Source organism: Raphanus sativus, chromosome 4 (assembly GCF_000801105.2).
Source record: "Raphanus sativus cultivar WK10039 chromosome 4, ASM80110v3, whole genome shotgun sequence".
Lineage (NCBI taxonomy): Eukaryota > Viridiplantae > Streptophyta > Magnoliopsida > Brassicales > Brassicaceae > Raphanus > Raphanus sativus.
In genome coordinates this window covers 48,427,281-48,567,697 of record NC_079514.1, presented here as the reverse complement: position 1 = coordinate 48,567,697, position 140,417 = coordinate 48,427,281, and the positions used below count along the sequence as shown (strand labels likewise).

Genomic DNA, 140,417 nt, shown 5'->3' with positions numbered 1-140,417 from the left:
AAACTATTTGATAAAAAAGAAAATAATTTAATAATGATAATTAATATCCATAATTAACCATTATAAAATTAACGTGAATACGAAACATAAGAAATTAACTTCTCAAATAATATATATTACTGATTAATCGTATGATTAGCGAAATATTATCTGAACAGAGGAATTAGAAGTTTTCATCTTCGTGGTCAAGGCTATTTCAATTTCTGCAACTTCTCGTTAAATGTTATTGTTGCCGGGCTTGTTGTAGAAATTTGGAGATTGGTCTTATGTGGCAAACTGAAGAGGATATTCCTCGAATACTTGGTAAGAAGACAACCACTGATGTTTGGGTTGTCTTAAGTAAAGATAGTAATAAAGAAAAAAAATTGTATGTGTCACATGAGAAACATTACAACACTAGATTGTTGCCCCACTACGCTTACTAGTCTTACGTAACCCTTTTGACATTATTTGCAAAATGATTTTAACATATGTTTTCTTTACATTCATTTTTATTGAATAAATATAACATGTCATACTAAAAAGATGACATGGTGTATAACTAAATGTGAAATGGTATATTTAATGCTAATTTATATTTTTAATAATTTTTTAGAATATGGTAATAAATTATACATCATCATTAAAATAAAATAATAATATAAATAAGATAATGTTTTACAAATTTTTAATTAGTATTTATTTCTATTTTTATAATTATACAATTTATTACCAAAAAATATTTTCAAACTTTTCTATGATTTTTTTATAAAATATATAATTTTTAATCGTAATATTCTTAGTTTCTTTTATATATTTATAAATTTTAGAAATACTGCTTAGTTTTAATTTTTGATAATTATACAACTTTTATATGAAATTTTTTTATTAATTTTATACAATTTGATTTAATATATTTATCTAAAATAAATAGATAAAAATATATGGAAGATTATAATTGTCAATATATATACATATCTATTTTAAAATATAATTAAAAGTAACAAAAAATGGTTTATCTTAATTTTATGGTTAACTAAATAAAAATTATTTTAAAATAGTGGTAAGAAATTTTAAAAAATAATAATAATAAAGTTTTGTACGAGGTGCTCAAAGTTCAACCTTGTCAATTTGTCTTTACAGATGCAGAGTGTCATGTTTGATTAGAAGAGTCTTATTGATTATGTTTATGCTTTTGTGTCAAAAAAATATATTTTAAATATAATTTATTTTAAAAAAAATTATCGATGCACATGAATCAGGAAAACACATCGTTTATTTATATATATATGCATGTATATATCATTAACTTTATATTTGATACAAGTATACATATATATCTAAGGTTTCTATATATTCTCTATATAGTAAGTTCAATTCAGTAAATTATCTTATGTTTTAACAAACAACAAATACGATGATTGGCTTGAAAGAGGCTTTGATTCGAGGACAAAAGCACATGACAGAGGTCTCACGAGTTACAAAAATATTATAGCAACAAAAAAGCAAAGAACATGTTCTGACACATGACATGGTTCCCTTCTTCACTTCTCCCTTTCAACAACTCATCTCTCTCTATCCCCCACTCTCTCCACTCTCCATTACTTTCAGCCTCTCACTTAATTCATTCTCTCTATTTCCTTTGTGTTTCATTATGCTTCTCTTATATTTAGCAGTGCACTGACATAAATTTATGTTGTGTGATTACTTTGTTGTTTGATGACTTTTATACTTTATAAGAAGAGGGAGCTATCCAGAACACTCAGCTTCCTCAAGGCCTTCCAATCAACGAGTGCTTACTGATATACCAGTTGAGGCTCTAAGTGAAGCGATGACGGAAGTAAGAGAGGCCATGACAAGATACACGAACTGCCCTGACCCTACTGAAAGCGCTGCAAGACGTGAAAGATTCCGTCAGGCAGAAGAAGCAGGAGAAGTAGAAGAGACAGTTACGCTAATGCTAATAGGAGCATCTACGAATAACATACCTGAAGGTGATCAGGAATTGACGCACCAAAGTCTATCTCCAACCTCACCTCGAGTTCCTGCACTACTTCGCTTGGGTCCAATTATGGAAGATGAAGAACACCCATCAACTCCTCTGGCGATGTCGACTGCTAACGTCACAAAGCGTAGACCAGGGAGACCACCAGGCAGAAGAAACATTACCCCATCTCCTCGGAGCTTCTTGGGAATAGCACTACGACGCAGAACCATATCAAAAACTCAACCCTCCCCTCACAAAAGGAAATCGTCTAGTGCAATCCCTCGAAGAAGTGCAAACTCCAACATTCAGAAAAGCACTATGGCTCCAAACTCCAGCACCTTGCCACGAAGATCAAAAACTGTGAATGTTGCAAGACTCCCCTCTTCGTCAACCCAAAGAGACAGTGGGATGGATTTTCGGGATCCGTCCTCTCCTCTTCCTTAAAAGTAGTGTGCTGTAACTGCCAAGGGGTGGGGAACCCTTGGACAGTTCGTCGCCTCCGAGAGATCTGCAAAAAGATAAATCCAGATGTCATCTTTCTCTCAGAGACAAAAAACCCCCACAGTGTGGTATTAAGGAAGTTGGAGTGCTTACGTCTTGGAAACATCCACACAGTACCCCCCATGGAAGAGCAGGAGGTGGCTTGGCCCTCCTCTGGAAAGATGGCATTGACCTCACTGTTATCTCCTCCTGCAAAAATTATTTCGACACTCAGCTTATGTTTGAAGGGAAACTAAGCTATGCGACATTCATATATGGAGATCCAGATAAGAAAAAACGCAAACAAACCTGGGATTACCTAACGGCACTTGCACTTATAAGAGACGCCCCCTGGTTTATCTCTGGAGACTTCAATGATCTCACTGGAAACACTGAAAAGGAAGGAGGGCCAGAGAGGGCTGAAGGCTCATTCGATGATTTCAGAACCTTCCTCATTGAAGGAGATCTGTATGACATCCAACACTCCGGTAACTGTCTGTCTTGGCGAGGCATCAGATGGAAGCACTCAGTAAAATGCCGTCTAGACAGAGCCCTTTCCAATGGATCTTGGGCGGAGCTTTATCCTTCAGGCCGTTGTGAATATCTTCGATTTGAAAGTTCCGATCACCGGCCGCTTGTTACATACTTTGAGCCCCTGAAAAAGAAGAAGAAAGGAATTTTTAGATATGATCGATCTCTGAGCAAAGTCCCTGAAGTCCTAATGCTAATCAAAGATACTTGGACAGAGGAAACCCAACTCAAGGTTAAACAGAAGGTGGACAAATGCAGAAACGCTATTATTCAATGGTGTAAAGCACAACAAGCAGAGCTCAAAGCCACCCTGGAGAACCTAAAGAGACAAATTGACCAGCTCATGTCGGGCTCTAACCCCAATGAGATACTACTCAACGAGCTCAATGACAAACTGAAGAAAACCTATATGCTGGAAGAGGAGCATTGGAAACAAAGAAGCAGACAGTTATGGCTCAACCTGGGTGATAAGAATACAGGTTTTTTTCATGCATCAACTAAGAAGCGCAAGGCTCTAAACAGATTCTCTGTTATTGAGGGCCCTGATGGGAATCATGTCTACACAGAAGAGGATATTACTGCTACTGTGGAAAACTACTTCCATGATATCTTCAAGTCTATGAACAGAGAACCAGATACTATGGAGACAACTCTTAATGAAGCAATATTACCTGTCATCTCAGAGGAAACTAACCGGAGACTGATCTGTATACCCGACTCCACAGAGATCAAAGAAGCATTGTTCTCCATCCACCAGGGAAAGGCTCCTGGCCCTGATGGATTCTCAGCCTGCTTCTTCCAATCCAACTGGAATGTTGTAGGGAAGGACATAGTTGAAGAAGTCCAAGAGTTCTTCCTCTCCAGCTGCATGCCAAAAACAGTCAATGAGACACATATTAGGCTCATACCCAAGATAATAAGCCCAAAAAAAGTGTCCGACTACAGACTTATAGCTCTCTGTAATGTGAGTTATAAGATCATCTCGAAGCTGCTAGCAAGACGCCTCCAACCGCTACTAGGAGCCCTGATCACTGAAACACAGTCTGCATTTGTCCCAAAGAGAGCTATATCAGATAATGTATTAATCACTCACGAGATGCTACTCTACCTCAAAACATCAAAGGCAAAAAAACACTTCTATATGGCAGTCAAGACCGACATGAGTAAAGCCTATGATAGACTAGAGTGGGATTTCATTCGACTAGCTATCCTAAGGTTTGGTTTTCATCCTATCTGGACGGAGTGGATTATGCAATGTATTATGACAGTGAGCTACTCTTTCATCATCAACAATGCAACAAGAGGATATGTTGAACCGGCAAGGGGAATCAGGCAGGGTGACCCCCTTTCCCCTTACATATTCATCATCTGCAGTGAGATCCTATCAAGCCTATGTAACAAGGAGCAGAGAAATGGAGCGCTAAAAGGCATCAGTATTGCATCAAGTTCTCCTTGCATCAACCACCTATTATTCGCTGACGATACTATGTTCTTTTGCAAGGCTAACAGTCAGAATGCTCAAACTCTAAAGAGGATCCTAGCTAACTATGAGGCAGTCTCGGGCCAGCTTATTAACCTACAGAAATCAGCTATCTCTTTCTCTAAGAGCACTACCCAAAGCAGGAAGGATCAGATCAGCCAGATCCTAGGAATTGAAAGCAAAGGAGGCTTTGGCATTTACCTTGGGCTCCCAGAGCAATTTGGAAGACGGAAGAGAGATCAGTTTGCCACAATCCTGGATCGTATCATGCTTAAATCTGTTAGCTGGTCCTCAAAGTTCCTCTCTCGAGCTGGCAAGATGGTTATGTTGCGCACAGTGCTTGCGGCAATGCCTTCCCACGCAATGTCTTGTTTTAAACTCCCTGCAACCCTATGTGCTCAGATCCAATCCCTCCTCACGAGATTCTGGTGGGATAGCTCGCCTGAAAAAAGAAAAATGTCACGGATTTCCTGGAAAAAGATGGCCAAAGAAAAAAAACATGGAGGGCTAGGATTTAAAGACATCTCTACCTTTAATGACTCGCTGCTAGCAAAAATCAGTTGGAGAATCCTCAAAAATCCCTCTTGCCTCCTTGCTCGCGTCCTCCTTGGAAAATACTGCAAAGTTGAAAGCTTTCTATCAGTCAGAGCATCGAAGACATCCTCTTATGGATGGAAAGGAGCGCTAATCGGCAGAGACTTACTAGTTTAACATCTTGGATGGATAGTTGGTACAGGGGAGGCTATCAATGTGTGGACTGATGCGTGGCTCTCCTCTACAGAGCAGCTACGACCTTATGGTCCTGCACCCGAAGCGCTTAGAAACCTCAAGGTTTCGGACCTGATGCTTGACAACTCAGCGGAGTGGGATCCTCAAAAAATTGATGCTATTCTTCCCTTCCACAAACAGGTGATCCTTCAGATCAAGCCCTCCATCTGCAGCTCACCAGATGAATTGGTTTGGCTCCATACAGCATCATGCTCTTATACTGCAAAATCTGGATACAAGTCTCAAGCTGAAGTGCTAGACACGGAAGAAGAACCTACCCCTGCAATAACCCATGACTGGTTAGCAAACGTGTGGAAAGTCAAAACCTCAGAGAAAATAAAGCTATTCCTATGGAACTCCTTACACAATGCCTTACCAGTTGGAGAGCAGTTTGCTATCAGAAACATCCATCTATCAAGTGCTTGTCCCCGATGTAATGAGCTTGAATCGGTCGCCCATTTGCTCTTCACTTGTGGCTATGCTAGGGAAGTTTGGAACTTGGCCCCTCTGGCTTCAGGTTTCGACCCATCTACTTGCATCACCACGGGACTCGGCTTTGAAGCCCTCCGACGAATCCCATCTCTTCCTCCTACAAGACTGGGTCCAGGAACTCTATCTGCCTCAATCTGTTGGAATCTTCGGGTCTCAAGAAACCAATTAATCTTCCAGCAGCGAACCTTTACCCCGGAGGAGACTCTGTTGAAATCAATACGAGAAGCAAGAGAATGGCTAGTCTCCCAAGATAACCCCATCAAACCGCTACCAAACCCAACCTGTATCGCCCAGGATCCTCCTCTAGACCTGAATCAAATATGCATGTTCACGGATGCCGCCTGGAATCCATTGACGAAGTGCGCTGGTCTTGCCTGGATCATCGATGATGCTGGATCATCTTCATCATACTCTGCGACTGATAACTTTATAATGTTGCCCCTAATGGCGGAAACCTTGGCTTTGCGAATCGCCATGACCTCCGCTCTAGATCGTGGGATAACTTCGCTCCTGATCCTCTCCGATTCACAAACCCTCATCAAACTTGTGACCTCAAACGGAAGGCATCTCGAGATCGCCAGTCTCCTCAACGATATCTCTATCTTATCCAATCGCTTTATTTCTGTTAAGTTTAAATTTATTCCTAGGTTGGATAACTCTAGAGCTGACTCTGTTGCCAAACAGGCTCTCTCCTTGTACCAAACCTAAGCTTTATGGTTTAATTGAATGTGGTTCTACAAAAAAAAAAAGAAGAGGGAGCTAATTTAAGTATGTATACATTCTTCTCTGTATAAACTAGATTGTAAATGTGAAGGGTATAAAGAAAAGTGTGGTAAATTTTATTGAACTATTTTTCTTTGTCATTTTCACAAAGTCGCCACTCTTATGATATCAACTTATTAATGTATGATGATCAGGATCGGATCTGGAATTTTAGGAGCTTGAGAATTTTTTTATAAAAATTTCATAATTTAGGAACTACTATGTCTATATAAAAAACTCAAAAATTTTGGAATTTTTTGAAGTTAAGGTCAATGTTTTACTGGACTCTGCCTATATCTGGCCATGATGGTGATCATTGCAGTAGGTGTGTGTCATTGTGAGTTAAACTAAACAACAATAAATTTGTGTTAACTATTTGTGAGTTTATGGATTATATATGACTTTGGTAACATTCAAATCATACATAACATGCACTCAAGTGCCAAACTGAAACCATATGTTAGGACGACATAGGGTTAAGGATTAAGTTTTTTAAGATTCAACGTTCGATTTGACTTATGTAAATTCTTTGAATGAACCACTTACTGCTCGGGTAATCTGTTCATGACATCCTAGTATCGGATTCTGAATTTTGGAAGTTTGAAATTAGGGTATACAAATAACATTTATATCTCTCATCTCATTTTCCATCCAATTAAAGTGAGTAACACGAGCATCAGGTACCATTTGTCCAAGTGTCAGCTCAGCAAACGGCAAGAAATCAAGGCCGAAGAAATGATTAAACGGCGGGATGAAAGAGAAACATAGGAATGTTTTTTTCTTGTAAACTGAGAAACATCGCAATGTTTCCAAAGGATAAACTATTATACATTTCTTTATAGAAGAAGATTAAGCAAACACAGAAGAGGGGTTCATTAAGAGCACGTACTGCCTGGTTCTCCATTTTCACTGAGCCTTTTTCTTCCCAGAGAGCTATTTCATAGCTGTCTGATCTCTCTCTCTCTCTCTCTCTCTCTCTCTCTCTCTCTCTCTCTCTCTCTCTCTCTCTCTCTCTCTCTCTCTCTCTCTCTCTCTCTCTCTCTCTCTGTCTCTCTCTCCCCCCATGTGAGCCCATTTAGAGCCTGTGATATCGAATCCATATATGATACATATAATTTTTTTTTTACTTTTTTTCTATTATATATATAATTGTCTTATCTCATGCATCTCTTCTGTCTCTATTATATCTATTACTTCTGTTTTGTATAACTACTCTTTGTTATACATAACCATTTTAGTTACTCTGGTTTGTTTTTTGTTCCTTCCCTCTCTCTCTCTCTCTCTCTAATGGTTCTTCCTATGTTTTAGGACTTTGAATGATCCAAATTCCAAATCCATCTTGATAGCCTCACCATCTTGATGGCCTCACTCAAATCTTGAAGCTTTCCTTTGGGTTTTTCATTTTCTTAATTGGGTTATTCTCAAAATTTTATTGGTTTTTTTTGTTTTTGTGTGTGCCATTAAATCTCATTAATGGCACAACTCCCTCCAAAAGTCCCAACCATGACGACTACAACCACGCCGCATTGGCCTGAATTTTCCTCTCAGAAACTCCCTTCCATCGCCGCAACGGCAGCGGCAACCGCGGGACAACAAAACCCTTCGTGGATGGATGAGTTTCTCGACTTCTCATCGACTCGTCGCGGGACAGACCGGCGTTCAATCAGCGACTCCATCGCTTTCCTAGATCAACCTTCCTCCGGTGTAGGAAGCCACCACTTTGACAGGTTTGACGACGAGCAATTCATGTCCATGTTCAACGACGACTTACACCAAAACCACCACCACAACAATAGCGTCAACGGCAATGTTGGTCACACCCGTTCTTCTTCCAACACATCTACACCGTCCGATCAAAACAGCCTCCTCAGCGGCGAAGACAATAAAGAACAACCACCGTCTGATAATGATCACATGGACACCACCACAGCCAATGACAACAACGTCGCCGGTAACAATTACAACGAATCAGACGAGGTTCAAAGCCATTGCTGCAAGACGGAGCCACAGGACGGTCCCTCATCAACGAATCAAGACTCCGGTAAAAGCTCTGGCAATCGGATTCACGATCCAAAGAGGGTAAAAAGGTAACTAGTAATTTATTTCTAAAATCACTATTTCCAAAAACAGAAAGTCATGCATGCACGTATGGTCTGAAATTTCCATATATAAAATATTCTGAAAATTCGATATATATATACATATAGTCACCTCGATGACAATAATTTTAGTTTTGTTTTTTTTTTTGCTGAAATTTTCTACAGAATTTTAGCAAATAGACAATCAGCACAGAGATCAAGGGTGAGGAAATTGCAATACATATCAGAGCTCGAATGCAGCGTTACTTCATTGCAGGTAGTTAATCTATACAAACATTAGCAAAAAAAAGAAAAAATCTATACAAACATGCATGCAGCATTACGTAGAAAATTGTTTGTTAATGAATATAAAAGATCGATATCTAATCAAATATGCTAACTTGTAATTAAAATTTGTGGAATGAAGACGGAAGTGTCAGTGTTGTCGCCAAGAATTGCGTTTTTGGATCACCAGCGATTGCTTCTCAACGTCGACAATAGCGCTATCAAACAACAAATCGCCGCTTTAGCCCAAGACAAGATTTTCAAAGACGGTAATTTTCACATTTTTTTAACTTAACATTTCAATCATTACCTTGATTTTTAAGAGAACCAGTTATCAAATTATGAAAAGTGTGTTTTAATTACTGTTTTCCATTATTTTCACTCCATGTATTTAATCATCACTGACAATATGTAGGCTGTCGGAGTGTATATGCATTATTCTTGTAGTGTCGACGAATCATTATTCTAGCAATACGAATGTACAAGAATTTATACTTGATAATTCATATAATTATTAACTTACTTGAAATATAGTATAATATTAATATGCAGGGCGGGCCCTGAGATTTCAGAAACTATAGCCGGTTTAAAAAGAAATTTAAAAATTTGATCCAATTTTTTTAATATAAATTTAGGGATTTATTTATATATAATATTTTTTAAAAAATTTGAGTCTTTAGGCGAATGTTTTATCCGGCTTTAGCTCAGGGCCGGTCCTCTTCAAACCGTTGATAAATTTATCTTATATGTTGTTTTCTTAATTTTAAGAATTTATACTCTCTGCTAATTTATTTTATATACGGACTGGGTCTACATTTATAAACAATAGCCTGACTAATAAGCCAGAACAACTGTCCATGTGTGCACATATGACGCCATAAATATTTGACGACATAAATAACAATGTTCTGAATATAATATTTTCAGCTCACCAAGAAGCATTGAAGAGAGAAATAGAGAGACTTCAACAAGTTTATCATCAACAGAGCCTCAAGAAGATGGTGGATAATATCTCCGACCAATCTCTGGCCGATATCAAACCCTCCGTTGAGAAAGAGCAGCTTCTCAGTGCCTAAAGCTATGTTCCATTCATTAATATTCTCTTCACGGCTAAAAGATTATTGACTATTAAACCTCTTCGATTTGTGTAAAGAGATTAGTTTATGATCAAAGAAGAGGGCATTTTTATCTAATCTTATCACATTTCACTACAAAAAAAGTTTACATTGATAGCATATTGTCATAGTTCGTTTTACTGAACTGCTATCGTAGATGATTTAAAAAAATTGTATTATATAATAGCATTAGATAAATGCTATAATAGAGTTTTGGTAAACGGGAACCCAAAATTAGATTTTCTGCGAAACACTTAGTAAAAACGCTTCAATAATCATTTTTCCTCGCTCAACTCCAATTTTTCCCTATCTCAAAAAGTAACCAATAAGATGCAAGTGCTAAGATCAATTTTCTTTTAACCACAGCCATTGATTAAAATAATCTAATGGCTAAGAATAAACAAAGTGAAAATGTATTTTTTCTCTATCTCTTCTTATCGTTCTTTCATATTCTCCATCTCTATCTTTTTTTTTCTTTTTTTTTGGTAATCTCATCTTCTTCTTCATCCTGAAACAAAAGTTATCACCAAATCTGTCACAACCACCACCATCATCATCATCTATATCTCCTCGTTCTCTACCTCCTCCAATGAAGCTGTTTCAACAACCATCACCAACCTCCGCCGCTCCACCATCATATTCATCTCCCCCTCCTTATTCTCTACCTCCGCCATCAAACTCTGTTTCAACCATAATCACCACGAAATCTGTCTCTAACACTCTTTTTATCTATCCTTTTATCAAAGCTTCTTCTTTTAAAGATGCAGATTGATGAAAAAGATGAAGACAAATTGGGAAGAAGAGAGCACGAAGATGGAGTACATGACTGATGGCGTGGCTGAACATTACGACCACCACCATCGCAATCTCTCCCATCCGCTCGTCACCGCCACGTACGACCAACATCGGTCTCTATCGTCTTCCATCTTCCATGTGTTGGTTTCTCATCAGTTCTATTTTCTAATTGTTTTTGTATTTTGATTCCTCTGTAGAGAAAGGAAGAAAGGAAGAGGACGGATCTGAAGAAGCTGTGGTGTGGAGATGGCAAAGGAAGGTCGCGGTGGTGGTGGAGATGGAGCCTTGGAGGACGGGGATGGAGGAGGAAGCGACGGAGGCGTAGATTAGTTTAGGTTTTGTTTATTAGATTTGGTTTAGTTAGATTTTGGTTTAATCTGTTTTAATTAGCTTTTGGTTTAATGTATGTTGGTTTACTTAATTTTTTTAATTTTGGTTTAGTAGTACATTTATTTGTAAATTTATTCTAATTAATAATAAATTCAATTATAAAGATTAATCTTTGAGCAAAAGTTACAAATTTTTTTTTGATTTAATTATTTAGTTTAATTATAAATATTATATATATATATATATATATATATATATGTATATATATTATGAAGTGCTATCGTATCCGCATATTTAATAGCATCCACAAAAAAATGCTATCGTAGAAGGAGTACCTGTGATGGCTGCCGATTACATGGCAGATGATAAAATGCTATGAAAGACCTAACATAGCGTTAATCGTGAGCTAAGAATGTTGATATTTCTTGTAGTGTTTATAACCTGTGATGAATTTGCCTGATTTTTTTTCTTTTCCGTATGGAGTGGTATATACGTAAACATAGCTTAGCTGATTTGTTGTTTATTCAAATTTGTTTGTTGGAGTGTCTTAAGCATTAATTTTGTACTAATTGACATGTTCGGAAGAATTGTTTTTTTTTGTAACACGAAGAATAGTTTTCTTTTTCGTCAATTTCTTGCCAAATGTAGGTTAATCGAATAGTTAAAGATTCATTTTGTCACATGGATCAAGTTTTGATGTGTGTCATGCGTCCTTATGATAAAAGACAATAATTTATACTATTTCTGTTGACATAAAGAACAATATTTCAAAAAAGGAAGAGAACAAAGTAGTGAGAGAAAGTAGATCGAGATTCCGGTGGTCGGACGGCGCGTGAGCGTCCGTGCCGCCGCCGGAATCTAGGTTATTTTGAGATAAAATCATCAGGCTCTTGTCTCCTCTCCGTCTCTCTTGGAACCCGCCTTGTTTGAGCTCTGGAACGGCACCGCCAGTGGTGGTTGTGTCTCGTGGAGTGATGACGCGGTTGCAAGATTGATGTGAGAGGAAGATGTTCGTCGATCGGGCTCTTATTCCGGGCGACGGAGGCTCACATAGCTCCGTCGACGCCGGTTCTTTTGTCGCCGGGGTGGGGAAGCTTTCTCAGTTCTGCCGCCGTCGGCTCTTGCTCCAGGGGATGAAGGCTCTTTCAGCTTCAGGCCGCCTCGGTTTAGCCCCTAGTCTTTTAGGGTTCAGTTTCTCCTTTTCTTTATTTTCTTTTCGCTTTTAAGTGTTAGATCGGTGTGGTGTTGAGGTCTCGTCGGAGGACGGAGATGCTCTCAGGTGGGAAGTGTTCGGTGCTTGCGATGATCTCTCTCTTTTGGGTTGTTGTGGTGAATGATGGCGGAGGAAATCTCGCTGCGGCGTGTGATTCTCTTTGGAAACGTCCGCCCTTAAGATCGAAGAGGCTCGCGGTTGTTGAGGTTTGGAGAGTCGGAGATCTGGTTTGTCCGGTGAACCGAGGTTAGAGTCTCCGGTGAAAGCTAGTAGCGGTGGAGATGTGATGCCTGTTTGACGCGTGCCCCTCGTGGACGAGGATGCGTACACGTGTCCGGTCTATCACCTTGTTCCGATCTGTGTGGCGGCAGCATTGTCCAGTCTCGTCTAGCTAGGGTTTCACGTTTGGGCTGTAAGCCCATATGGGTGGTGTGAGGTGTGGCCCAGATTGAATGCGGGCTTTGTAATTTGGTCTTGGGCTTCGGCCTTTTATTATATATAACTTTGAGGGAAAAAAAAAAAAAATGGATAAATTTAAATGGCAAATTTTGAATTCGGAAGTTAAAAAAAGAACAATATTTTGAAGCATGAAATGTTACACGAAGTTTTAAGATTTATACTTGAAGCGACTGAGAGCAATTTCACATCCCTTAAAAACTCATTCCAAATTATTTCATTATTGTTAAAGAAAACAATTAATTAATTATTACGATTTTGAACAACATAAACTAAGTAAAAACGAAAAATGTTACTATTTCCTACGTAGGGCTTGGAGATGTAGATGATGTAATCTAGAATCTATATGGTCACATATTAAAGGGTGAACGTGGATACATCCGAAGGCTAAACTGAAAGTTCACATGCCATGTTCCCTGTGCTGGACCACTACGGTCTCGCTACATGATTGGCTTTGTTTCCCCGGCCCTTTTTCTTAATTTGTTTCATTTGCTTAACAAATTTTAAGCCACAGAATTAAATTTATTTTAATTGTTATCCAAAAGGATAGGAGACGGTCAAAGTTAGGACTGGGGAAATGATAATGTTTTCTGGTCGAAGGGACATGATAATGTTACAGAAGAAAGCTCCAAAAGATATAAAAGTTAGTTTTAAGTTTATCATCAATAAAATTGAAGAGGATGATAACTTAATAAGTTTTTTTTTTTTAAAGACAGAGGTTAGTGGTATTAAATATCGATATAATGTAGAGCTAATTAAAACTGGAACTGACCACAACCGTTGATTACATTTCCTAGAAAGCGAGATTAAAGAAGGAATTCGACTCGATCAAATGAGCTTCAAAAGCTTCACCGATTTGAAGAACGAACCATACAGGAAAAAAACCATCGAGACAAATGTTACAAATCAGATATACAACTAAAAAGAACACTAAGCCATAGTGGATAAACAAGAAGAAAACGAAGTATTGGTGAATATATTATAAGAGATGACATCAAGATAAACAATGGATATGTATTGACATATAGTTGAACATACTATGCATTTGCTTAAAAAATATCTGAGCCGTAAGAAAATAAAAATTAACTACTAAAATAACAAGAACTGTTTCAATTACACAATTCCACTCTCAGTATTCTTATCACCATACATATAGTATTTTGGAAAATGGAAATGAGAATAGATTCAAGATTCCAACATGATGAATATAGGGAGGGAATATAAAGTTCTATCACCAATCAAAGAACGAGAGCATAGTTTTTTTTTTTTTTTGAACACCGACGAGAGCAAAGTCATATTGAGTTTTGAGTAAAATAGAGTAGTAAAGTACTTCAAAAGCATCTCAAGTTTCTTCTGTAGCAACAGCAACTTGATAAGTCTCATCATCCTTGCTTACAGAAATTAAGTGTTTCTCTATATATTTTCAACCTCGACCAATCTCTCGTTTAGCAAACTCTACTGCTTCCATGGTTTCAAATACTCTAACACACTCACTTCCAAACTTGTCAACTTGTCTCTTTATTCGAGCTAGTGTCATCTTGTCTTCCACTTTCTTACTTCAATCTCAGCTTTTCAGTTTCAGTTGTACTAATTAATTAACATCCTTGTAGACCGGTTTTTCATCACGCAAAGGACAACGTTTCATGTGCTAGTTTGATGCCTAGCTCTATGTTTTCTTTTCAAAGCCTTCTTATTATCCTTCTAGTACACTTGTCATCATCCGAAGCTCACTTTCCAGATCCTAATTGGGATTTATATACACATTGAGATAAGGAGGAAGAAGAAGAGAAAGAACATGTGTAGTTCCTACACCTAGCCTCCAAGTTCTACATACAAAGGCTAATTCAAAATAAACTCTGGCTTTTGCTTTGTTACTGTAACCCAATCATAATGATTTGCATCATTTCTTTTCCATTTTCTTAAAAATATGGCGTAAATTGTACATAAAAATGGTAATTTATTATATATAATTTTATATACAGATTTATTTATATGTGAAACTATAGTTTCTGTCTATTTTACAAATTAAAGAGAATTAAAAATGATTAATTTGAAATTAAAAAAAAAAAGAATCATAATTATTTGACCAAAAAAAGAAAACCGAGATTAGCCGGTGGTTGGAATAACCAAAAATGTAGCTAACCGAACTAAATTACTCACCAATCCCGATTTAGAGCTATCCGCGCTGCCAAACAAAGCGTCTGCCTTCATCTCCTTCAAACCTCCGACTCCCGTCAACACGCGACGGACCACGAACGCCGGTGACCTAATCTCCTCGCTATTCTCCACCGAGCGAATATCTCCTGCTGACACTTGGTTAGCCTCTTCTCTTCACCATTATCGTATAGTTTCTAGGGTTTCGAATCGCGTATCGTTCCTCTCCTATCCGCTATCATTGGTCGATGATTGATGAATGAACAATAGAAATCGTGAATCTCATAGTATTGTAAGTGATTGAAGTTATACCGAATCAACATTCGATCACTCTGGTTTAAGATGTCTGTGAATCTATTCAGTTCATTATCTTTTCTGAATCTTTTGTTAACTCTGTTACAGTTTTCTATACGTTAACTCAGAATCTTGACACTTGTGGCTGTTAACTCTGTGATTATGTTCTATTTTTAATCTTGCAGAAGATAACTTAGAAGTAGCTTCACTTCCGCAAGTGTTACTGTATGTTCTTGTATAACATAACACAGACTCTTCACTCCTGCTGTTAACTCTTTTGTAGAAGATAACTGATAAATGGACAACAACACTGTGAGCATTAAGCAAGAATCACCACCGCCTCTTCCTCCAGGGATCTATGAGATACCGGGAGAGCCTGCGGTTGTTATCAACGGTGTCCCTGATGAGCCTCAAACACATTCCATGATTGCCAAAGACGAACCTGCAAAACCATCGAGTGCCGCCACTGTAGGATGCGGCGAATGGCTTCAAGGCAGAGAAGTTCGCAAGTTTTTCTTGGGTCAGTACTATTCAGGCACGGTGACGAAGTTCGACAAAGGTACTGGTTGGTACATGGTCGAGTATGAAGATGGGGATTCCGAAGAGCTTGACTGGTCTGAGCTAGAGGAAGTGCTTCTACCTATGGATGTTACTGTACCACTGAGATCAATCTCCTTATGGGTCATCAAGAATCGCCAGACGCAGGCCCAAGCTTATGGAAGCATGGTGAAACACTAATGGGCCTTGCTGATTGTGCAGAGTGAATATGGTGAAGCGCACGATGAGAAGAGGTTACAAACACTTTAACAGTCTTTTGAACATTTCCTTATCAGTTGAATATTTTTATGCCTTTTGTAAACACTTTAACAATCTTTTGAACATTTCCTCATCAGTTGAATCTTTATATATAAAAGAAGCTTTCTATCTCTCCCGCTATGTCCACGTCAGATTCCACGTTGGAAATACCCACTTTCAGAGCGTGACACGCGTCCGTGTAAATGAAACTCCGCGTATTGGTGTATTGGGCTCTGGCTCCAGATTGTATTTGAGGCCCGTGTTATTCTCCGGTCCAGCGAAACCCTAATCATTGTAGACTTGGTCATTCGTCGTCTTCGCGTCTTCGCTCACTTCGATCGCGACGAGACGATACAATTTCCGTAACAGTATGCGTTGTGATTCTTTGTTTCCTCTTCTCCAATCGTAAATTTTATTCCATTCTTCCTTCTTCCTTATTTTAAGATTTCTTTTGTTTTCTCAAACTCGCGACCCTTCGCTTCCTTTCTATCAACTCTCTCATCTTCCGCCGTCGTCGATTTTCATCATCAAAGGAGAGACTGCTCCGCCGCCGTCGATTTCATCAAAGGAGTTTCTAGGGTTTTGGGGGTTGGTGTCGTGGACATCCGAAGCCGTGGTTTCAGTACTATATCATGTGAGATCAACGAAGCTCGGAAGTTAAGAAGAAGAGGTAAAGTAGGTTTGTAGTGTTATGTGTAATAGATATTGCAGTGCTTATGGAATTAATGGTTTTGTTTTATTTTTAATTTGTGTTGCAGCTAAATCTCATGATTTCCTACAAAGATCGAGGGTTACTACATAGGATTGGAGAGGCTCTGTCGGGAGAGACTATCAAAAAGCAACACAATCATTTCCGTCGCTGGCGAATTACTCTCACTGGAAAATAAATGTAAACTTCTTAATCGCTTTGCTTGAGAGAGTCTACGCGAAGTCTTCGTCGGAGGGATTTAGATTTTTATTTTTTTTTACAAATAAAAAAATTAAGGCTTTTTTTTGTTGTTCCTCTTAACAAATTTTGAAGAATGAAGAGTAACTTAGACGACAGCAACGATGAAAAGCAGCCTGAGCGAAAGCGCCCTGCTCTTGCTAGGTTTGTTAGTATTCATTCATTCATCTTCTTTGATTTTTTTTAGATAGAAAAAATTATGTTCTATCAGATTACCTCTTTTTCTGTTGGTGCAGTGTGATTGTTGAGGCGATGAAAGTTGACAGCTTGCAGAAGCTCTGCTCCTCTCTGGAACCTATCCTCCGCAGAGTTGTATGTTCTGTTTTTTTTTTTGCTTTTCTCTTAATTGCTTTGTTTTACCAAGTATTCTTGGTTTTCTTTGTTCTTTTAAGCTATTTTTAGGTATGAATCAGTTTTGTTTTGTTAAGGCCTTTGGTATGTCTATTTGTTTGGTGTAGGTGAGTGAGGAAGTGGAACGTGCTTTGGCTAAGTTCATCACGTCTAGGCTATGGTCAAAATATATAGTGCCTCTTCAGAGAAAATAATACGGAAGTCTGAAAAACTCTTAAGAGAGAAAAGAAGTGAAGGTACACATCCAATTTGGATCTTGAAGAAGAATTCTAGCTCTCTCCGGTAATGTTACCTCTTAAGTTAATCAAAGCTTTCGGATTAACTGCGTATGTGAAACGATTCTCTGTTTCCGTTTGATATGCTTCAAAAAGATTCAAGAGCATAACATTGATGCCTTATGTGTTTATATGATTAGGTGATATGTGTGGGGGTACAGGAAAATGTAAACTGTTACGGTTTGTCACTCCCTCTTTCCCAACATTTATTTGTAATGTAGTTTGGTTTTGGTAAACACTGTTTTATTTGGTGCCTCCTGTTTGCAAACAGGTGGAAGGTTTGCTTGGTCAGTTTAGGTACAGGTTTACCAAACAACAAAGGACTCATTAGAAGGCCTGGTGCAGTGAGCTACTCGACACAATGTACAATGGTCGTCTTCTTCCCAATTCTTGAGCCAGTATATAGTACATGTCCTCATTTCATCTCCACATAAGATAATTGGTCTGTTTTGACTGGGAAAATGAACTACTTATTCTCTCAGCACAGTGGCAATAGTTATGATTATAGAAGAGGAAGAAAAGTAATACGTCATCGATGCATGGGAAGCTATAGGATAATGAAATGCTAGAACATGTTTTTGTAATGGTTCTAGCTCTGTGTTGTTAATTCTTTATAAACCTAATAGCTTTCTTCTTCTTTAGAGTCTTGACAACGATACAAACATCAGGCGTATGTTGGTCTCTTGAACGTTCTCAATTCTATATTTTTCACTTTTGATATGGGTGACTGAAACTTTTCTTTCGATGTTTATACAATGAGAGATACTCAGACACACCAAGTATATGACAAACTACTAAGAGTAAAAGTATATTCATAATCATAAAAGTATATTCATAATCACAATAGATATTATAATATGTGAATATGTGAATGTGGGTTAACCCTTTTTACTGATGTTAACCTCATCAAAATAAGTTGTCTAAAAATTTGACACTATAATTTTAAAAAATTTATTAAATACTCTTATATTCCTTAACATCTTATTCTATTAACTAAAATTATTTATAAAATATTTAGTAACCCAAAAGTTCGTTTTAATCAATAGTTTAATTACAATCTACAAAAAAAAACCAACAATGTAAATTTATTTTAGCACACAATACATAATATCATTTAAAATACATATACTTCAGAAAATGATAAAAACGATTTTTAGTGATTTTGTGTCTACGCGGTTTATCAAATGCAAATAAAAGCGTAAAGCTTATGAAATAATTACAAAATTTTATCAGAAGCTCAAATTTAGAAAATTAAAATAATAAAGGAAAATATAATCAAATAGTAATACATAATAGATTATTTTTTTACGAAAATAATATTACAATAAAATTTAATAGATAATAAGAAATCAAAATAATTGTTACGAAAAATAGAATAAAATACAGAAAAGTACAAAAATAAAAATGTATTTTTTATATAAAAGAGATATGTTAAGTTATTGTAACTAAATAGATGTAGAATGTATTTTAAATATTTATGTCAAGAATTCTAAGAAACTATAAACATAGATCCACAACTGTGTAAAACATAAAAAATATAGTTATATAATCGAATACGAGACATACGGTATCAAATAATATAAGAGAATGAATAAAACTAGATAAATTTCAATTAAACAAACAAATCAAAAATTCTATACCATTAAAATAGAAACAGAATAAAACTTCAAATAAACAATCTTATTCATTGTAAGGAGAAATTTAGTTAATTGTAATGAGAATGAGATTGAATCAAGAATAAAAATCAATTTAAATAATAATTCATACTAATATAAAAAAACTTTTTAAAATAAAAAACCAATATTAAACAAAAATCAAAAATATTTATTCTAACTATTTAAATTATTATTCCGCCCGTAGGTCGGGCCGACCCTAGTATTTTTATATTCAATCAAACTGTGAATAATATTAGGCAATTAAAGAATCATTCCAAGATGTTGACTAACATCAATGGAGTTTTGCTTGTAAGCACGTCTCCTTGTTGGTTTCGCTGTAATTATCAGACATATGTTAGTTATTTAGGTGTCGCCTTCAAGTACTTATGTTTTGTGTATAAATTATGCAAAATCAATACTTGCACAAACACATCTCACACAAAGCCTTTAAAAATAAGAAACATCTTGGCCATGGCTAGACTCGTTCTTCTCCCCTTGTTCTCAGCTCTTCTTCTTGCAACCGCAATCACAACATCGGAAGCTTTCTCAAAAACAGTGAAGGCACCATATCAAGCACATGAGCCGAAGAAGCTAACCCACCTCCACTTCTACTTCCACGACATTGTCTCGGGAGCCAAACCAACCACTGCCATGGTCGCCTCGGGTCCAAATACAAACACATCTGCATCAGCTTTCGGTATGGTTGTAGTCATTGACGATCCATTGACCGTTGGACCCGAGATCACCTCAGAGGAAGTAGGCAGAGCCCAAGGGATGTACGCATCGGCTGACCAGAAGAGTTTTGGTTTGTTAATGGCTATTAACTTGGTCTTCACAAAGGGTGAGTTTGCCGGCAGCACGGCGTCGTTATACGGTCGAAACCCGATCATGTCTAAGGTGAGAGAGATGCCGATCATCGCAGGAACTGGTGCTTTCAGGTTCGGAAGAGGATATGCACAGGCCAGGACTTTTACGTTCAATACTACGAGTGGAGATGCTGTGGTTGAGTACAATGTCTATATTTGGCATTAACATGGAAAACGCGGTTAAATACAATAAGACTGGAATAAAATGTTTTCTCTAATTTATATTGTGATTTGATGTATTTTTTTTTGTAATAAGTTGTGGTTAACTTATGTATTTTATGTTGTCAATTTTGTTGTGAAGATAATCCATTTATTATAATATTTTTGCTTTGTTATTATTATTATTTTTTGCTTTGTTATAAAAAAAAAATTCTTTTTTTTCACCTTATCAAATTTACAACTAACAAGATAAATAAATATTTGAGAAAATATGAAACTGGTTGCTCAAAAAAGAAACATATGAAACTGACTACAGGTGGATAGCCATATATGACATGATCATGTATTCATGTGAAAGCTCCCACGCACATTTTTACCATGGAATGTTACTGTCCTACTGAGATCAATCTGTGCATGTGTTTATAATCAATTGACAAACACAGTCCCAGATTATGGACACACGCCTAAACGCGAGCCCAAGAAGTCTAACACGAAATAGTACTGCTAATCGCGAAACTGAACATGGTTAAGCAGGCAAAAAACTTGAAAACTAAAAAAAAAAAAAAAAAAAAAAAAAAAACTTGAAAACTATTTTGAAAACTCCTCACTTTAATATTTTAGAAGACTATTAGAACATTGTACAAGTTGAAGGAATGAAGTTTTGTTTATCGTTGAAGGTGCGCTTAAACATTTTTGATACATACTGACATACATGATACATGTCTCCAACTTTTTTTTTTTTTAATAAAACATATCGCTGCCTTCAATCTTTTCAACTCTTTTTATATATTTACAGGTTTTTTTTTTTTTTTGCTAAAAGCTTTTCTATTTAAGGCAAGAGAAATAAAAGAGTACAAACCAAAGCTTAGTAGGCTAAGAAGCCTTACAAATAAAGAGACCCAATTTAAACATAATACTGCCCAGAAAATAAGTAGGTGGTAGAGGAAGCCCAGCAAGGAGATTTTGCTTGTTAGCACGAACTGCTTGTTTTTGCTGGCAAACAGATAAAATTGTAACTACGTCTTGTGTATAAATTATGCAAGCACTTGTTGGCACACTATAGTAAGCTTCCCTCAGATACATCTAACAACGTTAATACAAATCTGAAAATATTTTCTCTCCATTTATAATTAAATAGATGGTAGTCCACACTTAGAAAACTTCACATAAATCAAACTCATTATCATTTTCTATAAGTATAGAACATTGTGATAAAGTATGTTTATGCATTATATTTAGGGCCTATATCTAATTTTTTCGAAAATGGTCTCTAACAAAACTAAGATTTTTGGATTTGACTTTGATTGTGTATGTCCTTTAGAGTTAAAATTTAGAGTGTCCAACTTTGAAAGTGACCTGTGGGCTCATGCTCTTTAACTTATCTTGGATATGTTGTACAAGAATTTTATTATCTGTTTCTAATCTATTAACAGAATTTTTTTCATTACCATAAAATAAGGTTGATCATATATAGCTTATGTGAATGATCCATACCCGATATATTAAAGGAGAAATATTTAAAAATTTATAATATGTAGTTTGTACAAACTAAAAAATACCCTGATGAGTTGTTACATAATTGGAATACTAATTTTGCTTAAGTGACGGTTTGAGAATTGTGTTGATCCAAAATTAAATTGCTAAAGAATGTTATATTATATAGTACGTCCATTATAGACCATTAATTTATCAGATTTAAATTTGTTATATATTCTTTTTTTAAATAAAACCTACGAAATTATCTAATGTGATTAATATATATATATATATATATACGGTAACTAATGATTTTAAATAATAAAGATTGCTAACAATCTGTATACTTTCTATCATTTTGTTTAATTATTTATTATTAAAATAAATTATACAATTACATTAATCATATAGTAAAAATTTAGATTTTTTGTATATGTTGTATTTTGAATTTTTCAAAACGAGTATAAATTACTAAAACTGTAAAAAATCTCACATAAACTTTTGTGATCAATGTTTAAATTTTTTGTGTAATAAAATATAATGATTATTAAACCATATGAATAAATAATTTTATTTAATAGGTGTTTATGTTAATATATATATATATTTCATATTGTTTAAATTAAACTATACATCATATGAAAATAGATACTTATATTTTGATATTTGCTTTTAACATATATCACAAAATTAATATTTTAATTTTGAAATATTTATTCTCGTATAAGTTCTAGGTTCCCAATCGCGTACCAATAGAAATCCTTCTTCTCCTATGTATAGCTATCATTGGTTGATGATTGATTATGAATGGACAATAGAAATCGTGAAAATCTATTGAATTTTGTTAGCTTGATGATCTTATAGTATTGTAAGTTATTGAAGTTAAGTTCAATGTGAATCTATTGAAGTTATATGAATCTACCGAATCAACATTCATCATGATCACTGCTTCTTGAATCTATGTTAACTATGAAAGATGCACAAGTTGGTGAATCTATTCAGTTCGTTACCTTTCTGAATCTTGACACTTGTGGCTGTTAACTCTGTGATTATGTTTTATTTAATCTTGCAGAAGATAACTCAGAAGCTTCACTTCTGCTGATAACTCTGTTAGTGTTTTCTAACATTCTTGTATAAGATAACTCAAGACTCTTCACTCCTGCTGTTAACTCTTTTGTATACGTTCTTGCAGAAGATAACTGATAAATGGACAACAACACTGTGAGCATTAAGCAAGAAGCACCACCGCCTCTTCCTCCACGGATCTACGAGATACCGGGAGAGCCTGCGGTTGTTATCAACGGTGTCCCTGATGAGCCTCAAACAGATTCCATGATTGCCAAAGACGAACCAAAACCATCTAGTGCCGCTGCTGTAGGATGCGGCGAATGGCTTGAAGGCAGAGAAGTTCGCAAGTTTTTCTTGGGTCAGTACTATTCAGGTACGGTGACAAAGTTCGACAAAGGTACTGGTTGGTACATGGTCGAGTATGAAGATGGGGATTCTGAAGAGCTTGGCTGGTCTGAGCTAGAAGAAGTGCTTCTACCTATGGATGTTACTGTACCACTGAGATCAATCTCCTTATGGGTCATCAAGAATCGTCAGACTCAGGCCCAAGCTTATGGATGCATGGTGAAACACTAATGGGTCTTGCTTACTGTGCAGAGTGAATATGGTGAAGCACGACGAGAAGAGGTTACAAACAAAACACCTTTATGCCTTTTGTAAACACTTTAACAGTCTTTTGAACATTTCCTCAATTTAATATTTTTATATTCAATCAAACTGTGAATAATATCAGGCAATTAAAGCATCAATTCAAGATGTAATTATCAGACATCTGTTAGTTATTTAGGTGTCGCTTTCAAACACTTATATTTTCTGTATAAATTATGCAAAACCAATACTTTGCACAAACACATTTCACACAAATGCTTTAAAATAAGAACCATCTTGGCCGTGGCTAGACTCGTTCTTCTTCCCTTGTTCTCAGCTCTTCTTCTTGCAACCGCAGTCACAACATCGGAAGCTTTCTCAAAAACAGTGAAGGCACCATATCACGCACATAAGCCAAAGAAGCTAACCCACCTCCACTTCTACTTCCACGATATTGTCCCGGGAGCCAAACCAACCGCCGCCATGGTCGCCGCGGGTCCAAATACAAAAACATCTGCATCAGGCCGTTTCGGTATGGTTGTAGTCATTGACGACCCATTGACCGTTGGACCCGAGATCACCTCAGAGGAAGTAGGGAGAGCCCAAGGGATGTACGCATCGGCGGACCAGAAGAGTTTGGGTTTGTTAATGGCTATTAACTTGGTGTTCACAAAGGATGAATTTGCCGGCAGCACGGCGTCGTTATACGGTCGAAACCCGATCATGTCGAAGGTGAGAGAGATGCCGATCATCGCAGGAACTGGTGCTTTCAGGTTCGGAAGAGGATATGCACAGTCTAGGACTTTTACGTTCAATAGTTCAATGTTTGAATTTGGCATTAACATGGAAAACGCGGTTAAATACAATAAGAGTGGAATAAAATGTTTTCTCTAATTTTTTTTTGTCAGATGTTTTCTCTAATTTATATTGTGATTTGATGTGTGTTTATTGTAATAAGTTGTGGTTAACTTATGTATTTTATGTTGTGAATTTTGTTGTGATGATAATCCATTTATTATAATATTTTTGCTTTGTTATTAAATTTTTTTTTTTGCTTTGTTATTAAAAAGAAATTCTTTTTTTTCACCTTATCAAATTTACAATTAACAAGATAAATAAATATTTGAAAAATATGAAACTGGTTGCTCAAAAATGAAACATATGAAACTGACTAGAGGTGGATAACCATATATGACATGATCATGTATTCATGTGAAAGCTCCCACGCAAATATGAAGAGGAACATTTTTACCATGGAATGTTACTGTCCTACTGAGATCAATCTGTGTGTTTATAATCAATGGACAAACACAGTCCCAAGATTATGGACACACGCCTAAACGCGAGCCCAAGAAGTCTAACACGAAATAGTACTGCTAATCGCCAAACTGAACATGGTTAAGCAGGCAAAAAACATGAAAACTACTTTGAAAACTCCTCACTTTAATATTTTAGACGACTATTAGAATATTGTACAAGTGGAAGGAATGAAGTTTTGTTTACCGTTCAAGGTGCGCTTAAACAGTTTTAGAACACTGTACAAGGTGCGCTTAAACAAGGTGCGCTTCAAAGTGTTTCAAGAAAAAAAAACGACTATTAGAACATTGTACAAGTGGAAGGAATAATGAAGTTTTGTTTATCGTTCGCTTAAACAGTTTTGATACATACATGACATGTCTCCAACTTTCCTTTTTTTAATAAAACATATCTCTGTCTTCAATCTTTTCAACTCCTTTTGAGTATGACTGAATGATACTTTTGGCTTTAATATTTTGGAGTAACTTTATTTTACTCCACATTCTGCTTAATTATTACCAATCAGGATAAACACAGCAGAAATATATTTCAGCCACTTTCAGCTTATTACCGCTGGAAAAACTACAATATTTCCCGCTTGTCTTAACAAGAGAAAAAGTTACGTCCTCTCTCCTGTTTTTCTCTGTTCATTTTCTTTATTTATTTATTTTTGTTTCACCATTTTACACCACAACTTTTCCTGTCATTTCATGCAATTTATTTACTTCAAGTTATTCTTAACCAATCACATTCTTAATGTTCATTACCAATTTACCACACACTTATATCACTCACTATTCAACACATTTCACAGTTTGAGTGTGACTGAATGTCACAGTTAGCGAGATAATACCGAGTGGAAAACTTTTTTACTCTTGTTTCAGCTTTTATTATGTCAATCAAGTGGAAAACTTTTTAAAATTTTTTCAGCTCGTTACTGTTCTAAGGCAAAGTCCAACGGGACTGCATAACACCATTATAGTGCAACATTTGGTGATTTCTCTCTTCAATTTTACGGCAAAAGCAACATCATTTTGGTGTGATTCTTTTCCTTACTACAATATCACACCATATTTGGTGTTACACTGTAGCACTACGGCAAAATCTTTTTTTTTTCAAAACTGTTTTACTTCAATATTGTTTGACCAAAAATATTGTATAATTATATTTGACTGTATTTCACTTATAGTATCATTTATAATTAGATCTAATATTCTAATAAAAATAAATTCATATTTCATTTGTTATTTTAACATTTATTTAATATAAAATATTAATTTATAATAGTTTAAAAATACATAACAAAGTTTAATTCGAACACATGAAAATTAAATTTAGTATAATGTAATTTAACATTTTTTAGATTTTTTAATTTTTTAATGTAAGAGTTTGTTTCCATAATATTATTTTAATATATTTTTCATATAATATATTTATATTTGAATCAGAAATATTTTTTAACAAACTGAATTAGAAATATTATTTTTAGTTACAATTTTAATATTAGTAATATCTTGTAGTTATAAAATAATAAATATTTTACTTAACTATTAAAAAGTAAGAAAATATTGTTTAATAATATAATAATAAAAAGTATTTTTTACTGTAATATTTGGTATTGTGGTTAGAGACAATAAAATATTTAGTGCTAAAATTACACTAGAATAATGTAATTTTGACACTAAAATAGTGTTATGGGTCGGAGATGCTTTATTAGTAAAATAACTCGTTCTTTTCCCTTATGGTTATGATGAAAGAAAAAGTTGCACTGGTTTACTTTTTGATTTGACATTTATTTTTCCTCTAATTTTCACCTTTTTTATTTTCTCCATTTTACTCTTATAAAAACCAGTCGCACCTTTTATATATTTACAGGTTACTTTAGTATTCCAAACATTTAAGGAGATTTTGCTTGTTAGCACGAACTGCTTGTTTTTGCTGGCAAACAGATAAAATTGTAATTACGTCTTGTGTATAAATTATGCAAGAACTTGTTCGCACACTATAGTAAGCTCATCTAACAACGCTAATACAAATCTGAAAAGATTTTCTCTCTATTTATAATTAAATAGATGGTAGCCCACACTTAAAAAACTTCACATAAATTCTCTGTTCGGAATTACGCTAGGCGCTAGTCGGGCGACAACACCGGACCTATCGAGTTACAAAAAAATCGGAGATTAATTGAGGTATACGCAGCTAATTATTATATTATCTATTATAATATTTAAATTAAATATAAAATATAAATATATTAGAATACAATAATTTTTTTATGTTGTCATTGAGATTTATAGTTATTGGTTTGACAAAATTAATTTTTAGCATATGTGAATACCATACAATTGAAAAACAAACTAATCTAGACAAGTTTTTGAACTTTTTATTATATGTGTACGTGGGTATATATTAACGTCTGCGTTCAACTTCGTTCGAATAGATATTGATTGTTAACGCCTTTTTATTATATGTTAAAGCCTTGCATAGAGCTGATCGCATCACGAGAGCCTCTGCAATCAGGAGAAGGTTGATGAAGACTTGAATTGCCAATCTCTGGGATGGTGCTGCCATCACCGTATCGGAGAAGACCCAGCCTAATCCCACCGTCTTCCTGTCTTTACTCCAAGCATTGTCTATTTTATAAATGATCGAACTGATGTCTTCTGTTTTTCTGGAAGCTTGACCGTAGAGATGTCGAGGCGTCTGTAGCCAACTACGGAATGTCAATATATGAAAAAGGGAGCAATTGTAGCCGGCTCTCGATAACCAGATTATGGACGGTGAGACACATATTGGTTGCATGCTGAGGTAGGGAGATGCTAGATACGGTATTCGACGAAGAAACAGAGGCTGTGTTTAGATTGATACTTCTTACCTGGATATTACTGTATCGGGTCCAGAAGCTCATGCTGAAACCAGAACTGATCCATTTTCATGGAACACGTCTTCGTAAGATTCAAAACAGAGATGGATACTGGGAGCTCAACAAGGCTCATCAAATCCATCAAAACAAATTGAAAACATATCTTACGATACCAAACAGCTCGAGTTGGCGAAGGGAGACATGAAGCTTGTCGTTCGGAGAGACAGAGCCCAGATCCATAACAGCTGTTTGAAATGAGTACCCTTGAAACGTCGACTCTCGATCTTATGACCTTACAATTCGTCGGAGTAACGCTCTGTACCGCCGGAGCTATTAACGGAGGAAATGACCAGTTTGTAAATAGAGCCTTGGAGAGGTGGTTGAGGAGGTGCTGCTGCAGAGGTTGAAGGCTTGTGGGATCTCCAGAATCGAACTCGAGATGAGTGGAATGCGGCTAAAAATCAGTGGAGACTTTCCACAAGATGATGGAGAAATCATGATTTGAAGGAAGCACTAGTGGCTCCAGCGGATCTGGTGGATCCGGAGGAGATTGTGCTGTCAGATCTGTAATAAGGAGAGGTCGACAAGGAGGAAGAGCAGGCTTGAGATGCACCTGTTGAGTCGGTGTTAGGAAAGGGAACGGAAGGACGGCTATCGGGTTAGGCAGCGTTGAAGAGGAGGAGATGGCCAACATCAGAGAACTAGACTGTCGCCGGGGAGTACGCCGGAAAGGATACTCATTCTGGAGATGACGGCTATCTCGAGCTTGGGAGAGAGTCTCCTAGGGCAAACTCTTACATAAAGAAAGATAGTAAAATCTTACTCTATATATAGAGTTTACATGCTTAAGAATGGGTAAGGTAGTTGGGCTTCGAGATTTCTGTAGAGCCCAATATATACTTCCATAGTTTATAATTTGAGCCTTTATAATTGGGCCGATTAATCGGTAAATGGACCGATTAATCGGTTTAATAGGCCGAGTAATCGAAGTCTGATTTTGTTAGCCGATTATAGCAAAATCGCTACGGTGCTAGGAGTCTGCGTTTTTGAACGGAGCATAAATCGAACTCATTTATCATTTTCTATAATAATAGAACATTGTGATAAAGTATGTTTATGCATTATATTTAGGGCCTATATCAAGTTATCAACATATGCATTATATTTAGGGCTTATATCTAATTTTTCGAAAATGGTCTCTAACAAAACTAAGATTTTTGGATTTGACTTTGATTGTGTGTGTCCTTTAGAGTTAAAATTTAGAGTTTCCAACTCTGAAAGTGACCTGTGGGCTCATGCTCTTTAACTTTGCTTGGATATGTTGTACAAGAATTTTATTGTCTGTTTCTAATCTACTAACAAAACTTTTTTTAGTACCATAAAATAAGGTAGATCATATATAGTTTATGTGAATGATACATCCTATATATATATTAAACTATCTATCTTATTAAAACAGAAACATTACAACTTCTTCTATGTAGATTTTAAAGTTGGACCTTATGTAATTAATGCTATATTAATCTACTTATTATTAAATATGTTTTTTATAAATAAATAATATCAACCATTATCATAGTTTTTTTACTTCTTACCTTATTATTATATTCACTACGCATGTCTCCTTTTTTTTTTGTCAACTACGCATGTTTCCTTACATTGCATATATTTTACTATAAGCTAAATACATCCACTAGCATATTATACTATAAGATAGATTATTAATAATACATCTACTAACATATAATACTATACAACAGATTACTAATAATAAAATATATTATTTGTATTCATTAACTTGCATCTATCAATATTAGCAATATTATGAAGACGACTAACTCTATACTTTGAACTTATAAACCATGATATACTAATTTATAACAAAAATGATATTACTGTTACAAATTAGTTTTTATAAAAATTATTTATAGCAGCAATTTGTTATATAAGATAAATTTAATCAAGATCCTAATCTTTTTTTTTTCCTGTTCGGAAAAAAAGAAACCTACGAATATATACCATTAAATTAGCCAAAAATCTTCCGAATAAATAGTAAATCTCACCAACCCAAAAAAATGAATTAAAAATATAACAAAAGATATTATGTTTGAAATTTAGCTCACTGGGTTGGGTATAAATCTGTTCATTTCAGGTATGAGTTCTTCGAGTTCTCAACATTTGGATCTAAGTAGGTATTTGATTTTTTTTTGTCCGGGTCGGTTTTTTTCGATTCCGGATCATTCTAACTTTTTTATATTATAAATCTTAAATAATATACAACATGTATATAAAATATGTGAATCAAAAGATAAACCCGACGCAGGCGCGCGGGTCATGATCTAGTATATATTAAAAGAGAAACATTTAAAAATTTATAATATGTAGTTTGTACTGATTAAAAAAGTACCCTAATGAGTTGTCACGTAATTGAAATGCTAATTTTGCTTACATGGTGGTTTGAGAATCATTCTAGAATTTATTGGTCCAAAATTAAATTGCTAGGAATGTTATATTATATAGTACGTCAACTATAGACCATTCATTTATCAAACTGATATTTGTTATCTATTCTTTCTTTAAATAAAACCTACGAAATTATCTAATATGATTAATATATATATGGAAATTAATGATTTTAAATAATAAAAATTTGCTAACAATATGTCTACAATCTATCATTTTGTTTAATTTTTATTATTAAAATAAATTATACAATTACGTTAGTCATATAATAAAAATAAAAAAGTTTGTATATGTTATATTTTAATTTTTCAAAACGAGTATAAATTACTAAAACTGTAAAAAGTCTCACATAAACTTTTTGATCAATATTGTTTAAACTTTTTTATGTAATAAAATATAATGATTATAAAACCATATGAATAAATAATTTTATTTAATAGGTGTTTATGTTAATATATATATATATATTCCATATCGTTTAAGTTAAACTATACATCATATAAAAATACATACTTATATTTTGGTATTTGCATTGAACATACATCGAAAAGTTAATGTTTTAATTTTGAAATCTTCATTGTTTTTCTAAAATGATTATAAATTATTGAAACAATTTTGTTAGCACAATAAGTATGCATATTAAATGAGTAGAAACCTCATTTAATAAATATCCATATTAAAAGTATATTATATATCTATGTTAATATCATTCAAAATTAATTATACATCATATAACATAGATAAGATTGATTACTTTGATATATTTACCCCAAAATGATTTTGGAGCAAACAAGAGTGATCGCTTAATTTATATGTGCACGCAATAGTAACTGGTTTTTAGTTATTTAATATATATATTATTTTATTATTTCATAATATACAAAAAATAAAATAAGTAATAAATATAAAATATTTATTATGCACAAGACGCATATCTTAACCTAAGTATGTATCTCTTTAATAATTTTAAATCTTAAATATTTATAAATCTCAGGCCATAACAAAAAAACAAAATGAGAATAAACTCCAAAATCAATATTTATATGAGCAATAACCGACATGAGAAAACGACATAAAAGAGAGAAAAATATTGAAGATAGATAGGACTGACACGTGAACATAAACTATAACCATAATTAACCTTTAAATTGCTAAATCATGATATAAAACTGAGCTGACATAGTTTTATTGTAACAAAATAGTAGGCCTGAAATTCTTCGGTCTAAATGTTAGGTTCTTATGCGATAAGTGATTATTTTACCTTAAATATTTTTAAAAATGAGATCAGCTCATCAGTAAACAAATTATGTAATTAACAAAAATAAATAAAAAATGTTTTTTTTGTCGACTACCCATCTAAACTAGATCAAGTGGGGAACAGACGAGCCGATTCTCCGAGGAGCCTCTCCATCTGTACGGGTCTGATCTATATGGGAGAATATATAGCCTCTAGTCCCGCCTCTTTTGTTAATGCATCTGCACAGCCATTCCGATTCCGAGGAATATGAGAAATACTCACATCCTCAAACTCTTCATGTAGCTTCTGAAGCTTCTCGATCTCTATCGTGAATGATGGCCAATCCATCGGATTTGTGGTCATGTCCACTAGGTCCGAGCAGTCTGTCTCGAAACGAACCGAGGTTATCCCTCTATCTCTCATACATGAGGTCGCCCAAAGTAAGCCATTCATTTCAGCATGCAGAGCTGAGAAGCTCCTATAGCACGTCCGTAGTCCAAAATATTCAATGCCCATTTGATCCTTGAGACTCCATCCTAGACCACTAACGTTGCCATTATTGATCCATGATGCATCAATTTGACAAGTAGGGATTCGAGGGATCAAAGGGGGTACTGTGTCAACCTCTGTAGTACGAAGATCGTCGGTTTCCTCGATTTCTTCCTTTTTTTCATTAGCTTTCCTCCAACATTCTGCCTCGAGGGACGCATGTTGGAGAGTATCCCTGGAAGATATGTCTTTCCCATTAAAGAGTGTCATTCCTCGTCTTCCAAATGAACAGATCCATGGGAAGATATCAAATTGTGGTCTCAAAGGAGCCACCTCTTTTAATAAAAAAAATTGTTTAAGGGCCAAAAAATATTAATTCAATCAAAGATATAAAATTTATTTTTTCATACAATATTTATTGAATAATTTTCATATATATTCACCCTACGCAAGACGCATGTCTTATCTTAGTGTTCATAATTTTATATATAATTCCCCTGTTACATTTTCAAAATGTAAACAAAATGAATATATTAAATTTCTATGACTATATAAAATTTTAAATATTTTAAATAATCTAAATACAAAATATATATTAAAATCATATAGTATATATTATTTATCATCTTAAAGTTAAAACGTAATAACGATATGCAAATATTCAATTCCTTATAAAATTTACAAATATATATACTTGAATGAAAACTATTCAACTTATGTTTTTGAATATGTTCATTTATTTGAATATTTCAAATAGTCAACGTGCAACAATATATATATATATATATATATATATATATACTACAATCATATAAAACATATATTAATGCATAGTCTTCTCCATTTCCTTATATATGGTAGATTTAATTATTTACAAATGAAACAAATTGTTACTCATATAAAAATAAGAAAACCTTATTTTAGATTTTTCTTTATTAGTATATACAAATATACTGAACGTCATGTTTATAATTAACAAGAAATACAAATGAAAAATTTGAATAAACAAATTATATTTACAAAATGCAAACTATATGATTGTTGTGTTTGTAAATGACTGAGTTTACATTTTTTTCATTTTTACTGTTAATATAATTTTATATATATCATTAAAAACATATGCGCGGATGCGCGGATCAAAATCTAAATGAAAAAATACTCTAAGTAATTAACTTAATCCGGTCTGCTTTTGATAGGTCTTGCATATTTGCAAGCAAGGCCTCATTGACTCTGATAATTTAGAATTCAGATCTTCAATCATAGATCGTGCGAACCATTAGACGTGTTAATCTAGTCAACACAATAATAGCACAAGCTTCTCTCTAAAACATGACACATAAGCATTTTAAATCATTGTGGAGTTGTCATGTCAATTAATGAAAAAACTTGAAAAACCAATTAAAATATTTTATTTATACATCTCAGCATTTTAGTTAACACATGACCACAGGCCTGCGGTTTTTGTCTGAACCAAATGGGCCGAACCGAACCAATTTGTTTTTTGATTTTTTGTTCGGTTACGTTTTCAATTTGATAGAATTTTGGAAAATAATTCGGTTTTTGGTTTGGTTCGGTTTGTTTTTTAATTTTCAAAAAAAAATTCAAAAACAGAAAATATTCAAAAATAAAAGAAAACCGAACCGAAATTAAACGAAAAACCAAAAATACGTGAATTCAACCGAAAACCCGAGTTTAACCAAAAATATCCGATTTTTTAAAGAAAATTATACCAAAAACCAAACAAATCGGTTATATTCGGAAATAAAATTGAAAATAAAAAATCACGGATAACCGAACCGAACCAAAATTTAATTTTGATTTTCAAAATTTCGGTTAATCGAAAACCGACGGTTCGGTTCGGTTTCGGGATATCGAAGTCGCATGACTTACATGACAATATCTATTACGACACTCAAAGCCCAAACCAATGATATTCCAACGCTCCAACTTCATAGATTTGTATCACTACGTTGTAAGCATCTTTGATTTTCTGGTGTTTATTATTGACTGATTGACTTTTGGTTATGTTTTTTTTTGTATCTTCGTATCTATTTAGGTTTTCATCAATCTGGTCGTTTACAATAATTCTTGCTGCTGGTATAGAACAACAACATTTTCATATTTATTGCTACTTCCTAAAATTTAATTTTACACGGTCCAAATATAAATGTTTTCTACCTATATGTTATTCCATTTACTTGCTACTTCCTAAAATTTAATTAAAATAGAATGGACTTAGAAATGTTTCAGGCATATTTTATAAAACACGGATCAAAGAAATTTTTTCCTAATCTTTAAGCCATGGTTGAATATCATAAAGATACATTCAAAAAGTTATTATGATAACGTTTTTCTTTTATTAACACAAAAAATTAAAAATATGAACCATCTATGATTAAAATCACAAATAAGCCAAAACATATAATTAATAAATTATTAAACGTTAGAAATTTGACGTTGATGATATTTATATAATGATCGTAAATTACTAATTTTATACCATTTATGTTGTAAAGTAAATTATAAAATCATATTTTATATTAATGAAATTTATAAACTGGAGTTTTTATTTAATGACATAAATTTATTATTTCATCCCGCAGCGTAGCGCGGGATTTTACCTAGTATATATATATATATATTTTTCTCTTTTTATGACATGTGGAATGAGACTTTGTTGACATGTCTCCTCATGTATTCATTTTTTAGATTTTAAGACTTTTTCTTTTAAATTTTACAATTTGGTCCAACACTTTATAATTGTCCACTTTTTTCATGGATTGATCCCAAAAATTTTAGTCGTGATTTTAATCCCTAATGCACACAAATGACTTCTATATACAACTCATTATATCTTATTTTTCTCACACTAATTATCACCATATGAAGTTTGATAGTCTATTTTACTGGTCGCTAAAATTCAAGATGAATAAAAAAATAAATTAAATAATATAAATATATTTAAATATTTAATTTATTCACAACTAAAAATAGCATAAAATTTTGGTATTTTATTATTTTTGCTATTTTATTATTTTACTATTTTTACTTTCTTATTTACAAATTACATATTTATTTTACTATTAAAAATTATAAAATAATCAAATTAAGAAGAAAAATTAAAACGCAACATAAATCTAAACTTAAAACCCCCACAATTATAGAGAAAAACAAAATATCATAGTAGCATTTATTCAATAAATGTCTGGAGTTGAAAGGTGATAAGGAACAAAGACTAATTTATCTCACCTTACCATATAGGTATTAGTAAGAATAAATATAGATCAGAAAAGAATAAAAAAGTAAAATGTGAGATTAATCAATCCTCCGAATACAAAAGAGCACGATCAAGAACTAAAGCAAAAAACTAAGAAAACGCGTCAAAGGAAGGATAATCACTGGAAGGTCAATGTCACCACGAAACATGAAAACATATGCCTAAAGCACCAGAAGCACAACCATTAGCTAAGAAATAAGAAACACCTTACAAATTAAACAAGCACAAAGCATCCATGCCAGCGAAGAACCACAAAGCTTTGGATAGAAGGGACCAAAATTCCAAGAGACTAATTCTGCACACTTATACTAAGGGAAGTAGGAAAAGAAGAAAAAAACAAGAGAGATATGGAATATTGAAGCCACAGAAAAACTGGAGTTCAAGCTTGAGACTAGAAATAATTTTCTAAACCCACAAAGCATCAAAAAAAATACTACTCAAATTTGAAGTGGCAAACCTTGCTAAAGGGAGAACCACAGAACGCGAACAGGAATAAAAGCTGCAATGAGATTAAAGAATAAAGAGGAAGGAGAAGATGAAATGAAATCAGCAAATTTTGGAGCTGTCTTCGATATATGAAAAAAGAATATAGAAGTCAGATCACAAAAATCCAGATCTTGAAAACCAAGACGATATAGACTATCGGCAAACCAACAATGAGGAAGAAAACATCAAAAACGACTTAACTCTAATCCAACCCAAAGAGATATAGTCTCTAACATCAGTTGAAAATCTTAAGGAGAAGATGAACAGCCAACAGTGATGGTGAAAAACACCGCACACAGAAAAGTAAACGAAATACATAAATGGTGACGACTCAATATCAAAATATGGGGAGAACAGAAAAATATCTTAAAAAAATATTAAAAACGTTAAATAATAAAATACAGTTTGACACTGAAACCTTTAATCTTATAATGAAAATATACCTTAATGCAAAGTTATTGAAATTTAATATGATTTACACCAGATGTTAACTCCACCACTAACAAGTACCATTATACAAACAACACCACCTTATTAGAAAAATAAACACATAGTATATTAACATATCATCTACTACAACATTACACAATAAAAATACCAAATAATATTTTTAACAAATATAAACAACCAAATAATTACATCATATAAAAATTATACTTAACACCAACACAACAATATACCACGCGAAACGCGGGCACATCCCTCGTTAAATATATATTAGGGTGAAATCTACAATCTGATTTTATAACATATTTTGTTTAAAATTATGAATATGAGTGTATGATTGCCACAATTAATCTATTCAAAGCATTATTCACATTTTACAAGAGATAACCTATAAAATATTATATATTAACTATACAAGTAATGTCGAGAGGTACATCGGAGTTAGAAAGGTGTAAAGTATCTTGGGTTCGAAATCTGTTATTTAAATTTACTCATGTGTGTGGCCAAACATGGAAAAATTCTTAATAGACAAAAACACTGCGTGAAACACACGCGCCCCCAATTTCTCTCTGAACCTAAACCCTTGCATCCCTTCCTCTGTGCTCCCTTCCGTGCTCCTCCTGCCTCTCCGGCGCCGTTGGGCGTTGTGAGAGGGTCATTGCCAACCTCGCCATATCCAATTCCATCTCCGGCGTCGAGGTTTTGTTGGTGAAGAGACGGTGCATCTTGCGGTTGTTACGCAGACGTCGTCTTCGTTTCTTCGAATTGAGATGGCTTCGCGTTGCCGGTATCTCTAGTGACTGTACCGACGATTCAAGCTTCTCATCGCAGGATGGATTGTCTCCTCTCCCGACTATTACTCTCCTCGACGGCGTAGACCACAAACGTCGCTTTGGCCTCATCTTGCAAAGACTATCTGGGTATGCACCGTCTGAGCTAGAGGTCTCGGGATCTTGGATCTGATACGATGATGACATCTCTGTCTCTCCGTTGGATCAAGATTAGGCGGCTTGCTATTGAGTGATGCATTAATTTAGCTCATCTTCCCTCCTTTGCTGTTGATTTGGCGTTGCTTGCTAGTTTGGATTTGAATTGTAGGTTTAATCAAGTTGGATAGTGGAGGTTCTTCGTACTCTTGGAGCTTCGGGTCACACTTTGTGGTGGGAGGAAGTAGTAAGACCCGGGAGGTGGTGATGTTGCCCCTTTCTCTTTACCGACTTAGAGGACGAGTGTGGTGGAGTTAGTTGAGCGCTTTTATGCATCCGTTGTGTGTTGTCTTGTCTTTTGTCGGAATTTGGGTTTAGTTCATTGTCCCAGCTCGGACCTTGAGGGCAGTCTTTGAGCAGGCGTGGTTCTGCTCCTTGGAGGAAAGCAAATTGTTCAAGCAGCCGTATGAATCAGCTTCCCGCTAGCGCTGTGTGCCTTAATTGTTCTGGTTTTTTGAGTCTCTCTTTTCTTGTCTGTCTTGGTTCAGCCTTTCATCTGACTATTCAAGTTCTTATCGTCATTTGTTATCATGTTCGCTCCAAAGCAGAGCGGTTTCAGGTTTCGATTGTTTTTGCTTCTATGTGTTTTACCTTTTTGTTGTGGAAGTAAGTTTAGAGGTTTTATAGTTTGTTTAACACATTTTGTAAGCCTCAACAGTTCATTTCTGAAATGATATTTACCATTTAGCAAAAAAAAAATGTGTGTGGCCAAACAGTGTGTGTATATAATATAACTCTCACGTAAAGCAAACGGGTTTGCAAGTCTCCGGTAGACCAGGTCCAGGAGTTAAGTCAAGTTTTCAGATTTGGATACTTCCGGATTATAAAAAAACTCTATATTATAAAAGTGTAGTATTTTGATAACCAAATGTTGCTTTTAGGGTTTCGGAGAGACTTTGTAGGCTTTTAAAGCCATGTAGTTAACTACATTCAACGACCCACCATTATTATGTACTGATTTATTTCGTTTGCAAGGATGATTATGTTTTATTTTCTTTATACAAACTCAAAACTATCAACCTTCTAGATTATTGCCTAGAAACTTTGTAGAAAGTACATAATCTATATATCATAGTTCGTAACAACTAACAAATTATCTGACCAGCGAACCCGACGATTCAACCAAAAGGTCCGGTTCGTAAATTTCAAACAGAGTTAACAATTGGACCGATCGAATCGGCCAGTTATTGGAAAACTCGAAATCCTAAACACGGAAAGACTGGAATTTTCTATGTAGGCCCATAAAACCCGAATTAAGTTGTCCTGATTTTCAATTTGAGCCTACCTACCACATCACTTATGTATATATGTATCGTTTCACGAGTCAAGTAAAAGTACAAGTCTATCACGGACTGGTTTATCAACCCTGCTCGAATCATGTTTCTGATGTTAGTGAAGATTTCACGTGTATGTGTAATGCCAATATCTAGTCCGTTCATGATGATAAGAGGGAATGGCTTTGCATCAATGATGAAGGCATTAATAGCATCAATTTGGACCCGTTCAAAAACCAAGTACCTTCAGATTTGTCGTATGCTATAAATTATATAACGCCTTCTATCTTTTTGTCATTAGTAATTAATAGCTCCTGAACTTTTTCCTTGAAAATGAAAAGAAACCCTAAACTGTATAATACGATCTTTTTGAACACATACACACCCATATTTTGTATAGACCGTATATATTAGTCCGTTGCAGGTTTCTCCCTCGTAGTATGTGTATATGTCTCATGGCTTCCATTTAAAATGGACTAGTATAACGTATCTCACGAATATTATTGGTTACCTCCTTTTTAGGAAGACATCTCATCATCTCAACATCTTCTCGTCTCATGATAGTGCTCATTGTGGTTGCAATGTAATCTTCGGCTCCAACTCTCATGTTTCATAAGTGAAACGTTTTCTATTCTTTTCTCAAAAGTTTTCTCTAGATATATGTTTTTAAATTGTAAGATTCCTATCAAACAATTGTAAACTTTTGTTACTGTTTTCTTTAATTTTAATGCACCAAATACAGGCCTGATCAAATATAGTAAAAAGAGGAATATTATTGGTTAACATATGTCTTTTGTTGGGGTTAATTAACATATATCAGGTAAATCAAATCTTTATAATCTTGTATACGTAACAAAACGTCGTTTTCCTAAATTTTCTTCCACAACACCTTAAACGAATAAATATACGCACACAACGTTTCGGCAGCTTTATATTGAAACATTTTGTCAGGCGATCATCGGTTATAAAATTTGAAAGGGTCATGTTTTCAGTGGTTGTATCAGTCACCACAACCATTTAGTAATTAGTACTCATACACAGATATATTGTGCTGTGATACTATATGACTGAAAATCTTCTAGTGCTGCAAATGATATAGTTTCCACAAATGAATATCTTTGTTTATGTATTATAGTTTAAAGATATGAATCCCGTGGATACGGATAGCGCGGGAGCGGGAAGCAAACGACATATGGCACACAATGCAATGTTTGTAAACATAATCTACATGAGATTTTTGGCGGATTGGACACCGAGCATTTAATGAAATTTGAACTATTGGGTGAGTGCAGACAAGCGTTCACCGTTAGCTGTAGCCATTGACTTAGACGTATTAGATCGTTGTTCTATTTCAATTGAATTGACCATGCGCGGCTCATACATAAGTTTTCAATGATAACTTGTCGACGTTATTCAACTCTTTTATTCACACACACACACTATATATATAGAGAGAAGATTGGACTTTTGGGCAGAGTTGATTAGACCATCCACAATGGTGTAACCCATTGTGGAATCCTTAGGATTAGTTTAGTATTTTTTTTTTGAATAGTTAAGGATCTTAGTTTAAAAAGTGTGTCCAATGGTGTTCCCGAATTCGGAGTCCTTAGGAATAAAAAAATAATTTTTTTTAAAAGTGAAATTAAAAAAAAATTATTCCAAGAAATAAAATAAAATACAATAATTAAACATAAAAATACAATAATTATACATAAAGATACAATAATTATTCATCACCAAATTTGTTCCAAATATGCTCAATTAAATCTTTTTTCAGTGGTTCATGTATACGCCTATCCCGAAATTCTTTCTCGTTCTGATTGACAAATATGTTATGGAGATTTGTAGGCATGTCGGTTTGGGTTTCCACATGTGAACTTCTGGTGACACTTCCTTCTTCAAATTCCGATATGTCGATGCGAGTGTATCCATTGCGTTCATTTTCCCTATCTTTTTGTTGTCCCATGTAAGAACCGGATTTTTGACAATCGCAAATCGAGCTTGCAAAACTCCAAAAGCCCATTCCACATCTTTTCGGGCTGCTTCTTGTTTTTTAGCAAATAACCGTGCTTTAGGACCTTGAGGACGTGAGATAGATTGGATAAATGTTGACCATTTTGGATATATACCGTCTGTGAGATAGTAAGCTAACTTATACTTGTGTCCGTTGACCACGTACCCTAACCTTGGAGCTCGACCTTCTATAATGTCATCAAAAACAGGAGATTGATCGAGGACATTAATATCGTTTAAGGTACCTGGAGGACCAAAAACAAGCGTGCCATATCCAAAGATCTTGTGAAGCTACAACCTCTAAGACAATTGTCGGTTTGCTTGATCCACGTGTGTATTGTCCTTTCCAACTGGTTGGACAATTTTTCCACCTCCAATGCATACAGTCAATGCTTCCAATCATCCCAGGAAACCCGCGTTTCTCTCCAATGTCGAGTAGCCGTTGAAGATCCTCTGGTGTGGGTCTGCGTAGATACTGATCCCCAAATAATTGTATTATTCCATCAGTGAAATGATGTAAACACGAAAGTTCCGTGCTTTCACCAAGTCGGAGATATTCGTCAACCGCGTCAGCCGCCGAACCATATGCAAGCATACGAATTGCTGCCGTACATTTTTGTAGTGGAGAAAGACCAAGCCTCCCGGTAGCATCTGGTTTGTGTTGAAAGAATGGAACGTTCTGTGAGAGGCCATAGACAATACTCATGAATAATTCCTTGTTCATACGGAAACAGCGTCTGAATAAATGTGCTTCATATGTGGGATTTTCGGCAAAGTAGTCATTCCATAAACGGGTGTGTCCTTCTTCACGGTTTCGTTCTATATAAGCACGCTTCCTTTGCTTATCGGTTTGGGCCTCCAAGAAGGGTTTAATGTATCTTCGCATATTTCGTCGAAAACTTCATCCAATCTTTGGTCGAGTCCATCGGATGAAGATGATGACATCCTGCTTGAAAAAAAAATTATTTTGTTTTAATATATATTTTGGAATTTTAATCTATAATCTCAATATATGATTTTGTATATATATTTTGGAATTTTAATCTATAGCTCAATATAGGTTTTAAAATATTATTTTAATCTCAATATATGTTTTAGAACATTATTTTTTAATCTCAATATATGTTTTAGAACATTATTTTTTAATCTCAATATATGTTTTAGAACATTATTTTTTAATCTCAATATATGTTTTAGAACATTATTTTTTAATCTCAATATATGTTTTAGAACATTATCTTTTAATCTCAATATATGTTTTAGAACATTTTTTTTAATCTCAATTTATGTTTTAGAATATTTGCTTTTAATCTCAAAGATGCAAGAGAAGCAAGAGATGATGTTCTATATAAAGAGATGATGAGATGCAAGAGATGATACTTGTCTCAATGCAAGAGATGATACTTGTGTTAAAAATGATGATACGTGTGTTAAAATGTAAAGAGATGATGAGAAGCAAGAGATGATGAGAAGCAAGAGATGATACTTGTGATACTTGATTGACAGAAGTGCTTCAGTTTTAAAAATATTACACTACAACCTCTCCGATACTTGATTAAACAGAGTGCTTCAGTCTTACACTACAACCTCTCCGAGATGATAGGAGAAAAAACAAGATAGGTAATGAGTTTTGATGTAGGAAATAAGAGGATACAACTACAACTACTTATACTACATAAGTGAACAGAACATCCCGTGACTGTCTTGGTTCACATGCGCCAAAGACCAAAAGACTTTCCCATCTCCAAAGCACCTGTGACTTGGTTCACATGCCTACTGCAGAACCTGAAAAAAAGACAACAGTTAGCTAATGTAAAACATGATTGAAAAATATGCAAGATAGGTAATGTAAAACATGATAAAAAAATATGCAAGTAGACGGCCTAAACTCATACGACCAAGATAGCTAAATGACAATACCTAAACTCATATAAGAGCACACATAAGTTTGAGTTTAAGAGTTGTTTCCATCTCATTGAGAGGCTTTTTTTTGGCAAGTAGACATTCAAGGAGGTTCTGTGTTGAGACTTCTTTTTTCACTTGCATGATGGCCTCTATCTTCGTCAGAGCCTCTTCTTTACCACTCTTCTTCTTCTTAGCGGCCGCTTTAGCAGCCTAGGCGTTCTTCCCACCAGCTGGGGGCTTGCGTTGTAGTATTCTACGATCCTGCTCCAGAACGTGTTAGCTTTCTGGTCATTGCTCATCACAGGATCTTTACTGGTGTTGAGCCAAGCACCAATGAGGATTTTATCCTCATTGGGAGACCATTTACTCCTCACCTTCACAGCAGACTCATCTTGACTGGGACCACTCAACCAAACGGGTTTGGGGGATTCAAGGTCTACTGAATATTGACTATTCAGTAGATTTACAAAACCAGGGGTCGTATTCATAGTGAGGGAATGCTTTGTGTCACTCTACTAGCAACACAAAATCTTAAGTAAGCGATCTAAACCTAAAGAAACATTTAACACAATAAATCTTGACAGGTAGGAAGGTAATTAGACTAGTACTGATAATTAACTAAGCATTTAAAACTACAACTACAATAAATCAGACTAGTACTGATAATTAACTAAGCAAGACGGAAGTGATATATAACTATATTGCTTTAAAACTAACATTTAAAGCATTTCAGTATCATTTAACACCAATCAAATCTCAACATTTAAAAACTAGAACTAGTATCAAATCCTATACAAATTGATTCAGTAATCTCAACGTTTAAAACTACAACTAGTATATGTTTTTATTATTCAAAAAAAAGAGACTTCGGAGTTGATTGTAGAGTACCTTTTATTACAAACAGTCGGGACTTCAGATTGCCGCGTAAGACTTCAGGTTGTACGTACCCTTTGAAGCTCTTCCTGCAAACACACGAGATAAAACAGTTAAAAGCTTTTAAAAAATGTAGACACAACAATCAAAAGGAAGAGGACAGAAACTCACCACGCAGATAGATGAACACCAAACCCATTAACAGTAATACACAAACCAGGAGACAAACCACCACTGTCTTCTCTAGCTTAACCAGCTTCTGCTCACTCTTAATACCTTTATCCTTAAGCTGGCTGAGTTGTGTCTGCAAGTCATCACTCATCTCCTCCATAGCCATAAGGTCTGTTGAGTTGTGTCTGCTGAGTTGTGTAACAGCCTCAGCTCGAGGTGGGTACTCAGCCGGCTATCCGATCATGTAGCTACTCTCAGCTTCATCAGCGTAGAGTGCAGCTGTTTCATCAGCGTAGAGTGCAGCTTCTTCTTCAAGAAGAGAGGTGATGTCGTACTCTGATGAAGAAGGCTGACTGTAACTGTAATCCTGTCCCATGTTAACCTGAAAGAGAAGAAGAAAAAATATTAATTATAACAAGTCAAGAGGCAGAGCACAAGAAGCATCGTTTGAAAACCGTTAACACATAAGAACAAACGCAAAGATCATATAAGCCTCGATACAAACCAATCTCGTTTTGAAACCGTAAGAACAAACAAACCGATCCCCAAATCGAGTGATATCAAAATCGATTTGAAACCCTAACCACAAACGAAAAGATCCAGAAATCGATTGAAACCAAAACCTTTTTCAAACCCTAACCACAAACGAAATAATCCCCAAATCGATTGAAAATCCAAATCGTTTTGAAACTCTAAACTTCAAACGAAAAATCAACAAACCGATTGAAAACCAGAAAACGAACCCTTATTTGAGAGGAAACAAACATGCAACCTAATCTAAAACCGTAAATCAACAAGAAAATGCTTCGATTTACCTCGGGTTTTCACAATCGCGATTTCGCCTTTTCAGTCGCCTTGGAGTCGAGACAAGTTTTTTTTCGCCTTCGGAACAAATGAGATCGATTTTTTTTAACTTCTCAAACATGTGATCTCTCGGACCAATCACAGCGCACCACGCCGCTAAGGATTGAGTCCTTAAAATCCTTAATGACGGACCAATCCTTAGCTAACTCGCCCCATTTAATATTTTTTTATTGCTTTAATCATAGGTTTATGCGCTAAGAATTGGCTAAATCACACCGTTGCACATGGTCTTACGTATCAATTTTCCCACAAGGCTTTGTCAATAGTGACATATAAGGACTCAATCCTTAGCTAACTCGCCCCATTTAATATTTTTTTTATTGCTTTAATCATAGGTTTATGCGCTAAGAATTGGCTAAATCACACCGTTGCACATGATCTTACGTATCGATTTTCCCACAAGGCTTTGTCAATAGTGACATATATATATATATGTCATTATTGACAAAGCCTATTATGTATTAACAATGAGACATACATATACACCATATAATCTATACATTTCATCAATCAAGGATGAATCACTCTGGCATCATCATGATTCACAATTTAAGTTTTTTTTTTTTTTGAAAAATTTACAATTTAAGTTGACAATAAGTCTTCTCTTAGATACATAATTTCTCATTTTCGTTCTTTGATATAAAGAGTTCAATGTTAACCTCATCTATCAAGACGATGATGACATATTGTTGACAAAAAAATAAGACTGTGATGACAAGGTACAACTTGTAGTATAAACAAAAATGCATCGTATGTACCTTGTCCAAAAAAACGTATCGTATTAACGCATAAATAAACTTATAAAAGAAACCTAAAAATTTTATTGTTCTTTTACAAAAAAAAATTATTGTTGTAAAAGTTCTCTAAAGCTATAAAAGGTGATGTTAGCTAGTATTTTCTATAGAGATACATTTATATCATATACCGTAAAACATGTTGGCGTTTTACGATAAATATATAATTTGTGTATTTCTAATATAGTGAATATGATTCAAGCAGCTGCATGATCATTAATTTTTGGCAAAAAAAAAAGATAATGATATTTAAAAAAAAACGAAAGTCAAAGAGATAAAGAACGCATGATTCTAAATCAGTAAGCTTCCGGTAATATTTCTTAAGTCTTCTGATAGGATTTAAATTGATTGCTATTTAAATAACTACGTAAGAACCCACGCGCTATCTCACGCGAAATCGCGCGGAAACTCATTTTTTATAAATAAATACATCATTTTATAATTAAATTTTATATAAAATATTAATTTTATTTTCAATAAATTTTTATGTCAAAACATAGGACATATGTATTTATATTTATTTATAGATAATATTAGAAATGCATATTTTATAGTTTTAAATTACAATTATAATACAAATACATCAATACCAATAAAATTATACATCTTTTATTAATTTAGCTAAGTTACTTTAAAATTTTAAATTATATAACTTTAGAATAAATAAAAAATCTACGTATTTTATTAATTTAGGTAAGTTACTCTAAAATTTTAAATTATATCACTTTATAATAAAAAAGTCTCTTTTTAAACATTAAAATCTTCTTAAATCAAAATATATAGTTTATTATGTCGTTTATGAACGCCTCGTAACCCAATTTAATTAGTTAGTATTACAAAACCATCATATATGTGTAATATGCAAAAATAAAGACAGACATATTTGTATAAAATTTAAATATTAACTAATACACAACTCTTGAAACAAATAATAGATGACAAAAAAATAAAACAAACAATAAAAAGACACATCTTAATACATAATGAAAAAACATAACTTTTAACAAGAAATAAAATTCCTACAAAAATACATAAATTCTCAACATTTTTTGAGTTTTTTAGATGCAATTTCATGTATAAAACTTAAGAGATTCAATTTTTCATATTAATAAACTGATTTTTAGAAATAAAACAACTACAAATATTTATGAAATATAAATAAATAGATATGATTAAGCATAATAAAACGAAAATACATAAATATTTGTATAAAAATGAAGAGATGCAACTTTACATATATATAATAGTCACATCTTTTTAATTTAAAAGTGGTTATTTTGAAATGATAATTATATGAATAGTCGCAATTTTTCAATTTAAATAGTGATCTTTTCAATTTTTCAATTTTTCAATTTAAAGGTAGTTATTTTGAAATGAGATATATATGAATAGTCACAATTTTCATTTAAATAGTTACATCTTTTCACTTTAAATACTAACTAATACACAGCTCTTTAAACAAATAATAAAAAGATACATCTTAATATATAATGAAAAGACATAACTTTTAACAAAAAATAAAATTCCTATAAAAGTACACAATTTTTCAACATTGTTTGGGTTTTTTCATGTAAAACATTTATGAGATGCAACTTTCATGTATAAAACTTAAAAAATTCAAATTTTCATATTAATACACTGATTTTTAGATATAAAACAATTAAAAATATTTATGAAACATTAATAAATAGATATAAGCATAATAAAAACAAAATACATAAATATTTGTATAAAATGAAGAGATACAACTTTCCATATATATGAATAGTCACATATTTTTAATTTAAAGGTGGTTATTTTGAAATGATTATTATATGAATAGTCGTAATTTTTCAATTTAAATAGTCACATCTTTTTAATTTAAAGGTAGTTGTTTTGAAATGGTATATATATGAATAGTTACAACTTTTCATTTACTCCAATATTTAAATACTAACTAATACACAATATTTAAAACAAATAACGAAAGGATTTTAATATCTATACTAATGAAGTAGGCGTTTTTTATCTTCTTGGGGGGAAAATACCATGTGGCATTTTCTTTTTAATAATTAAAATATTTTCTCAACTTAAATTTAATGAATTTTGGTATTAATTGTGAAATAAATGGGAGGAAGGGAGGTTAAACTTTTCTTGATACATGTCCAAGCGTTTATAAGAGTGTTTTGAATTTGATCCAGATCCGTAATTGAACTGATAAATCTGTGACCCAATAGAAATCGAGTTTGGGTTTTATTGCAGCACTGGTTAAACCAATAGATAATTTTTATTTTTACTATTTTTAGTTTAAGTTATATTTTGAAATTATTTTTTATATTCTAAATTTCTAACTAAAATTTGAAATTTCAGTTTTATTGTCGTCTTCCTCTTCTTCTACACTACAATTTACGTTTGCAAAAAAAGTGAGTCATGATTGTGCTTGAGCTGCACGTCCGTAAAACAGACTAAAGCACGATGAGACTTATTATTCCCCTACACTACAATTTATTTTGGCAAGAAAGGTGAGTAAATTTTTTTTTTAAATTTAATTTAATGCAAATCATCACATTTTTTATTTACAGATAAAAAAAAAATCATATGATCATATGAATTACAAAACAGAGTTTGGATTGTTGAAGAAGAAAAACCTAGCGAGATTGATTATAATAAATTAGAGAATGATCTTACTGAAAAATATCCCAAAAATGATGAAGTGACAAATTTAGAAAAAAAATTGTTGGTAAGTTTTAAAATTTAGAGAAAACCAAAATTAGTTGATGTGATCTGGTGTTAGTTTATTTTTGTTATTAACAATTTATTACAATAATATTTTAATTCTGGTTTATTTTGGATTGGAAAATGTCTTGATATTTTTAGATGTCATAATTCTTATGTTACATCTTTTTAAATAGTCTAAACTATTTTTTAATATTTTGTATGTACACTTAAAATTCTTAACTTTAGTTTTTATATATATTTGTTTTTCATAACTAATATATTATTATATAATAAACTAATTTATTTATTAACCCGAATTCATCTGCGGTTAATCCATGATCCAGTGATTCGGTAAATCATCTGATTCAGTGTCCGGGTCGGTTTCAAAACACTGGTTTATAGGATTTTTTTGTATTTGATGTTGACGATGAAGAATATAGCCTCTACGATTCTCCTTCTTTAACGCAATCGACGTAATCATTCATATAATCAATCCAGAAATCACATTCATCCCACCATCTCCTATTGAATGCTTTAAGAAAAGGAGAAATCACATTCATCGCATGGTCATTCACGCTTTAAGAAAAGGGAATTTCAAAAAAAAAAAAAAAAAAAAAAAAAAAAAAAAAAAAAAAAACTATCGCTCAAGCGTGGTTGCAAGTTTGTAATTCAAGTCTTCACTCGTTTTATAAAAACGTAGGATGCTGAAAAACAAAGAAAGCTACCGATATGTCGTAGATCGTTAATCGTTTGTATCTGTAAATGTGGGCAGAACAACAGCATTCTGTAAAATGTGCTTTCTATAAAATCAAATAAAACTACGAATACGCCATAGAGCATGTGTTGTTAAACTGGGAAGATAAATAAAGAAATCTTCATCATTTGTTTCTCTAAAATAAAAGATTCTTCTTTATCTTTTTCAAATAGAAAATTCAAAAAATATTCCAGTCAGTTGGAGAAATTTTTTTAAATAATGCAATTACAATTTAGTATGCTATTTTCGAAAAAATTTACCAATCTATCGAGCGTTCGTGACTGTGAATTGAAAACAATCTACAAAGGTATTTTTTTCCCGTAAAACAGAAGGTTTTTTATTTGAGAAATATGAAACAAAGTCCCAATTGTATTCTGCTTATAACCATTTGGGAGTATTCTGGCTTTTTCTTTTCCTTTTTATATGTCCACAGGATTCACAAAGTTCATAATCCAGGGGTCTATACACTTCAGATTTCGGCTCATTTTGGATTCAAGAAGTTTAAGCTGTCAAAGTGAAAGAATTTTTGGAAGTTCAAGTCAGATAAATTATGTGTATCGAACGTATAAAATATGAGGGTTTAAAATTTTAAATAGATGTGTTTTATGTGTGGGTATTTTAAATTTTAAATAGATGTGTTTTTCTAATTTAAAGTTGTTTTAAAAAATTCAAAAAATAACATAAAAGAAAAAATGTAGATTATTTTATTATATGGTTAATGTGATTGTTTAATTTCTTTTAATAATATAAAATTAAAAATATGAGGAAAGATGCAAAAATTATTATCAAATCTTTATTATTCATAATTGTTAATTGTCATATATATTAATCATGTTAGGTAACTCCATAACTTTATTTATTAAAAGAATACACATTTTTATATTTGGGTTAATCTAATGTGTCTAACAATTAAATTTTGGACCAACATTTTTTCAATTGATTTTTAAAATGCCACGTAAGATTAGTTGGTATCTCAATTAAGTGATAAACTGATAACTCAGTATCTTTTGTAGTTATTATAAACTATAGATTACAATTTTCTTAAATGTTTCCCTATCTATATAATGTTCTATAACAATTAGATTTTGGACCAATATTTTTTCAATTGATTTTTAAAATGCCACGTAGGATTAGTTGGCATCTTAATTAAATGACAACTCATTAATTTTTTTTGTAATTATTATAATATAGTTACAGTTTTTTAAAATGTTTCCCTATATTTATTAATATATAGGGGATATTGTTTCCATTTTAAATATTTGATGATTCATACAAACGTTCAAATATATATTATATATATAGGTCCTTTTTTTTATCAAAATATTATATATATAGGTCCAAGATAGGAAATTACATTGAAAATATTTTAAAGGTCGTTGACTTTCAACTTTTCTATAATTTTCTTTGGTCTCTTCTACCTTCAACGATCATCTGTCAAATTCCACGTTGTATTTTATTTAGGTGACTCTTAACTAATAATAGTACCCCCTTTCACAGGCGGAAATGATTTCAGACCGTTCATAATTGATTTTTCTTTTCAATTTAAAGGTTTCACTTTCTTGTATCTAACTTCTACTTTTATTTTTATTTTTATCTTTGTTGAGACACTCATGTGAGCAACATCCAAGTCTAGGGTTCGGAAAGTTGATTCATTTTGTACTTTGCAATCACATCCTAGTAAACACACATGTCGTCTAGCAAATAAATTGACATTTATCGTTTACCCGGTAGACAAAATCATCACGGAACAAGAACCTCCTGATAGGGGCGTGGATCAGACAAGCGTTCTTGATGCTTAGGCATGTGGGCAAGTACCAGCTCTTGTCTCTATGATCACCACCATGTTCTCTCTTACAATAACTAATTAATTTTTTTTTTGGTCAATACAATAACTAATTAATTAATCACAAAAATACAACGAAATTCAACAAAATTTCTTTTTATCTTTTTCTATAAAAACCATCTTCGTTTACAATCGTTTTAGCCTCTTCTTTGTTCATCATCTGCAATCATAAAAACTCCTCCAAAAATCTTGGTACGTATTTCTGTCTTTCTGTTTATTTTTCTTTTATGTTATGCTTATTTGAAGATGATTTTATTAATAATTCCAGTAGTTAACGACGATTCTATGGAAACACCGTTGCTTTCGTCAAACGATGTTGAGGCTGAAGTTCACAAACCGAAGTTTACGGGTTTGGTTTCAACAATGAAATCAAATTTTTTCACGGATTTGCCTCAAAAACTTCGATCTCAAATCGATCCGGAAGACCCTCTTCACATTGATGTCTCCAAAGCTGTAGGCCTCAAAAGTGGTACGTGTATCAAAGTATTTTGCTTATAAGTTTCATGAGATCTCACGAATATTAAAACAATAATGCTTTTTGAAACGTTTTGATCTTTTATAGATGAGAAAGAGTACTATGAACGACAAATAGCAACACTAAAATCTTTTGAGGAAGTAGAAAGTTTTGTAGCTCGATCACAAGATTATGTCATAGATGAACAAATCCTAGCAGAAGATCGAGCTGAGAGAGCTGCACAAGAGATAGCCATGCAAATCTCCAACTGGGCTAACGTTTTTTTACTTACTCTCAAGGTGTGACTTTCTGTTGAGTTATTATTATTTTTATCTTTTGACGAAGACTTTCTGTTGAGTTATTTTATATATTGATTTGAGTTATCTATGATGTCGATATGTTCATCAAATGTTATATAATGTATAGACATATGCTACTATAAAGAGTGGATCGATAGCAATTGCAGCATCGACACTTGACTCTTTGCTTGATCTAATGGCGGGAGGAATACTTTGGTTCACACATATATCAATGAAGAACATCAATATTTACAAATATCCCATTGGAAAGCTTAGGGTGCAACCAGTTGGAATCATCATTTTCGCAGCGGTTATGGCCACTCTTGGTATATAAATGTTCATAAATTTTATATACCTCAAAACTAAATACTATAAGTTTCTTGATGAAAATATAATTCTAAATTAACCATATATATGCATTTATGTAGGGTTTCAAGTGTTGCTTGTGGCAGCTGAAAAATTGATTACAAATGAACCTTCAGAAACAATGAGTCATGAGCAATTGATATGGTTATATTCAATCATGCTAACCGCAACCACTGTTAAACTCGTTTTGTGGATTTACTGCAGAAGTTCGAGAAATAATATAGTCCGTGCATATGCAAAGGTAATATATGTGCATATACTTTTATAATTTCATGTAAAAGATGGATATTGATTGATGAGTTATTATATAGGATCATTACTTTGATGTGGTGACAAACGTTCTGGGATTGGTTGCGGCCGTTCTTGGGAATGCTTACTATTGGTGGATCGATCCGTCTGGTGCAATTGTGTTAGCTATATACACTATTGTCAATTGGTCTGGGACCGTTATGGAAAATGCAGGTAAAATTTATAAAGTATTGTTGTTTGTATTCTTCAAATCTTATAATATCAATTGAATTTTCACTATCATTGTCTTAAATATATTTAGTCTCATTGATCGGACAAGCAGCTCCACCAGAAGTACTGCAGAAATTAACATACTTAGTATTGCGACAAGGTGCAAATGACATCAAACGTGTTGATACTGTTCGTGCCTATACATTTGGTGTTCTTTACTTTGTTGAGGTCAGTCTATATATATCTTAATATTCTAATCATATAGTTAGAAATCAATTTCTGATTGCATCATAAATTTATATGATTTAGTTAATTCTTAGCTAAGTTTACATATTGTTATATATGTGTATTTGGTTGTAGGTGGATATAGAGCTTCCAGAAGATTTGCCACTGAAAGAAGCTCATGCAATTGGTGAATCATTGCAAATAAAGCTAGAAGAACTTCCAGAAGTGGAAAGAGCTTTTGTCCATCTTGATTTCGAGTGTAGTCACAAGCCTGAACACTCCGTTCTTTCTACCATTCCAAACGATTTATAGAATTATGTATATAATTATATATGTGTTCTTGCTTGTTGCCTGCTCTTGTTTTAATGTTTTTGTACTTTCTGTCATCTGCAGTTTGAGTTCTTTGGTTATGAATTTTTGTTTTAATAAACTAGTGGTTCGATGGATATACATTTTACGTTTTTTTATTACTCATAAAACGTTTTACGTATCTATAATGACATGTAAAACATTTTACGTATCGAGTTGGGACATATGTTACATATTTTTTTTTCTATTATATTTTTCCCACAGATCCATTATATTTGAAACATAGATTTCTAATGTCAGATGTTTCAAACGTAAACATAGACCATTTTAGACCATAGACCATAGACCATAAAAAAAACATAGACCATTTTGTTTTCTCTGTGAAATATTCATGAACTTTCTTCAGTTTTTGCATTTTCAGTTAATAAAGTAACGGTGTTCCAAAACAATTAATATAGTAATTTTGTAAAATACTTTTTGTTAAAGGGTGTAAATTTTGTAAAATACTGAATGATTTACATGTTTATAACATGTAAACCATTCAACCATTTTAAACATGTTTCCAATCCAGAAAGCTGACGGTAAATTTTAACTGGGGGTGGTTAGCTTCTGTAAGAGATATAAGCTTGGTTAAAAACATGCAGCATATAGATTCTATGTGAAAGAAAAGATTCTGTAAAATGAACTTTGTTCTCTTTCAAAGACGTTAGTGAAAATTACTTGTAATTTTATTAGTGAAAATTACTTGTAATTTTATTAGTGAAAATTACTTGTAATTTTATTAGTTTCTTGTCATTTGAAAATTACTTTGATCAATAAAAAATGATATCGACTCTGTTACACAGACGCGCACACACATAAAGCTAACAGTTGATTATTATTTGTGGGATCATAATGATAAGTTCTGATTATTCTTTGATAGATTTGCAGACACTAACACCTTGAAGAGTTCCAATGATCCTCTTGCATTGAAATCACCGTTGTGAACCAAACAAAAAATGTACCAAACTGTTTAGACATGGTTTTACAACAGGAAGACAGTTAAAATCATGTCTTTTCTCCATTTCCTGTCTGAAACCAAAAACAAAAACTCAAAAGTAGAGAGAATATTATTCTTGCAGCCACTAAATAGTAACAATGGCTACCTCCAAACTGATTCATCAAAAAAGACTATCATCATCATCATCATCATCATCATAATGTCAACTCCATCCCCATTGGAGAAGAATCCATTATAACATGCTAAAACCAGACAACAAAATTCAAATCTTCCATATGATCATTAGATCTCTCTCCATCAGAGGCTTCTTCTTATGTACATTAATTTTTGCAAATCACTCCTCTGTTGATTTTTTCCAGTTTACTCTTCTTTCCAGATTCGACCAGTTACCCTCAACTTGAGTTCTTGCCTATCACCTCCAGAGAAGTAGAGTGCAAGGTTTCTTGGGATGATGAGACCGTCTTGACTGTCTCGAACTTTCCTGTGACTGTCACGTATGCTTCTAGGGATCCCTTGCCATGTTAGTTTACGTCCATGAGCTCCTACTTCCAGGCTGTAACTGAACTTCTTCGCCTCGTTTTCATCTCCCATGAAACGAAGAAACGCCATGTACACTGGTGCCATCCCTAGCTGGAAAGCCTCAAAGTGTAAACAGAACTGTCTCCCAAAACAGTTGAACACCTGCAAACAAATTTTCAAAAACCAAAACACGTGTTAGCAAGCAGGGTATACGATGTACAAATGGAGCGGTCGAACAGGTTCTCGATTGTAATAAATATATATTCAAAATTTTATAAACAGATATATAAATTAGGACTCAAAACTTTAAATTTTTAAATATGATGCTAAATTTATAGCCTATAATTTCGAAAATAAAAAGTTAAAACATGTATATATGAAATTATTAACTTTTAAAATTGTAGCATTTTTTATATATATCTAATCTAATTACCGTAAGCATCCATGTAGCATTTTCGACTTCATGTGGATTTGATTTTACATAACGGTGGTTGAAAGTGCACCCGTCATGCATATCGACTTTATGATCATCTTTAAGATGAACAACCAGCGTGGAGATATCACCTGTAACCGAACACTCAGAGCCAGCATAAGGGCAAGCGTAAGGCCTAAACCTGCAATGCTGCTCGTGCTTAAGCTTGCTGTAGTAAGGGAAAATGTCGTGACATCCCAAGCTTTGGTACCGGCACGGAACTTCCAAGGACTCGGCGACTTTCTCGAGCGCCAAGCATCTTATGTTGCCAAGCTCGTAGCGACACGTGGGGCACGTGTTCTGCACTCTCGCTTTGCAGTTGGAGCATAGCGTGTGACCGTTTGGACACTGGCAGAGTTAAAACAACGTTAAGAGAATATGAACTTTGCAAATTACAAAATTAGTTAGCGTTTGTTCACAACAGTGAGAAAGAAACCTGATGAATTGGAGGGTACATTAAGTTCGTACACACAGGACATTCAAGAAGCTCGTAGACACCATTGTTGGAATGCATCCCATGTTTTGCAATTCCTGCACTACTTGACTTTGTAGGTTTGTTGTTATTGCTATTGTTAACTTCCACTTTCGTAGTTTTGACCTCATAATCCATTCTCGTCGAGTTAGATTCAAGGACTTCCTTCAAAGCACTGCCTCCAGGTGCCATGGTGAGTCACTGAGTCCTATGCCCTTTTTTCCTCAGTGGTAGCTAGATGATTTACGCCTTTTCGATCTATTTTCTATACTGCAGGAGGAAAATGAGAAAACGAGTTTTACAATCCCTCAAACTGGAAGAAACATACAATGGAGCAGCCTAATGGGGTAGGACAGATACTTTAGTTCACTTGATGCAAGTCTTTTTTTTACTTTATTTGTAAGTAACAATTCAAAAGTAAATAGAGAATTAGAGCAAAGAATTATTAAATGCCCTTTCAGATAGGGTACCAAAGCAATAGGCCTCAAGCTTTGAGCAGCAATGCTAAAAGCTAGACCTTTGCAGATTCCAAGGAGTTCAACAGTTAACAGTAACCATCAAACCTCAATAGAGAAAAATTCAAGATTTAAAAAGGAAAACATATTCTCTTTAAAAGAACACTCTTTACTTAATCTAACTAGACAGAGAAACATAACAATGGATTCTAACTAGAACAATCCAATCTATGACAGCTAACAAAGATTGTGGTTTCAAATTTTGGAATTAACAAAAAATAATAATTTAAACAACATTATATTTTCTTTAATCAAATCCATGATTCAAAGACAATAAAATAAAGAAATTGTTTTCCCAAAAAAAATAGAAGATTTTTTTTACATTTCGAGATATATTTCCCCAGCTAGATTCTTCTTCTTCACACGATGCATAATGATAATTTAACATAAACCATTGACCCAAGAATCCGACCCGAAAACCCAATCCCAGAATTTGGTGATTTTTGATATTTATTCCCAATTTCAAAGAAAAAAAAAACAAATTCAAAAGGAGAGAAAGTTTATTATTACCAGACTTGGAGATCGCGTGTTTTGTTTGATTCGGATCCAAATCAAAGACGAGAAGTCGACGGATTACTCAGAAAACGAAAGATAGACGGAGGAGGAGGAGGAGGAGGAGGAGGAGGAGGGTTGTGTCCTGTCTTATTAATATTCGGTGAAAGGCATTAATATGGTGTGTCTCTGTTTTTGTCTTTATTCCACTTTTTTTTAAAAACACCGAATCACAATTCACGAAGGTGGTCTGGTTCCTTTTTCTAAGAAATGTGTTAGTCTTTCTTAGTTACAATTATTTATAGCATTTATTACATTTTGTATTGTACTATCTTCCTAATTATTTTAACTTTTGAGAAAATCTTCCTAATTATTATTTCTGTTTGAGATTTTTCTTTTACAAATTACATTATTCTTAATTTTATCTTATTTTTCATTTTTTAAATTCTAACAACAAAAGGAACAACATTTTATCATTCTAAAAATTTTAAAATTGCATTACATTTATACGTTTGTGACATTAGTATAAAGACAAAATAAGCAGTAGTAGGTAGTAAGTAGGTAAATAATGACTTTGAAACGAGGAAATTACAAAAGTGGTGAAAAATGATCTAATGACAATTTTTAAAAAAATAATAAAAACCTTATTGGCTCTGAGTTCGTGCATCGCTTAACGATAATCCGAGACAAAGACGCTCCTTTCCCGCACATAACATTTTCATTTTCTTTCATTTTTGTGTGTTTTTTTGTAGGATTTGTCAAATTATATTTCAAGTAAACAGACAATTAGATAAGTTCATAGGTGCAATGATTTCTTTTAGTTATAAATCTTGAAAGCCTGAAAATAGTTTGATCTCCCTTTTGTGGAATTTAACTATGGATTCAGGTTCAATTAGAACATAATTCCTGAAAAAAATATTTAACATACAACAAACCAACAAGAAACAAACTAAAAACACAGTTACAATCTTCTTCCACAGGTTGAAAGCTTTTTCTTTAATTTGTTTCAAGTAAATCTCCTTCTCCTAGGCGGACGAGAATCAGCACTGTCTACATCAGAAACCCTCGACCCATTCTCATTCCTTCTCCTCGAAGAAGATGTCGAAAGAGTGACCATTGAATCAATCTCAACCGCGGTATCCACCTGACTCTCAGAGTTTATAACAGCTTGAATGCTTGAGAAAGAGTCTCTATCATCAACCACAACAGGAGCATGATGGTGCTGCAGCTCTTGGTTGTTGTGGTTCCTTCCCAATGGATGAGTTCTAAAATACGCGTCAACAAGCCTCTCAGCAGAGCTCAACGCAGAGGTGACGTTCGAGATTCTTGCTACTCTTTGCGACTGTAACTGTCTCCTGATCAACAGAGGATGAAACCTCGTGCTGGTGGTCTCTCCTTCAACGTTGGGGTTCAGATCAATATCCTCTGCTGCTGCTGCAACACTAGCCTGGTTCTGCTCTGATCTAACTCCCCTAGAAGTCATCAACCTGTTAAGAATCGAATTGGCTCGATCGTTAACTCTTTCCAACGCCTCCCGGTTGCTAAAATCAGGGACAAGGGTCGAGTCCCTGTCGAACCTGCTCTGTATACGTCTAATCATCTCTTCCATCGGTATCGTAAAAGGCGACCTTTGAATAGCACTCCTCAAGCTCTCTACGCGTCTCGCGTGAGGTCTCATGGGGATCTTGGTATCTAAACACTCTACAACAAGTTCTCTTTTATGGTTCCCACGCCCGTATATCGGCGTCACGGTTTTGGAGGTCACTTCTCCTTTGCAGACAGGGCACTCCTTTGCTTCAGAGATGTTTAGCCATTGGAACAGACAAGGCCAACAGTAAAGATGGCCACAGCAGGTGAGAACCGGCTCCTTTGACAAGTCCAAACATATATTACAATCGAAAAAGTTACCATCACCGCCGCCTGTGCTTTTCTCAGCATCCGGTTTCTTCTCTGATACACTGTTGTCTCCAATGGCTCCCTCGCCGTTCTTCTCGCACATTTTCAGATTCTCGTTGCCTCCTCTTTCACTACCCTCGCCAGTCTGCAGAGCAACTCCTCCGTTTGCGGAACTTCCCATCAACTGGGTCAAATCTATAGTCATGGTTTCGGACAGAACCGGGATGATGGGGAGATTAAGCTGTCTGAACCGCGTCCTATGCCGGGTTCTGATCCTCGTAACAGCGTCTGAAGATCTCTCAGATGGTGGCTCATTAATAGTCCAATCAGCCAAATCCACAGTTTCATTTAGCACCCCATGGAGATCTGACGAGTCAGGAGGACCAGGGCCTAGATTCAAATCCAGGTTCATTGTGTCGGCTAACTCTTCACCCATCAATAAACAAAGAGTAAAAGGCTCTTGCTTTTCACTTTGTTATCCTGCAAGGAAGAGAAACAAAAGACCCAATATAAGCGGTTCACAAGTTGTTTAGATAAGACTTGGAGAAAGTTACATCTCATAAAACAATCAATCTAGCATTCTTTTGTAGGAAGGAACACAGTTTATTTTTTTCAAACGTAAGTAAACAACCTAAGAAACACCAAATATAAGTTACATAAGAAAGAATCAATACACAACGTTTGGGAAAGTAGATTATCTCGGTCGGACAATCATCCAATCAAAGACGACAATTACACTAAAGACAATGACAATCACAGTTTTGAAAGGGATATGATTTTTATCAAAATCCAAACAAAAATCAGAAGAAGAGATTATGTACCTAGCGTGGATGAAAAGCAATTTGGGGGGGGGGGGGGGGGGGGGGGTGAGTTTGGTATATTCTCTTCAGATTCGCTTCAGATTCAAGTCTGAAGAAAGCTAATTACTGAACCAACCCTAAGATCTCCAATAACAATTTTGGGGATTATCAAGAATCATGAAACCCTAATTTGAACTCTCTGGACTCTCGATCTGGAGAAGAATTAAGGACCTGGAGGTGGGATTAGGTGGTCATAAGAAAGAGCACGGTCGATCGATCGATCAGCTAAAACACCTAAAGCTCAAAGCTTTAGCTGATAACGCCATGGAAGGAAGATTCGCTCTTTCTTACTTTTAGGATACAAACGTCCAATCAAACTGGGCTAACGAACCGAAATCTCTAAAGCAGAGAGAAAGAGGAGGGAAAGGGAGAGGGAGAGGGACTGTGTAGAGTTCCACGCGATGATCACGCTCTTTTTTGATCGGACGGGTAGGGAATTATCAGAATCATTTTGAGTTTCTAACTTTCTTTCACTTCTAATTATGTGCACCCCTTCTCTCTCTCTGGAGTTTAATCTTCAAAAGTAACTATGGACCGAATTGATTTCTACAAATCTATACCCAATTCCTTTTTTCTTTCTATGTAAACCAAATTTCATTACGTACCCTTCGTTTTTGGTGTGGAAGCCATTGTTTAGATGCTAACTTTTACCTTTTAATACAATACTAGAGTTTGGAACAGCACATATGTGTTGGTGTTTATTTTCATTTTTGCGTAGATCGAATATAAGCAATCTCATGATTTTTTTTTTGTTTGTCCCCTTCTTGTTAACTTCACAAACAAACTTTGATGTATATTGATGGAAGACACTTTATAGTTTCTCCCTTTAGCATTCGTCTCTTACTTATACTGTGATTTCTAAATTTACTATCAATTTTTTTCACTCATGTTTACATATTTAAACTATTCTGTTGAGAAAAATATTTTGAATAAAATATCATAAATACCAAAACTATATAATGAAGATGTATCATAATTTTTTGTCTATATATATGCTCCTATTTTTCATGTCTCAATTTTCTTTCATCTCCAAATCACCTATGATTTGAAAATAAATTTCTGAAAGTTGTTAATAATGGCACCGACTGTTTTATTACCTTGGTTGAATGAGAAACATGAAGAAACAGAAGCTGTGGAGGATGATGAAATTCTCTCCAAGTCTTGTTTTTTCATAGCTCATCAAATAGATGTAGAATAAAGAATATTTCTTGTTTTTTTACACACAATCAATCACACTGTTAGATTTATGTTATCTTGTTTTGACAGAGAATCAGAAGTATAATAAAGAATGAAATATTTATAAAAATCGCATCACCAATTCAAATCAGAATAAGGTAAAAACATATAAAACATTTATCTATTTTATTAATAATAAATACAGTATAAGAGCAACATTTTGTAATTTTGTTTAAATTTAAATTAAACAGTATAGACACACATTCACCAAATTTATATATTTGACCTAGATTTTTATTTTATCTTCCATGTGAGTTAGTGAAATCTTAAACTGCTTTTTTTTTTAATTTTGAACAAAAAGCTACATTCTTTTTTCTCTCTAAAAGATTTAACTAAAACTATAAACTTCTCAACAAACATAACCTTAAACTCTATCTTTAATCCAATAATAAAGTAACCACTGTTTACCAGCTGCAGTTGCATTAAAATTTTCGATCAAAAATGCAATGATTTATATAACAAAGTTTTGAAATGATAGAAAGAGTAAAAGAAAAAATACAGTATGATTTGGATATACGATTAATTCGTTTTTGTTTAGATATTATATTGTTTACAGCATAAAGATTAAAGACGTACTTAGGCATGAGTGTAAAATCCGGAATCCAAAACCTGAACCTAAAACCCAACCCGTTATCCGATCCAAAATATAAAAATACTGAACGGATTTTGTAGAATGATACAAAAATATCTGAACCCGAAGTATTATTACCTAACCCGAACAGGTAATAAGAAATTAATAGTTAATATAAATATTTTAATATATATATATATATGTACTTCAATTATTAAATTCAATACTTATAGTAGTATGATATATAATAATAAATATTAAAATTTTAGAAAATAATAATTTAAGTGCACAATTAGTTATAAATAAATATTTATAATTTGTTCATTCAAATAACAAGTTTACTCTCTATAAGGTAATGTATATTGTTTAAAATGATGTTTGTTTTCATGCCTAATTTAATATTTTATTGTTATTTTATTAATTTTACGAGGTAATTTTCTCGTACTCATGCACAGATATAAATATTTACAAAGTAAATACATTATAACAACTTATTTACATTATTAAAATGTATTAGTATTTTGTTTTAATTTTTAATTATTCTGCTATTTATATTGTAATGAATATGCATGGTTTATTTTAAATAAAATTATGTTATTTTAATTAGACTTATAATTTTGGATATATAATATTTCGACTATTATTTGGATATATTAGATAAGATAGGTTTTTTCGATTCAACTAAGATATTTTTGTTATATAGATTAAAATTTTGATTAATTTTGTTATTTTCATGTAATTTGATTCTTATCTTATATTTATATATATATATATATATTTTTAGTAAGATTATGTATAATTTAACATATGTTAGTTTGAGAATCAAATAGTAAAAATGAACTAAAGTGTTAATCTATTCAAAGTTACATAAAGAAATATAACAATGATACTTAATTGTAATAGTTGGTTAATATATTTATATTATTTGAGAATTTTTTATTTACTTAGTAATATGTTGAGTCATTCTATAATTTCTATGTATAAAATATTACTATGAATGAAAATATATTATTTTTTATTAATGTTTGAATTTGTATAAAAAATCCACTGGTCTAGTTACTCATTTGTTGGTATGTTGCGCTACATATATTCCATCAAATTCAAGTATAACTTTCTAATCTAATTCAACCATATCATATTTATTTTATTCATTGCATTAGTTTGGTTTTCATCTTAGATGTATATAAATTGGCTAGTTATAAATATCCCCATGACTATGTTAATTTTATAAGACTTAGTAATTTGGTGTATGTTAATTTTCAAAAATAAAATTATAAAATTAAGTGATGATAGGTACAATTGTATAAAACATAACTGGTACATTCTAAAAAGGAAGATTGATTCTTTAATTTAATATCAAGATTATTTTTCTAAACTTTCCATTTTATGAAATCACATTATATATATATATATATATATATATATATATATATATATATAATATTTTAGATTTAAATTTTATAAATATTTATTTTATCATATATGTTATTTAAAAATAAAAGGGAGCATAAAAAGATTAAATCAAATTTTATTCATTAAAGATATCTTAGTTTAAATTATTTAAATTATTTTGTAATAATTTTAGAAATAGATTGATTTAAATAAAATGTTTAAATACTTTTAGAATATATATTATGTTGTTTAATATTAATTTTAAAAACGAAATATTATTTCTTTACTTTAAAATCAAGATTATTTTGTGAACTTCTCTTATTATGAGTTACACTATATATAAAGATATTTTCATTTTTTAAATTTATAAATTTTCTTTATTATATAGGTTATTTGGGAAAAAAGAAAAAGGAAAACTAAATAAAAAATAAAATAAAAATATTTAATTATGATAATTATATATATTTGATTCATTAAGGGTATCATCACAATCAATCATCGTGAGAGTTAATGTGAGTGCAACACGTAGGAAAGTAATTCCTCAAATAATATTATAGAGATGTGTGATAGATTAATTTTTATTCAATTTAGGTGTTTTTCTTTATGTTTTGTTTTAGGTTTTTGTTTTTTAGTTCGATTATATTTGAATCGAACCAATATACCCTAAATCCGACGATATATGATTACTTTATGGGTTTTATGACGCAATATCATTTGAAACCAAACCCGAAGTGTTATTATCCGAACTCGATCCGTACTAATAATTTTTTTATGGAATCTAGGAGCGTAAACCCGAAAACTCGAAAAACCTGATCCGAACGCTAACGGGTACCCGAACATTCAGACTTAGACGTATTTCTAAATCTTTGGATAAACGTATAACATCTTTAATTCATATAGGAATCAATATTTTGGAAAACATATATTTCAAATCTATTCATGATATAATATCAGATAAAAAATCATTCCAAAAAACAAAGCACGATTGACCAAAAATCAATATCTTGGAAAACATATCCTACAACATAGCTTTTTCACAGATTTTTTCTTTTATTTTTTATATTTGTTTAGAAAATGAAATATCCCAATATTTTATGTTAGCTAAATATTAGTTAATCTAGTGTAGCACATACAATTATTTCTAAGGAAATTGTTGTTTATCATGTCTTTTGTAGTTTTATTTATTATATTATCTATAGTTAAGAGTTAAAAAATAGTGGCATTCACCGGTAAGTATAAAGATGATATTCACATTGTACTTCAGTTTTAATAGTTTAAACTAGACTTTTTGATCTGCATATCCGTGCATATGTATTTTTCAAAAATATGTTTCTATTGTTTTCATGTCACTATTATATATCATATATGTATCATCATATAATTAATTGTATTTTATATGTACCATCATAGAAGTAATTATATCATTAATAGCAATTTTCTAAAAGTCGGTTCACCTAGGTGCCCGCCTAGTCAGCAAATCAGGTATAAACTATACAAATTTTTCAATCCAATTTTTCAAAAAATCGGTCTATGCATCCAGAAAGCCGGCCTTTAGGCGCCTTCTAAACAATAATACTCTACTAGACGCCTAACAACAGTCTAGCGATTTTTATAACACTGATTAATAATATTTTTTACGTACGTACCTTCATATAAATAATCACATATATTATATTTTTAAAATTTAATGTAAAATATAAAAACCATAATTTAAGTTGGTGTTTGAAATTGGGATTTGTATTATATTTTGTTATATATACTGAAAACATTTTTTATAATGGTTATTGAAAAATATTTTAGTAAAATCAATTTTTGAGTATATGTTTATTTTTGAAATCAATTTTTGATAGAAATAAATTTTAAATTATTATTTTTGTTTGAAATATGTATATACAATTTAAATTTTGCTTTATGATTATTTTAGACAAGAGAATGTTTTTAGGTAATTCGATTGAGTCAATTTCATATATTTTAAAGTTGACTAAGATATATAGTTTCTCATAATATAATGGATTTCTATTTTTTCTTATTAATTTAACCTCATTATTATTATTTTTTCTTATATATTGATATCAATATTTTCAAACAGCATTATACGCTTTTTTATATTGTTATCCATGTTTCCAAAATAATCTCAAAAGTACTTCAGTTTTAATAATATAATAATAGACTTCCAATTTTTCTTATTAATTTAAGCCCATTTTTCCTTAATATATTGTATCAATATTTTCAAATAGTATTATACTCTTTTTATATTATTATCCATGTTAAAATCTTAAATGTACTTCAGTTTTAGTAGTTCTCCTATCTATACTATTAAAAGAGAAGTACAAAATAAAAATTGCCCTGAGTTTTTCATTATATTTACAATGTCATGCCACTGTTGTAATAAATAAAGCTATAACTAAGAATGATGTCTTGCCATTTTTACACCCAAAATTTCCGAAATCTATCAAAAATTGACTCATTCATTTCGAATTATTGGCTTTATATACTTAGCAACTCTATAATTAATTTGAAAAGATTTGTTACCATAAAGTCAATGGCCCTTTAACTTGCGGACCAAACTAAATTTACTGCAATATTTAAAACAAAAAATATATCAACAAACTGACATTGATTTCAAAAATCTATCAATAAACGTGAGAATCAACATCCACATATTAATGTATAAAAAATCAAATAAATACCCATTCTTATATCCATGACACAATAGATTGTTAACCCTAACACAATAACTAATCATATAATAAAATCCCGTGTCAAAAAAGAGTAATACAGTTAACTATTAAAAATGCATCATTATTAACAAAAAAAATAAAAAATAAAATAAATAAATACCCGCTCGGTCGAGCGGGTCATGGTCTAGTATATATTAAATGAGAAGTCACTTAACTAACTTTTGATTAAATGTCAATCAAAAATCTGGTATCCGTTTTGATCTAGTGTCCGCTCTGATCCAGTCTGAAAAATGGATATCCGGGGAGTCTGGATCCGGATAGTACTTCTATGGATCCGAGTGATCCGGATAGGGATCTGGATAGTGAAATTTTAGTTCTCGGTATCCGGATCCAGACCTATTATATATTTAAAATATTTAAAATATAATTATATTTATATATGTATAACATATATAGTCTATATATAAAATAACTAAAACTTTAGTTTTATTAAATTTAAATAACTTTTCAATTTTTTAAAAATAGTTTTAACTAGACTAAATAAATGGTTAATAACTCATTAAAATTTAATTTATATTTTTTAATTTAACAAAATGTTTGGATCCGAATATCCACGGGAATTTGGATTTTAGTCATGATATCCAAACCTCGGATATCCAAAAATCCCGAATCCGGATCCGTGTAGCAATTTTATGGATCATGCGGATCCGGATGCAGATCCGAATATCCTAATATACCCCGTATATCCGGTCTGTCCCACCCCTATCTAGAAATAATTAATATCACTTACCAAATAGTCTAAATGATTTCAGAAATAATAATTTATTGTAACTAATTGTCAAAAATATATAGAAAGAGTACTATTGTTTGATTAATTCTTTTTATATTTGTATACTACATAAAATAGTTAGTAGAACACAATTTATAGAGATCAATATATTGATTTTATATTCTTATAAAATATTATATTCGTAAATAAATTTTTTAATAATTACTATTATAATGGCCATTTATGTCTTATAAGTCATTTATAAAAAATTAAAACATTTATAAAATTATCTAACATGACTTAGAAAATTATTTTATCTTAATTTAAAATTATTTATATGAGTTTATAAAACATTTATAAGAAAAATAAATCTCATATATATTAAACGTGAAGTCATTAAGTGAATTTTGTTTACATGTTGATCATTTGTGAAGTCATAAGAAAATTGTTATAACTTGCGTGGTCGATAATTTTTAATTTTATTTATTTAATTTTATATTTAAAATAAAAATAAATAAATCTCGAACCAATTAATTCCACTTGCCAAATAATCTAAATTATATTACAAATAATGACTTATGGTAACTAATTGTTGAAATTATATAACAAGAATAATAACATTTGATTAATTCTTTTTATATTTATAATCTACATAATAAATTGAATAAAACTTTTTATATTTTTTAATTATTTTATTTAGATCGTAAATAAAAATTGATTCTAAAACTATTTATTATCACTTGCCAAATACCTAAATGATATTACAAATAATAATTAATAGTAGCTAATTTTCAAAATTATAGAAAATGTAATAATTTTTTATCAGTTCTTTTTATATCTATATACTACATAAAATAATGAATAGAAAACAATTTATAGAAATCATATAATGATTTCCTATTCATATAAAAATATATTTGTATCTATAATAATTATTAATCTCTTATAATGTTCATATAAGGTTTATAAATAATTAGGCTTTGAAGGGAATATATTTCACGAAACATGTGAGAACTTTGATTTACAACAAAAAAATTGCATTTAAATCAAATAATATTGTGAATAAGGTAATGCTATTATTGAAAAGAATTATAAAATGTATTTTGGTTCATTGATTGTATGTTGTATTAATATTTAAAGATAAAAGTAAATATTTGGCAAAAATATGTAAAAACTTAGGAAAATATTAGCAAAATTTATTAAAAAGAAATAAATAATAACAAAAAAATAAGAAAAGACCAATAAAGATGCATAATATGTTGGAAAAGTTAATGTGATAATTACATATATAATTCCAGAAGATTATTACTAATATTTATTAGTTATTTTTCATCAAATTTATGGAAACTTAACAACTAATTTTAAAAATTTATGACATTGTATACATAATATATATTTTCATACATATTTATATCTGTAATTTCGGGACAACCACCTAATATAGATTATATACGTATTTTGCTAAATTTTACATTATAAACAATTCTTTGACTACGCTAAGTGTTTTCAAGACCATTAACTATGTTAAGTTACAGGCTCGCTGATCCTGCTATCTTGAAATGTTTCAGGTGGTAAGAAAAAGATAAAAAGTTATATAAATTGACACCACCTGGACTAATTTGTTTGAGGTAATACTTGATGCCACGATGCATTATGCATAGCAACTATTAGTTCTTGGGAAACTAATCCTATTCAGAGTTTCATCATTACCAACTGGTAATCAGTTCTAAAAACACATCCCAAGATCAACTTGGTTATAGAGTCATTGTGTTTGAAATCACGCCGAGATAATTCAACTAGTTATCTGAATAAGAAAGACTTGAGAGATTAAATAGAACATGATCGATCTCTTATATATTGACTGAGGAACCTTACAATCTTTGAGTGTAACCACATGTCATTAGAATAATTTTCAGAATCTTAAAAAAAACAGGTTGGTCTATCATAATTTATATTATAGTACTCTTTATTAAATTAACTATCAATTGATTAGTATTACATAAAAATAATTATTTGTTCTTTTCATAAATAAAAGCTAAAAAATTACCTAATATGATTAACATAGATATGATAATTCAATTCGAATCATAAAAATTTGATAATAATTTTTGTATCCTCCATCCTTTTTGTATAATTTATATTATCAAAAAATAAAAAAAATAGATTTTTATATGTTATATTTTAAATTTTTTAAAACGATTATAAATTACTAAAACTTTTAAAAGTCTTACAATGAAATTTTTGTGAACAATTGTTTTACTTTTGGCTATAAAAAGATACAAATGATCATAAAATTTTATGAATATAAAATATAATTTAATAGATATTCAGATTATATATATATATATATATTGATATCATTTAAATTAAACTATTTTCCATATAAAAATATATAAACACGTTAATTTTGAAATTTACATTGAAAAGGTATTCAGACCTCAGTATTTTAATTTTGAAATTTGCACTGATTTCTTACAATGATTGTAAATTTTGTGATTAATGGTTTAAATTTTGTTACAAATATAAAATATTAATAAATCATATGAGTAAGAATCAAGAAGCTTCAATTAAATATTCATACTAAAATATACTATATCTATGTCAATATCATTAAACTTTAATTATATGCCATATAAATAAGTAAAATGATTGCTTTGATTTACTTATTTTGATATATGTGCTTACTCCAGTTTAATTATATACATGATATTTACACACTTCTCAAGTATTCAGTATATATTTATTACTTTATAACACATAAATCAACACAAATTAAATAAAAGTACGTAAAATAATTAGTATACATAATGTTCATCTCGCACATTGCGATCCTTGAATAATCAGATTTGGTTTACTACATTTGTGAGTAATCTATGTAAAAGGATATACATATATAAATTAATCAGAGTTTCCTTAATACCATTTCATGGTAAATATTTCCCTAACCTTACCCTACGCTTATTGATAACAATTTAAATCATATATAATGTACATGTTCGAGAAGCAAAATAAAGTATTTGCAGTGACGTTTTTAATGTGAGTTTGTGTATTGTGAATGCTTTTGAAAATCTACTTAAAAGGCTTTTGGAAAGCTTTAAAATTATATATAATAACACAAATTAAGTAATATATATCAGTGTTTTTGGAAGAATTAAATATACAATGTAATGATTTAAGGTCAAATATATATGCTATTACAACTATATAAGCGACTTTCTATATATCTAGATCGTAAGGGTCTGCACTTCGGTTATTTTATCGGTTCGGTTCGGCTTCGGTTCAGTTCGGTTAATTCGGTTCCATAATTTATCCAACCAAAGTAAACCATAATTAGTTTGGTTTGGATCTTTTTCAGTTCGGTTTAAATTTAGTTTTAAAAGACAAACGCATGTTCATAAAATCATCATGTTGGGAACTATGAAAAACTAAATTATGTTAATTAAATCCAATATAAAACCGAAACAAAATAATTTAAAAAACACACAACATTATCAAATCAAAATTAACTGTAGTCTAGAAAAAACATTGTTAATAATGCTTCTTAAAAATAAACTATGTAAACTATATCTAATACAGTATAACATTTTTAAATTAATAATCGATAGATTAATATCTCTTTAAATTAATATAATTTTATAGTCCCAAATTGAGTTTTTGGTTCAATTAGTATCTCGATAAATTAATAATCTCTATAAATTAATAAAAAAATATAGTTTTGGTGTAGTCCCAACATTATTAATTTATAAAAGTTTGACTGTATAAAACTGAAACAAAAACTTTAACAAACTACAAAAGGTTTATAAGAACACAATCAAAGAAAAATTAACCAAAATAAATAGAAAGTAAAGACAAATCGTTAAGAAAGTTAATAAAGTTAACAATAATTTTAGTCTTAGGATTTTAGTATATTGTATATTTCTAGTATGTTTAATTCAATAATAACAAAAGCACATTGGTTATGAGTTCGGTTTAATTTTGGTTTGGTTTAATCGGTTTTGGTTCGGATCAGTTTCGGTTCGGTTGGTTCGGGTTAGGAAAATCTTAAACCTAACTATTTGATAATAGATTTTGGTTCGGTTCGATCAGTTCGGTTTTTTTTTCCACCCCTACTAGATTGTGGTAATTTCTACTTTATATTGTTGGTAAATCGTATCCATTGCGTCTAATAATATATATCTAATACATCAAATTCAGTAGTATCGATCACACTGATAGAAACAAAATAAATCCATTTTTCATATTAATTTGTTATGGTTAGGTTAAGTCAAAAAAAAATTGTTATGGTTAGGTCCATTAAACTTCGATACAGCCTTTTTAAAAAAAGTTGAATTGTTATTGTGTATGATTCTATAAATTACTAAAATGCAATATTACTTTGTGATTAAAAAATAATGCACCAACCATTCGTTTATATTCTTAAAATATAATGAATTCAATAAAATGTAAATTGTAGAAGCCAGTTACAAAAAAAATTTGTAAATTATATATTTCCCTCTGATGAGATGATGAAACTAGTTTACTTAAGCATTGTTGACATCTTAAGAGTTTATAAAATTAGACTAAGTAGAGTTTATAAGGAATATTCTCTTTTTCTTCTTCTTACTCTAATCGTTTTCAAGCCCCCAACATTAGTGCTAAGCAGAGTTTAGGAATTAGCCATTCCATTTCATGAAAATACATATTCTACGAAAAAAATTGTTTCAAAACATACATTTTTATATTTAAAAAAATTTGCAAGCTATCTAGAAGACATCAGGAGTCTAAAAAAGAGTTTTCATAACTCAGAGATTATTCATATACCAAGGACGCAAAACATTATGGCGGATCGCTTAGCACGTGGTGTGAGGCAACAATCGTCGTTTATTGTCCATATGGATACCGAGTAGCCAGTTTGGATTACAGAGTCTATATGAGTCTGTAATGTTGTCGACAAAAAAATATATATATATTTAAAATTAAAGAATATTAATTGCATTTACTGAATTCTTATTAGTTTATAATTATGGAAAATAGATAATCACATAAATTTAGCATTTAATATGTATATTTATAATAGAGAAAAAATCAAGATAGCAGTAAACCAAATTTTTGTCATAAAAATAGCACCACAAGTATGAAAATGACCAAAAGAAGTTTTATTGAAGGGTAAATATGCATTTATAACATTTGGGTTAATTAATCTAAGACTTAAGGTTTAGAGTTAAGGAGTGGGGTTTTAGGAATGTGTTCAAATTTTTAAAAATAAAAAATTAAAATGAAAATTTTCAAAACAAAAAATGCTATTTTGGTCATTTTATTTTTTGAGTGCTATTTTTGTGATAAAAACTTAAAAAGTGAAATTTTAGAAAATTGTCCTATTTAATATCTTTTATAAATCTGTATGAAAAAACCAAAACATAAAACATTTTGAAACGGAGAGAATATTATTTTATTTATTAAAAATCTAAATAAACATGTGAAAAATAGTTATAATGTTTTTAAGAGAAAAATATTAGAATATGAAAAAGATTAGAACAGCACCAAACTAAGGTTTTGTCACAAAAATAGTATAACAAATAACATTGCCCTATTTAAAAAGTGCTATTTTAGAAAATTGCCCTATTTAATATTTTTATAAATCGTATAAAAAACCAAAACATATAACATTTTGAAACGGAGAGAATATTATTTTATTTATTAAAAAAATCTAAATAACATATGAAAAATAGTAATAATGTTTTTTTAAGAGAAAAATATTAGAATAGCACCAAATCAAGTTTTTGTCACAAAAATAATATTCCAAAGAAGAAAATGATCCAAAAAGTTTTATTGAAGAGTAAATATATATTTATAACCGTTGAATTAATTAATCTAAGATTTACTGTTTAGAGTTAAGGGGTGAGGTTTTAAGAATGTGTAAATTTTTTAAAATAAAAAATAAATATTAAAAATTTCAAAACAAAAAAATGCTATTTGATTATTTTATTTTTTTAGTGTTATTTTTGTGATAAAAACTTTAAAAAGTGTTATTTTTATATGACGCATATTTGTCTAATCCCAAAAACGGAGAGGCCAACAAGGATGAAGGAAATAAGGCCTATTAGTTTGTGTAACGTAGGATATAAGATTATCTTGAAAATCTTATGCCAGAGGTTAAAAGCGTGTCTCCCATCACTTATCTCGGAAACTCAGTCAGCTTTCGTGCCAGGAAAACTGATTTCTGACAATATACTTATCGCTCAGGAGATAGTTTCATGGTTTGAGAACAAATAAGGCTTGCCAAAACAAATTCATGACCATTAAAACGGATATGAGCAAGGCCTATGATAGAGTGGAATGGGTTTTTCTCCAAGAGGTACTGGCAAAAATGGGGTTTGATCATCATTGGATAAAACTCATAATGGAATGCATCTCTTCGGTTCAATATAGAGTCCTATTAAATGGTCAGCCGAAAAGGCACATTGTTCCAAAGAGATGCCTGCGTCAAGGAGATCCGTTGTCACCTAATCTTTTTATTTTGTGTACGGAGGCGTTGATAGCGAATATTAAAAAAGCGGAAAAGGAAAAACAGCTGACAGGCATAAAGGTGGCCAGGGCATGCCCATTTATCTCTCATTTGCTTTTCGCAGATGATAGTCTGTTCTTTTGTAAGGCTCAAAAAGAGGAGTGTCGGACAATTCTCAAAATTTTGAAGGAATACGAGGAAGTATCAGGACAGCAAATAAACTTTGATAAATCTTCAATTCAATTCGGACATAAGATTGAAGAAGTGGACAGACAGGAAATACGAGATATTCTAGGGATACAAAATCAAGGAGGGATGGGCTTTTATTTGGGAATACCTGAAAATCTAAGTGGCTCAAAAATACAGGTTTTCGGGTTTGTTCAAGAACGGCTAAATAATAGAGTCAACAGATGGACCTTCAGATTTTTCTCGAAGGGAGAGAAGGAAGTGATCATAAAATCAGTGGTCACGGTCTTACCAAATCACATTATGGCCAGCTTTCGTATACCTAAAACGATTATTAAAAAGCTTACGAGTGCAGTAGCGAAATTTTGGTGGAGTCCAGGGGGATCAACAAGAGATATGCACTGGCAATCATGGGACAAAGTTTGTCTACCCAAGGAAGAGGGAGGTCTGGGCTTTAAAGACTTTACGGACTTTAATACGGCTATGTTAGGAAAGCAGTTTTGGAGATTAATAGAGAAACCTCCGTCTCTATTCTCCCGGGTTTTCAAAAGACGATATTTCAGGAACGCATCGCCTTTGGAACCCATTCGGTCATACTCGGCGTTCTATGGATGGCGAAGTATTGTTTCTACTAGATCTCTGGTTAGCAAAGGACTAATTAAAAAGGTGGGATCAGGATCAACCATCTCAGTATGGAATGATCCTTGGCTCCCATCCACCCGTCCGAGACCAGCAAATAAAAATAATCACAACCTTTACCCGGACCTTATGGTAGACTCACTCATCAATGAAAATTCAAGGACATGGAATATTCAAGCAATTCAGAATCTGGTGGATTCTGAGGATGTAGATATTATTCTAAGTATCCCATTAAGCAGAACTCTGTTAATGGATCGGGATGACTAGTATTTCACAAATAATGGGAGATATATTGTTAAAACGGGTTATCAGATTGAAAGAGTGTATCCAGATAAGGAACAAGTTTTACCACAGCATGGCCCATCAATCACTCCCTTGAAGGTGTACTGTTGGAAAATAAAGTGTCCACCAAAGATGAGGCACTTTCTATGGTAAATGTTGTCTGGATGTCTAGCGGTAATGAAAAACCTCCACGCAAGAGGAATAAAAGGGGACACTATCTGTACCAGATGTGGAGACCACGAAGAGATGATCAATCATGTATTTTTTGAATGTCCACCAGCAGCACAAGTGTGGGCCCTTTCGCGAATCCCATCGAATCCATTGCACTTTCCCAGCGACTCATTATTCGCGAACATAGATTATTTATTCTGGCGGGTTCCTCCAGTAATTGATGATCACTATTTTGCATGGATTTTATGGTATATTTGGAAGGCACGGAATGGTAAAGTTTTTAGCAATTTGAATATTGATCCACAGGATACACTTAAGGTGGCCGAGACTGAATTCCGACTTTGGACAGAAGCGCAAATCTCTATTCCTCAGAAGGCAGAACCATCTTCTGTAGTAGTACCACAAGTTATAACTAATACGGGTAGATGGTGTTTCTCGGATGGATCATGGAAGGACAAGGAAAAATTTTCATGTGAGGGGTGGTACAACACTTTGCCAAGATTCGAGGGTTTGATGGGAGTAAGAAACACAAGGGCGAGTTTATCTCCTCTACACGCGGAGATTGAGGCTCTTATTTGGGTAATAGAATGTATGCGGAATTTAAGACAGTATGGGCACGGATCGGATATTCAGGTTTTTGAAGGTATTTGTGATTTGCTTCGAATGTTACGGATATCTGATTTTTCGATTTGCTTTGCTTCAGAAAAATACGGATATTCGGAAAAACGGATATCCGGAAAATAAATAGATATTTGCGGATATTCGCGGATACTTACGGATCTCTCATTTGTTTTGATTAATACAAATAATCTTAAAAATTTGATCCAAATTTGTTTTGTAAAATATATTTTTTTGCATGATATAAAAGATAAAAATTAAAAGAAGTAGTGAATCTTCATATTTTGTTAATTTTAAAACTTAGTTAAAATTATAATAACACAAAACTTAAGAAAAAATTATAATTGTCATAAATATTTTCTCTTCCTTTTATGTAATACTTTTATATAAGTAATCATATGAATAGAATCTATCAAATAATATATTAGAATAATAATTATATAATTTTATACATTTAAAACTTTAAACATAATCAAAATATACATGTATTTATATATTGACGGATCGGATATTCGCTTCCCAAAATTTTAATATTTGTGATTTGCTTCGATTTTGACGGATATTGAATTTTAGTATTTGCTTTGCTTCGAAAGCTTACGGATATTCAGACGGATCGAATAGCAACGGATAACGAATCGAATCAAATTTAACGGATAAAATGCCCAGCCCTAAGTATAATGTTACTTTTGCAATGGATTGTTCGCAGTTGGTGAAGATGGTTTCGAAACCTGATGAACGGTCAGCCTTTGCAAATTATTTAGAAGACATACGAAGTCTAAAGAGTAGCTTCACTGCTACGGAGATCATCCATGTACCAAGCACGGAGTGCAAGACAGCAATTGTTTTATGTCGTTCACATGGATGCAGATCCTCCAGTTTGGTTCACAGAGTCAATATAAGTCTGTAATGCTGCTGACAAAAACAAAAAAAAAAGAATTGTTTTTTTTTGTTATTCTCTCTGTGATAAAAACTTTTAAAAGTGTGATTAGCTTCGTTTGATTACGAGAGGAATCTATTTATATAAAATAGAGTTTGCTCTCTCCAGGTGATGCCACCTATGATTCCACCTAGATAAGTTGAGCTCTGCTGTGCTGACACCTGTCACGGATGGCCTGAACTCTGCGTTTTATTAACTGTATTTTGGGCTTCATTGTTTTTTGGGCTTCGTGTCTCTACCGTTTCGACCCGTTGTAATTGTCTTCGCATGTAGACCTAATTCGATATTATGTTATCTTATTCATGCGGCGGCGATGACTTTTCTGCTTCCTCCATGAATATGAACTGCCGGAGTTACAGATTCATCTTAAATTCATTGATTCAATCACACATGATATATCGCCGTCTTCAATGCTTAATTTCGTCTCTATAGACGGTGGTGGCTCCATATAAATATATGTGAGCATCGATTTTCTCTTACACATCTTCCTTATCGCTTCTTTCGGTAGCTCTTGATCTTGCTGCCATTTTCCCCCTTTTCTAAAGCGTGTCCTTCACAGAGGCCATTGTATCTGCTCCAAAACCAAAATCGATCAATCAAGCATAGAAATTCGATAAGATGCGAGATCGGATGATGCAAAGTAGCTTACACTTAGGGGCAGGTGAAGGAGAGACGTAGGGATTGAACTTCGGCGGCATGGTGGTCGGTGCATCGCAGGAGATGGGAGGCAGAGGAGGAGTGACGCCGTTGGGTTCAAGCCTGGGGTAACGAGCGTAGTCAGAGGAGTGAGGAGCTATGGGGTCCGACGCGGCGGAAGTTGAGATCCGGCTGCCATCGTGATTCTCTTGCCTACTCATGCTTTGATTCTTTTTTTTCTTCGCGATTCTCTCTTCTCCTTCTTTCAATACGCTCTCCCTATATTAATTAATCGTGGCTTGACCAAAAAATTTTTATTTTCTTTTGGTTAAGTAATGAGAAACACGGTCCGAAATTAGCAAACTACGAATGAATTAAAAGTGTCAGTCGGTGTTACGTTGGCATTATTAATAAATGTCGGACTATATTATTTGATGTAGTCTCTTTGTCACAGTCGGTCAAAATATGTATCGTAATGTCAACAATTTCTAGAAAAAATAGTTCTATATAATATCATCCACTTAATTATATATATTTTAATTGAAAATAAAACTGAAATATTCGATTCTCCTTTATTCTTTTAAGATATAAAATATTAGTTTTCACTACTTTTCACTATACATAAATAAATATCAATTTACTTCTATTTATAAGTATTTATAAAAAACGGCTGAATTATGATGAGTTACTTTTTAGTTTTAAACTTTTAATATATAAAAAAACGTTTTCTTTTGCGCAAATAGTCAATAGACTTTTTAACTTTCAGCATGTGGGTTATGTTTGATATTTTTTTTGAACAAATGTTTGATATTTAAAATGAAAATAAAGAACAATGATAATGTGTGTAACACATTTAATAATTAACTCATCTTCCATACAATAAAAAAAACACAAATATAATTATGACAAGAAGGAAAAATAAAGAAAAATATTATTGCAGTGTTACGTTAATCAGCAGAAAAATCGAAACTGTAGACACTTTTAAATTTGTTTACGAGCAAAAGATAAGAAACAATTCTTTTTTTTTGAAACTAAATAAAAAACAATTCTTAAGAAAAAGAAAAGAAGAAGGATAAGAATTTAACACATGAAAGCAGAGAATCATCCTTTTCTCATGTCTCAATCCAAAAAGTTGTTTCTTTGGTTTGGTCGTCTTCATTCAGTTTGGTGTTTGGGAATTTTCTTTGGGATTTAAAACAGATTATACATATATTACATGAAGCTGTTGTTAGAATTTCCTCCAAGACTTTTATGTACAGACTGGCATACGAAATTATGCTTTATGGGTTAGTTGTGCTTCTTGCAAAGGATGTCCTCAAACCAATGAGATACAAGTAAAGCTTTCATGTCCTTTTCATTTCTTAATTTTCTGATTTGAGATTAATGTGCTGCTATGTTTGCATATTCAGTTGGATTACTTTGATTCAGAGAGCTCAGTAACAAGGACACCGATCTTATGTGTCTAAGATGCAGCTGGGATGTTCAGTCTTCTGATTCAAACTGTTCTACGTCCCAGTTGTTTTACAGGTTGGCAGATAATAAATATTTTAACTCGATTTTTTCTCTAAACTAAAATATAATTCTTTTTGGTTAACGATTAATCTTTTGTGATTTTGTAGTGTGATAGTAACTATTTTTAAGAAAACCAGAAGACAAATTACCTAACATGCAATTTACTTAATTGAAAAGATTTTAAGGTTCATGTGTTTTGAAATTCTGTATAAAATGATTTGAGTTTAAAAAGAAATATCAATTCAAATAATTAATGAATCAATTAGCCATTTTTGGATAAAAATGGTGAAGATACTTATAAAATATTATTGAAATGAAAGGTGATAACTTGAGAAACATGTCGAGAAGTTGTAGGGATTTGTTAAAAACAGGGAAGCCCTAAGCTAAGCAAAGCTAAATCAAAAATTCTTCAGATGCTAGATGACGATGGAGAGATAGACAGAAACAATGGAGCCTGTAGGCGGTGCGATAGTAGTAGAGAGAAATAGAAAATAATATCGTACTAGAGATTTGATGGTGCAAAACCAAAGTTAAAAATAGACATAGAGAATTATGAGCTCTATAATTGTTACAAGTGTAAAAACAAAAATGAGAAACTAAGCAATAACAAACTCTTATAAATAATGGAAAGTGGCAGAAGACCAACGTGTCAATGATATTTTCACTTTTAATATGCAAACCATATGTTAATGATGCTTTGACTTTTTAGAGAGAAATAAGAAACCACATACATTAGAGTACAACAATGTAGCTAGCATAAACCGGAGAAGATAGACGTTATAAGAAAAAGTGGAACTAGGGGAATGTTGTTACCTATGCCATATTGATTCCAAATTCTGTACAGATCAAGTAAAGTTCACTAATATTTCTATTCTGTTGTTTCCTGCATGTAGTTTGAACAAAACCAGTTAATAACGAAATACTGTTTTCAGTTTAAAAAGTGGCAGGGAGGTTGAAGTATGACTTTCATTAGGAGAAAACTATCACATTTTAATTAAAATATACATAGACGTAAGCTATTCACACTAACAAAAGGTCACACTAACAAAAGATTGTTTTGGCTTAGATAATATAAGCTTTTCCTTAACATATTTCTCCGGCATGATCATTGTATAATTATATGCACATGAAGGACAACATTAATCCTATTATATTAGATATCGCGAAGGTTACTGTCATTTTATTCAGTCCAAAAATATTTATTAAAAATAACAACATAATTTTCGAATTCTATTTTTTTGTTTTTATAATATCGTTTTCAATCTACATTTTAAAAATATGCTTCATAAAATTAATTTAAATTCATAAAAAATAGTTTTTTTATAATTTTCCGCCCGTAGGGCGGGCCGACCCTAGTAATAAATAAAAGACTGTTTTTCCCTGTTAGCTCTCTCTCCTCCTCTTCTTCCTCGTTCAACACAAACCAATTTTTCTGACATTTTTCTTCTCTGATGGCGCTGACACAACACTGTTCCGTCTCAGCCACCTCCGCGGTTCGATTGAGCTTCTCCTCCTCCGCATCACCCCCGTTGCCGCCGACAAGGGTTTCTCTCAATCTTCACCCGGAGAAGAAGGGTCAGAGTCATTCCCGGAGAATGATAAGCAGAGCTATGGTACAAGAGGCAGCTCAAGGCATCCCTTCGGTTTACGCCAGAGAAATGGAGCGTCTCTCCGCTAAAGAATCGCTCATTCTCGCCGTAAAGTCTCTACCTTTAGATCTTCCATTTCAGTATCTTGAATTTGAAAGTTGCCTCCTTTCTTTCTTAGTAATTGGATTCATACCATTTGAAAGTCTCTACTTTTATTTACTCTGTTTTAAAAAAAAAAAAAAAATTTACTCGCTGGATTTAACAGTTCAATGATGCTGGAGGGTTTGAGGCTTTAGTTACAGGGAAGATCACTGATTTTCAAAAGATTGATGTGAATGAGAGGATAACTACACTAGAGCGGCTTAACCCGACTCCTAGACCAACCACGTATGTGCTTTTATTACCAGTTTTGAGGCTTTAAGTTTTAGACCAATGACACAAACTTGTTCTTGATACCTTTTACAGGTCTCCTTATCTCGAAGGGAGATGGAGTTTTGAGTGGTTTGGATCCAACACTCCTGGTTCACTTGCCGCTCGGCTTATATTCGAGTTAGTAGTCTTCTTACAACTATGCATCTTTCTCATGGATACATTAACATTTTAAAAATCTATCTGTTTGGGACTGTGGCAGGAGGTTTCCTTCTTCATTTGTGAGTCTATCAAGTATGGACATTGTCATTAAAGATGCTAGCACAAGGGCCACAGCTAACGTTAAGCTGCTAAACATGGTATATATATACATTCATGTATAAACAGTTTTTGAGTAATGAAACTGTCAAAAAAAGATATATATATGTATAGGCAGAATCAAAGAAAAGGAGTTATTTGTCTGTGCAGATAGAAAACAAAGTCATCTTGACGTCGAAATTGACAGTGGAAGGGCCTTTAAGGATGAAGGAAGAGTATCTAGAGGGAATGCTAGAGTCGCCAACTGTTATTGAAGAAGCAGTACCGGAACAGCTAAGAGGTTTACTTGGTCAAGCTACCACTACTTTGCAGCAGCTTCCTGAACCTGTTAAGGATACTCTAGCCAATGGTCTAAGGATTCCACTTGGTAAGCAACGTTTTTAACATTTTTTACTGCTCACATGTGACATTGTAACCATTGGTATCGGCTTTCAGGTGGATCTTACCAGAGATTCTTCATGATATCTTATCTAGACGACGAGATTCTTGTAAGTTGTTATGCCCTTATAAGTTAATAATCTTTGCAGAGAAGCTTTTACTGAATATGAAACGGTGTTTTTGTTGTTGGTGCAGATTGTAAGAGATACTTTGGGTGTGCCTGAAGTTCTAACGAGAGTTGAAACATCGTCTTCATCGAACGTTGTAGAGAATCTTGAATACAACAGTTAAAATGAACAGCTCCTTATTATGTTCCTCTGTTTATGTCTGTAAATGTCAAACAAACTGAATACAACTTACTATATCTCTCCGGACACAGAGATATTGTTTCGTTATCCATTATTAACACTTTGATAAACGAAATTAAATGTTACATGTCCTCCTTCATTTCTAAGAAATAAATATTTTACATTTTCTATGCAATTTTTATACTTGCTGAGTACGGTAAATGGTAAATTTCAAAAAATGATCATAATTATTCAAGTACTATTAATTCTTATGGAAAATAACTAAATCACAAAATAACACATTTGTAATCAACTTTTTTTAATAAACTTTTAATATGTGTAGAACATAAATAAATGCATAATTTAGAAACAGAGGGAGTAGTGTCTTTAAGACTATGTACAAATCATAAGACATCAAGGGAGAAACTAAAAGGAGTTTAAGCTCTACATAAAATCAATTAATTGTACTAAACAAATACAAATAAAAATTATTTCCACAAAACCCTAATAAAGAAAATAATAAACACCATTTATAAAGGAAAAAGAACTCTTTTGTTCAAGAGACAAGAGTTAGAATTGGTGATGAGAATCTGAGAAAATTGATCCACCATGTAAATGGGACGAAGAAGACGAGTTAGATGAAGCCGAAGCATCCATGGAGGACAAGGGCATATAGGGAAATTCACCAAGTTCTTGAATAAACCCTCCAAAATCTCCCAAACCATTCAAGAACCCTCCTGAGCTCTCACCATCATTCCAAGTCATCGTCATCTCTTCAATCTCTGAGTTTGAGCAGAACCCTTGGTCTTCACAGCGCTGGACTTGTCTTAGTTTCTCCATGTTGATCATGTCTTGGACTTGACGATGAGTACCTCTTCTTGGTTTTGTCCTTAAAACGCCATGGTCTTCTGGTTTGCCTGTTAGGCTTTGGACGAGCTCACGGAAGTTGGCAACGTCGGTCTTGATGATCTCAGGTGCAAATATGTGAATTATACGGATCTTTGGCTTTGTTTTGGTTATTGAGTGTGAATGTTTGTGCATCGCCAGGGTTGATGATGAGCTTCTTGTTTTCTTGAAGATGGTGGCTTCCATTTTTTGGAATTATCAGGGTTTATTGTAGAAGAGAGATAGATGGAGTTGGTGAATATGATAGCAAGTGGAGATATGTCAAGGTTATATATAGGAGGAAAAAGGAAATGATTAGAAAGAACAAAAAACAATGATTTAAAACCATTGTTCTTCAATATAAATGTTTTTATATGTGGCAAGTATATATATGAACTAGACATAGGTGAATAATATAATGGGAAATTTGTTAATATATTTTTCTATACATTTATAGCCATCATGTAATTTCAAAAGAAACTAGTTGGATTAAGTAACTACATGTTGTTAATATGAGAAAGATGTATAAGTATGCCTCCCAAGACTGAAATATCTTTAAGGGCATTGGTCCTCTCCCACTAATCAAATTATCATGTTGTAATTTTTTTAATATCGCATTTTTGTATTCGTACGCAATATTGAAATATTTATGTTATGTGTCATGTTTGTGCTTGTGTATAATAGATAAATGCAGGTGGTACTAGTTAATGGATTAAATTAATATACAAGTAGGATTTCACAAACTTGGACCCATGTCAGGCACACAAACTCAACAAACTTATGATTGCTCTTTTATCTTCCAAGAATATAATATCGTATATTAGTTACATTGTTTAGTTGATGGGAGAGATCCATTATACGTAGACTGAACTAGACTTTTATTTTACATTTCATATTTAGCCTAAATTATCAACCAAGAAAAAAACATATGGTCGCAAAAGAAAACTTCGTTGTTGTTGTTTCAATCAAATAATTGATAGTTCATATATACTAACTAGGTGTATATATTATATACAAATTTATATCCTGATTCACATGAGTATACATTAAATAGGAATTTAGAACAAAAGAAAATATGTTGATCAGCAAATGGAGACAATAATTTAGAAAAGTTGGAGATAAATGATAAAGTGGAATGTGAAGACATGGAGATGGCATGATTCTTCGGTGACTCTCACTAACCTTTTACCTTTAGTCGTCTCACGTCCTTCTTCTCATAATGCACGAGGCAGTTTCACTTCCTTACGTCTGTTTATTTTCACCTTTTTATCTTTCCATTATTCTTTATCATATTTCAAATATAAATACAAATAAAACAAAATTAACATATATATTTAAACAATATCCCAGATTGGAAAGAAAAAGAAAATGAATAAAAGTAATATTCAGTAAAAGGAAATTAACATATTTATTTATTTAGCAGACAACCAAAACTTTTTTTTACTTAATTTCATCTATATGTTTTAGGATGATCATGATCCAATCCAATCTAACATGTACATATTCATATATTGGGTCACTAATATATTATATACATACATTATCTAAATCAAATCGAAAATCTATAAACAACAAGCTCATTACTTAGTTATATTAGTGACCTTCCACGAATTAGAAAAGAATATACCGATATCCATGAAGTCATTATATCCATTTGCTTGCTAAATGACAACTTTGCAAGAAAGTAAATTAACGAAGACAACTAGCGTCCCCTTATATAATTATTATATATATATATGCTAGACCTAAAAGACAGTTAAAAACAAATGTCTATATTTTTATTAGTATTAACAAAAAATGTTAATTAGAGAGGTCATATTCGTGGGTCGATCGACATCATTATAGAAACATAGTAAACCCTTTAAAACCCTTACATAATCCCCTAGGTTTTCCTTGCACGATCTTACTTTGCGTAAGAATATATTTTTGAACTAAATTAACTTTATTGTTTTCTAATGACTAAAGCTATGACCTATATATATTTTAGAAGGAAATAGAGTCAATGGTGAATGATTCGACGATAACTACTACTACTAGATATAATGAATAACAACCGTTGGATGTAGCGTGAAGATTATATAGCAGCTAGTTGGAAAAACGAGGGTAACAGCTACCATAAAGGATTTGCTGATTTGGTTCGAACTTCGTTGTGTACAAACGTGTACGTGAGAGACTCAGAGTCGAACACACGAGTCTTGTGCTCTCTTTTAGATTCGGACCACATGCATGCTACTAAACCACTGTTTGTTAGACACGTGTCCCCACTTAAGCCGTATAGATAGTGGTCCTCACTCGGATTTGTTTGACGTGGTTCGCAGTTCTAATCTTTTTGTACATCTCTCCTTAGCTGGAATGTGGATGGACCCCCGACAGATTTATTGTTGTAAAATTTGCAACAAACAAAACTATTCCATTTATTTAATCCAACTGCGTACGATTTAGTTTGAGGAAATGATGAATCTCTAGTTTGATTAACCGTAAATGATATGTTCCAAAACAAAATAAACCGTAACTAATAATCTTTTTTTGGTAAACATGTTAAGATTGCGGTAAATAATAATCGCGTGAAGTGTATGTCTGTATAGATAGACAGGTTTTGCTATGAAAATTAAAGTGATCCGTATAAAAAATATCTAAATTAAATATTTTTTATATACAGATCAGAAATATTTTTAAAATTTTCGCAATTTATAATAAAAATAAATTAATAAACTTTTGAAAGATTTTCAATTTAAATATAAAACATACTGTGAAAATTGTAAAAGACTCTCAATAATAACATCTTAATTAGGATATATACTACTTTTTATACCATATCTCATTTCCACGTTTTAAGATTTTGTTATATACATATGTTTATACATTTTCTTATTTTTGGTATACAGTTACATACATTCAAAAAGGGGTGGATGAAAGATGCTGATAAATGCAGACAGACCTTATTAGCATCTGTAATATTTCTGGCCCAATAAGGCCTATTTAATCTTTACGGGCTTAAGAAACCAACAGATAGAAATAAGAAAACAACAGATAAACAAAACACCAGAGCTTTGTCTACCTTCCATTTTAAGCCTTCACCACCTTATCTCTCCACCTTGCAACTTCCACATAACTACAGCACAGACCAGCCCACACTAACCGTTATTCCTCACATAACACAAGGGTAAAACCGTAAAATCGCACCTTCTGTCTCCTCCTCTCTATCTCCAACCATAACCTTTTACAGAAAGATAACATTTACAAAAAAAAATTCAAATCTTAAAAAAAAAACAAAAACTTTACAATTCGATCACACTGCACTCTCTCTCCGTAGCAAAGATGAAGGCGTCGATGAAGTTCCGCGAGGAGAAGAACCCTCTCTTCCGCGCCAAGGTCCCTCTGAGCATCCTAGGCCTCCCGTTCCAATCCGGAATCGTCGCCGGAGAATCCAAAGAGCTCAGCCTCAACCTCTCCACCTTCTTCGAATCCGGCCCGTCTCTCAAGCTCTCCTACCGCCCCAATGACTCCCACAGCCCCTTCTCCCTCGTCGTCAAAACCGGCACCGGACCCTTCGGCTCTCCCGTCTCCACCTCCATGCTCATGAGCGCCGAGTTCAACCTCTTAGGTAACAACAGCAGCACCCCGACCTTCATGCTCCACTTCAAGCCGCGGTTCGGAGACTTCTCGATCAAAAAGTCTCATTCTTCGTCGTCGGGATTCATCTCCGGTGAGGAGGATTCGTCGATCGAGGTCGTGGATTCGCCGGGGCTCAGAAAAGTCACCGTCTTGCCGTCGACGTCCGCCGGAGATATCGCCGGTTTGATTTCCGGCGTGGAGGTCGCGGCGAGGACGTCGATGCCGGTGAGGGGACGCGCGGTGGTGAATTTTAGGTGGGGGGTTAGGGTTCCGACGGAGATCAGGGGAGGTTTCGATCCGACGGCTGAGATTTCGTTGAGGAGGTTTCCGTTTCTTGTGATGGATAAGGTAGGGATCGAACACGTGGACGGGTCGGGTGGTAGTAGAGAGACAAAGTCAACGAGCGATCCGGTCAAAGTTTCGGGTGATGACGTGTGTTTGGTATTGGAGGAGCTTCGGTCGGAGAATAGGCAGTTAAAGAGAGCTGTTGAAGATCTACGTGGAGTGATGATATCGAACGTCAGGCCGTTCTCGCCGGCGATGATAGATTACGGTTCGCATTCGAAGTACCGTGAAGCCGAGAGGAGCAACAACAACAACAATAACAACAGCAATGGTAGAGCGAGAGGTGATAGGTGGAGTAGTGAGCGAACGACGTCGGATTACGGAGGGAAGAAGAGCAAGGAAGAGGGTGACGTGGCGGAGGAGTTGAAGAAAGCCTTGAAAGGAGCTGCTTGAAATGGTATTTGGTAACAACTCTGCCATGAAAGCTTTATTCATCTTCTTGATTTAGCTATGGCTTTTGTGTATATATATGCGTTACACTACTGCTGCGTTGAAAGAACATCTTTATAACATTTCAATGGAATTGCTCTAGAAGTTTAATTTGAGATGTTTTGAATTGCTGTGAGGTTGATTGTATGACAAGTCTCAAGTATGGTTGTGCCAAAAAGGAAATTTGCCAAGTCTCTAGGATCTGAAAGCAATTGATCAAGTACTATAACTATTAATTAAGATGTTTACGAGGAGCTATTAGTCATGTTTAGTAAACTCTTTGTGGTGGTAATTGAGAAGACCTCTCTGCCAATTCCTAACATGAGATGTAATCTTAGATGTTTAGTTGTATGATGAATCCATGAATGTTTTGGTGATGATTGCATGTAAGTTTGGTTAAACAAATAAAAAAGAAACAAGCATGTATGATTTGCTGCCTAGTTATGTGAGATAATCTGAAGGGTTGATTGCAAGATGATAATTTGAACAGTTTGACAGAGAATCGAACCCTCTGTACCAGAGGGAAGCTTCCGAGAAGTAGATGACATATTTCAATCCTGACATACCAGTCCTATCTTCTGTAGAATCAAGCATTTTGGTAATAAGGCAACCACTTACAAAAGAAGTTACTGGAATCATCATGTTTTAACACTTAACACTGACCGTTTCTTCCATAACTCCAGCAAAAAAAAAGGTTCTTAGTGATTGTACAAGTACTAAAGATCTCAATCAATAAAGTGCATAAGAGGGTCTTTTGGTGATGATACTCATCATTGTCCTGCACCAGAGCCTGGAGGAGTTTCAAACTTAGGATCTTCTCCATGTCTCCATTTAATATCTTCAGCCGGAATCTGCAATGAATCATTTTGAGATCAAAACCTTAACATATGAAGGTAGATGCCAATAGTTCTATGTTATTACCTTCCTAACATCCATCCAGCTCGACGCTTCATTCAACCACTTCACGTTCGGGTCTACAGTCGCAAGGCGATGCGTTCCCTAGCAAAAACCAAACTTCTCTCAGAACATGAACAAACGCATAGATAGAAAGAGAGAGAACAACACAAAGGAAAAGGGTCTTGTTTTATTACATCTTTTGCGTTAAACTCTTTGATCACCAAGACTTCGAACTCATCTTCACCATCCATTCTTACACAGACCCTTCTTCCAACTAGAGCCTCCGGATTAACTCTGCCCCAGCTTGAGCAAGGCGTAGTAGCAACATGAGTTGGTTTCTTGGCCTGCAAGTAATACAGAGTCCAATGAAAAGTTTGAAACTTTGTTATGCAAAAAAGCTCAAATGAAAAGCTCTGCTTTACAGGTAGTCTTATGATCAGTGGCTTCTTCGCTTCTGAAACAACCCTGAGGAAACAAAAAAAAAAGGTTAAATCATCGAAAGTCGAAACCTTTATGATCAAAGTGTATACCTTTGTCGATGGGCAACAAGATTCTTCTGAATGCTATCCTCAAAAGAGGCGCGGGTTTCTTGAGCAATACTCCACTCGTTCATAAGCTTCTCAATGATCTGAGTCCTCTTCTGAAGCAACACAACAAAACAAACCCTAATGAGATATCAGAGAAGCAAATGAAGAGAGAGAGAGAATGTGTGTTTACGTTTCCTGATGAGAAGGTTTCAGCTTTGAAGGCAAGGAGAACAGAGTAAAAGGCTCTTCTTTTGAGTTCGTTGAGTTTCTTTGTCTTGGACTCTTCATCTACGAACTGATCTGTCATCTCTTCATCGTCGCTGCTATCGGTGTAGGAGGAGTAGGAGGAGTCGGAACAGAGCTCTGGATCCTCTGCATCATAGGGAGGAACAGAATCAAGATCACGTTGGTGTTCAAAACTACTAACAAACTCACTTCTCTAACCACTCGAAAACCCTAAAGAGGTTGCGATGAGAAATGTTACGCAAGAAGTCGATTCGTGAGGAGTTTCTGAGCAGACGTACCTTCGAGAGGCTCTGTCATGCGTTGATCTTTGTGATCCTCCATTAAAGAGATCGAGAGAGAGAGAGAGAACAGAGGAACCTTCAAGCAATCTCTGAAGCAAGCGATAGGTATATGACTTGTGGAAGAAGGTAGGATCTGTTTATTGTAACCAACTTTTACGGTTTATTTGAACGAATCGCTTATTTTTAGGCGTTAATTATTGTAGTCAAGAAACAAGATGATTAAATTTGAATTAATAAAATAAATAGCTCGACAGAAATTTAGTGGATTCAGTTGATAGAATTGACTTCTTCTCTTTTTCTAAAACAAACATTTACTACAATAATTTTATTTACTTCTTTTTATAAATATGTTTTCACTTGATTTCATTAAATCTCTTTTTAGTACACTAAATTTTAACCAACGGACCGTCTTCACGAGAGCTCTAGTCCTCCAAAAGGAGTGGGAGGCAGCACAACCGATACAGACCCAACGGACCTCACAAATCAACCTTCAGACAGCCGCAGATCCATCGGAAATAATCTGCAACACTGACGCTTCATGGAAGGGGGGCGATCGAGCTGCGGGTCTCGCCTGGATATTCACCAATGCTACCAATCGAGAGATCTTTCGTGGATCCTGCGCCCAAACATCAGTCTCATCTCCTTGCATGGCTGAAGCTCTGGCGATTCGCGAAGCCCTCCTGCAAGCGGCATCCCACAATTATCATCACATCTGTCTCAAATCAGATTCTCAAGTGCTCGTTAACACGATCAACTCTCGCCGACGATCAACGGAGCTCTTTGGAGTTCTCGTCGATATCGACAACCTTGCTTTCTCGTCTTCTTCATCGTTTCTTTCTTGTCGCTTTATTTTCATTCCTAGATCTCTAAATGAATCTGCTGATGGGCTTGCCAAATCTTGTTTAGCAGCCCACTTAATCAGTAATCCTATCCATATACCCTTTTAAAACTCTTTCTCTTAATGAATCCAAAAAAAAAAAAATTTAACATGGATGTAATTGATAGCATCAATACATTGATCACCGTACACACCAGATGGTCTGGTTTTTGGCAGAAGGAAAGATAGATAATTAAGAAAATGAGAGTGATGAAACCCCTACAGATAATTGATAAGTTACCAGTTAATAGATATCATCAATAAGCTTCTCTTTGATGGAAAGTCATCAGTTAGTTGGGAACCAAGTCTGCATGATTTCACTTGCATATATTATAACTCTTGGCCCAACACATACCCATTTGCATTCTACTGGTTGTATATCCGTTGATGTAATCGTATCGTATTCATATATATTTTTAGTTTCCTTATGTTACATAAACATTCTCCAGTACAATAATTTTGGGTCTCGAGCATGCTACATAAAGTCACAAACTACAAATGTCAACCAAAAAAATTTCTAGGGATGTAGAAAAGTGACTCTATATATACTGATCACTTTTTCCATTAGAAGTCAAAAGGTTAAAATCAAACGCATAATGTCTGGTACTTAATTTGTTGTTCGAAGTTTGGACTATGCATAGAATATGGTAAGAAGAGGAACTAGTGGAAGAAAAGTATCCATAATTATAACTCATCATATTTAGTTGGAATATAAAACTGCACAATCAACCGGGGCTACATGCTACTCAATTAGATGTATGTATTCTACTTTTCCAAGCAGTTTTTCTCTTGATTATGAATATTTTTAAGACTTCCGGTTTAATGAAAGGATATGAGATGAATTTAAACAGAAGCGTAATTCGTAAGCATAATTCCTTTAAAAAAAGATATTAACTAATGACCCATAGAATAATTGTAAGATGCAACTACTGCATATTACGTTTGTAGCCAATCAATCTCTTTTTGTCAATCTAAGTATGAATGCATATCTCTTTAACAATTGTGGTGAAAGTCCTCTTGAAAGTCCTCTTCACAAGTGAAATCTTAGCATCTTACAAGGTGGTGAAGGTCCTCTTGAAAGTTTAGTGTACCATGCATTGTGCATTGCCTATGTCCATTTTTTAATCTGTTTTGGTTTTGCATTGTGCATTGCGTATGCCCATTTTTAATTCTGTTTTGGTTTTAACAAAGCTATTTTCTTGTCTTTCAATTTTATCTTTTGTAATTCTTTTTTTTCTTCTGAAAAATCATTTGTAGTTCTAATTTGTAATCTCTTATAAGTACTCCTAATAGGCAAGTTGGACGCAGTTTACCAAACACTAATTTTTTTTTTTTTTGGTAACACACCAAACACTAATTATAACTCGCAACTTAACTAAATGTGCCCAATTAGATGGACATCAATAGTTATTTGTCTTATTACAGTATCATGTTTCACTGACAAACCCCAAAAGTTTCACTTGTCACACATTACCCCCCAAAACTTTCAAGACTTTCACCACCTTTTGGCAATATAATCAAATCAAAGTAGCTAAGATTTCACAGAATGATTATTAACTAATGATTCGAAAGTTCAAATCTACGTTCCACATCTGATAATTCACAAACTCCTTTCTAACATTTCTTGAGATCTCCTATAAGATTCCACCTTCTCGAGCAAAAACTTCTCATGACAATTAGCGATGAACATATCTGCCAAATGATCAATATCATTATCATCATCCGCTTCTCCAACATCTCTGTTCTCTTCCAAATCATCCACCTTCTTGTGCTCCAGCCACTCGAGGTAGCCAGAGAGCTGAGACTCATCATTCTGCGCCATTGATGTCAGAGACAGAAAAATGAAAAGGCTGAGGGACAGGAACAACATCAGATGAACACCAGTTGTAATGCAACCTGAACGATCCAAAAAAGATCTTGCGTTGATTCTTCGAAGCCTTTCTTGGATAAAACATCGTGAGCTTTCGTTTCTTGTTGTTATGTTTAGAGATCTCTAGAAAGATTGATTTGGCTCTCGAAACAGCTCTAAGGAAACGGTAGAGAGGATGTGCGAGGAGATTTTGGATTATGGTTTTGAGTTTCATGGAAGGTGATGAAGTTGAAGATGATGATGATTTGAACTGCATGACTTAATTAAAGACTCAAGAGAGAGACTCTTTCTATCTTTCTCACACTTATTTTGTGTTTTTTCTTTCTCAATGCATTTAAGTGATTAACACTCGCGGGACTATATAAAGGATTTTCTTGACTTTTCTGCCATTCATTTCTTTGTCATTTTTTAAAGGAGCCAAAACATCATATATTATACATTATGATATCATTTCCTTGTTATTTTCTGAATAAAGTTTTTGCATAATTGGGCGTTTTGTTACTTTGTTTTGTCCGAAACTGATTATCCTGGCTGTGGATAGTCTCTGTTTTCATTTTATCTTTCTGTAAAAAAACTATTGTTTACAATGATGTTTTTTTTTTGCTAAAATTATTTACAATGATGTTTCCTATTTTTTAACGAGTAAATGAGTAAATGTTGTTACAAACATACTAAAAATATATAAATAAGACAGGATTTTGTAAGCTAATATATATATATATATATATATATATATATATATATATATATATATATATAGTTGTGGTTTATGTTAAGTTATCGATTAGGATTGATTAGGATAGACACGCAAAATAAATTGTGAACCACATACACGTAATCTTTATAGATACAATCATACAACGTAGAATGGTCTGACGTCTTTGTATTTTATTGCATAGAGAAAACCAAAAACACAATAAAATTCTATTAAATTGATTTTCTGTAAGCTTACTTAGTTTTAGAGAAGACAAATTATTTGTATGTGCATGCAACACAAGGAGTAGAGTGAACCACAACGTAGATTGGTCTGCCTTTTTTTTGTCAAAAACATAGATTGGTCTGCCTTCTTTGTATTTTGCTGCATAAAATCAATATATTTTGTGGTTTTACTTCTATTGAATTGATTTTCCACAAGTTTACTTACTTTTAGAAGAATAATTGATGTATATGTGTGGAGCAACACAAGAAGTAGAGTGAGCCACAAAAGGGTTTGGCGAAGGACTGAACTTTTCAAGTCCCAATTAGGTATCGGGAAGAGTTCAAACTAATTAAAACGTCGCGTGTGGTAAAGAAACCAAATTAAAACACTACCTAGTATTTATTTTGTGGTTATATTAATACTATGTTTTGTAATCTCGGCTTCCCATTTCCCACCACTTCATGTCTCACTTCTGTTAATTTGATATAATAAACTACAAACGCAGACAACCTTCTGAAGAATATATAATATTTTATAGACCTATATTATCTTTATAAATGTTATACACTTTTTGAGCAATTTTATAAAAGTTATACACTTAAATCAACAATTAATAGATACTGTATATAAGGACCACACCCCCACTCTACAACTTCTACTAAATTCTAGTTTATACACTCTTCTTAACTTCAATCCAATTCCCACATTTCCCAAACTTAGATCGGATCAATAACAAAGAATTTATTATATTACAATATCTAACACTATTATTTTGTAACTAATTAGGAATTAATTAATTATTGATTAAGTATTTTATTGGCTGGTGATCATTTGGATCTACGAAGGATGAAATTTAGGCAATTGGATCCATGCAAATTAGGCCTAATGGTCCTTGTCGTCATGGAATCTTGGACCAGTTGCTGGAACTTTAGTGGTACATAAGCGCATATCTTCCACGTACATAGTCGTATACTCCCTCTGTTTCAAATTAATCTATATTTTAGAATTTTCACATTTATTAAAAAAAACAAATTAAGATTTAGTTATTAATGGTCTTGTTTTGTAATTTTATATTTTCTATATTATTTTGTTTTTTTTTTGAACTAAACCATATTATTTTATTATCACTAAAAACCTCTATGTATGTTACCACTGAATCTTTTATCCATGCATGCCTTAGCTAACCAGTAATCCTTTGATATAATTACGTCAACTTCAGTCTTCAAAATCTGAGTTTAAGTAATTAAATGCAATGTAATTTTTGGTTTTTTGTGATTAATAAGTAGGAAAGAGAAGAGAGTGGAAAAGAAGGAAAGTTAAGAAAGAGGTGTGTCCAAAGTGCATCAGCAAGGCGTGTGGAGAATCCATGGATGACAGAGAAGATAAAAGAGTTGGTATCTATCTTTTAAACATTCTGCAACTACTCTTTCCATCGTTTTATTTCTCTCTTCCTTCTACCTTTTGTTAATTAGCTAGGTTCCATGCACTCAAAGTTGTATACGTAATAAAGCTTTCGTCTACTAAAGGTGTCTAACGTAAGAAGATGAAATGTTTGAGCTAAAAAGGTTAGAGAGAATCAAATTGATAGAGAGAGTTGGTTATCAGAAAAGCACTTGATATAGAGTTTGTTAAGTCACATAAGAAATCGAAATAAAAGTGATCATCATCATTGAACATCTTTAGTTCATTACATCATATCTCTTTAAAAATTTCAATCATCTTCACATGTTCTTCATCATCTATTGTTTGTATCCATCTTCTCTGACTAGATCTAGAACATCAAAAACACATACACACACTTTAAATATATATAGATTTGGAGTGGTTTGGCATGACATCTCTCTTCGGCTGATCTCTCTTTTATGAAGATACTAAAATCGATCCATTTGCTATTTAACCGGTTTTAAATAGCTTTTACTTTCTTTCTTTTTGTGCACGCAAAATATAGCTTTTACTTGTATACAGTTAACAAAAGATTAAAAAGAAAATTGAAAGAGAACAAACAATACTTGATTTCTGATTATAAATGTAAATATTACAACATGTATAACTCAAGGTTCTTTTGTTGAAAGAATGTTAAATTAATCCAAACAAAAAAAAACTGTTTTATAATAACTGTGATTTGTTTTGAAGTTTTCTAATAAAGAAAATCTACCAAGATGTTATCAAGTAGAAAAATTATCTCAGGAGTTTTGGTCATTGTTTAAAAGTAAAAATCCTTCAAGTTCTTCTCTTCTTGGAAGATTTGGATTTGGACTCAGAGGAATCCGAATGCTTATCCTTAGATTTTCTTTTTGGTGGATTTCTCAGAACCATTTTGATTTTCCAGTATGGTAGACTACTAGACACAAAACTAACAATGCCACTTAAACTGATCTTTGAATGTTTCAGAGCCTCTGCTTCTTTGTCTCAAGCTAAATATTGTTTAAGCTCTGAAACAATGGTACAATCTGAAAACAACCGTAAAACTAGGGTTTCAAATTGTGCAGTAGGGTTTATGATGTTTGCATCAAGTTGCGTTCGAACCCGCACCTGGGGTTTAAATTTAAACATCCATAAACCAGCTGGACCTTTTTTTTTAAGATACAATTGGGCTTAAGCCCAAACTCAAGTAGAATGATGCCTAATTTATTAGCTGTCTTTATGATTCTTATCCAATCAGTTGGAATCGAAAACGAGTGAAATATAAACCAGCTGAGCTGACAATTGTATTGTACCTTTTAAGAAATAATTGGGCTTATAAACGGGCCTTCGAGTTGTACACGTAGCATGTATGTCTTCTTTGGAAGCGAGAGTTTAGTTGGGACTAAGCCCATTAGAAAAATATCTGTTTTTCAAATCTTTGAACGACGCGGTCACGCGGCTTATTAGCTGTCTTTCTGACTCTTGCGAGTCCTGTCCAACCAGCAACGAGTAGAATGTGGTAACACGCGCCTATCCAAGCACGTGAGACAAGTTCGTATCCATCTTCAATGGGGCTTTAAGATCCATTTGAGTCAGTGAAAGTGGTGGAAGTGAGAGGAAAGCGTCATTCTTACGTTTTATATCTTCACAGAGAAAAAAAAACAAAAAACAAAAAACAAAAAGGGAGAAACTCTTTTGAAAGCAAATCATCTTCTTTTTTTTCTATATTTCAACGACACTTTCAACCAACACTTGTTATTGTTAGTTGTTGTTTCTTTGTTCCCTTAAGATCTCAAAGTCTTATCCTTTGGGTTTTGATTAGATATCTTCTGTTTGGTTTCATCACTTTCTTTCTGATCTGGGTTTTGCTCTCTGTGCTAGGTTTAGTTGTTAGATCAGTTGAAAGTACCAATAAAGATTAGAAAAGAGTAACCCCTTATAGGTTTTATTGGGGTTTTGTCTCATTCTGAGAAATGGGTTCACAGGTGAGTCTCTGTCTCTCTCTCTCTCTGTTTGTTTGTTCTGGATAAGTCTAAAGAGATTTAGAGACTGTTCATGCAACTATTAAGCTTGTTTGTTTGAGGTTACTACTTAGTTGGAAAGTATAGGTTTTGAAAGATATCAAATTGTTCAATGTCTAGTTACTCAAGTGTTGCTTTGACATATTACCTTAGCTTCCTTTAAAAAAATTGTTTTTGTATGTGTTTGAATTTTAATCCGGTTTCATTGTGTTGTTGTCTCTTTTTCAGAGCTAGGATACTGCAGAAACAACCTTTTCACTTGGAGGGTTCTTGTCTAGTTGCTTTTAGGCTTTTTGGTTTGGTAGAGAAATTGAATTAGTAGTAATGAGAAGAGGTAGAGGGAAAAGAAAGAGGCAAAATGCTACTGCTAGAGAAGATGGTGATGAAGAAGAAGAAAAGATTCCAGCTTACAGGAGAAGAGGGAGGCCACAGAAGCCGTTAAAAGATGAAACCGAAGGAGAAAGAGAAGAGATTGCGGAGAAGGATGATGATAATACAAACGGTTCAGAAACAAGCAAAGAAGATGTGACAGAGAATGGGAGGAAGGGGAAGAAACCGGTAGAAGAGCCTAAAGAGAGCAATGTAACAGAAGAAGAGAATGTGTTAGGATCGAAATCAAGCGCTGATGATTCAGTGAAGTCATCGTTGTCTATGGGGTTTAGACATGTTGGGAGTAGGAGGAAGAACAAACCAAGACGAGCTGCGGAAGCTGTTGTTGAATGTAATGGTGTTTGAAGAAAGAGATTCTTGGAGACTGCCTTTTTGATTTGTTTTTTTGTTGACTTGAATATTACTTTTTGTTGTTAGGACTTTTGATGCAGTTGCGTTTTAGTTTTCATACATGGAATCAGATTTTATCAACTTTTCAGAACAGTAGCACTTTGCCTGAGTTGCTATGAAGAAGTTTACTTTTCAAAGTTTCTTTATTGCTCTAAGAACTTGTGTCCAGAAACATATCAAAAAAAAGTTCTATAAAAATATTATCAAAAATATAAATTAAAAATACTTCAACCACCATTACAGCACCTGCAATGTGTTACTCATTGTAGTCTTTAGAAAAAGTTTTTTTTTTGATTTTTTAATTATTATTATTTGTCTTTTTCAGATTTAAAAAGAAAAACTGAAAAAAATATCAACCAATCGCGGACCGTAACTTCTCGTGGAGACCTACAAATAGTGCAAGGATTCTCTAAGAACGAATCCTTATTTAAGAATTTTAAGGATTGAATCCTTACGTTTTGTTTGAATCCATTGATTATTTAATTATTTTTTCCCTAAAGACTTCCCCTTAAGGAACTCCATTGCGGGTACTTTTAGAGTTGGGACTTATGATTTGAGATCCGGATTGGATCTGAATCCATCCGATTCGGATCCGATCATGCCCGGATCCGCTCCGAAAATATGATATCGAGAGTGTCTGGATCCGGATCCGGATAATAAAATGTCGGATATGTTGCATCCCCGGATGTCTTGGTTTTTAGGTCCGGATATCCGGATCCAAAACTTTTTATTAATAATTATAGTTGATTTATTAATATTTTTACATAAATTAGTTTTATAATATTACATTTTAATAATATTATATGCATAAATACATTCATAACTTTGTAAAAATATTTAATTTATGTAATATTTTTTTAGTTTTTTATATTTAAAAAAAAAGAAAATTTTAAATAATTTTTATGGATCTAAATCCGGATACTCGCGGCTATCGTGATATTTAGATGGATATCTGAAATCCAGATATATGAAAGGCACGGATCCGAGTCCGAATATTAAAATCACCAATATTAAAATCACGGATCCGGATCTGGGTACCCTAGACTTTCCAGATATCCAGATCTGTCCCATGCCTAAGAGCACCCGCAACAGAGTATCACGGTTGGCTCGATAACCTATGTATTCTTTATATTATTTTATTATTTTTTTTTTAGCTTTAAAAAAAAAAAAAAAAAAAAAAGAGAGAGGGCCAATCAGAGGCTTTGCAGCCTGCGCACAGTGACGTTCCGACCAAAACATTGATCCTTAGCTAAAGACTCCAAGACACTTTGTTGGCACAAAAACCAAAAAACATAGGACCCACATCATTTTATAATATTCTTTTTGAGCTAAGGATTCAGCTATCATCCCGCGTTGCGGGTGCTCTAACCACCATTCATAAAAATTACAGAATATAATAATTTTAACAATAGCTAAATTAACAAATACTGTAAATGTAAAGACATCTTATATTTGTAAAACATCATTTAAACAACGAGGAAGTACCATTTTGCAAATCAGAAGAAGAGAACTGGATTGTGTACTACATAAAGCAAAACACAAAAGGAATAGAATCCAACTTATACACACAGCCCTATGAAAAATGAAAGTACACATATTATGATGGGTTACATGACCATGAATCGAACTTCTCAAATATTTCATGAAAAAAATGAAAGTACACATATTATGAATTATGATGGCTACATGACCATGAATCGAACTTCCCAATACTCTCAAATATTTTCTGTTTAAGTTATCAAGAAAAATATTGCATTGGATATTGTGTGAAAAGAACCAAATCTAAATTGCAAAAAAGAAAAAAGTACCAACAAATCTTAGAAAATAAAAGCAGAACTGAATTTTGAAAGAGTTCAATTATAACCTACTAGTTCCCTCGAAGAGTCCCATCCTTTGTTGAGTTGAGTCCCAACACTCTCTGTCTCTCTGCCCATAACTCTCTATTCTTTCTACTTTAATATTTGTACAATACTACTAATAAACTATTACTATTGTTTCTGTTGCTCTTTAATTAGTAACTAGATTTTGATCCGCCATTCAAAGGGCGGATATATTTTTGTTTTACATTTTTTTAGCAATTTTAATTTCATGTTTGTATATTCTTTGTAAATCATATTTGTGTAAATATTACTTTTTAAAAATTTCAGTAAAAGATTTTGATAGTTATATTGAATTTGTGATTTTCATAACTATAAACACTTCTTTCATAGTCATTTCATATATTAATTGTACTTTATTTCTAACAGCTATAAATTTTTATTTTTCTTAAATAACAAAGTAATATTATTTTTGATCCACGTTTTCAAAGTGCAAATTTATTTGCCGAAACAAATTAAATTTATTGAATATAAATTTATATTTCTGACTATTTATTTACATTTAAATGTTACAAAGAAAGCATTATATATGTGAATATTATAATAGGTTTATTGTTTTAATAAAAATAATTTTGATGATGAAATATATAATCAGTTTTAAATAAAATCAGAATATTGTGGTATTTATTAGCATTTTGAATTATTCACGCAATTAAATATTCGTACTCGAAAAACCAATATAGAATCTATCCCATAAGTCTAGGCCTCGAATCTGATTAAATTGGACCTATATATTAAAATATTAATTTATTATATTTATCCAAATTTTGCTAAATTTAATTTATTATATAGTTTTAGTATATTTTCATATATGATATGAATCCACGGGACTAGTGGTAAATCTAGTGGTCTACATTGAATTCAGCTTAGATTTTGAATTAAATTATAAAATTTCTATTTAGAAATCCTATACGATTAAAAATCCATCATATTTTCATTTATCCGTGATTTTGTAATGGTTGGCCCAAAAAATTGAGATAAATTTAATTATATTTTAATTATTTAATTTCATGATAATTATTATTTATCGGCAAAATCCTAATTTTGTAGATATATTAGTTAAATAAATTTGTACTTCATGAATTGAAATAAAAATCTAATTATTTTTATTTTATATTAACTTTTTCAATGGTAAATAATATTATATTAATTATTTATTTTATTAAAAGGTCAGGGTTAGTAAATATAAAGCATAAACTTAGATTTTAAATATTAGTAGTCATAATAGTAAGAATAAAGGTGGTTATTAATTTGGATTAATTAATGTATTATTGTTGATTAATAACATATATTTTCCGTAACAAAATGTGCATATATTTTCAAAAAAAAAATGATGTAATTATTATACATATTTAAATCGACATATATCAATAATTTATTTGTACATTTTTATAAATATTGCAGTTATGGATCCTAAAATATAGGAATTAAAAGAAAACAGTTATAAAATATTTGGTTTTTTTAATAAGCTCCGACCATTATGGAACTAAAAAGTGGTTACAAAATATTTATTTAGAGTCAGTTATAGAATATATGGTTTTTTATTGTGGAAAAAATAATTGTTGGATATAACCCCGTATCAATTGGACATGTTGAAAAATTAATAGTATTGATACTAATACAGTTAATATTATATGTTTAGGTATGCAACAATAAAAAGCAAATTAAACCATCCATTTATAGGTCTGTGGTCAGTTCATAACATCATTAGGCAACATTCTAGGTTTTTTTTTCGAAAAAAAAATACATTCTAGGTTTTAAGAAAACTATATCCTATTTTTATAACTAAGTAAAAAAAAATATTACTTATTTAGTTATGGAATAAGTTGGTAGATTATACATGGGACTTTTTTTATGTTCTCTGGTCTCGTTTAAGTATATCTTAAAGAAGAAAAAGATATTCTAATCTCTGTTGTGTTTTTATAAAATGTTCTCATTACAAAACGCGCCAACATTAACCACAACGCAAACGCTATAACCAGTAGCTGTCGTGGCCTAGTAACAATCACTCTTGATTGTCTCCTCTTTTGTCAGCTTCTCTCTCTTCATTTAAAAGAAAGATAGCAACTACTAAAATAAGCAAAACCACATTTTCTTTCCTTTATTCTCCAAGTCCTTTCTATTTCTACTTACAATGAGCTTAACCATTTCTTTCTCTGCCTGAGTAAGAAGGAACCAAGAACCAGATAACCATGGAGTTACTAATGGGTTCTGGTCAGAACCGGACTGAGACGGATGGTTCATCCTCCACAGAGTCATCTTCACTAACTACTGGACTCAGGTTTGGTCAGAAGATCTACTTGGAGGATGGATCCGGATCCCGGTTAAGCAAGAACCGGGGTCGTAAGTCTACTACAACAGCTATGTGCCAAGTGGAAGGTTGTAGAGTGGATCTAAGCAATGCAAAAAGATATTACTCAAGGCACAAAGTCTGTTGCATTCACTCAAAATCATCTAAAGTCATTGTCTCTGGTCTTCTTCAAAGATTCTGCCAACAATGTAGCAGGTCTTTTGCAACTTTCTCTTTTTTTTTTTTTTTTACTATTTTTGAGCTTTTTTTTTTGTTTGCCTTTGTGACTCTTAACGTCTTTGAAGAGTCTTATTACAAAACTTTACAGCTAGTTATTATGTGATATTGTTTCAGAAAAAAAAAGTTATTATGTGATATTGTCTCTTGTCTATGGAGAGGTAAAATAAAAATGATATTATTATTATTATGTTGCTTTTCACTGAAGCTTCTTTTTCTCTTTAGGTTTCACCAGCTTTCTGAGTTTGACTTGGAGAAAAGAAGTTGTAGAAGACGACTCACTTGTCATAACGAAAGAAGAAGAAAGCCTCAAGCAACAACAGCATCTCTTTACGGTTAGATCAGCTTTTTTTACAAAATAGCTCAACTCTCTTTTTTCAGCTCCATGTGCCTTATAGAAGCAAGTTCTTGATTGGTGACAGGAAGGGTTTTGGGAGATCCTACTACGTGGTCAACCGCAAGGGATAGCCATCAACTGATGAATGCTTTTTTATCACAGGGAAGCTCAAGCTTTAGTATAACATACCCAGAGATGGTGAACAATAATAATAGCAGAGAGTCGAGCTGTGCTCTCTCTCTTCTGTCAAACCCAAAAACAACTCAGCAGCTGCAACAACTTCAGACATCAGTCAGTGATTCCTTGAGGGTTACAATGGCTCAGTCACCACCTGTTTCAACAGTACATAGTCAGTACACGAACCAAACCTGGGGGTTCATGTCAGGCAAAAAGAGCAATTCGCCTTGTGTGTCCCCTGTTTTGGGACTGAGCCAAATCTCTGAGCCAGATGAGCTCCGGTTCCTGATGAGCAACGGCACCACAATGGGTGGATTCGAGTTCAACCTACAGCAGCAGGTTCTGAGGCAATACCTGGAACCAGACGACTCACGAGCTTATGACTCTTCTACTCAACATTTTACTTGGCCTCTTTGAGTCTTAGTTACCTGTAGAAGGTTGCTACTAAGACTTGACAAGTCTCAAGATCTTAATTATATATGTTCTATGCTACTTAAAACCAGACAATGATGCCAGATAATGGCATTTGTTTTAAGTGATGCAATCTTGGTTTTGTTCACATTCAACATAATCGCAGATTAAAACATTATCATCATTAATATATATATTGTTTTACTACTAAAATCAGAGTTCCACATCCTTTTTCTCACCCTGCTATTTATGAAAGCATGCTACTATGGCTATTAGCAAGTCATTGAAACTATCTAGTGTGTATCTCTTAACTTACTTCTATTTCTTGATTTCTGTTCAGCCACGTCACACGAATCTTCTGCATGAATGAATGGTGTTTTGTGTGCTTCCAGTCACATACTTGGTTCAAAAAAGCGAGCGTTTTTGGCGCCATGGCGCTAAGCGCCACAAGGCGAGGACCTCATCGCCAAGGGACCCCAGGCGAGTTACATAAAACCCTCGCTTTAGGTCGCTTTTCCTTGCTTTTGTTATTTTGCTAAAGCGGTAAAAACGCCGCTTTGTTGTACCTGTACCAAAAAATAAGAATTGATTCACGTAATTGATTCACGTTATAGACATGTAGAGGAGGGTAACCCTAATTCACCTAATCGTGTAGATTTCCCACTAACCCACCCTACTAGTGTAACCCTAATTCACCTAATCATAGTTTCTTCTTCTAAAGTCGGTAGCTTTTTCTGTAATACAAGCATGTCTGTTGTATATCATGGCTCATAGCTTCTTTTTATTCCATGTTTTTCTGCATTGTAGTTGTGAATTGTAATCATGTTTTGTTTATATCATAGCTTCTTCTCCTTAAGTCATTAGCTTCTTTTTGTATGTTAGTTTATGGTCATGTCTTGTATATACTCAATAGCTTTTTCTCATTGGATGTTTGTATATGTAATAGGTGCTCATGTCTAACGCTGGTATTTTCATTTGATGTTCTATATGAACCTTTGAGTTTTATTTATGGATTTGGTGTTTATAGTTTCTGGCTTAGCATTCTTGTTTACGTAATATGTATAGATATGGTTTTGAAGAGTACCTTTTGTGTTGCAGGTACACAAGGCGCTGGCAATGTGGCGCCATGGCGCTAGGCGCCAGCCTCCTCCCTTCATCTCGCATTGCGCAATTTCGAACCAAGGTCACATAGCATTGTGGCTTATCTAGTGATCATCCTCATTGACGCCAGGGCAAATTGTAAAGATAAGCTTTACTCGTTTCATACTGATTCACAAATTTTAGAAACTTTTCAGTATTATACTTAAACGAACTCAATACATAGCACACTGATCGAAGAAGTCTTGAAACTCAGTTTACCTGGAATCCGCAATGTTCATCTCTCAGTTTTCATTAATATCTCTTGCAAATCCTGCAACCAGTAGAGCTAAACTTGTCACCCTCAGAAACAATGTTGACACGGGCTTGTAACCCAATCTTCTCCTCTCGTGCCAATAAAGGTTACAGTTTTCTTTTGAGGTTCCTGCAAACGCACTCATCTTTCAACTAGAGTCAAGCGAGTTGAGATCATGTTTACAATACCCACCAAGATCTCACTCAGCGAGTCAGCCTTCGATCTAGTTACGCGAAAGGACAAGTTTTTAGGCTCTACCACCGCCGACCGAGCTTGCGACGGCGAACCAATTAAAGAGAGTACTTGTTAATGGGCCTTTTTTAGACTCAATTCAATAGTTATGGATGTTAAATAATTTGGGCCAAATTATTTAACAGAAAAGTCGTTTTGTGCTGATTTTGAAACAAAATACGCGGGTCATACAATTCGATTTTTACTTTAAACATAAATTTGGGCTGAGAAATTGGTGGGTTGAGCCAGGCCCGTGCAGTAGTGCAACGCATGGGCGACTCGTGAAAGCCCAGATAGCAAGCTATCTTAATGGGCTTTCTTCCTCAAAAAATAAAGTTAATATCGAGCAGGCCGATGGCCCACATATCAGATATTAAACTGATAAGAACAGATACTACACTTGATCTTAGCCAAAAGGCCGAGAAAGGTATGATTTGGAAGTGAGGCTCGGCTTTCTTTTTATACAACCTCTCATGCGTTCCACATTTGCTACGTAACCGATGTGGGACTTTGAAAGTGTATGACAAAACAAAAGACTCTCTTTACTTCAGCGGGTGTTCAGTTCACCACGCTTAACCGACAATAGTATTAATCCTAAAGCCAAACAGCCAAACAGCCAAACGCCCAAGAAGAAGTCTTCTCCCTTTTTTCTTTACCAACAAGTCTTCTCCTTCCTTACCTTGTATAGCCCACTGAGAGAGGCTCTTTACATCGACAGATCGAAAGAAAAAGAAGCCAACTTTCTCAGAGTTTTTATTCTGGTGGTCAGTTCTCATCCTTAATTGATCTTATATCGCTTTGATTTCTCTTAAGACACTCATATTGATTCGAACATTCTGTGTCAACTTCACTGTTCCTCTGGAGTTTGTTTTTGATCACTCGAAGATTTTAAAATATGGCCCTGTTGGTTGTACGATTGATTAGTCTGCGAATTCTTGTTTGCATGGAATTCGAACTAGTGTCTCAGAGCCCAAGGCCAAGACAAGAATATCAAAAAAAGTTGGTTTGCTTTATATGTTATTACAATTCAAAGAAAGCCATCATGCTCTGTCTCAAAGATTTTGAGAAAGAGAGGACAAAAACGAGGGATTGAAAATGTCAAAAAGGAACAAAGATTAAATAAACATGACCAAAGCAGAAAGAAAAGAAAAATGATAATCTAAAAGGAGTGTTCTGTGCAGATAACTACAAATCAGGCTGGTTTCTCTTCTTTCTTCTTCTTTTTTTGTTTGGTTTCTTCCCTAGCAATTTGCCAAAATGATCGATAGAGCTCTACAGGAACGAGACATCTTCCACTTGGTTTTGTTGTTCACTTGTTAGTCACCTTGTAGGCAGTAAAGTTGTCTTATATTCCCACTTGCTGTCATATTCACACCAGCAACAATAGAGAAGAGTCAAAATTTACGAATACATGGTGCAGATAAACTTTGAGTAGAGATTGATTACCATAGAGCCAGTCTTTGAAATACACATGGAGTGCGCTTGATAGCTCCTTTTTCCGGTTTTCTTCCAGAGGCGTTTCTCTTAACGATCGTCTTGTTTCATCCAAGTTCTTCATCTGGTGGAATCAAAAGCAGAGGAGTTAAGGAGATGCGAACAAGCGCTTCATTTCTTACTAAAAAACAAACGTTTTTACATACGTTTCTCTGCTGAGCTGCCATGTAAGCATCTGGCAATGGAAATGGGTTGTCTTTCGTCGAGCCAATCTCCTCGCAACTAAACCAGTTTGGGATCTTCACCATTGATACCACAGGTAAAACATGTGAGTAGATGAAACCAGTTATCAGGGTCAAAAAAGTAGACCAACAAGAATAAAGTGTACCAAAAAGTTTATGAACTGGTCAGGATCTACACAGGCAGCTGATTCAGCTTGTGTATCAGCAACACCGGCAGGATGCGACAGTGAGTCATGTGGATCTACTGCTCCCAGTGTCAATGGTTTGTCCCATTTGTTGATAGTTGCCTCAAGCCCTACCTCACTCATATGCTCCTCCAAATGAGAGTAATATGTATTATATGGAGCGACCTGGAAAAAAAGCAAACAGATTTTTTAAAAGCCTGTTAATTACTATAACCACTAGATATCAGACAGTGTTTGTGTTATGAGTACTAAAAGAGGCATTTCTTAATCAATATAATCATCAACACTGTAAATTAATGCCGATGGATACAACCTCGAAGATGTTTTCATTTAACTCGGTTCACATGTCGTAAGAACATATCAACCAAACTAAGCTACTAAAAAGTCTATCCTCTTCACTGATTTAGCTATATATATCATAATTGTACGCACTGTGAGGCATGATATAAAACTTGTAAATCAACCCTCGATCTTAAAGAGAGAGGATTCACCTGCAGTTTGTGGTTATCACCAATAATTAGTGGTCGCTGATTGACTCCTAAGAAGAATACACATTCGCGGCAATTGGCGATGCACACTCGTTTAGAAGCTGCAATCACATGAACCCTCTCACAGTGCTCAACTCTTAATGCCTGCAAAAAAGAAATCAGAAAATAAATTTGCTGCATCTTTTAGTAAAGTCGTAGATATTATAACCTTACATGCTGCGTTTAACAACTATTGTGTCCATACCTTGCCAACAGCTCCCAGGACTATAGTCGTATCAGAACATCCATACACAGTTGCGTATCTCAATGGCGCTAAAAGATATATAACAGAATCATGGCAATTGACAACCTGCAGAATACACAGAACATGTAGCTGATATGAGTGCACATAGAGACTATATGACACTAGACCTTTGGAGAAGGGAATAATCCAGCTACATTAAAACGTGAGTCATCTGTTCATAGCGAACGAACCTTCACAGATCTACCCCTAAGATCAGAGGACTGCTTAACAAGTGAAGTCTTGGAGACTCCTTCAATTAAACACGGGCCTCTACCACTAGGTGCAACCTTGTTCGGAGCAGCACAAGCATCTGACATGGCATCATCTTGGTCAGAGGTATTAGAAGGCCCATTTTCTTTCCCAGAAATTCTCTCAGTAATGCTTTCTAATGCGGAAGCAATGTTTTGCAGAAGCCAGTCAAGAGCTTGGGAAGCAGGGACTGGAACAGCGGGCATATCCGGATCAGAATTTGCAAAAAATGGAGTAGCTTGGCTCAGTGGAGATACATCAGACCCCTTATCACCAAACTGAACAAGAAAACCCAGGTGCTCAAAAGCCTCCATAGAGATAACCTGAAGGATGTTAAACAAGTAAGAAAACTAATATTTTGAACAATCATAAAATTCAAATTCAGCTTGAGACTTGTGTTCCCTCTCAATCCATCAAAAGTTCTTATCCCAACGTAAATATAAATTTCATGCTCGGTAGAAACAGTCACACTTCTCTGACAAAAATATAGAAAGACTAGCACATACCAATGACTCTTCTCCTTCCCCTTCCACTGGCTCTGCAAGCAGAGAAATGATGTTTCCTAAATGTTTTTGCAGATATGACAACTGATGAGCTTCATCATCAGCTTGCGATGGCATAAACCGACGGCTATTGCTGCGAACAAGCTGCAGAATGATTAAAAAAGAAAATATAACCAACACATTAGACAATGTGATGGACAAAAAAAATAGCATATCGAAGTTCAAAGACTGTTGAAACACTAACAAGATTAAGACTAGATGAATGTATTCTAAAAGACACAATACAAGAACACATATCGCATTATCACCAAATAAAACCACGTGGAAGGACCAACAAAAATAATGTACAGCGAAAAATAAATAGAACTGAAACCACATAACACAATGATATATAACTTGCATTGCAAAACTATATTTGCATTAAATGCAAAAATGGAAACAAAATGATCCTCGCTGAGATAAATTGAATAAGACTCGCCTGAATTGGCGACAACGCAGACAAGTACCCATCAAAAGCAGACGTCGACGGCCATACATCAGCCACCGCCGCAGAGTCCTTATGCGTCCTCGGCGTCAGCTTCTTATACGACTGAACGTACAGGAACAAAACCAGATCCCTCAAATCAGCTCCCACGTTATCGACCTCCTCCGGTTTAGCCCTAACCAGAGGATCGCCCTCGGAGTGGAGCACCGAGGCGAGAGTCTCGAGGACGAGACGCGCGTGGTCGCCGGAGATCTGGAGAGCGTCGGCGATCGCGGCCGATCCGACGCGGTTGTTCGATGCCGCGGCGGCGGAGTCGGTTAGCTTCTGCTTGATTGGAGCTAGGGTTTGGATCGGGTCGGGGAAGACTAGTTTCTGGATCGGGAGGAGCCCGTGCTCGAAAGAGACGCGTCTCGGGTGGATTGTTGGAGTCGGATTCGGGTCGGGTGGTGGAGGCGGTTGTGATTGGTCGATGAGGTTTTGTTCGTCGGTCATGATTTGGTCGTGGAGTTAGTTGCAGATCTTTTCTTTGGGTGATGAATGATGGCATTCAATTGAATGGGGAAGAAGAAAGAGAGACTGTTACGGTATGTGCGCGTGTATGGTGTTATTCTACGCCTTGTTTTCCTGATCGTTGGATTTGCGAGTAGATTAGCCTTTGATCCGAGTTGTGACACGTCAGACGAGAGATGGTAACAATATTGCATTTCGCATTTAATTTTAGTTTCTTTGTTAGACCATCTCCAATGTATTTATCTATTTCTATCTCTAAAATAGAGGATCTCTAAAATAGAGATGTGTTTTTCTCCAATGTATTTCTCTATTTTTACCTCTAAAAAGGAATATTCTCAAAAGATTCTATTTTTATTTTACAACAAGTATTTTTTATTTTTAAAAGTTGCAAATCAACCCTATTCAATTTTACTTTTATAAGATTTTCATACATTTTTAACTTTGTTTAAACAAAGATAAATCAAAAGTATCATTTTATGTTTATAAAAACTGTATTTTCTTATAAAAATAATTGTTTTTGATATAATTATAAAAGTTTAAAAATTAAAGGACTGTTTTGAAATAAAAAAAGTATACCTCTATAATAGAGGAATGCTATTTTTTCTTCTATTTATAGAGGTGAAAATAGCATTCCTCTATTATAGAGGTAGATATAGCAATAGATTGGAGCACTTTTTACTCTATTATAGCATTTGGAGGTGAATATAGCAATGGGTTGGAGATGCTCTTAGGCCATTCATAATTGTACGAAGTTAAGTTAGGTGATTAAAGTTGTCAAAAAAGTAAAGGTGATAATCATTATTCATAAACGTATAGTTTACTAAAATTGTGTTGATAACCAGGTTATATTGTATCTTCTCGTTGTTAGAAGTTAAAACCAGTTTACTAAAATTGTGTTGATAACCAGGTTATATTGTAAAGATGATAAAAATCAGAGGTTTTCAAAGACCAGATCACAAAGGAAACATATATGACCAGTCCTGTATATGACTGCCATTGTAAATTTGTAATCTGTGGTTTTTCCCTCTTGTTTAATTAAGAAAAAAAAATGTTTAAAAGACTTCTTTGGGGAAATTACCACAATCAACTTTGGGAGTACTGAGTTAACCATATTTAATCAGCTGGACTGAGTTATCAACTTATCACGGAGTACTCGAGAATCGAGATAGTTAACTATTGTATTATAAAGGCATAGTCGTCGAGGCCACGAACGGTACCCGTTTCAATTGCAACGAACGTTCGACTTGGTTGCACTCCAATTATAATGGCTCCATGACTCTCTTCATAGTCGTTACGATAGAGCAATGTTTTGCCAATTCGTTACGGAAGTTTTGACACGTTGATGTGCTTGCCTTCTAACAAATTTGAGCGAAGCATGAGCGACACGTGGCATCTGCATGCGTCAAATACCATGTTCTTTCCTTTTTGACCTTTACATACTTTATCGTGTAACCAAATTAGTACCACATATACTTTTGATTAAATTATATCAGAATACTTGGAGAAGAAGCATTCACTTATCCGTCATAAAGATAGAACGAAAATAATAGAGTATCGCACACATCATAAAGATAGAACGAAAATAATAGAGTAAAAGACTGCCTCATCACAAATAAAGGCACCACGTATTAGGCACCCAAGAAACGTATCGATCAAGATGAGTAACATAGCAAAGAAAACAGTAAACAAAAAAAGAACATAATATCAAGGACGAACAATAGTTACAAAACTTAAGCTACATAAATTATAACAACTATCTACAATCTGTGCATAACCGTTTGTTTCATAAGGTAATAACATATAATAGATAGATATAGCGGAAAATGGAATTATGAAAATTAGGAAATAGACATAGACATAGATGTATTGTCCGTATACGCACCAATCTGGATTCATATAGCTTGGTTTTCTAAACTACTTACCTTTTAGTGCAATGTAGCTGTTAGAAAAAGATCGTATATTGATAACAACAACAACTCCGAAAGAGTGTGATGATTTTCCCTTTTCCAGCTATACCCGATCACGTACAATACCTAACTAGAAGGGTTCTCGTATGTGTCTAAACTTATAGATCCATCTGTAGGGGCCGGGTTATATAATGCATGTGACGACCGAAGATATCTTTGTCATTTTGATTGTCTACAGGGATATTACCAAGAACTAATCAAGATCCATAACTATCATCATGTACTAGAAATCCGAATGTTTTTATATTTTAGACTAACCTAATGCAACTTGAATTACACCTGTTTTTTCTTCTTCTTCTCGTGTTCACCTAAAGGCATCATGATGTTTCTTTTTGTAAGATAATACCGACCATAAAGGAAAATCATTAACAAAAAACAAGCACATGTCCTACACAAACGCATATATATATATATATATATATATTGGAGTTATGATTCCAGTCACTTATGGTAAACTGCGGGAAAAAACAAGTAGACAAGAAAAAGATTTGATTTGTGACTGTTTTCCTTCACGAGTATAATGTTGCAACCGTTTTTTTATTGTATGGTGAAGAAGTGACGATGCAACTTGTAATACATTGATCCTCTTTCCATAATAACCTCTATAAATTAATATTCGATAAATAAATAATTTCCATAAATTAATAAATTTTGTCGGTTCTAATTTGGGGCAGTGTGAATTATAAGACAAATCAATAAAATAATCAAATAATAATATTTTTAAAACTTCCATGTAAATATATAGTTTTGTTAAAATCATAAATTAATAATCTATCAATATATATATATTTTATATAAATACAAACTAAATATTATATTGTTAGTTTTATATTTACAATGAAAATATATCTATTTTTAATATTTCAATATATTTGATAATATTTAGTAAAATTATATCGAAGATCACATAAAAATTCTATCAAACATAAAAATATACACCAAATAAGATAATAAAACAATATGAAAGTCAAATTTCTAAAATTTAAGTAATGTATATATGGTAAAATCAAATATTTTCTTACTTTATAAACAAAAATAGAAAAATAGAAAACATCTAAAAAAGAATTTTTTATAAATTAATATCTCTATAAATTAATAAAATTTTAAAGTCTCAACATTATTAATTTATAGATGTTCTACTGTATATGTTTGTATATTTCTCTAAAGGCTTACTATAATACCGTTTTCATCAAAACATTTTCTTTTTTTGGAAATTGAGAAGAGTTCAGGCCGGATTCAAATCTTTCCTTATATTTAGGATTAGCCGTTGCTAATAATGACATTGGCGTAAACGTTTTTTTCATTGATATCTTGTGCTAAAGTACTAGTCATTTACCGTTGATAAAACATAAACTTCTACTAAAAGAAAACGGGAAATCGGCCAAAAAGACACTGAATTTTTCAAGAATTGTCAAAAGAAATCTGTACACTTGTCTAGCCAATAAAACCCTGAACTTTTATCGACTTATTTAGATTATTAAGAAATTTACGATTGACTGACCAAATTAGCACACCGTTAAACGAGAGTTAAGACAGTGTTAACTGTTGGCGTTATGTGAAACGACATCGTTTCATTTTACACGATTTGAAAATAAAAATTGGTAGACACCGAGGTTCGAACTCAGATTGTTTGGATCAAATAGCAAGATACTTTACCATTAGGCTAGTGGCTCATTCTATGTAAAAACAAACACGTTTAGTTTTATTTAGTATTGATTTCGAATATAAAAAATTCTCTAAAAATTTAAAAGGTCATTAAAATTCCAAAAATTTGAAAAACAAAGATTTTTTTTTTTTAAATTAGTTTTGAAACTGAAATTAAAAATAAAATTTTATTTTTCCTTTAAAAATCAAAAATCTTCCAAAATTTTCATTTTTAAAAGCAAATTCAAAAAAAAAAAATCATTTTAGGATTAAAAATTTTGAAAATAAATAAAAAAATCGAAAATAGCAAAAAGAAATTATAAAAATAAATTCGAATCTGAAAATAATCCGAATCTATAAAAAAATAAATTTTTTTTTTTTTTTAAATGCCCAAAAAGAAAATTTTCATTTTTTAAATTATTAAAAGAAAAATTGAAAAAATAAAATAATTCGAAAACAAAATTCAAAAAAAAGTGATAAAAATTTTCAAATCTGAAAACATATAATCAGAAACTATAAAAATAATTTATTATTATTATTATTATTAATTTTTTTATATAATTATATATAAAAATAATTTATTATTATTATTATTTATTTTTTTATAGTTTCTGATTATATATTTTCAGATTTGAAATTTTTTATCACTTTTTGGAATTTTTTTCGATTTTTTTTTCAATTTTTTTTATAATCTGGAAAATGAAAATGTTCTTTTTTGGAATTAATTTTTCAGTTTTTTGAAATTTTAAAAATCTTTTTAAGTTTTTAGATAATTTTTTATATTCAATCAATACCAAATATAATTAAATGTGTTAGTAACTTCATTGATTGAGCCACTAGTCCAGTGGTAAGGTACCTTGTTATTTGCTCCAAATAACCTGGGTTTGAACCCAGTGGTCGACTAAATTTTATTTTCAAATCATGTAAAATGACGTCGTTTCATCTCATTTCAAAACGACGTCGTTTCACTTAACACTAACATTTAACGATGTCATTTTTTCTGTTTAATTTGCCGACGGTGTGCTAAATTGGCAAGTCAACGAAAACATTGTTAATTAATTCTAAAGTTAATGAAAAGTTTGTGTTTTGTTTGACCAGTCCATATGTCCAGGTTTCTTTTGGCAATTCATGAAAAATTCAGTGTTTTTTTGGCCGATTTCCCAAAAGAAAACGGAGATGAATGTATTAAGCAATGATCTAAGAGCATCTCCATTGGGAGATATTAACAAAAGTTCACACATATCCCAAAAAAAATCAATATATTAATGTGCAGTTGGTGAACCTGTTTCACGAGAGTTCAGCGGGATGAAACGGTATCAACACTATTTGCGGATTCCACTGATATATGGAGGCCCGCAATTGGTCGGTTTATTATTATTATTATTTTTTTTTAGAAAAATCAAACGAAAAAAAAATAAAAAACTAATATAATAGCTTTGGAAATCGTGAATCTACAAGTTTACCAATGGAGGTGCTCTAATTCACTTAACGCCATAAGCTATAAGGTGAACAGAGTTGGGGGCAGCCAAAGCGAAGTACAGCTTTTTTTTATTGTTTATTGTATTTTTCTAATTGTTTATTGTATTTTTTTTTTGAGCAATTATTGTTTATTGTATAGAATGCAGAAACATCGAAGAATCCAAGGACTTGTGCTTCTTCTTCTACCACTTTTTTTTTAAAAAGCTGTCTTTTGTAACAACTTAAATCAAATAAATTTGCATTATACAACAACACATTTGTTACAATGTACACCAAAAGTACTACTCCCTCCGTTGCTGAAAGTAAGATTTTCTAGAGTTTTCACGTTTATTAAGACTATAATAAATATTTGCAATTTAATTTAATATTTTATTTTTTTATACAAGTTCCAATAACTATCTACCAATAAAATTTAATCAATTCAAATATTCACAATTAATGATCTTCAAAAGTATACAAAATACCTTAAAAATATAGAAAATCTATCTTTGTGAAACAAAAATAAAATCCAAAAAATTTTAGGGAGTATTTTACAATAAAGATTCCGTTCAGAAAAAAAAATACAACGATTGAAGTGTTATTTTAAAAAGTGACTATTTTATTACGCAGACAGAACCGTTGTCTTCACACGTGTGTCAGTGACAGTGTGTGATTCAAAACGGGACGGAGAGGTATGTCTTGCGTGATTTTCCATGGACCCACCCATATATTTTTAGTGCCATGTGTGTATCTCTCTCTACTGTATTCTTCTCTTCTTCTTTTTTTTGTATAGTCATCAGATCCTAACCGAACCGAGTAAAAAAAAAGAGAGTATTAAGTAGAAACTGTAGAAAAAGCAAAGGAAAGAAGAAGACAACAGAACAAGAAGAAGAGACCAATAAAACGCTCTCTCTCTCTCCCCTCCTCTTCAATGTTTTATCTCTCTCTCTAGAAATTTTCTTTTCCCAGTAATGCATACCCTCTGCTTTTACTAGTCTTATCTCCTCACTTTTCCTTCTATTTATTAGGGTAGGGGTTTGATTTAAACGAGGACGAACTAATAAGAAGAGAGAAGACATGACTCTCCTTACTCATTAAGGACGGAGATCTTCTCCCCTGCGCTCGGACTCTTCTTCCCATCCCATGAACTGCTTTTCACTGTTCATTTTCTGAAAGATCTAAGGTGTGTATTGTCAGATCTAAACTTTTATCACTATGGATTTTGCATTGTAGAGATTGAGATATGTTCGGCTTTGCTTTCTCCAACTCCCATGCGTCTCTCACCTTTCTTCCTCTTTGTCGTTTTCTGTTTTTGGTATCTCTAATTTGAATCGACTTTTAAAAAAAAATTGAAAGAAAATAGATTTGAGATTTTCAAAATCTGTGAAAAAGGGTTTTAGGGTTGTTGATTTACGATTTTTGTACCGTTAGATTCTGCCTCGGAGATACTAACAAGGTCGTTTATGATCTAGAAAAATGCGATGCCATATTCGAGTATCTTTTATTTATTTATTTATTTCTCTGCATTTTTTTCTCACTTTAGCTTTTTTTTTTAAATTCTTTAACTCTCATATAATGGTCTTTTTTTTTGTTTGTTTCAGATCTAAGTGTGTGTTTTGAAGTTGAAGCAAGTAACAATAATCTCTGTAAGTACCAACCACCAGTGCCAACCACCAAATCTTTGTTACTATTTTCACCTTAGTGAATATGAATGTTTACTAATCCTTCCAAAACTTTGTGCAGTTAGTAGTGTCTCTCCTCAAGCAAAATCATGATGCAGAGACCACCTCCCGAAGACTTCTCCCTAAAGGAGACAAGACCCCACCTCGGCGGCGGCAAACTCACCGGAGACAAACTCACCAGCACCTACGACCTCGTCGAGCAAATGCAGTACCTCTACGTCCGCGTCGTCAAGGCCAAGGAGCTCCCAGGAAAAGACCTAACCGGCAGCTGCGACCCTTACGTGGAGGTCAAGCTAGGCAACTACAAAGGCACCACGCGTCACTTCGAGAAGAAGTCAAACCCGGAGTGGAACCAAGTCTTCGCCTTCTCCAAAGACAGGATCCAAGCCTCGTTCCTCGAAGCCACCGTGAAGGACAAGGACCTCGTGAAGGACGATCTGATCGGTCGCGTCCTGTTTGATTTGAACGAGGTGCCTAAGAGAGTTCCTCCCGACAGTCCTTTAGCTCCTCAATGGTATAGACTTGAGGGGACCAAAGGAGAGAAAGTCAGAGGAGAGCTTATGCTTGCGGTTTGGTTCGGTACTCAAGCTGATGAAGCTTTCCCTGAGGCTTGGCATTCAGACGCAGCGACCGTTAGTGGAACCGACGCGCTTGCTAACATCCGCTCAAAGGTTTATCTCTCTCCTAAGCTATGGTACTTGAGGGTGAATGTGATAGAGGCTCAAGATCTGATACCGAGTGATAAAGGGAGGTACCCTGAGGTTTACGTGAAGGCTATAGTTGGGGGGCAGGCGCAGAGGACTAGAGTGTCGCAGAGCAGGACTATTAATCCCATGTGGAATGAGGATCTGATGTTCGTAGCGGCTGAGCCTTTCGAGGAGCCGTTGATACTGAGTGTTGAAGATAGAGTTGCTCCGAACAAAGACGAGGTTTTAGGGAGATGCGCGATCGGGCTGCAGCATTTGGACAGGAGGTTTGATCACAGACCGGTTAACAGCAGGTGGTTTAACTTAGAGAAGCATGTTATGGTGGACGGGGAGAAGAAGGAGATCAAGTTCGCTAGCAGGATTCACATGAGGATATGTTTAGAAGGTGGTTACCATGTTCTTGATGAGTCTACGCATTACAGCAGCGATCTTAGACCGACGGCTAAGCAGCTGTGGAAGCCGAGCATCGGTGTATTGGAGGTGGGGATACTTAACGCGACTGGTCTGATGCCTATGAAGGCTAAAGACGGTCGTGGGACGACGGATGCGTACTGTGTGGCAAAGTATGGGCAGAAGTGGATCCGAACTAGGACGATCATTGACAGCTTTACGCCGAGGTGGAACGAGCAGTACACTTGGGAGGTGTTTGATCCGTGTACTGTGGTCACCGTTGGGGTCTTTGATAACTGTCATCTCCATGTTGGAGGTGGTGGTGAGAAGAACGGGAAAGATTCAAGAATCGGCAAGGTGAGGATCCGTCTCTCTACTCTGGAGACGGATCGTGTCTACACGCATTCGTACCCGCTTCTTGTGCTGCATCCAAACGGAGTCAAGAAGATGGGAGAGATTCATTTAGCTGTGAGGTTCACTTGCTCCTCGTTGCTCAACATGATGTACATGTACTCGGTGCCTCTCTTGCCTAAGATGCATTACATACATCCTTTGACGGTGAGCCAGCTTGATAACTTGAGGCATCAAGCGACGCAGATTGTGTCCATGAGGCTTACGAGAGCTGAGCCGCCGCTGAGGAAGGAAGTGGTTGAGTACATGCTTGACGTTGGCTCTCACATGTGGAGCATGAGGAGAAGCAAAGCGAATTTTTTCAGGATCATGGGTGTTTTGAGCGGGTTGATAGCGGTGGGGAAGTGGTTTGAACAGATCTGTAACTGGAAGAATCCGATCACAACGGTCTTGATCCATCTCTTGTTCATCATCCTTGTTGTCTACCCTGAGCTGATCTTGCCAACCATCTTTCTTTACCTCTTCCTTATTGGTATCTGGTACTACCGTTGGAGACCGAGGCATCCTCCCCACATGGACACGCGTCTCTCACACGCTGACTCGGCTCACCCGGACGAGCTGGATGAGGAGTTTGATACTTTCCCTACTTCAAGACCCTCTGATATCGTCAGGATGAGGTATGACAGGCTGAGGAGTATCGCTGGGAGGATTCAGACGGTGGTTGGTGATCTCGCAACTCAAGGAGAGAGGCTTCAGTCTTTGCTGAGCTGGCGTGATCCGCGTGCAACTGCGCTGTTTGTATTGTTCTGTTTGATCGCTGCTGTTGTTCTGTATGTGACGCCGTTCCAGGTTGTGGCGCTTCTGGTTGGGATCTATGTTCTGAGACATCCGAGGTTTAGGTACAGGCTGCCCTCAGTTCCTCTCAATTTCTTCAGGAGGCTTCCTGCAAGAACTGATTGCATGCTCTGAGCTCAAAGAACGGATCGTCCCTTTTGGACTTGTTAGTTTGTTTCTTGTTTTTTTTTTTAAAAAGTCATGATGACTCTTTTGCTTGTTGATGATTATGATGTCGTTTGGTTTTAACATTATTATCTAGACTTCGTTTGAAATTAGTAAATTAGTATCTGTGTGGTTTTGATGTTCTTTGTTCTGGTTAGTTAGTCCTCTGTGTTATTTCCTTGTTCACATTTCATAGTCTTCTTACAAGTTTGGTTGCAGACAAAGTAGTTAACACGTTTCAAGACATATGGTCTGAAGCAGAACAGAATAAGAAAGAACATGCACCAGATAAAATCTCCATGGGAATATATGTTAGGGATAGCAAAATACTATATGTTATATGGCCTATGAGTCACTTTGGCAGCAATTTGTACATGGCATACAATTAGCCAGAATCACTAAAGCCAAAAAAGTTCATTTTACTTCACGAATCATTCGATGGTTCAGAAAATTAGGTTAAAATATTTTGCTATGTATCATTTTATTTCATAAATCACGTTTTGATCATATACCATTCCTTCATTTTTACCAACCAAATTGTCTTGAGATTTGATGCTTTATTCTGCACCCACCACCGGTAATAGGAAGAAGAGAAATAATTGAAGAGAGGTTAATGGGCCCATAATTGGTGTTATGGGCCACGTGATAAATGAGAAGAGAGAGAGAATCTTTTGGTAGCTTTATTGGGTTTCATATATACTCGCGTAGGTTTCACGCTATCCATTGACTTTTTCTTTACGCATTTTTCTTCTTTTTATAATTATTTAAAAAAAATAATTATCGACGGTCAATTCATTAAAGGGAAGCAAAAGGACGAGGAGGACATTGATTCGCCGCGAAATCTGAACCGTACATTCTCCAATTACGCCTTAACAAAGGGGGCAAATCCGTAACTTCGACTCTTCATCTCCCCCCAATCCCTCTCGTCTTCTTCGAGTTATATAGAGCGATAGAGAGAGCGTTGAGTTATATAGAGAGAGACGAAGACAGAGAGTGAAAAGCACAACAGAGATTGTCTTAAGAGAGAGAGAGAGAGATGGCTAGTGGAATCGCTCGTGGTCGTTTGGCTGAGGAGAGGAAGTCGTGGAGGAAGAATCATCCTCATGTCCGTACTTTTAATGGTCTCTGATTCATTGAATTGTTTAATGGTCTCTGATTCTTCTTTGTTGATGGTTTAATTAGGGTTTTGTGGCGAAGCCGGAGACTGGGGCTGATGGTTCTGTGAATCTAATGGTGTGGCATTGCACTATTCCTGGTAAAGCCGGTGTAAGTGTATTAAAAACAACTTTTGAAATTAGGGTTTATCAGTTTTATTCAAAGTCTGAATCTTTCACAAAAATTGGGGATTCATGTTAGTTTTTCTCTTAATTGATTTATTCATCTGCTCAGGGTTCATCAGTTTTATCTTATATCTCTGCTTATGTGGCTAATTGTGAAATTAGGGTTTATGAATTTTCTTGTGGGGATTGTTTATCATTTGCTTTATGTCTTCAAAGTTGGAACTTTTAACCAATTAGTGATTCATGTTCCGAATTGTTGGTTTGAAAATCTTGGTCTAGAAAATGACATTGAATCTGAACTCTGCTGTCTGATCTTACATTCGTAGTTTGTGGACTTTTGTTATCTGGAACATAGTTGGTTCATAAGAGTAATTGCTGTGTTATGGTACTTGAACCTTTTTTATTCATAACGCATTTTACTCTGAAACTACAGACTGATTGGGAAGGTGGATTCTTTCCATTGACGATGCACTTTAGCGAGGACTATCCGAGCAAGCCTCCCAAATGCAAATTCCCACAAGGCTTTTTCCACCCTAATGTCTATCCATCGGGGACTGTCTGTCTCTCCATCCTTAACGAGGATTCCGTAAAGTCTTTTTACTGCTTCTTTCTTTTCTCGTCGATCTTCACCTTCCTCAAGCTCTCTGATGGTATGTTTATGTTGATTAGGGATGGAGACCAGCCATCACAGTGAAGCAGATTCTTGTCGGTATCCAGGATTTACTTGACACCCCTAATCCCGCTGACCCTGCACAGACTGATGGTTATCATCTCTTCATCCAGGTACAGTCTCAGCAAACAGTTAATCACAAAGCGCTCATGATGGCATAGTACCTGAGATTTTATTTTGATGAAAAATATGCAGGATGCAGTTGAGTACAAGAAACGGGTTAAGCTACAGTCCAAGCAGTATCCTCCCATTGTCTAAAAACATCAGAACGGAACACACCGAAACTGATGACAAACCTCTGAATCTTTTGTGGTCTTTTGTGATTGTGTTTAAATGTAATCGGGTGATTAAAAAAAAAACTCCTCATTTTGGCACCTTTGAGACACTTACTAGAATCTCTTTTATTTCCAGAAAACAAAATTTATCTTTTTATCTGTTTAACTGTTAATATTCTTGTTACTACTATTATTGTACTGATTAAGTTTGGGTCTGCTTCTGTTTTATACAACATTTCCTATGTTCTCTGGTCCAGTATGTGTTATTTTCCATGTTCTAACGTAGTCAAATGTGACTGTTCTTAATTCTTAACTTCTGTTTAGTTGGAAATGAAGAATATATATCTGATATAATTTGAAACTAAATCTCTCTATTGCAACTCAGATCTCTTGTGTTTTGGCACTAAAAGCTAATCCCCCCCCCCCCCCTCCTTGTTCTTCTACTGGGGATAAATCATAAATGTCTAAAAGTGACGACATCAAACATAATGTGCGAACTATCAGAACTATATGATTCCTTTAGTCTTATGCTCAATCTCATCATTGAACACTGCCGTTTTAATAGCGCCTCTTAAATTAGCTAATTTGGGCCAGATTATATTGGGCTGGATTCTTGTTTAACATACAAAACCCATTCTATGCAGTCATGTGTCATTTCGTCGGGAATCATAAGATAAGATGTGCATTTCTCAAGTTCAATTATTTAGCTGATGTAAAATGGTAAAAGTCCAGTGTATCTAACATAAAGTTATAATTTTTATTGTGGAAAAACACTAATACATTGTTACTTTTAAGTTTTAAATATAGCAATTTTTGCCGACTATATTTATAACCCAACAAAAAAGTGTGTCGTGTTAGAAGAAACCTTTTTTCTAAAACTGAAAAAGCATTGCAGTCAGTGTACCGTTTATGGTACAAACACAAAGGACTCTGGCAAGCAATGAATATGCTGGGCCCATCTAGATGTCTCGTTTTCACGGCCCATTTATACCCAATACATCATCGGCCGTGCAGTGAGACCCACCATTCGGGTAAGGGGGATTATCCCGAACCTCTAGGGTATCTTTCTTTATGTGGGCCCAAACTTTATCACAAGACGATTTTGAGTCCTTATCTTTTATGGGCCTACATTGTTTGGTCCTTGTCTTCTGGACCCATCGTATGTTCCTGTCGATATCAGCGTACGTTTTTTTTTTTTTTTTTTTGTAAACTAAAATATCAGCGTACGTTGATATCAAAATTTTCTTCTAGTTATCATTTTAAAAACTTGTTCTTTTTTTTTTTAATCTTGTTCTTGCATTTTACGTTCTAACTTCTTGTCGATTGCCGCGCAATACAGTATTCATTTTTTTTTAATATTTACGAATATTCACGGATATTTACAAATACTTCATCCATTTTATACAATATAAGTAAATCTAAAAAAAATAACACCAAATTATTTTTTATAAATATATTTTAACATATTAAAAAGATAAATGAAAAATTAATGAAACTATATTTTTTATAAATTTTTTAAATTAATATTTTTTATAAAAAAATATTTTTAGAAAATTGTAATTTTGTATATATATTATATATATATTAATTTAATATTTTAGTAACTTTTAAATGAAATTTCATAAATTATATGATAAATAAAACTCTATATTTAATCGTAGATATACATCCATTTGTATAAAAGTTAGAGCGAATCGGACATCTGTTTCTAATTTTTTATTTATTTGTGATTTACTTTCCTTTTTAACGGGTATTAATTTTTAATATTTGCTTTATTTCGAAGACTTATAGATATTTGGATTTTTTGGATTGAATGGAGTCAGAATTGTTATTCGAATTAAATATTTGGGATAAAATGCCCATCCTGATTGTACGAGAGTATCGTTCCTTGTGCCATCCATGCACGACCATATTACAGATATGTTTTTCTTAAAATTATGATCTTCGTAAACAGTTTTTTTTTTGTTAAATGATTTTCGTAACAGAAAAAAAAAAAGAACTCAGGCAAAGTCATTGAGCTTACAAGGAAATTGAAAAGGATCAGACAAAGTTAGCATAAAACTTCCTCGAACTTGTGGGTTGGGAGCTGAAGTGCGTGCATGATATTGATTTGAAGCGCTTATATATACTTTTAGAAACTTATATATTTACATGACTAAATCCAAATCCAAACAATAGTCATATCCTATGAATTGAACTTTCTTACAATCTTACTAACCTATAACCTATGAATTGAACTTGACAAAATTGACGACAAATATTTAAATAATTGTTCATCTTCATGAAATATGATGCTAGACAGTTAACGCTATTACTACAGACAAATGCGAAGTTTTTGCCCTTCCTCGTAACAAAATATCTGGTTTGGATGATTATTTCTTTGATCCCAAATCGAGTTGAAGCAGATAAGCTGGCAGACTTCAGACCTATTTCATTGTGAAATGTCTTATTTTTTTTAATAATTGGTTTTCATCGTGAAATGTCATCTACAAAATTGTCTCTAAGATTTTAATTCGTAGGCTGCTGAAAGTAACACTAAAGATGGTTCAAATATTCAATGGGTGTTTATTACAGACATGTTTGCAAAAAGTGTCTTGCAATGTAAATTGTCCAAAGTTTTGACAGATCAAGTATTTCAAAGCGAGGTCTTCTAAAGATGGACTTAAGAAACACTTTTGATTTGGTAGAGTGGGATGAATGAACGACAATACTAGTAAATAAACAATCCAAATTACAACGTGCTAAGGCTTATTTGCCAGAAACATGCTAAGATTTCCAACAAAACTTCTACTAATATCATACTCTAAAAGTTAGCCATATATACAACAAATGGACGTATCTTTTTTCTTTTTCTTTCGAAACTTGAATGGAATGTTTCTTTTTGGTTAACATTAAATGTTTTCACAACCATGGCTGAATTAATTAACTGTGTCATAATGTTTTCACACGCATATTTACCCTTGTATTTTCATAAAATAGTTAAACCCGGGTCAATGATGACACAGACCAGTGGTGGAACCAGAACTTTTTTTTACCGGAGTCAAAAAAATATAAAACATATAAAGTCTAAAAAAATTGCAAATGTAATTTTGCATACTAGAATTATGTATTCTATAAGTTTATATTCAAAACTACAAAGGTAAAAAAAAATTGTAAAAAAGATTGTTTTATCTCATTTTTAAAATATTAAAATCATATTATAATATATTTTTCAATAACATGCAATAAATTAACATAATCAGTATCACCATCTAGTAAATAAGAAATTTCAAAACTAATCTATTATTTATTTGATAAATTAAAATAAATAATTTTAAAATTTATAAATTTTGAAGTTAAAACTATTCAAACTCTATAGTTAAAACAAATCTTAAAATTTTGAAAGTTAATTAAAATTAAGGTTCATAAAGTAGAAAGTGTTGAAGATTTAAAAGAATACGAGAATTAACTTAAAATTGACGAGATAAAAACAGATCTTTAAAGTCGTAATCTGAAGTTTATGTTTTCTAAAACAAAAATAAAGTAATAAATTTTTAATTAACTAACAAAAGTTAGTGATTATTGTTATATTTAAATTGGGCTTAAATTTATTATGAACCCAAATTTAATTAATGGAAATTGGTTTCCATGAACCCATTTAATTAGGTAATTAAATTTTATCATTTTGTTTTTACTGTGTTTGAATTTTTGTGGGGTCAGAAATAATATTTTCATGGGGTCAACACATTATTTATCTAAAAGATTACATATATTTTTCAAAATGAAGTGGGTCAGCTGACCCCCCCTAACCCCTTTCTTACCTCCGCTCCTGACACAGACCTAACTCTTAGATGGAGGTACAGTCCACGAATATATCATTTCCCGGACATTCAAATAAACCGAAAGCAATGGGACCATATCCGTGTGACCAGTGAGAATCGAATCCGGAACCGTATTGAGACCGAAACTCTCTCAAGTACCGCTAGACTAACCCGCTAGTTTTTTCGACTCTTGTTTACTTACAGGTTTGATCATAGAACAAAGTTTAATCATATAATATATTAAAATTTAATATCGAAAATTAGTAAAAAGATAAAAAAATACATGTTCATTTTATTTGCTCAGCCATTTGAACAAAACTCATAAGAGATATTATCCACCTAATAAGGTGAGGAACCAAATTAAATAAATTATGCACGGACCGGAACATTTTGTTTAAACAAAGAAAATGTACGTGGATCCCATGCATGTCAGGTTTATAACAGCTGTCGAATAATATTCTATGTCATACACTCATACCATATGCATCAAAATTAATCAAATTAAAATGTATCTGTACTCAAATAATAAAATACTTTTTCATTAAAACACAAAAAGAAAAAGAAGTCGAATCCCCACACCACTCCACTCCGGAGAGAGCCTTAATGGGCCACAGTCACGTGGTTAGCACGCGGATCCAGGCCCACTTATTAACTAATGATCCATTGTTCTTAAACATACTTTATTTATTCATCGCTCAAAACTTTTCTTTTGTTTTCCACTTGTCACGATTACTCCCCATAACCTTTGCAGTCTATCATATCGCCCACATCCATCATTTTACATTCATCACAGTCTCAACGTGTGCTATGTTGAAGGTTTTTAATCATGATATGAGAAATACTCCCTCTGTTCCAAAATAGTTGAAGTTTTAGGCTATGCACAATTATTAAGAAATTTGTTATTTATTTTAAAAAGTGTGATTAAAATATAAATTTAAAACTATTTAGCCAATTACAAAAGACACTGTTGAGTATGATTGGTTACACAGTTTTCAATAAAGTAAAAAGTAACATTGAAAGTTGAAAATATCATGTATTTTGAAACATCAAAACTTCCTAAAACTTCATCTATTGTGAAACGGAGGGAGTATAAAATTAGCTTAAAATGAATTGAGGTTATATTGATATGTAATTATAACATATGACTTATCATGTTTCGTGAAACATGCATTTTTCCAACTTCTTCAAACTTCCTGATCAATCCCCGCCTAATTTTGCTTATTGATGATGACTTAAGCGTATTATATATTCGGTTTGACACATATACATATAATCACATATGCAAAATTTCTTTATATATACAGATTAAATGTGAATGTGTATAAATATGTAGTTCACACATACGTAATGTGGTTGGTTGAAGAATTGGCTATGAACTCTACACATCAATTTCTCAACTCCAAAGAAGCAATGGACGTTGGGAGAGTAAGTAACGTTGCCAAACTGGACATGCCAAAAACGATTGTATGTACCGTCTCTCTTTGATTGAGACTTTACTACTACACCAAACCTTACATACCAAAAGGTGATCAAAACGAGTTAGAAGATTTTATGATATGATACTAAGAACAAATATACTAATCGATCTTATTTTCACAAAAAAATACTTAAAAGGTTAGAACTTTTTTTTGTTTTGAAAGATGAGATTATTAGAATTGTTTGCCTTTTATATTCTTTTTCATTACGAAGCCCACAATATCAATGCAATTAGTTGATCAAACAGTAGATAATATGATCGTTCTATTACAAGCGTTACTGTGGCTATATGCTAAAAATTATTGTAAAATTATTTTCCGATTTAACAAGTCAAGAAAACTATTTTACATTTTCAATTAAATAGTACTCCCTCCGTTTCATATTATATGTCGTTCTAAGTCTTTGCACACAGATTAAGAAAACATTTAATTTTACATATTTCCAAAATAAAAATACTATTACCAATACACATCAACCAATATAAAAATAGAATAGAGAATATTTTCAATAAATTTTGCATTGAAAACCGAAAACGACACTTATTTTGAAACAAAAATTTTGCTCTAGAACGACATATAATTTGAAACGGAGGGAGTAGTAACATTTTTGTTCACACCGAAATCCGTGAAAAGTCAAAAGCTGTTAAAACCCCCATTTATGGCATTAACCGGTGATAATAATAATATACGACGCATTTATTGATTTTATATTTCAACTTAACTAGTATAGGTCAGAGACAGCATGCTGGTCCTGCGGTGGGAATAATAAATCAAATCAACCAATGGGATTAAATTCGTGCCGTTACCTGGTACGCCTATAAATTATTTCTATTCAATAACTACTCCTTCCCTACAAGTAAGATTTTCTAGAGTTTTCACGTTTATTAAAACTATAATAAATATTTGCAATTTAGTTTATTATTTTATCTTTTTATACAAGTTCCAATAACTATATACAAATAAAATTTAATCAATTCAAATATTCATAATTAATGATCCTCAAAAATATACAAAAGTACTTTAAAATATAGAAAATCTATATTTGTGAAACAAAAATAAAATCCAGAAAATCTTACTTTCGGGAACGAAGAGAGTATATTTTAATTGTTTTTTTAATATTAAATACAATATCAGAAACGATTTTATCCAAAATAGCCAGAATTTCTTTTCAAAATAACATTAATACACTCTTAAAAAAAATCATGTAATAACAAAAACTAAAGATGTCGATAAGAAATTAAAGACAAAGAACATAAACCAAATAAAATAAAACAAAGATATAAACAGAGCTTAAAACCCATATATGTCCACAAGTCTATTCCTTCCACCTTTTCAGAAGAATTCGATATCAATGGAGCTGACCTAAAGAACAAATGTCTTGAGCAGTCCCAACCCTGAAGGGAATATCACCAAGCCATAATAGAACCAGCAACATCAGAAACAATCGAGAGGTCAAACTACACCAACTCCAGCAGCTGTTATCCATGTGAAACTTGCATGACCATAAACCACGACTAAAACTAAGATATAAGGACAAAAGACCTTGAAACGCTACTTGGAAAAACGTCAAAGAAGACCACCAGTTCTTACACGCGGACACTCGCAAGGCAGCCAAGTGACCTACAGAACAAAGACTGCCCACCTCTTCGCAAGAGAAAAACTGAAGGTCAAGTTAACTGCTTCGTCTAGAAACCATCTCCCAAAACCACAAAGGTCCAAGATAAGGTCTAGTAGATACCTCTACAGCAAACATAAATCACAAAAACGAACCCAAAAAGCTAACTTAGGATGTGACGAAGTGACTGAAACAGCAAGAATCAAACAATAGCAGTATTCCCACGACTTCAAACTAATACTAATTCACTACACAAAAACATAAGTTCCGGAGATCGAGATGCTAGAAAAACCATCTTTCCTAGAGACATAAAGCCGGCGATAGAGATGCTAGAGGAACCATCTCTCCCCGGAAACAGAAAGCCGATGGTAAAAAGCTTTGAGAGTCTCTTTCCTTGGAGTCTTAGCCGCTTCCGGTAGCGGTGAGAACCACCAACCACCAGAGCAAGAGAGAGAAGACCGACGGCTGCTCTTCTAACTAGGGTTTCCTCTCAACTTTCTTCGAGTTAAAAAAAAAAAACAAAAACTAAAGATGATTAGTGAAAATAAAAATCTATTAGACAAAGCCCAAAATGCCCAACTAATATCCATGAAGATCCAGCAAAACAATGGTATTTAAAAAAAAAACCGTACCGTACAATAACCGAAATAGGTTTCTCTCTCTTTCTCTCTCTCTATCTCGTTTATTTAACAGAACAGCCTAACGTTGCTTTCGTCCTACTCAAATTGGCTAATGGAGTAAAAGCTTTTCTTCTTTTTTTCTCTCAGACAAGACAGAGAAAGAAGAGTCTCTCTTACACAACAGCAACAATACCTTCTTCTGGAAGTTCTGTAAGAAAGAAAGAAGCGATTTCAATTCAAACTCTTTGACCGCCATTGATTCACCTTCAATCCTCTCTTCTCCTTGAAGTTTCGTTTTTAGGGTTTCTTTCCTGAGATTGTAAGATTCCACGGCGAACGGAAACTTTCTGAATTTGGTTTCAGACATCGGCGTCAGACATCGGCGTCAGACATCGGTAGTGTTGTGTATATGGATCTGTCTGGACGATTTGGAGTTAGATCCGGCGGCGGTTTGCTGTTCCGGGAAGAAACAGCTCTTGAATCGCTTCACCTCGGCGGCGGCGACGAGTTTCGGCAAATGGTACCACCGGAGAACGGCGGCGGGTTCACGGCGCTGCTTGAGCTTCCGCCTACACAAGCCGTGGAGCTTCTCCACTCGTCTTCTTCTTCTTCTTCTCAAGCGACGTCGCTTCACACTCTCGGGGTATTGGCTTTTCCTTCTAACTCAGTCCTCATGGAGCGAGCAGCTCGTTTCTCCGTGATCGCCACTGAGAATCAGCAAACCGGAAATGTCTCCGGCGAGACCCCGACGACGACGAGCTCGGTACCTTCTAACGAACACATTAAGACCGAGCCTGCCGAGACAGAGACTTCTGATCAAGCGGCGGTGGAGAAGCAGAACAATCGATGTGGCAAGAGGAAAGATTTCGACAAGAAGGTGAGAGAAAGACACAAAGTTAGTTTATTATTTGCATTCTGTTTCAGACACTGATTCGTGTCTCTAAACTTCTAGGCTAAAGGCTCGTCAAAGAAGAACAAAAGCTCTGAAGAGAACGAGAAGCTGCCGTATGTTCACGTTAGAGCTCGACGTGGTCAAGCAACAGATAGTCATAGCTTAGCTGAACGAGTAACTTTTGCATCCCTCACAAATCTTTTATCCTTTTTTTTGTAAATATCTTAATCAGTTAATCAATCGCTAATTATTTTTGGATTATAGGCAAGAAGGGAGAAGATTAATGCAAGAATGAAGCTGCTACAAGAACTGGTCCCGGGCTGTGATAAGGTTTGTCTCTCTCAGATATTTGACGTGTTTAATCAAATACGCTAATTAATCATTACCTCTTCATTTGTGTGACAATATTTCCTTAATTGATTCACCCTAAAAGTAAGAATATTTTGTATGGTTTTCATGATTTAGTTAAGGGTCTTAATCATTCTTTTTTATTTTAGTTCTCCCCAAAAAGTGGATTTGTTTAATTGCTTTTTAATGAAGAAAAGTGGTTTCTGGTGTGATAAAGTGGCCAGTTAGGTAATTGTGTAATGCCTAAAAGATCTCAATTTTGTACAGACTTAGCTTTAAGGTTAAAACTAGTCACACGGACGTGTAGTGGAGATGGCTTTTTTTTCCTCATTCTCAAAATGAGCTTTCATGTATTAGAGAATGACCTTAGGAAGTGGGGATGCTAGCTGTAATGTGCCATTAAGGTTTTGGGTTTAGGGGACATATTTTTGTGGAAAGATCAAAGTATGTGTTATGGGGTCCATCTAATTGCAAGCTTTCTATGGAAGGTGAGGAAGGGGTAGTATCGTCTCTAACACGTTAGGTATCTATCAAGAAAAAAAAAGACAATGACTCTTAGAAGGACGATTAAAGCAAATGATCCTTTTACAAAAAAATGATATTGATTCTGAGTCCCACATACCTAATTAGTTGGAAACATTGATGTGACACTCCCCTCCCCTAGACAACTAATTTAATCAATTCATCATCCCTTATGTTAGAAATTAGCAGCAATTATTGGTGAGATGGATGGAGATTTTTTGGTTTTTATTGTTGAGCTGTGTGAGTACTTGATTGATTGTCTCATGAACCACTAGAGTACGGATTACTTTAGAAAGTGGTAAAGCTTGATTGTGATTGTGACTGGAGATGCCATTTGTGTTTAGCTTTAGATTAAAGAGTCATCCTCCTTGCTGTTTTTTTCACTGTGTATTTTATAATATTGGTGTCTTAACAAAGAGGTATATGAATCCTAAGCTCACAAGAAAGTCTCTGACCTGCAGATTCAGGGTACCGCGTTGGTGCTGGATGAAATCATTAACCATGTCCAGTCATTACAACGTCAAGTGGAGGTGAGACTTTCCCTGGTCCAGTTTTGTTCTTTATACCTATATATATATATATATATATTGCACCATAGCCTCAAAAGACACAGCCAAAATGTCAACTCAAAACAGTTTGGAAAATGAATAGAGTTGTGTGTCACAGTCTCATTTTAACTTGTTTTTTTTTTTCTTCCAACAGATGCTATCAATGAGACTTGCTTCTGTAAACCCTAGGATTGATTTCAATCTCGACACTATATTGAGTTCAGAAGTAAGTGTCTTCTAATCTCAAACCATACTTAGGTCCTTTTGAAATACTCTTGTGTTTCTTATTTGAGTAGGCCATATGAAACTATACCTCTTTGAGTAGCGTTTAGTTTATATCACAAAAGGAGAAAACATTTGGGTATTTATTGATACAAACATTAATTTAGACCAATTTGGAGCAAAGGCGTAGGAAGATTGGGAACTCAGAGAAAGTAAATACACAACACACACACATTTACACACACCGTGCAAATTTACAGTACACGCAAACAGCTTAGTCTGTCAAAACTAGGGCCACCTCTGTTCTGTAAACCTTTCTGTGTCTTCTGTGACTTATGTCTGTTTATATATTAATGTTTGTGGGTGACTCTTCCAAAGATCTTGTTGTTTCAAACTTTTTCTTTTTTTTTCACCTATCTAACCTCACCTGTGGATTCTATCTACGATACGAGACTTCAATTTTTCTCACCAATAATCTATTGGACCAAAGTTCATAAATGCTTGTACATACCAATAAATAGCCAGGGGTCCCTCTCATTAAGCCTTGTTTTTGTAGGATATTTAATAACACAGCAACAATAGTTGACTTCTTTTGACTAGATCAAGATCTTTATGATTGAATGATCTCTGACCTGATATCTTTTCCGGGTTTTGCTTCCTTTTATTCTTTCACAGAACGGTTCTTTAATGGATGGGAACTTCAACGGTGCAGCAATGCAGCTTGCTTGGCCTCATCAAGTGATGGAGACAGAACAGTCCTATCATCACCGGCAACTGCAACAACCACCACCGCAACAATGGCCTTTCGATGGCTTGAACCAGCCTGTTTGGGGAAGAGAAGAGGATCAAGATCATGGTAATGACCACAACAGTTTGATGGTTGGTTCTGCTAGTTTGCACCCAAACCAAGTCAAAATGGAGTTGTAAGTTTGGGGGAAAACAGTAGACTATGGTGTAAATATATCGTGTAAGCCTGTTTCTACATATATAAGTAACAAAAATATATAATAATTAGATATTTGTTAAGAATGTATCAGTCATTTGATTCAGAGAGACAACTGGTATATGATTATTTCTTACTTTTACCGGATTTCCACAACGTACAATTTAGAATATGTCTGTGCTACTGATCAATTAGTAGAATATATGATCATTTTAAATTGGTGAAAATGTTCAAACTCAAACACCGTGGAAGACGCATCTTTTTTTTTTCTTTTGGCAGCGAAAGACAATCAAGGGTTTATGGATTAAGATTAAGGGTTTAGTGTTTTTAAAATTTAATGTTTAGTATTTTTGATTTAGGACTTAGAAAATTATAAATAATATAAAAGTGAGATTTACTATTTATATTTTATCTAATGTAGTTGATTTGTTGAAACTTAGCTTGAGGAAGAAATTGAGACCATCTAGTGGGTGAAGATTTTTTTTTGGCTCACCAAGCAGGTACCATAAGACCATTTCCAGTGGTGTTTTATTTTCCACTTTTTATTTTATTTTGAAGATAAATTTGCTCCAAATGATACTTCATTTTTTACTTCAAAATGAAGTGATGAACATTGTTGCTTCCAATTTGAAGATATACTATTCATATCTTCATTTTTTAAGATGAATTTTTTAAATTATAAACTGGTCTTCAACTTTTATTTTTTTCATACATTTTGATAAAATTAATTATATTTGTTAATATGACCCAATTAAATTTTAATATTCATTATTATTTTGATTTACTTAATTACATTAATATTAGATATACTAAACATATAGTAAAAGAAAGATAATATTATATAACTAATATAAAAAGTGAAATACATGATTATAACATTAAATTAAATATTAAAATCTAAATACAACATAATGAATACTCGTATAATTTCACATAGATAGAGAAGTTCCACCTTCAGAAGTTGACATCGAAGAGAATGAAAATACTCGTTTTAAAGATTTTTTGGGGGATCAGCGTGATCTCGATGCACCAATTGAATTTGATAGAGAAGTTTCACCTCCAGAAATTGACATCGATGAAAATGAAAATATTCGTTTCCAATATTTTTTGGCTCTATTTCGAAGAATCAAAGATCAATAAGCTCATTTCTCACTTAGGAACGCTTTAATTGATCACTTGTGGGAGAAATATATGTCTAGTGCTGCTTCACAAAATTTGATGTTCTTTGCTTATTTATTTATGTTATGTGTGCTAATTTTATTTTATGATAATATTTACTTTATATTAATTAGTTATTGTGGTGGATTAGTATTAAACAAATAGTTGGGTGATATTACTAAATATGAAAAAGTATAAGATATTTTTAATAATTAATGATAAACTAGAAAATAATATAATTGGAATATTCTTTTTTGAAGAAAGAAATGAAGTAAACTATTGGAGGAAATATTACTTCATTTTGAAGAAAGTGAATATTTGAAGATGAAAATGAAGCTAACCATTGTAGATGCTCTAAGGTGAAACGATCTAGCAACTACATTCTTCAGAATAATCTTCATAATTGCTCATTTGTAAATGTTTTCCAACAAGTTTTCAGGATTATGTTATGGTCATCAATGTTGTATCCTGTGAAATGCTTCTCTTCCCTCTTTTCTTCTATCCATGTTCACTACAAGAAAATAGTCATATTGCAATATTGATATATCGTTGCAATATGCTCATATATTGTTGCAAATATGAAATTGCAATAAGATTGTAACAAATTTTGAGTTCTTGCTGTTTGAATGTTGCAAATTCGTGTTTGTTGCATACACGTAGCAAAATTAACAACAAATTAAAATGTTACAATATATGTCATATTATTGCAACAGGTTTTTATAGCAATTTTGTTGTATATTTACAACATATTTTGTAACCATATATGGTGGCAAGTCATTGCAACATAAAAAAAATTCAAAAAATAAAACTATTTACTAAATTTCAAGAATCTGAAACTTTAGGAAAAAAGTGTACATGATTAAATATATAATATATAATTATATTTTATATTTTTGTACTTAACATAAACTTTTTTCTATTAAAGAACATATAACAAAAAATATAATCAGTCACATATTTTCCCACTTATTTTTTTATATTTTTCTTTTTTTGCAAATTAGCAACGATTCAAAAGTGTTGAAAGTTTCTTGCGAAACTTGCAAGATATTTGTTTATATTGCAAGAGGTTGTAATTTACTAACAAAAACATGCAACGTTAGTTTTAGTTGTTATTTTGCAATAAATTTGTAACAAAATTGTAACAAATATTAATTATTGCAAAAATATTGCAATAATCATAGCAAATTAATAACGAAAACGGATGTTGCAATTTTTCTGTTGCAATAGAGCTATTTTCTTGTAGTGGTCGGTGACTGGTTAGATTGCTCTGAGCATCAAATTTGTTTCCACATGGGCAAGAGAATGATACACTGTATCAGCCGCCAAAGAAAACACTTCAGCTAAAGACCACTAATATTTGCCATCATCCATTTAAGAAGCGTGATACATCATCCATCAGCTGCAGAAGAAAAGTCTTCGGTTTCTTCATCAGGCTTTAGAGACCAGTCATTTATGTCATCATCCATTTGAGAAGTGTATTCTGATTATCTCAATTTGACACCACACTTAGTATTTATTACAAATTTGACCAATAAAGTTTACAACATCTCTCAATCCTTTTTAGTTATTTTGCCACTTCCATCATCTCTGGAACATCATCTCTACGTAACTTTTCTTCTAACCAGATCCTTACAGCCACCAATAATTTCGATCTCACTTGTTTCATCTCCTTCGAGGGGCTTCCTACGTGGTGGGGTAGAGGCATCATCGAAAACAGAACTTACATGAGATACCTTGTGGATAAAGGTATCGAACATAAAGTGGGAGAGGTTTACAATGATTTTTTCTCGTCTGCTCGGATGAGAAACCACGTCAACTTTCTCAAACTACTAGGATGCTTCATGAAGTGATTGATCCGTGTTATAAATATATGGAGCAAGACATGACAAGTGGTCCATGATTTAAAGTGGAAGCATGTGTTGCACTTGATCTCAGATTCTGTGAGAAGATAGATGAATACATACCAAAAATGATTGATGTAACTAAAGAACTCAGGCGGATTCAGACATCACGTCAGAGATTGTCTCTGTTCTTGGACTGAAAGCTAAGTTTTTAAATTCATACATGCATAAAATAGATTGTCACATGGGAACTCCAAAATGAACGTGAGATTAATTAATCTGCTACATAATCGTAGTTGTAACACTTAAGTACTATGTTTCCACCTTATGTGTCCTTAGTGTTTATAACCTCCGATGAAGTTTCATATGTCTATTTCATGCCAAATTATCCTTCTGAGTTGCAAACTTCAGAAGGAAATGATTCGGCTTGAGAATTTAATAACAGAGGATCTCGAACAGTAACTTAGTCTGAGCATGATCTCAATCATGAGTCTGAATTTCCTTGTCAACTGGATCGTATCTTCCAGCACCTCAGGCTTTAGATGTTACCTTTTAGTGATTGTTCTATTCACTCAATCCGTTTGAGTTCTTTAGCTACTTGGATTATCTTCAGCCTGTCTTCATCTCTCTCCTCGCAGCATCTCAGAGAAACTGTAATATACGCTTAATGTCTCTAAGTATAATGATCTTAGAGAAGGCCAAGTGAAGATAAGTAAACGACGGCGTTTACAGTCGTCTGCAACAACATCATGAATACGCATCCGATTCACTGAGTCAACAAAAACGACCTCTCGCTCTTCCTTACTCCTCATGCATAATGGATCACGAGCGTCGCTCAGCAAGTTTGAGATGCCAAAGTTTGAGGTGAGATTCATCTGTATTTACTAGGTAAAGTGACAGATCTGATGCAGAGATGTAAAGTGCAGTAGGCTCTGAATGTGTTGGTTCAGCCTATTGTGCTTGGGTTTGCAAAATCACCGTAGACCGAAAAGTATGATTTGAACTCGCTTAGTGTTAGGAATTATCGATCGTTTGATTGCTTAACTAAATAACACATAGAATTTGATCACCGAGTTCCCGGCCTCGAATTGGTACGTCTCAGATGGAAACTGTCTCCTACAACATCCACTATCAATCAAAAGAGTTTACACAAACGCTATAAACGCTTTCCTCATATAAACATGACACTAACAAAGAATAAAAAAGATCAAAGAAATCTCTCTCTTAGAAACATGATTCAAACAATGTCTCTTAGTTTCTTCTTCTCTCGATCTCTCTCTCTTAACTTCTTTAGTCTTGTGTTTAGGGTTTCTCTCGGATAATTGATTACGGTTGTGGCGTCTTCAATCTTATTATATAAAGCTTGGTTCTTCAAAGTTACTAATTAACACGATTGCGACACATGACAATTATAATTTTAAGATTGTGACATGTGTTAAAATACATATAAGTAAATAAAACCAATATTATCCTTTTTAAAGATTAAACCAAAAAAGTATTTACATATAAAAATGATTTAAAAAAGGAAAAGTAAATAAAAAGTAAAGAATAACTATGAAAGAAATAAAAAAAACAATTGCAAAGAAATATTAAATAATGCTAATTTTCCTTTATTCAAATCCTAATTAAAAAGTCATAACCAAAAAAAAATTGTCACTTGAAAACGATTTAAAAAAAATTATTATTAAACCAAAAATGTAAAAGGCTCATTAATGCCAATTTTCATTTATTCAAATCTTTGTAACTAATATATGATATGTTCGCGACACATGGCAAATATAAATTTAAGATTGTGACATGTATGAATCTAGCTCATAATTAAAAGTTATATACTAAGATAATAACAAAAACAATTTTTGTTAAAAATAATTATAACTATTATCTAATAGTATTTTTTTCTTTTTTAAATCCTAAACAAAAAATAATTACAAAATATTATTTGAGAGTAATTTTCCTTTTAATATTGTTACATATGTTAAAATATATGATGCTCAAAATTATATATATTAAGATAAAAATGGATTTTTAAAAAAGTAATTTGATAGTAATTTTCCTTTAAAATTATTATAATTTGATAGTAATTTTCCATTTTCACAATCCTAAGCAAAAAATTATTTGATAGTAATTTTCCTTTAAAATAATTATAGTTATTGTCTAAAATTAATCTTGAAAAGGTAATTTTCCTTTTAATAAGTTTCTAAATTTTTTTTTTAAGATTTAAAAATGGAAAATATTATATTTTATAAATATTTCTTATTTAGAATTTTTTTAAAAAATACAAATGTTATCATATAGTCTGTTACAATAATTTTCTGTTTAGAGTTTAAGAAAATTATATTAATATCAAATAATTATTTCAAGTTACTCCTAAATATTTTTATAATTACTATTTTACAGTTCATATCACTATTGTTTTTATGATTTGCTTTTTGTTAATTAAATAATATTTAGTATCAGGTTCATCATCAAGTACTTTTTTTAAAAAAAAATTATTATGAAATTAATTTTTCCTCAGTATTTAAAAAAAAAGAAGCACATGTCACAATCTTAAAATATATTAATATCAAATAATTTTTCTGTTTAGAGTTTAAGAAAATTATATTAATATCAAATAATTATTTCAAGTTACTCCTAAATATTTTTATAATTACTATTTTACAGTTCATATCACTATTGTTTTTACGATTTGCTTTTTGTTAGTTAAATAATATTTAGTATCAGGTTCATCATCAAATACTCTTTTAAAAAAAAATTATTATGAAATTAATTTTTCCTCAGTATTTTTTAAAAAAGAAGCACATGTCACAATCTTAAAATATATAATAAGATTGTCATGTGTCACGATCATGTTAATTATAAACTTTTAAGCGATATGTGATAATAATTTTATTTTTCTTAATTATTAAAATAGGTTTTTAATTTTTCTTTTTACTTTTTAAAATCCTAACATATATAGATTTTTTTTCCTTTTTAAAAACAATTCTGATGAAAGAGAATAATAAAATTTTATTTAATATTTATTTTAAGAATTTGATGATAAACATGATACTAAAATCTACTTAATTAAAAAAAAATTAATATAATAATATCTTTTAAATCTTTACAAATTATTTTTCAAATCCTTTTTCAAGATTTTTAAAAAGTGATATTTCTACCAATTACTATTAGAACTTTTTAAAGTTACTTTTTACTATTAAAATTTTTAAATTTACATTTTTCAAAATTCGTTTTTAGACAATAATTATAATTATTGTAAAAGAAAATTACTATCAAATAATCTTCTGTTTAGAATTGTTAAAATGGAAAATTAGAAGAATTATAATAATTTTAATATTGTATTTTCAAAAATAATTATAAATATTATTCAATACTAATTTTCCTTTTTTATATATTAAAATATATATATTTTTTGTTATTTAATATTAATTTTCTTTTTAATATTGTGACATGTGTTAGAATATTTCAAGATTAAAATATATACATACTAAGAAAATAGAAAAAGAATTCGAATAAATAATTTTAAAATTAATTTATCAGTAAAAATTAATTTCTAAAATTATTTAACAGGGAATTTTGAGAAAATTTTCCTTTTTAATAATCCTAAAGAAAAAAGGTTTATCAAATAATTTATTTAATACCAATTTCCTTTTAACACAAATAATATGTACATATTATTATAGATAATAATTTTTGTTTATATAAAACTTGATTCTTCAAAGATAATAATAACATGATTGCGACATGTGTCATAAATTTTTAAGATTGTACTATATGTAAAATATGATACAATTCTCTTTTTTAAGATTTAAATTAGATTAAGAAAAATAAAAATTCTCATTACAAAAATAGTCTTAAAGTACTATTTAGATTTAATATTCTTAGAAAAGAAAAATTACAAATTAACATTTTTAGTATTTTACATTATATATTATTAAAAATATTTGATAGTAATTTGAAATTTTTTATTGCGACATGTTTTAAAAATAAGATACAATTCTCCCTTTTTAGGATTTAAAAGAGATTAAGAAAATGAAAATTTTAATTACGAAATAGTCTTTAAAATTTATATTTTATGATTTAGTATTTTAAGAAAAGGAAAATTAAAACATTACCATTTTTAGTATTTTACACTATATATTGTTAAAATATTTGATAGTAATTTTCATTTTTTTATTTCTAAACAAGAAAATAATTGTAAAAACCTATTTTAAATTAATTATTTCTTTGTTAATTTGTTTTCTAAAAAAATTGTGGCATGTGTAAAAAATGATACAATTCTCTTTTGTTTATGATATAAAAGAGATTTAGAAAAGAAAATGTTTATTACAAAATAGTCTTTTATGGTTCTTTTTAGGATTTTATAAAAAATACTATCATATAGTTTTTTACAATTACATATTGTTAAAAAGATTGATAGTAATTTTTTAGGTCTAAACAAAAAACAATTGTAAAAAGATATTTGAAATTAATTATCTTTTTTAAAAAGTTTTTTTATAATTTTGTTTTAAAGATACTAAAGTAAGATAATTATAAAAGATAAATATTATTTTTAAGAAAAAAAATATTAAACAAAAACGAATTATAAAATCCAAATAATTTTCTGTTTAGAGTTTAAGAAAATTATATTAATATCAAATAATTATTTCAAGTTACTCCTAAATATTTTTATAATTACTATTTTACAGTTCATATCACTATTGTTTTTACGATTTGCTTTTTGTTAATTAAATAATATTTAGTATCAGGTTCATCATCAAATACTTTTTTTTAAAAAAAATTATTATGAAATTAATTTTTCCTCAGTATTTAAAAAAAAAGAAGCACATGTCACAATCTTAAAATATATTAATATCAAATAATTTTTCTGTTTAGAGTTTAAGAAAATTATATTAATATCAAATAATTATTTCAAGTTACTCCTAAATATTTTTATAATTACTATTTTACAGTTCATATCACTATTGTTTTTACGATTTGCTTTTTGTTAGTTAAATAATATTTAGTATCAGGTTCATCATCAAATACTCTTTTTAAAAAAAAATTATTATGAAATTAATTTTTCCTCAGTATTTTTAAAAAAAGAAGCACATGTCACAATCTTAAAATATATAATAAGATTGTCATGTGTCACGATCATGTTAATTATAAACTTTTAAGCGATATGTGATAATAATTTTATTTTTCTTAATTATTAAAATAGGTTTTTAATTTTTCTTTTTACTTTTTAAAATCCTAACATATATAGAATTTTTTTCCTTTTTAAAAACAATTCTGATGAAAGAGAATAATAAAATTTTATTTAATATTTATTTTAAGAATTTGATGATAAACATGATACTAAAATCTACTTAATTAAAAAAATTAATATAATAATATCTTTTAAATCTTTTACAAATTATTTTTCAAATCCTTTTTCAAGATTTTTAAAAAAGTGATATTTCTACCAATTACTATTAGAACTTTTTAAAGTTACTTTTTACTATTAAAATTTTTAAATTTACATTTTTCAAAATTTGGTTTTAGACAATAATTATAATTATTGTAAAAGAAAATTACTATCAAATAATCTTTTGTTTAGAATTGTTAAAATGGAAAATTAGAAGAATTATAATAATTTTAATATTGTATTTTCAAAAATAATTATAAATATTATTCAATACTAATTTTCCTTTTTTATATATTAAAATATATATTTTTTGTTATTTAATATTAATTTTCTTTTTAATATTGTGACATGTGTTAGAATATTTCAAGATTAAAATATATACATACTAAGAAAATAGAAAAAGAATTCGAATAAATAATTTTAAAATTAATTTATCAGTAAAAATTAATTTCTAAAATTATTTAACAGGGAATTTTGAGAAAATTTTCCTTTTTAATAATCCTAAAGAAAAAAGGTTTATCAAATAATTTATTTAATACTAATTTCCTTTTAACACAAATAATATGTACATATTATTATAGATAATAATTTTTGTTTATATAAAACTTGATTCTTCAAAGATAATAATAACATGATTGCGACATGTGTCATAAATTTTTAAGATTGTACTATATGTAAAATATGATACAATTCTCTTTTTTAAGATTTAAATTAGATTAAGAAAAATAAAAATTCTCATTACAAAAATAGTCTTAAAGTACTATTTAGATTTAATATTTTTAGAAAAGAAAAATTACAAATTAACATTTTTAGTATTTACATTATATATTATTAAAAATATTTGATAGTAATTTGAAATTTTTTATTGCGACATGTTTTAAAAATAAGATACAATTCTCCCTTTTTAGGATTTAAAAGAGATTAAGAAAATGAAAATTTTAATTACGAAATAGTCTTTAAAATTTATATTTTAGGATTTAGTATTTTAAGAAAAGGAAAATTAAAACATTACCATTTTTAGTATTTTACACAATATATTGTTAAAATATTTGATAGTAATTTTCATTTTTTTATTTCTAAACAAGAAAATAATTGTAAAAACCTATTTTAAATTAATTATTTCTTTGTTAATTTGTTTTCTAAAAAAATTGTGGCATGTGTAAAAAATGATACAATTCTCTTTTGTTTATGATATAAAAGAGATTTAGAAAAGAAAATTTTTATTACAAAATAGTCTTTTATGGTTCTTTTTAGGATTTTATAAAAAATACTATCATATAGTTTTTTACAATTACATATTGTTAAAAAGATTGATAGTAATTTTTTTAGGTCTAAACAAAAAACAATTGTAAAAAGATATTTGAAATTAATTATCTTTTTTAAAAAGTTTTTTTTATAATTTTGTTTTAAAGATACTAAAGTAAGATAATTATAAAAGATAAATATTATTTTTTAAGAAAAAAATATTAAACAAAAACGAATTATAAAATCCAACAATTACGATAAATTATGTAATAAAAATCTTTATTATATAAAGCTTGGTTCTTCAAAGTTACTAATTAATATGATCGCGACACGTGTCATTAACTTTTTTAAGATTGCGACATGTGTTAATCTATATTATAATTAAAAATATATGTTAAGATAATAACAAAAACAAATTTTGTTAAAAAAGTAATTGTAAGTATATCTAATAGTAATTTTCCATTTTAAAATCTTAAACAAAACATAGTTGCAAATAATTATTTGATAGTAATTTTTCTTTTAATATTTTTAAAGAGGTTAAAATTTATAATGATATAAAATATATATACTAAGATAACAAAAACAAATTTTGAAATAAATTAATTTTAAAATTGATTTAATAGTAAAAAAGAAAATTTTAAAAATACTTAATAATATTCTAAAATTACTTAATAGGAAACTTGGTTCTTCAAAGTTGTTAATTAACATGATTGTGACACATGACATTTATATATTTAAAATTGTGATATGTGTTAAACTACTTCATCATTTAAAATAAATATATAAGATAATAAAAACAATTTTTGGTGAAATTAATTATATAGTAAATTTCCATTTTAAAAATCTTAAACAAAATATTATTTAATAGTAATTTCCTTTTTTAATAATGCGACATGTTTTAGAATATATCATGATTAAAACAATATATACTAAGAATAAAAACAAAAACGAATTTTAAAATTATTTAATAGTAAAAAGAAATTTTAAAAAATACTTAATAATATTCTTATAATATCTCATGATTAAAAATATATATACTAATAAAATTAAAAGAAATTGAAGAAATAATTTTCGTTAGTTTAATAGTAAAATTTAATTTTAAAAATTATTTAATTGTAAAATTTAATTTTAAAAATTATTTAATAGTAATATTTAGAAAATTTCCTTTTTACAAATCTTAAAGAAGAGAAGTTTGTAAAATAACTTATTTAATACTAATTTTCCTTTTCCAAAATCAAAAAAAGATAATTGTAAAATATTATTTGATATTAATTTTCCTTATAAATTTTGACATTTGTTAAAATATCTTATGATTAATAAAATATATAGGAAGATAATAAAAACAATTTGTGTTTTAAAAAGTAATTTTTTGCAGGATTGAGCAAGAAAAATATCCGGTGAGTTTTCTTGCATGTTCTTTCACATCTTCGCGTGTTATCTTTTTTTTTTTGGTGTCACATGAGGAAATAACTAGATATCCTGATCTTCACATTAAACTAATGTTGAACTTTTTCTAAAAAGAATATAATTGTTATGCTGTTATACATTAGTTATTGTTACAATTATACTTAGCCGTTTGTACATATAGATGTAGTGGTGAACATGAATCGGATATCCGGATTTTTGGAGATATTCTGATCTGATCCATTTTGTTATAATAATCAATTATTTGATCCAATTCGATCTGTAGCCACACGGATATTCGGTACTCTGGATATTCAGATAATTTTAGATTTTCGACAGGATATCCGATTTGATCCGCAAAAATAAATTAAAATTAGTAAATAAATCATAAATTCCAAAAATAATATAAAATAATAATAACATTTTATTACAAAAATAAAAATTTATTACTTTTAAAATTCTAATAAATAACTTAATAAATTTATTAAAAATACTATAAAACTTATATACAATATAATATTTATATAAATTATATATATACGTCTTTACATACATGTATATGTATTCATATAACGGATCAGATCAGATATTCATTCTTAATAATATTAGTATTTTGTGATTTGCTTCGTTTCTTACAGATATTGCATATAAGTATTTTCTTTGCTTCGTAGAGTTACATATATTTGGAATTTCGATTCAAATCGAAACAGATAAAATCAAAATTTACGGATATTTTGTTCAGCTGTTATGCTATTGTGACTAAGTTAATGTGACTATTATGCTTATATGTGATTATGATTCTGTGTGTTTATTCTTATCAACATATAAAAATTGGTTATGTTGTTGTAGATCATACTACTATGAAATTTAAATTAAAGAGAACGACTTTCCAATGGATTGTTGTAGGTCATGCTATTAAGAAATTTAAATAAAAAAATAAGACTTTCCAATAGAATAATGTTATGAATAACTCGCCTATACAACATGAATATTGAAGCCGAAATCCTAACCGGAAGTTATGTGGAAAAATAGATTTGTATTCCTA

The 140,417-nt window shown here is 32.6% G+C and overlaps 21 protein-coding genes, 2 long non-coding RNA genes, 1 other non-coding gene and 1 pseudogene across 37 annotated transcripts; 15 read left to right on the top strand and 10 right to left on the bottom strand.

The window, feature by feature from the left end:
* Positions 1-7,544: 7,544 nt before the first annotated feature.
* On the top strand, positions 7,545-11,251 carry LOC108848477 (basic leucine zipper 61). 2 transcript variants are annotated; one of them, XM_018621857.2, is made up of 5 exons: positions 7,545-8,566; positions 8,744-8,834; positions 8,985-9,111; positions 9,770-10,850; positions 10,950-11,251. In XM_018621857.2, exons 1-4 carry the CDS (start codon positions 7,953-7,955, stop codon positions 9,916-9,918), a joined length of 981 nt encoding a protein of 326 aa, XP_018477359.1. In that variant the 5' UTR covers positions 7,545-7,952; the 3' UTR covers positions 9,919-10,850; positions 10,950-11,251. The 2 variants fall into 2 exon arrangements, with proteins under 2 accessions (XP_018477359.1, XP_018477358.1); XM_018621856.2 differs by having other exon boundaries at positions 9,770-10,865.
* A 3,665-nt stretch (positions 11,252-14,916) lies between these two features.
* LOC108836521 (dirigent protein 17-like) lies at positions 14,917-16,125 on the top strand. 2 transcript variants are annotated; one of them, XM_018609673.2, is made up of 2 exons: positions 14,917-15,067; positions 15,483-16,125. In XM_018609673.2, the coding sequence occupies exon 2, from the start codon at positions 15,497-15,499 to the stop codon at positions 15,935-15,937; it is 441 nt and encodes a 146-aa protein (XP_018465175.1). In that variant the 5' UTR covers positions 14,917-15,067; positions 15,483-15,496; the 3' UTR covers positions 15,938-16,125. The 2 variants fall into 2 exon arrangements, with proteins under 2 accessions (XP_018465175.1, XP_056863568.1); XM_057007588.1 differs by having other exon boundaries at positions 14,928-15,067; positions 15,385-16,125.
* Positions 16,126-16,937: 812 nt separating this feature from the next.
* LOC108842017 (calmodulin-binding protein 60 D-like) lies at positions 16,938-18,241 on the top strand. Of its 3 annotated transcripts, XR_008944686.1 has the most exons (5): positions 16,938-17,084; positions 17,177-17,252; positions 17,399-17,573; positions 17,707-17,746; positions 17,838-18,241. XR_008944686.1 is itself a non-coding variant. In XM_057007589.1 (4 exons), the coding sequence occupies exons 1-3, from the start codon at positions 17,017-17,019 to the stop codon at positions 17,483-17,485; spliced, it is 231 nt and encodes a 76-aa protein (XP_056863569.1). In that variant the 5' UTR covers positions 16,943-17,016; the 3' UTR covers positions 17,486-17,746; positions 17,838-18,241. The 3 variants fall into 3 exon arrangements, 1 of the variants encoding a protein (XP_056863569.1); XR_008944687.1 differs by lacking the exon at positions 17,707-17,746 and having other exon boundaries at positions 16,939-17,084; XM_057007589.1 differs by having other exon boundaries at positions 16,943-17,084; positions 17,399-17,746.
* A 1,207-nt stretch (positions 18,242-19,448) lies between these two features.
* Positions 19,449-20,302, top strand: LOC108848478 (dirigent protein 21-like). Its single transcript, XM_018621858.2, has one exon. The coding sequence runs from the start codon at positions 19,501-19,503 to the stop codon at positions 20,251-20,253; it is 753 nt and encodes a 250-aa protein (XP_018477360.2). The 5' UTR covers positions 19,449-19,500; the 3' UTR covers positions 20,254-20,302.
* A 2,618-nt stretch (positions 20,303-22,920) lies between these two features.
* LOC108851236 (dirigent protein 17-like) lies at positions 22,921-23,422 on the top strand. Its single transcript, XM_018624640.2, has one exon. It carries the CDS (start codon positions 22,929-22,931, stop codon positions 23,364-23,366), a length of 438 nt encoding a protein of 145 aa, XP_018480142.1. The 5' UTR covers positions 22,921-22,928; the 3' UTR covers positions 23,367-23,422.
* On the top strand, positions 23,395-24,382 carry LOC108851237 (dirigent protein 21-like). Its single transcript, XM_018624641.2, has 2 exons — positions 23,395-23,417; positions 23,570-24,382. The coding sequence occupies exons 1-2, from the start codon at positions 23,395-23,397 to the stop codon at positions 24,270-24,272; spliced, it is 726 nt and encodes a 241-aa protein (XP_018480143.1). The 3' UTR covers positions 24,273-24,382.
* Positions 24,383-39,971: 15,589 nt separating this feature from the next.
* On the bottom strand, positions 39,972-41,130 carry LOC108851234 (uncharacterized). The gene has a single exon (XM_057008436.1). The coding sequence runs from the start codon at positions 41,093-41,095 to the stop codon at positions 40,436-40,438; it is 660 nt and encodes a 219-aa protein (XP_056864416.1). The 5' UTR covers positions 41,096-41,130; the 3' UTR covers positions 39,972-40,435.
* A 9,012-nt stretch (positions 41,131-50,142) lies between these two features.
* LOC108852817 (putative metal tolerance protein C3) lies at positions 50,143-52,359 on the top strand. Of its 2 annotated transcripts, none has more exons than XM_018626300.2 (8): positions 50,143-50,302; positions 50,382-50,579; positions 50,673-50,863; positions 50,991-51,189; positions 51,292-51,470; positions 51,541-51,691; positions 51,780-51,916; positions 52,049-52,359. In XM_018626300.2, the coding sequence occupies exons 2-8, from the start codon at positions 50,396-50,398 to the stop codon at positions 52,223-52,225; spliced, it is 1,218 nt and encodes a 405-aa protein (XP_018481802.1). In that variant the 5' UTR covers positions 50,143-50,302; positions 50,382-50,395; the 3' UTR covers positions 52,226-52,359. The 2 variants fall into 2 exon arrangements, with proteins under 2 accessions (XP_018481802.1, XP_018481801.1); XM_018626299.2 differs by having other exon boundaries at positions 50,379-50,579.
* An 810-nt stretch (positions 52,360-53,169) lies between these two features.
* LOC108848911 (E3 ubiquitin-protein ligase SINAT2) lies at positions 53,170-55,939 on the bottom strand. The gene is made up of 4 exons (XM_018622371.2): positions 55,711-55,939; positions 54,650-54,955; positions 54,175-54,561; positions 53,170-53,903 (listed from the first exon to the last, which is right to left on the bottom strand). The coding sequence occupies exons 2-4, from the start codon at positions 54,875-54,877 to the stop codon at positions 53,583-53,585; spliced, it is 936 nt and encodes a 311-aa protein (XP_018477873.2). The 5' UTR covers positions 54,878-54,955; positions 55,711-55,939; the 3' UTR covers positions 53,170-53,582.
* Positions 55,940-56,547: 608 nt separating this feature from the next.
* On the bottom strand, positions 56,548-59,073 carry LOC108848718 (uncharacterized). Of its 4 annotated transcripts, none has more exons than XM_057009929.1 (2): positions 59,054-59,073; positions 56,548-58,068 (listed from the first exon to the last, which is right to left on the bottom strand). In XM_057009929.1, exon 2 carries the CDS (start codon positions 58,022-58,024, stop codon positions 56,699-56,701), a length of 1,326 nt encoding a protein of 441 aa, XP_056865909.1. In that variant the 5' UTR covers positions 58,025-58,068; positions 59,054-59,073; the 3' UTR covers positions 56,548-56,698. The 4 variants fall into 4 exon arrangements, with proteins under 4 accessions (XP_056865909.1, XP_018477650.1, XP_018477651.1 ...); XM_018622148.2 differs by lacking the exon at positions 59,054-59,073 and adding an exon at positions 58,410-59,018; XM_018622149.2 differs by lacking the exon at positions 59,054-59,073 and adding an exon at positions 58,620-59,018.
* Positions 59,074-74,779: 15,706 nt separating this feature from the next.
* LOC130510805 (uncharacterized) lies at positions 74,780-75,478 on the top strand. Its single transcript, XR_008944574.1, has 2 exons — positions 74,780-74,872; positions 74,960-75,478. It is a non-coding gene; the product is annotated as an uncharacterized LOC130510805 (long non-coding RNA).
* On the bottom strand, positions 74,866-75,271 carry LOC130510804 (GEM-like protein 1). The gene is made up of 2 exons (XM_057007469.1): positions 75,064-75,271; positions 74,866-74,985 (listed from the first exon to the last, which is right to left on the bottom strand). The coding sequence occupies exons 1-2, from the start codon at positions 75,269-75,271 to the stop codon at positions 74,954-74,956; spliced, it is 240 nt and encodes a 79-aa protein (XP_056863449.1). The 3' UTR covers positions 74,866-74,953.
* A 2,471-nt stretch (positions 75,479-77,949) lies between the features above and the next one.
* On the top strand, positions 77,950-79,663 carry LOC108849604 (probable plastid-lipid-associated protein 9, chloroplastic). The gene is made up of 7 exons (XM_018623175.2): positions 77,950-78,259; positions 78,417-78,538; positions 78,617-78,700; positions 78,783-78,879; positions 78,989-79,205; positions 79,274-79,326; positions 79,412-79,663. The coding sequence occupies exons 1-7, from the start codon at positions 78,014-78,016 to the stop codon at positions 79,505-79,507; spliced, it is 915 nt and encodes a 304-aa protein (XP_018478677.1). The 5' UTR covers positions 77,950-78,013; the 3' UTR covers positions 79,508-79,663.
* Positions 79,664-79,926: 263 nt separating this feature from the next.
* Positions 79,927-80,668, bottom strand: LOC108852773 (VQ motif-containing protein 25). Its single transcript, XM_018626255.2, has one exon. The coding sequence runs from the start codon at positions 80,593-80,595 to the stop codon at positions 80,074-80,076; it is 522 nt and encodes a 173-aa protein (XP_018481757.1). The 5' UTR covers positions 80,596-80,668; the 3' UTR covers positions 79,927-80,073.
* A 2,908-nt stretch (positions 80,669-83,576) lies between these two features.
* Positions 83,577-84,906, top strand: LOC108849278 (uncharacterized). Its single transcript, XM_018622828.2, has one exon. It carries the CDS (start codon positions 83,707-83,709, stop codon positions 84,739-84,741), a length of 1,035 nt encoding a protein of 344 aa, XP_018478330.1. The 5' UTR covers positions 83,577-83,706; the 3' UTR covers positions 84,742-84,906.
* A 415-nt stretch (positions 84,907-85,321) lies between these two features.
* On the bottom strand, positions 85,322-86,920 carry LOC108853173 (protein EMSY-LIKE 1). Its single transcript, XM_018626621.2, has 7 exons — positions 86,726-86,920; positions 86,392-86,573; positions 86,205-86,314; positions 86,097-86,139; positions 85,869-86,018; positions 85,699-85,776; positions 85,322-85,628 (listed from the first exon to the last, which is right to left on the bottom strand). Exons 1-7 carry the CDS (start codon positions 86,766-86,768, stop codon positions 85,548-85,550), a joined length of 687 nt encoding a protein of 228 aa, XP_018482123.1. The 5' UTR covers positions 86,769-86,920; the 3' UTR covers positions 85,322-85,547.
* Positions 86,921-88,917: 1,997 nt separating this feature from the next.
* On the bottom strand, positions 88,918-89,795 carry LOC108852746 (uncharacterized; annotated as a pseudogene).
* Positions 89,796-93,386: 3,591 nt separating this feature from the next.
* Positions 93,387-94,740, top strand: LOC108848237 (uncharacterized). 2 transcript variants are annotated; one of them, XM_057009952.1, is made up of 3 exons: positions 93,387-93,558; positions 93,680-93,783; positions 94,048-94,740. In XM_057009952.1, exon 3 carries the CDS (start codon positions 94,144-94,146, stop codon positions 94,552-94,554), a length of 411 nt encoding a protein of 136 aa, XP_056865932.1. In that variant the 5' UTR covers positions 93,387-93,558; positions 93,680-93,783; positions 94,048-94,143; the 3' UTR covers positions 94,555-94,740. The 2 variants fall into 2 exon arrangements, with proteins under 2 accessions (XP_056865932.1, XP_018477049.1); XM_018621547.2 differs by having other exon boundaries at positions 93,387-93,783.
* Positions 94,741-98,489: 3,749 nt separating this feature from the next.
* Positions 98,490-99,934, top strand: LOC108849495 (squamosa promoter-binding protein-like 15). Its single transcript, XM_018623049.2, has 3 exons — positions 98,490-98,982; positions 99,229-99,338; positions 99,426-99,934. Exons 1-3 carry the CDS (start codon positions 98,669-98,671, stop codon positions 99,932-99,934), a joined length of 933 nt encoding a protein of 310 aa, XP_018478551.1. The 5' UTR covers positions 98,490-98,668.
* LOC108849496 (uncharacterized) lies at positions 99,062-101,428 on the bottom strand. Of its 3 annotated transcripts, none has more exons than XR_008944153.1 (4): positions 101,288-101,428; positions 101,013-101,194; positions 99,530-100,494; positions 99,062-99,446 (listed from the first exon to the last, which is right to left on the bottom strand). It is a non-coding gene; the product is annotated as an uncharacterized LOC108849496 (long non-coding RNA). The 3 variants fall into 3 exon arrangements; XR_001949205.2 differs by having other exon boundaries at positions 99,062-99,945; positions 100,245-100,494; XR_001949204.2 differs by having other exon boundaries at positions 99,062-100,494.
* Positions 101,429-101,787: 359 nt separating this feature from the next.
* LOC130512034 (U2 spliceosomal RNA) lies at positions 101,788-101,983 on the bottom strand. The gene has a single exon (XR_008945598.1). It is a non-coding gene; the product is annotated as a U2 spliceosomal RNA (small nuclear RNA).
* A 559-nt stretch (positions 101,984-102,542) lies between these two features.
* LOC108855786 (uncharacterized) lies at positions 102,543-105,971 on the bottom strand. The gene is made up of 9 exons (XM_018629689.2): positions 105,415-105,971; positions 104,940-105,080; positions 104,376-104,756; positions 104,146-104,250; positions 103,905-104,045; positions 103,375-103,578; positions 103,193-103,285; positions 102,999-103,110; positions 102,543-102,912 (listed from the first exon to the last, which is right to left on the bottom strand). Exons 1-9 carry the CDS (start codon positions 105,910-105,912, stop codon positions 102,869-102,871), a joined length of 1,719 nt encoding a protein of 572 aa, XP_018485191.1. The 5' UTR covers positions 105,913-105,971; the 3' UTR covers positions 102,543-102,868.
* Positions 105,972-111,789: 5,818 nt separating this feature from the next.
* Positions 111,790-115,272, top strand: LOC108854573 (FT-interacting protein 3). 2 transcript variants are annotated; one of them, XM_057009329.1, is made up of 4 exons: positions 111,790-111,932; positions 112,028-112,182; positions 112,601-112,645; positions 112,743-115,272. In XM_057009329.1, the coding sequence occupies exon 4, from the start codon at positions 112,771-112,773 to the stop codon at positions 115,096-115,098; it is 2,328 nt and encodes a 775-aa protein (XP_056865309.1). In that variant the 5' UTR covers positions 111,790-111,932; positions 112,028-112,182; positions 112,601-112,645; positions 112,743-112,770; the 3' UTR covers positions 115,099-115,272. The 2 variants fall into 2 exon arrangements, with proteins under 2 accessions (XP_056865309.1, XP_018483674.1); XM_018628172.2 differs by having other exon boundaries at positions 111,881-112,182.
* A 799-nt stretch (positions 115,273-116,071) lies between these two features.
* Positions 116,072-117,609, top strand: LOC108849050 (SUMO-conjugating enzyme SCE1). Its single transcript, XM_018622550.2, has 5 exons — positions 116,072-116,233; positions 116,311-116,394; positions 116,842-116,994; positions 117,078-117,191; positions 117,274-117,609. The coding sequence occupies exons 1-5, from the start codon at positions 116,165-116,167 to the stop codon at positions 117,334-117,336; spliced, it is 483 nt and encodes a 160-aa protein (XP_018478052.1). The 5' UTR covers positions 116,072-116,164; the 3' UTR covers positions 117,337-117,609.
* Positions 117,610-124,920: 7,311 nt separating this feature from the next.
* Positions 124,921-128,480, top strand: LOC108853366 (transcription factor bHLH60). 2 transcript variants are annotated; one of them, XM_057010103.1, is made up of 7 exons: positions 124,930-125,073; positions 125,153-125,740; positions 125,816-125,929; positions 126,020-126,085; positions 127,087-127,155; positions 127,328-127,399; positions 128,071-128,480. In XM_057010103.1, exons 2-7 carry the CDS (start codon positions 125,273-125,275, stop codon positions 128,320-128,322), a joined length of 1,041 nt encoding a protein of 346 aa, XP_056866083.1. In that variant the 5' UTR covers positions 124,930-125,073; positions 125,153-125,272; the 3' UTR covers positions 128,323-128,480. The 2 variants fall into 2 exon arrangements, with proteins under 2 accessions (XP_018482285.1, XP_056866083.1); XM_018626783.2 differs by having other exon boundaries at positions 124,921-125,740.
* The last annotated feature ends 11,937 nt before the right edge of the window (positions 128,481-140,417 follow it).

Bases quoted from the DNA above. Each gene is read 5' to 3' on its own strand.
- LOC108848477 (XM_018621857.2), top strand. From the start codon at position 7,953: ATGGCACAACTCCCTCCAAAAGTCCCAACCATGACGACTACAACCACG. The intron at 8,567-8,743 runs GTAACTAGTAAT...AATTTTCTACAG, and splicing joins GATCCAAAGAGGGTAAAAAG to AATTTTAGCAAATAGACAAT. The intron at 8,835-8,984 runs GTAGTTAATCTA...TGTGGAATGAAG, and splicing joins GCAGCGTTACTTCATTGCAG to ACGGAAGTGTCAGTGTTGTC.
- LOC108836521 (XM_018609673.2), top strand. From the start codon at position 15,497: ATGGACAACAACACTGTGAGCATTAAGCAAGAATCACCACCGCCTCTT.
- LOC108842017 (XM_057007589.1), top strand. From the start codon at position 17,017: ATGAAGAGTAACTTAGACGACAGCAACGATGAAAAGCAGCCTGAGCGA. The intron at 17,085-17,176 runs GTTTGTTAGTAT...CTGTTGGTGCAG, and splicing joins AAGCGCCCTGCTCTTGCTAG to TGTGATTGTTGAGGCGATGA. The intron at 17,253-17,398 runs GTATGTTCTGTT...TGTTTGGTGTAG, and splicing joins AACCTATCCTCCGCAGAGTT to GTGAGTGAGGAAGTGGAACG.
- LOC108848478 (XM_018621858.2), top strand. From the start codon at position 19,501: ATGTTGACTAACATCAATGGAGTTTTGCTTGTAAGCACGTCTCCTTGT.
- LOC108851236 (XM_018624640.2), top strand. From the start codon at position 22,929: ATGGACAACAACACTGTGAGCATTAAGCAAGAAGCACCACCGCCTCTT.
- LOC108851237 (XM_018624641.2), top strand. From the start codon at position 23,395: ATGGTGAAGCACGACGAGAAGAG. The intron at 23,418-23,569 runs GTTACAAACAAA...GACATCTGTTAG, and splicing joins GTGAAGCACGACGAGAAGAG to TTATTTAGGTGTCGCTTTCA.
- LOC108851234 (XM_057008436.1), bottom strand. From the start codon at position 41,095: ATGCGAAGATACATTAAACCCTTCTTGGAGGCCCAAACCGATAAGCAA.
- LOC108852817 (XM_018626300.2), top strand. From the start codon at position 50,396: ATGGAAACACCGTTGCTTTCGTCAAACGATGTTGAGGCTGAAGTTCAC. The intron at 50,580-50,672 runs GTACGTGTATCA...GATCTTTTATAG, and splicing joins AGCTGTAGGCCTCAAAAGTG to ATGAGAAAGAGTACTATGAA. The intron at 51,917-52,048 runs GTCAGTCTATAT...ATTTGGTTGTAG, and splicing joins GTGTTCTTTACTTTGTTGAG to GTGGATATAGAGCTTCCAGA.
- LOC108848911 (XM_018622371.2), bottom strand. From the start codon at position 54,877: ATGGCACCTGGAGGCAGTGCTTTGAAGGAAGTCCTTGAATCTAACTCG. The intron at 54,562-54,649 runs GTTTCTTTCTCA...TAACTCTGCCAG, and splicing joins TGTACCCTCCAATTCATCAG to TGTCCAAACGGTCACACGCT. The intron at 53,904-54,174 runs GTAATTAGATTA...ATTTGTTTGCAG, and splicing joins ATGCTACATGGATGCTTACG to GTGTTCAACTGTTTTGGGAG.
- LOC108848718 (XM_057009929.1), bottom strand. From the start codon at position 58,024: ATGGGTGAAGAGTTAGCCGACACAATGAACCTGGATTTGAATCTAGGC.
- LOC130510804 (XM_057007469.1), bottom strand. From the start codon at position 75,271: ATGAGTAGGCAAGAGAATCACGATGGCAGCCGGATCTCAACTTCCGCC. The intron at 74,986-75,063 runs GTAAGCTACTTT...GTTTTGGAGCAG, and splicing joins TCCTTCACCTGCCCCTAAGT to ATACAATGGCCTCTGTGAAG.
- LOC108849604 (XM_018623175.2), top strand. From the start codon at position 78,014: ATGGCGCTGACACAACACTGTTCCGTCTCAGCCACCTCCGCGGTTCGA. The intron at 78,539-78,616 runs GTATGTGCTTTT...TACCTTTTACAG, and splicing joins CCGACTCCTAGACCAACCAC to GTCTCCTTATCTCGAAGGGA. The intron at 79,206-79,273 runs GTAAGCAACGTT...ATCGGCTTTCAG, and splicing joins TGGTCTAAGGATTCCACTTG to GTGGATCTTACCAGAGATTC.
- LOC108852773 (XM_018626255.2), bottom strand. From the start codon at position 80,595: ATGGAAGCCACCATCTTCAAGAAAACAAGAAGCTCATCATCAACCCTG.
- LOC108849278 (XM_018622828.2), top strand. From the start codon at position 83,707: ATGAAGGCGTCGATGAAGTTCCGCGAGGAGAAGAACCCTCTCTTCCGC.
- LOC108853173 (XM_018626621.2), bottom strand. From the start codon at position 86,768: ATGGAGGATCACAAAGATCAACGCATGACAGAGCCTCTCGAAG. The intron at 86,315-86,391 runs GTAAACACACAT...GTGTTGCTTCAG, and splicing joins AAACCTTCTCATCAGGAAAC to AAGAGGACTCAGATCATTGA. The intron at 85,629-85,698 runs GTAATAACATAG...GATTCATTGCAG, and splicing joins GCTGGATGGATGTTAGGAAG to ATTCCGGCTGAAGATATTAA.
- LOC108848237 (XM_057009952.1), top strand. From the start codon at position 94,144: ATGAGAAGAGGTAGAGGGAAAAGAAAGAGGCAAAATGCTACTGCTAGA.
- LOC108849495 (XM_018623049.2), top strand. From the start codon at position 98,669: ATGGAGTTACTAATGGGTTCTGGTCAGAACCGGACTGAGACGGATGGT. The intron at 98,983-99,228 runs GTCTTTTGCAAC...TTTTCTCTTTAG, and splicing joins TTCTGCCAACAATGTAGCAG to GTTTCACCAGCTTTCTGAGT. The intron at 99,339-99,425 runs GTTAGATCAGCT...GATTGGTGACAG, and splicing joins AACAACAGCATCTCTTTACG to GAAGGGTTTTGGGAGATCCT.
- LOC108855786 (XM_018629689.2), bottom strand. From the start codon at position 105,912: ATGACCGACGAACAAAACCTCATCGACCAATCACAACCGCCTCCACCA. The intron at 103,111-103,192 runs GTATGTAAAAAC...TGATTCCACCAG, and splicing joins TGGCAGCTCAGCAGAGAAAC to ATGAAGAACTTGGATGAAAC. The intron at 102,913-102,998 runs GTAATCAATCTC...TGAATATGACAG, and splicing joins TTTCAAAGACTGGCTCTATG to CAAGTGGGAATATAAGACAA.
- LOC108854573 (XM_057009329.1), top strand. From the start codon at position 112,771: ATGATGCAGAGACCACCTCCCGAAGACTTCTCCCTAAAGGAGACAAGA.
- LOC108849050 (XM_018622550.2), top strand. From the start codon at position 116,165: ATGGCTAGTGGAATCGCTCGTGGTCGTTTGGCTGAGGAGAGGAAGTCG. The intron at 116,234-116,310 runs GTCCGTACTTTT...TGGTTTAATTAG, and splicing joins GGAGGAAGAATCATCCTCAT to GGTTTTGTGGCGAAGCCGGA. The intron at 116,995-117,077 runs GTAAAGTCTTTT...TATGTTGATTAG, and splicing joins CCATCCTTAACGAGGATTCC to GGATGGAGACCAGCCATCAC.
- LOC108853366 (XM_018626783.2), top strand. From the start codon at position 125,273: ATGGATCTGTCTGGACGATTTGGAGTTAGATCCGGCGGCGGTTTGCTG. The intron at 125,930-126,019 runs GTAACTTTTGCA...TTTGGATTATAG, and splicing joins GTCATAGCTTAGCTGAACGA to GCAAGAAGGGAGAAGATTAA. The intron at 127,400-128,070 runs GTAAGTGTCTTC...ATTCTTTCACAG, and splicing joins ACACTATATTGAGTTCAGAA to AACGGTTCTTTAATGGATGG.